We start from the raw sequence: 144,179 nt of genomic DNA, 5'->3' as shown, positions 1-144,179 counted from the left end.
ACAGCTATTTCGTATCAGTGCAATACGCTGCCTGTTAAAACGGAAGACACCCGCTCTTACGTGCAAGTCTGCGTGGATATTATGAACTATCGTATTTGTTCAAGTTCTATTTAAATTTTAAATAGAAGGAATTTTTATTTAGTCGACAGAAATATCTTTGGTAGGAATGGTAAAAACAGACAGGAATATTATTCCTGAATAAATCAACTCAAACCTTAAACAACTTATAATATTTTGCTCTCCATAAAAATATATCCTGTCTAAATTATACAAGTTAGAAATAAAGTAAACATTAAAAGAACAAACATTCAAATTTCTTTACTCTTATGTAATTTTATATTTTATAAAAATAAACTTAGATTTTAAATATCCCAAAAGATTTTGCTCTCCATAAAAATATATCCTGTCAAAATTATACAAATTCAAATATGAACATGCTGCATAACAAAACCTGGAAATATAAATAAAATGTGTTCCTTTCAGCAATAACAAATCAAATCATTCAGTTGTCTTTGCTCATATGTCATTTTAGAGCTGGACGCCTGGCATCTTTTTTTGGCCACAGGTTCGTTTCTGTTTGCTGTGAGGTTCTGTGTTGTGGAGATTCTCAGGATGGATTGCAGGTGCTCATCAGTGAGGTGACTGCTGTGTGCTGTTTTGTTAGTCTTTATCACTGAGAAGAGCTTCTCACACAGATATGTGCTACCAAACATGCACAAGGTTCGAGCCGCATGTAGACGGACTTTTTTTGTTCTTCAAAGTCACCAAAGCGCCGTGCAAACTCAGTGCGCTCAGTTTATCAGCAAAGTGCGTATTTGGGAACACCGTAGTGACGACTTGGTTTAACATTACTTGGTAATAGGGAAAGTGGGGCAAGTGGTTGTGTCTCCCATAAAAGCAGCCTCAATTGAAATCACTTTGTGATTGTGCACGGGTAAAAACGTCCGCTGAAGTGTCAGATTCTTATTTAATTCTTCTGCTTTCTGTATCTTCTGCATTGCATTCAGGTCTTTCAGGTTACCCTGATGTTTTGTTTTATAGTGCCGTCTTAGATTAAATTCTGTAATTACAGCCACATTAGCTCCACAAATGAGACACACGGGTTCAGTAAACATATACTCAGCCTCCCATCGGTTTTTAAAGGCTCTATTTTCAGAATCAACTTTTCTCTTCAGCATCGTGTGAGCTAGCTTCGCAATAACTTGCAGCATCATAAGCTAGACTTGATTAACGCGGTAAGTGTTCGGCAAGGCAGCTGAAGCGCTGCATTATGGGATCTGTAGTTTATTGTGTTACCAGCGCTTCATATACCCGGGCTTTAATAACAATAATACAGTATATAAAATGATCTCGCGGGCCGGATATAATTACACGCCGGGCGGATGTGGCCCGCGGCCCTTGAGTTTGACACATATGGACTAAATAGAACTTGAAAAGATATATTTTTTCAAATGTGATCGCGCAATTCAGATAGAGTTGACGCGCACTACAGCCTGCATGCCTCAATAAGTCATCCTCCCTCGCCCTTACTTTTTACCGTTCATCTAATGAATACACTGAGTATGGCTTTACCAAAACAATCATTGATGGCGAATAAAGTATCCATTATTCGAGTATGTAGATCGGGTTATATATACACTGCTCACAAAAATTAAAGGAACACTTTAAAGAAACACATTAGATACATCAGATCTCAATATGAAGTTGGATATCTATACAAATAACGACAGGGCAATGTCTTAGGAACAAAAGGATGCCAAGTCTTTTAATGGAAATAAAAGTTTTCTGCCTACAGAGGGCTCAATTGTGTAGACACCCTAAAATCAGAGTGAAATGAAGATGTGGCAGGCTAGTCCATTTTTCAAAAACTTAATTTCTGCTACTCAAAATGCTTTTCAGTATCTTGTGTGGCCCCACGAGCTTGTATGCATGCTTGACAACGTCGGGCATGCTCCTAATGAGACGACGGATGGTGTCTTGTGGCATTTCCTCCCAGATCTGTATGAGGGCATCCCTGAGCTGTTGTACAGTCTGAGGAGCAACCTGGCGGCGCCTAATGGACCGAAACATAATGTCCCACAGATGTTCTATTGGGTTTAAGTCAGGGGATCGTGAAGGCCATTCAATTGTTTCAATTCCTTCATCCTCCAGGTACTGCCTGCATACTCTTGCCACATGAGGCCGGGCATTGTCGTGCATTAGAGGAAACCAGGACCTACTGCACCAGCGTAGGGTCTGACAATGGGTCCAAGGATTTCATCCTGATACCTAATGGCAGTCAAGATGCCGCTGTCTAGCCTGTAGAGGTCTGTGAGTCGCTCCATGGATATGCCTCCAAGATCATCACTGACCCACCACCAAACCAGTCATGCTAAACGATGTTACAGGCAGCATAATATTCTCCACGGCTTCTCCTGACCCTTTCACGCCTTTCACATATACTCAGGGTGAACCTGCTCTCATCTGTGAAAAGCACAGGACGCCAGTGGTGGACCTGCCAATTCTGGTATTCTATGGCAAATGCCAATTGAGCTCCCCGGTGCTGTGCAGTGAGCACAGGGCTCAGTAGACATTTGGGCCCTCAGGCAACCCTCATGAAGTCTGTTTCTGATTGTTTGGTCAGAGACATTCACACCAGTGGCCTGCTGGAGGTCATTTTGTAGGGCTCTGGCAGTGCTCATCCTGTTCCTCCTTGCCCAAAGGAGCAGATACTGGTCCTGCTGATGGGTTATGGACCTTCTATGGCCCTCTCCAGCTCTCCTAGAGTAACTGCTTGTCTCCTAGAATCTCCTCCATGCCCTTGAGACTGTGCAGGGAGACACAGCAAACCTTCTGGCAATGACACATATTGATGTGCCATCCTGGAGAAGTTGGACTACCTGTGCAACCTCTGTAGGGTCCAGGTATCACCTCATGCTACCAGTAGTGACACTGACTGTAGCCAAATGCAAAACTAGTGAAGAAACAGTCAGAAAAGATGAGGAGGGAAAAATGTCAGTGGCCTCCACCTGTTAAACCATTCCTGTTTTGGGGGTCATCTCATTGTTGCCCCTCTAGTGCATCTGTTGTTAATTTCATTAACACCACAGCAGATGAAACTGATTAACAACCCCCTCTGCTACTTAACTGACCAGATTAATATCCCATAAGTTTCATTGACTTTATGCTATACTCTGATTAAAAAGTGTTCCTTTAATTCTTTTGATCAGTATATATATTCATCGATTCGTTTCTTACTGCATCAATAAACAGCTCGTCTTCTTCTTTATCTGAGACCTGACACACTGCATGCACGGGTTTTTTTACACTGTCTTCCTTTAGCGGGACATTGACTTTTCCAACGTGTGCTTTGTTTCCGCAGTAGTTGGATTTATGAATATGCTTGTATGTATGAGACGCTTCATATTTTTGCTGCCTTTTCAATTGTGTAATTGGTTTTGTTCAGCTCTTTGGAACTGTTGCCTTTTATCTGTGCACTGCGTCAGTTCACGTGAGCCACTCGGTGTACATGCATCGAAGGTTCCCAGCTCTGCTTGTGCCATCTCGTGCTATGTCCATGGCTGTATTTAATGTTACCTTAGTCCTGGCACTTAAAACTTTCTCTCGCAGTTTCGCTGAGTTTGTGTCAAACACCACCCTGACCATCTCATCTTCCTCTCCATAAACACAGTCCTTCACCCGTGAATATTTACCCGTGGCAGTTTGCTATTGGATTGCCGCTGATGGACGGCCTTATATGGGCAGGCACTAAATTACAAACGCCAGCGGCAGCCTGTCTATGAACTTAATTTAAAGTGTAGGTTTACATCGTGCTTTGTTTCCGAAGTAGCAGAACTCATGAATATGGTTGTATATGTCACTCGCTCGCTTCTTATTGTTTCGCTGCCTTCTCAATTATATAATGCATGTTTTCTTCAGCGCTTTTTTGAGGTCTTCATGGTTTTCTATGTACTGCGTGATTACGTGGGAGACGTGATGATGTCACACAAAACTCACCCCCACGGCGTTCAAGCTCATCTCCATTACAGTAAATGGAGAAAAACTGCTTCCAGTTATGACCATTACGTGTAGAATTTCGATATAAAACCTGCCCAACTTTTGTAAGGAAGCTGTAAGGAATGAACCTGCCAAATTTCAGCCTTCCACCCACACGGGAAGTTGGAGAATTAGTGATGAGTCAGTGAGTGAGTGAGTCAGTGAGTGAGTGAGTCAGTGAGTGAGGGCTTTGCCTTTTATTAGTATAGATATATATACACACACATACATATACACAAACATATATATATAATCACCAGGCCCAGATAATATTTATCCTCGTGTTCTTAAGGATGCTAGTGAGTACATATATAAACCCTTGACACATATTTTTAAGAAGTCACTGTGCACTGGAGAGATTCCAAAGGACTGGAAAATGGCAAATATCATCCATTTATATAAAAAGGGTGACAGGGCAGATCCAAGCAACTATAGGCCAGTAAGCTTAACAAGCATCACAGGAAAATTAAAGGAAGGAATTATTAAGGATAAGATTGAGCAACACATGGCTAGGACAGGAGTTGTTCTGAACAGTCAGCATGGGTTCAGAAAAGGGAGGTCGTGTTTTACTAACATGCTGGAATTCTGGAGGCAACAAAAGGATACGATCAAAGTGGAGCTTATGATATTATTTATCTGGACTTTCAGAAAGCATTTGATAAGGTGCCACATGAGAGGTTGGGCATCAAGTTAAAAGAAGTGGGAGTTCAGGGTGATGTTTTTAGATGGGTGCAGAATTGGCTCAAACACAGGAAGCAGAGGGTGATGGTGCGAGGAACCTCATCAGAACTGGCCGATGTTAAGAGTGGTGTTCTACAGGGGTCAGTGCTAGGGCAGCTGCTATTTTTAATATATATAAATGATTTAGATAGGAATATAAGTAACAAACTGGTTAAGTTTGCAGATGATACCAAGATAGGTGGATTAGCAGATAATTTGGAATCCGTTATATCATTACAGAAGGACTTAGATAGCATACAGGCTTGGGCAGATTTGTGGCAGATGAAATTTAATGTCAGTAAATGTAAAGTATTACACATAGGAAGTAAAAATATTAGGTTTGAATACACAATGGGCGGTCGGAAAATCGAGAGTACACCTTATGAGAAGTTCTTAGGAGTCATAGTGGACTCCAAGCTATCAACTTCCCAACAGTGTTCAGAAGCCATTAAGAAGGCTAACAGAATGTTGGGTTATATAGCACGGTGTATGGAGTACAAGTCCAAGGAGGTTATGCTCAACCTTTATAATGCACTGGTGAGGCCTCATCTTGAGTACTGTGTGCAGTTTTGGTCTCCAGGCTACAAAAAGGACATAGCAGCACTAGAAAAGGTCCAGAGAAGAGCGACTAAGCTGATTCCAGGTCTACAGGGGTTGAATTATGAGGAAAGATTAAAAGAGCTGAGCCTTTACAGTTTAAGCAAAAGAAGATTAAGAGGTAACATGATTGAAGTGTTTAAAATTATGAAGGGAATTAGTACAGTAGATCGAGACTTGTATTTTAAAATGAGCTCATCAAGAACACGGGGACACAGTTGGAAACTTGTTAAGGGTAAATTTCGCACAAACATTAGGAAGTTTTTCTTTACACAAAGAACGATAGACACTTGGAATAAGTACAAGTATTGTGGTAGACAGTAAGACATTAGGGACTTTCAAAACTCGACTTAATGTTTTCTTGGAGGAAACAAGTGGATAGGACTGGTGAGCTTTGTTGGGCTGAATGGCCTGTTCTTGTCTAGATTGTTCTAATTGTTCTAATATACCTTTTGGGGTGCGAGCAGCTGTTGCTGGGGGTGCCAGAATCCATCGAAGCAGAAAAATGAAAAATATTATTTGTACAAAATTTTAATGTATCTATCCATTCCTAAATAATTAAATGGGCAGGCTATTTCGTATCAGTGCAATATGCTGCTTGTTAAAACGGATGACTCCTGCTCTTACGTGCACTTAGTGCTGCATGAGTATTATGAACTATCGTATCTGTTCAAGTTCTATTTAAATTTTAAATATAAGTAATTTTTATTTAGTCGACAGAAATATGTTTGGTAGGAATGTTAAAAGTTAAATTTAGTCATCATTGCATAAATTTTTCTTCACCATAGAAATTTAAAGACTAAATTCAACTTACATTCCTACCAAAGATATTTCTGTCGACTAAATAGAACCTACTTATATCGAAATAGAACTTGAAAAGATATATTTTTTTTCGAATCTGATCGCGCATTGTAGAGCGACTTGATGCGCACCACATCGAGCCTGCGAGCTATTGAGCTGTTGCCTGCCTCAATAAGTAACCCTCGTTTCGCTCTTACTTTTTTACCGTTCATTTAATCATGGGTAGTCACAGAAAAATTAGAAAATGGAAGGAGGATTACATTGAATAAGGCTTTACCAAAACAATTATTGATGGCGAATAAAGTATCCATTATTTATAAAGCTTCAATTGGTGATCTGTTTTTCTGCGTTAAACTCAGATTTTTTCATACTTCTTCTCAAACTAAGGGGGTGCAAGGGTAAAATGAATCAGGAAGCGCTGATTTATATATACTGCTCACAAAAATTAAAGGAACAATTTTTTTATTGGGCTTGGCATGAAACCAATTAAACCTGTCTGATAATTTTTTGGTTGGTTAAGCAGCTAAGGTCATTGTTAATCACTTTCAGCTGTATTGGTGTTCATGGACTTAACGACAGGTGCACTAAAGTGGCAACAATTAGAAAACCCTCAAAACAGGACTGGTTTTACATGTGGAGGTCATTTCAAGTTTCTTCCTCTTGATCGTTTTTGGCTTTCCAATCGTGCTAGTTTTGGCTTGAGTAATTATCTCTACTGGCAGTATGAGGCGATTCCTTAACCCTACAGAAGTTGCACAGGTTGTCCAACTTCTCCAGGATGGCACATCCACACGTGCTGCAGCAAGAAGGTTTAATGTGTCTCCCAGCACAATCTCCAGAACATGGAGGAGATTTCAGGAGACTGGCTGTTATTCTCGGAGAGCTGGACAGGGCCGTAGAAGGTCCTCAACCCATCAGCAGGACCGATACCTGCTCCTTTGTGCAAGGCGGAACAGGCTGAGCACTGCTCATGCCCTACAGAATGACCTCCAGAGGGCCACTGGTGTGAATGTCTCTACCCAAACAATCAGGAACAGACTTCATGAAGATGGCCTGAGGGCCCGACGTCCTGTAGTGGGCCCTGTGCTCACTGCCCAGCACCGTGGAACTCAACTGGCATTTGCTCAAGAACACCAGAATTGGCAAGTCCGCCACTGGCGCCCTGTACTTTTTACAGACGAGAGCAGGTTCACCCTGAGCAGCTGTGATAGACGTGAAAGAGTCTGGAGAAGACAAGGAGAACGATATGCTGCCTGCAACGTCGTTCAACATGACAGGTTTGGTGGTGGGTCAGTGATGGTCTGGGGAGGCATATCCATGGAGGGACGCACAGACATCTACTGCGTAGGAAATGGTGCTCTGACTGCCATAAGGTATCGAGATGAAATCCTTGAACCCATTGTCAGACCCTACGCTGGTGCAGTAGGTCCTGGTTTCCTCCTAATGCACGACAATGCCCGGCCTCATGTGGCAAGAGTATGCAGGCAGTACCTGGAGGATGAAGGAATTGAAACAATTGAATGGCCTTCACGATCCCCTGACTTAAACCCAATAGAACATCTGTGGGACATTATGTTTCGGTCCATTAGGCGCCGCCAGGTTGCTCCTCAGACTGTACAACAGCTCAGGGATGCCCTCATACAGATCTGGGAGGAAATGCCACAAGACACCATCCGTCGTCTCATTAGGAGCATGCCCCGACGTTGTCAAGCATGCATACAAGCTCGTGGGGGCCACACAAGATACTGAAAAGCATTTTGAGTAGCAGAAATTAAGTTTTTGAAAAAATGGACTAGCCTGCCACATCTTCATTTCACTCTGATTTTAGGGTGTCTACACAATTGAGCCCTCTGTAGGCAGAAAACTTTTATTTCCATTAAAAGACTTGGCATCCTTTTGTTCCTAAGACATTGCCCTGCCGTTATTTGTATAGATATCCAACTTCATATTGAGATCTGATGTATCTAATGTGTTTCTTTAAAGTGTTCCTTTAATTTTTGTGAGCAGTGTATATTGAATATATTTAAATAGTTTTACTGTCAAATAATGCAAACAATACGTGGCACGTGTTTCATCCTAATTCTGGGCTCATCAGGCGTACACACTCACTGCACCCCCTGTCGGGAATCGAACCTCAGACGTTAAAGTTAAAAGGCTGTTTGCAGATTGTAGGTATTTGCTGTATTGCAAAGGAGTCACCACTTTGAAGGTTTTGTCTGGTTCAAATTACAAACAATACAAAGTTGTGATAACAGAACTGCTCCTTCCTTGGAGGATTTTTGTATTTACCTGACTTGGCAATTAACATGTTTGACAATATTTGTTTCTAAACAGCAGATCTGTACTCATTAATGGTTGGTAACAATACATTTTGTTAACTTGTGTTTTCATTATTTGTTAAACCCAGGAAATTTAGATGTGCCATTGTTTAATCTGGTTGTCCAGAACTGATAATTGCAGGGACTGAAGGAGATCACTAATTTTCCAAGTTCCCGTGTAATTAGAAGGCTGAAATTTGGCAGGCTCATTCCTTACAGCTTAGTTACAAAAGTTGGGCAGGTTTCATTTCGAAATTCTATGCATAATGGTCATAAATGGAACCTATTTTTTCGTCCATATACTATAATAGACTTCTGCTCGATGGCCATGGAATGGCACTGAGTGTGTACGCCATATGACCCCAAAATTAGGGCGAAACACGTGTCGCGTACTCTTTGCATTATTTCACAGTAAAACTATTTCAATATATATATATATACATACATATATATACACACACACACCTACATATATATCAGCGTTTCCAGATTCATTTTACCCTCGCACCCCCTTGGTTTGAGACATATGAAAAAATACGCGGTTAACGCAGAAAGACAGATCACCAATTGAAGCTTTATGAATAATGGATACTTTATTCGCAATCAATGACTTTTTTGGTAAAGCCATACTCAGTGTAATCATTAGATGAAAGGTAAAAAAGTAAGAGCGAGGGGAGGGTGACTTATTGAGGCACGCAGGCGAAAGCACAATAGCACGCGGGCTTGATGCGTCGGTGCGCGTCAACTCGATCTAAATTGGGCAATCACATTCGAAAAAATATATCTTTTCAAGTTCTATTTAGTCGACACAAATATCTTTGGTTGGAATGTAAGGCGAATTTACTCTTTACATTTCTATGGTGAAGAAAAATTTATGCAATGATGCCTACATTTAACTTACATTCCTACCAAAGATATTTCTGTCGACTAAATAAAAATTCCTTCTATTTAAAATTTTAATAGAACTTGAACAGATACGATAGTTCATGATATCCACGCAGACTTGCACGTAAGAGCGGAGTCATCCGTTTTAACAAGCAGCGTTTTGCACTGATACGAAATAGCCTGCCCATTTAATTATTTAGGAATGGATAAATAAATTAAGATTTTGTACAAATAATGTTTTTCATTTTTCTTCCTTGATGGATTCTGGCACCCCCAGCAACAGTTGCTTGCACCCCAAAGACTGTATATATATATATATATATATATATGTGTGTATATGTATATATGTAGATATGAATGTATATGTATATATATGTTTATATATGTGTGTGTATGTATATATATATATATATGTATTTGTGTGTATATATATGTGTGTATATGTATATATGTAGATATGTATGGATATGTATATATATATATATGTTTATATGTGTGTGTGTATATATATATGACAGCAACACTCATCATGCACAACAGTGACAAAACAATTACATTGACAATCATGTTACGTTATTTTCAAAATGTTTCCTTTTCTTTTTCATTACTTCTTTAACACATTACTTCTCCGCTGCGAAGCAGGTATTTTGCTAGTATTAAATAAACTTTATTGCATTTTTAATAGTGAAATGTAAATAAAGGCTATTTCTATCCAAAAAAAAACAAAAACAAATAAAATATAAAAAATATACAATTTCAGGTCTTATGTCTTCATCAAGTGAAACCATTTCTAGCACTTCAGTTTAATATAATTCATCGATAGAACTATGAATTATTTCACATTATTTTCTTTTCTTCACACACATTTTTGATACATGAAATATTTTAAAGTGCATTTGATATGTTGTTATAATCATCTGATTATGATTAAATGGAGTATTTGGTCCCAGTCCTCATTTCTGATTTTGTAACTGACATTCTAAAGTAATTGTTTACTGGAGAGTGCTGGGCGGTGTTGTGGATAGTGCTACTGTCTCTAGGAGTCTGGGTTTGGTTAGAACTTTATAAAGCAACTCGTTATGGTAGGCTCTTCAAAGGGAGCTCTATGCAATACAGATTGATTGATTCATTCTTTTGTCCGTTCATTATCAATACTTGATTTATTCATTCATTAACTCATTGATTGATTCATTTATTTATTAGTTAATTTCTTTGTTTTTCACTCCATTACCCTTAATCAGTAAATGTATTCATTCATGAACTCATTGATTGATTAATTGCTTAATTATACACATTTAAAGCTAAAATGAGTTTACAGTAGTACACATGACAGTATCGTGGTTTTGATTATTGCTCTTTTCCTTACATGACATTTGCACAAATTCAATTTTAACATAAGTGTAGGATGCAAACGATTTGTTTCAGTGCTTTCTAGGGTAATATCAAAAACAATGAAAAAAATACATTTATGTTCATGTTCTCCTTCCATGTTATACTGTAGGGAAGGTTGGTAGATTGCATTGTATTCCCGTAAGCCTTTGCAGGTTCCTAGAGACCCAAAATGTGCTGTTTATTATGGTAGTGTGTGAGATTTCTAATTTTTATTTGTATATTTTTTGGGGTTACTGAATGGGTTTCATTGCTTTATGCTATGGCTTATCTTCAATTCAGGTGCAGTCTTCTGGGATAGCTTGACTGTGTAGGGAACCACATCTTCTTTTCAATGCTAAAGGGACAAGCACTGTATCCCTGAGACACTAAGCAGGTTAGGAATTGTATGAAGGAGGTGATGGGGCTGTCTCTTATTGGGGTTAGTTTAAACAATGCTATGATATATAATTCAAGATAAAATAGGAATTATTGTCATTTATGCCATGCAAGGGGCTGATGTACCATCCAGCACTGGATTCTACCATGTGCTTGTGCTGCTGGGCATTGTCCTGACTCCCCATTAGATTAAGATGGATTTATGGGATTCAAAAGGATGTTCACTGCTACATGGATGTGCAAAAGTTTTCAATCCCCTTGAAAGTCATAATAATGTTCTGCATGACAAAAGATTTGTACACATATTTATCCATTCAGTAACAGTAACAATACATTTCAAAACTGAAAATAAACTTTTCTTTGTAGGTATTTAACTGAAAAAGAAAAACTCAAAAGTTAGCATAACTATTTAAACCTCTGTGCTTTGGAAGCTCCAGGTTTACACAAATGACAAATGAATCACAAACGACACAAAGATGACAGTCATTTGACCATAGTTAAACATAATTAGGTACTACTTATAGTCATTTATATCTCTCTGGATATAAAAAGCACCGTTTGTGAGGTCCATAGTCTTTGTTGGACAATCATTGCACAAATAAAGACATAGGAGCATACTGCTGATGTGAGAAACAAAGTAATTGAAATGAACCAGAAAGGAAATGGCTGCAAAAAAGAAGAGTTTGAATGTCATGTTAAATCCTGGATCCACCATTAGAAAATGGATGATTCATCACAGCAGCCAGACTCTTACTAGAACAGGCCATCCCTTAAAACTAAACATCAGAGCAAGACGTGGACTGGTGAGTGAGGCTAGTAAACATCCATCCGTCACTCTCAGAACTGGAGTGAAAGTTCATTGGTCCACAATTTCAAGAGCTCTCCATAAAATTGGCCTCTGTGGGAGGGTAGTGAGAAAAAACCCATTCCTTAATGTGGGGAACAGCCCGGACACAGATAGGCAGACATGTTGGTTCACCACACACGTATTATTTACACTCTTATGTACAGTGCACAACCCAGTGCCTCAGCACCAATCACCCCTTTCAGTCCTGGCCGCACAACAATGCATTTCAGTCTTCAGTCCACCTCCACCCCTCTCCTCTGAGCTCCGTCCACTTCCACCAAACTCTGGCCGATGAGTGGTGGTTGCTGGCTCCCTTTTATAGGTCACCTGGAAGTGCTCCAGGTGTTTGATCAACAAGATCCGGCGGCACTTCCAGCTGTGACTAATCTGTTGCCCACACAGGCTCAGCAGTCCCAAACACAGCACCCCCTGGCGGTACCTGCCACATTAAGAAGGTCAACATAAAAGCACATATGTCATTTGCTACAAAGGATAAGAAAGACCCAGTTAAGATGTGGGAGAAGGTTTTATGGTCAGATGAGGCAAAAACAGAACTTTTTGGCCAAACCTCAAATAGGTATGTGTGATGTAAAACTAACACTGCCCATGCCTCAACAAACACCACAGATATGGTGAAACATGGTGGTGGCAGCATCATGCTATGGGGGTCCTTTTCATGTGCTGGGACTGGGAATCTTGTCAGAGTTGAAGGGACAATGGATGGACACAAACACCACTCAATATTGTAGGAAAACTTGTTCCAGTCTGCTATGAACCTACTGGTAGGGAGAAGATTAATCTTTCAACATGACAATGACCCTAAGCATAAAGCCAAAGCAACGGAATGGCTCAAAAACAAAAAGGTGAATGTTTTGGAATGGTTAAGTCAAAGCTCTTATCCTAACCCTATTTAGAATCTGTGGCATAATTTGAAAACTGCTGTCCAGAGGTGCCATCCCACCAACCTAGAGGATTTCTATAAATTCTGACATGAAGAATGGGGAAGAATCGCTCCTTTTCAATGTGTAAGAGTGATACATACCCCAAATGAATTAAGACTGTAATTGCAGCAAAAGGGTTCTCAACAAAGTATTAACATGTAGGGCTTAAATACTTATGCAAACACTAACTTTTGAGTTTTTCTTGTTCAGTTAAATATCTACAAAAAATGGTTTATTTTGACTTTGGAAATGCATTGTTACAGCATAAAAGTTCACATTAAAAATACTGAATGGATGAATATGTGAACAAATCTTTTGCCATGCAGAAGATTATGGTGATTTTCAAGGGTGTGAATACTTTTACATGGCACTGTACGTGTGTATTCAATCGTTATCACTGTTGCTACTGTTGTACTTCTGCCACAAACTTTACAATTTAGGTAATACCTTCTGGTAGAGCAACATAAATGAAATCTTACAGCTATTAGCATCCATGTAAAAAACATTTTGCAATGTTTGATTTGTGCCTGGCAATCAGGGAGGCACAGCTGGTACCTATGGGTTTATTTGCACCTTCTAGGACATTGAGACTGCCATCATACTGTGTATTTGATGGACACCTGTTTAGCCAATTGTACATCACAGTCACCGGTGATGGTCTGTTTGCCTAATGTAATATATTCTTGTTTATCATGGTGCCATAGAGTGACAACGTTTTGCATGATGGGCATAATCAAGTAGGAATTTCAGTCTGTACACATCAAAATACTGTTTCTACTACTACTGTGGTAAATCAGTTCAAATAAAAACATTACCAACGGAATGCTGTTGAGTGGCATGCCCTACCCATCATGGGCATAACAAATGGGCATGCCAGTGTTATTATATCATTATGCATGTTATTCTCACCACCTGCTGGGCTTTTTGATGGTCAAGCTGTGCAAATCCAACCTTACAGCTAAATGCAACCATGTGAAAGCTTTTGTGAAATGTTGGATTTGTGTCCATTGGTCATGTGGCACAGCTGGCACCTACAATCCATGTTCATGTACTTGTGCCAGAAACAAACTGCTCCCAGGCTGTTGAGTCTGCCATCACACAACCTGTGCTAAATTGATGCCAGCAGTCAGAAATTAAAACATTATTACGGAAATTTTGCTGAATGACACGCATAGTTTCTTCTCAGCTTATTCAGCATCTGACTAATGGCTGTCTGTTCAAATCTTTCCATTCTGGATTCCAACCTCATTACCGCACTGAAATGCCCTTGTCAGAATTGTGAATGACCTTTCTACTCAGTGCTGATGAAGGTTGTCCCTCAGCACTGTTAGAATTTGACCTCACTGCTGCTTCAGACACTGGTGACCACTGCATCTTCCTGCAATGTCTAAACAATTAAGCTGGAGTGACAGAAGGATTCTACTTCTGGATGTCATCTTGTTTCTCCAGCTGCATGCAGTCACCTGTCTTTGATGGAGATTCCAGCCCCTTTCAGCCTCAGTGACCTCTTGTGTCCCTTGGTCCACTTACTTTTAACAACCGCATGCTGCCTCTGGGCTACTTGATTCACCAGCATGACCTCATGATTCAACAGTCTCTGCTTTTATTCTGAGAACTTAATTATGCCACTTCCTTTGTCTGTCAGCTTTGAAAACTCCACCTGGAAATGATCAACTCCTCCTGTGCTATATAACTTTGCTTCTATTACTTTTTCCATGTTTTGTTGTTCTCACTTTAATATTTTTACTATATTTAATTTGTCAGACTCATGTTCATATTTGTGGTACTTTCTTGTGTACTTCAATGTACCGATTTGCTTGTTTACATCAAAGACTGAGTTTGACTCCCTTGTGGGGCTATATCTGGGTGGAGTTTGCATGTTCTCATACTGTCCACTGTAGGACATTGCCCATTTTGCTAGGCTTTCAGTGACACACAGGGCCTGTTAAAACAACAGATTTAATAGGGATGCAGAAAGACATTTGCATCCCTACCTTCATTTCAGAGTGAATGGCCTAACTGAATTTCTACCATTTTCTGTAGTACTAGGTTGTTGTACCGTGTTAGCCATTATGAATGTAGAGAAAAGCCAAGCAAAATGACACCTTTTATTGGCTAACTAAGAAGATTACAATATGCAAGCTTTCGAGGCAACTCAGGCCCCTTCTTCAGGCAAGATGTAATCACATCTTGCCTGAAGAAGGGGCCTGAGTTGCCTCGAAAGCTTGCATATTGTAATCTTCTTAGTTAGCCAATAAAAGGTGTCATTTTGCTTGGCTTTTCTCTACTACCATTTTCTGGTCAGTTTTGTACTTCATCTGATAACAAAGGTGTAAATCAGAGTTGAGCTGACACCTCTGCTGAGACTCTTTTAGACAAAAAGGCACCCAAATGACCTTTGTTTTAGGCTTGTAACCATTAACTGAACTCTGACTGACTGTAGTGGACAATATAAGGCACCTACGGTCAGACACTTCTTCTGTAACTAGAAGTGGCTGTGATCTAACAACCAGAAGCTACACCTTCCTTCAAAACTAGCTGCATTCATGTTTTCTGTCTGTTTGGGGACCCAAAGCTGTTGAATCATTCTCTTTTGGGAGCAGATAGTTGATGATCAGTCCTCTTTGGGGTGAGAAGGCACCCACTTTCTACAGGGAAAAAAAGCTCACAAACTTTCCTTGGTCTGGAACCTACTCTCCATAGAGTCTTAGTGCTGGATGTCCTAATATAACTTTAAGATCCATTCTGTAAAGCAAACTCGGTGTCACTGATTGAGCTCAGTCTGAGAAGACTGAGAAGCAGCCAATTACTTAAGGGAACTAAACTCCATTTAGAGTAACACTTCCTTTATGAGGTTCCTGAGAACAAAGCAAAGAGCCTAACAGCCAGCTGAGGAAGGCAAAATCACACCGCACCATGGACAAAAGACCATGAACCAAAAACCAACAGTGCACTCCAATGCAAGATGAGCCCTCCACTTAAAGCTGGAACAACAACAAACAACTCCATACAGCATCAGACATCATCCCTAAAGGCTTGGTTGGCATAGTAAAACTGTTAAATCTGTGACAATGCAAAGTAAAATCTGAAATAGCCAGTAAATAGCCAGTCTTTTCTGTGTTTTATGTTTGTCTGTTCCATCCATCTTGCACCCTGTCTTCAGTTTTGATACATATGCAGTTATCATATTTCTGTAATACTTGCATTTATAAATAAATTGTATTAGTTTTTTTCTTAAAATGAGTGTGCTTCAGTTACCTTAATATAAGTAAAACGGCTGGAGACTGCCTCCTGCAGAGAAAAGAAAGGAAAATAAATGTAGAGTTTTACCAAATTATTTAATTAATTACTGGCATAGCTAAAGGCAAAACTGGTAATTAATCAATTAATTAACAGCAATCAATCAATTTGTCTGACATCATTACACATTTTCCTACATTTATTTTTACAGAGTAATGGGGATTGTGGAAGAGAGGTGAAAAAAGAGTGCAGGCAGGGTGGAATGAGTGGAGAAGAGTGTCAGGAGTGATTTGTGACAGATGGATATCAGCGGGAGTGAAAGGGAAGGTCTACAGGATGGTAGTGAGACCAGCTATGTTATATGCAGGAGTGCACATGACTTTTTGAGTGAGTTACTCAAGTGAGTACCATCAGATGGAGTTTTGTATGCAAATCAATTCAAAGAGCTTTATTGGCATGACCATTAACAGTTTTGCCAAAGAAATTGAAAAAATTGAAATAAAACAATTTCTATAACAGATTTAACAGTAAGGTAAAGAATTAGGGTAAAAAATAAATACAGATACAGCAATAATAACAAAATAAAAATATAGCAGCAGATTAAAAAGAGGTAGGAATCAGAAATACCTGATCACTCTATACAGAGTGAGGTTTTAATAAGTCTTCCTCACTGTCCTCCTCGCTGTCTGTCTCACAGTCCTCTACTTCAGCTTCCTGCAATGTTAGATGATGATGCTGCAGATGCATCTCCATCTCCTTGGTTAAGCCTCTGCTTAGCTGTCTCCATCCACAGGTCAGCTTCTGGTTTTGGATCAAATGTCTCTATGGTTATCTTTGACTGGTGGATGTGCATTAGGGCGAGCATGTGACAGATGAGATCTGTGCTTGTTTTTTATTATGTTAAGATTTGAGAATCCCCTCTCACAGGCTGCACTGCTCAAAGGCAGTGTAAGAGACAGTTTAACCAATTTGACAATGTTGGAGTAAAGATCTGGATTGCTTGTATTTATTATCTGGACCAAGTCATACACAGAGGATGCTGCCAAGCATTTCCCTGTTTGCTTTAAGCACATCCATTCTGTGACAGTTGTGTCTTTGTCAAGACTCAGTGTGGCTTCATAATGCTGAAGAATGGTAAAAACTGTTGTGTTGCCAAAACTATGTAAATCTTGTATTTCCTGAGGCCAAGTTGAAGAATACTAAGAAATAATCACATGACTTCACTGAGTCATGTCTGATTCCAAACTCCTCAATTAACCCCCTAAGTAAGTTTATCTTGTCCCTGTCAGCATCAGCATTAGAAACAGTATATGCTCTGTAGTGGCCTTCAGCATCAAGCGAAAGTGTAATCTGTCCTATGGACACTATGAGTTCATCCTTACATTCCCCAATGCTCAGCTTTTCCTTCTGAAACACAATCGATGTGGTCTTCAAAATCTTGCCAATGTCAAGCAAGTTGCCCAGAAAACACTGCAATTGGTCTGTGCAGATATGCTGCAAGTCACTGTTATCACTCGTGCCCAGTTGCACTTTAATTGCTGGCAATAATCTTGATATTTTTAGCAGTGTGTCATGCCTCCATGCACAACTTCTTCACAATCTCTTCGCATAACTTCTTAAGCACAGTCGTATTTTTTGCTCCATCTTTTTGTAAATAAAACTGCAGCAGCTTGACCACGGGGCGATTAAAGGTCTCACAGTACAGAACGTTGGGATCAGCTGATTTTCCGCAGTTTTCTAATGTGTGTGTGGAGCACAGAATGTGCACAAGCGAGTCCCCTACTGCAGCCAGTTGCCGTAGTTTCGGAACAATGTCGTTAACAGAAGCACCGTCTGTGAACAGAGCGACCAACTTTCTCTTCCAGTTGTCCATGCCTGCTTCCTGGAAAAGTTTAATGAGTCCGTCTGTTACAGCTAGCGCAGATCGGTCAGCACCCAGTCCGATTAGGTTAAGGAACTCCGTGGTAAACTGCCCGATGTTGGACACAGACACAATGAAAACGATCTCCAGCGCGGTTTTAATGATGTCTTCCGATCCATCAAAACTCAGTCCCCAAAATTCAGCAGACTCCAACTTTGCTTTCAACTTTGTGCTGATAGTGCGCGCGATGGTCTGCATTATCCATGTGGCCGCCTCACGTGAATGATACGCAGTCCCGACATTTACTCCTAGCCGCTCCATTAAATGAATATCTTCAGCATAGGAAGACAGGGGACGTGCGTGTTTAGCTTTATGAGAGGCAAGGAGAAAATTATTACACAGAGCTTGCCGTTGCTCTTCATTTACTTTTGTTCGCCATCTAGCTAGATGGAGATTTCTTCCAGACTAGCTTGTTTATTAGAAATAGCTTGTACCACATTCATTTGCTTCTTGCTCTTTTCATGTTTGTCAAATAACGGATGACAGCAGTGGATAGTGCTGCTGTCTCGCAGTTAGGAGACCCGGGTTCGCATGTTCTCCTCGTGTCTGCGTGGATTTCTTCCGGGTGCTCCGGTTTCCAAAGACATGCAGGTTAGGTGCATTGGCGATTCTAAATTGTCCCTAGTGTGTGCTTGCTGTGTGTGCGCGCGCCCTGCGGTGGGCTGGCATTCTGCCCGGGGTTTGTTTCCTACCCAGCCTTTGTTGGCTGGGATTGGCTCCAGCACACCCCCGTGACCCTGTAGTTAGGATATATCGGGTTGGATAATGGATGGATGGATGAAATTCTTTGAACCTGTGTAAAAGGCACTTGTTTTGTCTGCGATATGTGGATGCGAGCGGCACAACTTACACCACATTTCATCATTAGCTCATCATTACCTTCAAACCACTACACATCTTGGAGCCACTTTTCAGAAAAAACTTTTTTATCTGCTCTGGCTCGGCTTGTTGTTTCTTTGTAGGTGGTGAAACGCCAAAGTAGCTGCTTAATGTCTGTTGTTTTTTAGACATACTGTATTGGCAACACAAGATAATCAAAACCAAAAAGAAAACAACGTATATTACCAACATGAGGTGTCGATGCCCTCTCTGAACGTCAGGTACGCACCGGCGCCGTAGGGACACAGATGATGTTACGCATTTACAATTTTTGTCGCGCATGCGTACCAGCGTACCAGTTATGCGCACCCCTGGTTATATGAGTTAGAGACGGTGGCACTGACCAGAAAGCAGGAGACAGAGCTGGAGGTGGCAGAGTTAAAGATGCTAAGATTTGCACTGGGTGTGAAGAGGATGGATAGGATTAGAAATCAGTACATTAGAGGGTCAGCTCAAGTTGGACGGTTGGGAGACAAAGTCAGGGAGGCGAGATTGCATTGGTTTGGACATGTGCAGAGGAGAGATGCTGAGTATATTGGGGGAAGGATGCTAAGGATAGAGCTTCTAGGGAAGAGGAAAAGAGGAAGGCCTAAGTGAAGGTTTATGGGTGTGGTGAGAGAGGACATGCAAGTGATGGGTGTAACAGAACAAGATGCAGAGAACAGAAAGATATGGAAGAAGATGATCTGCTGTGGCAACCCCTAATCGGGAGCAGCCAAAAGAAGAAGATTTGGCATATCTGTGTGGGTATGAAACAGAGAATCCCTAATACAAATTTCCTACATCACAAGTGTTTTTCTTCAGGCACTACCTCTCATAGTTCAAAACATGGGTTTATAAGGATAATTAGTGACTCCACTCTGAGTATGAGAGTGTGCACGAATGTCCCCTGCAGAAAACTGGTGTCCCATCCAGGTTTTAAGCACACCTCTGCATTAGTAAAGGGTTCATGCTTTCTTTCGTAGGCTGGATCCTTCACCTTCAAATGTGCTTGCAGATTTACAGTTAATGTTTAAAAATGGCACTACATTTTGGAGAAGTGTGGTATCGTGTTTTGCACTGCAGTCCAGTAAGGTGTGGTTTGTCTTCCATTTGGTGTCTATATGGTTACATTATCTTTATTTTGTAAATATATGATGTGTGCCATGAAAAAGTATTTGCCCTCTACCTGTTTTGGGCTTAGGAAATTAAAACATGTTAATCATGAACAAAGCTGTCAAAGTGGGAAGCTAATCTAGGTTTTTTAAATTCTTAGAGCAATTGATAAAACTGATCTACTATAATTCTTTCAGCTCAACAGTGAGTCATACATTCAAGGACATTAATGGAGAAATTATTGAGGGGCAATACATTCAAGATTGCAGTCATTGTTTTACACAAAGGATCACCGGAATCTATAGCAAACCACTAAGTCAAAGCAATGCAATAATAACAATAATAAGAATGATAATTCCAGCACTCCTTAAAGTAGTACTGGGCCTGTAAAAACTTTCTCCAATCTGAATTGTTACAAGTTAAAAGTTTTTAATCACACTACAATTTTCCAAATGTACTTATTTCTTTTACTGTTGTCCTTTTTGCCAAGTTATGAGCTGGTTTTCCTATCATTCTTTATTCTGTTGTTTTCCAGTCAAGCACTTTTTTGATGGTTATGTTGTCTCCCCTACAATGGAATGTTCTAAAAAAACATTTTCATTGGTTGGTTTTGTTTGTAATGTCATGCTGATTTGTCCTTACCCTTAGTTCTGCATCTGAATGTTCATATAGGCCAATATATTTGATAGGGCTTTCATGGCCGATGGTTTAAAAATACCGTAGAGTACCAGTATCTTACAGCTGATTTCATTTGCCATTTTCAATGACTCGCAGCCACAGAGCACAACTGATTTAACATTAGTGTTAAATATTCTAATTAGGTTGATTGCATATATTGTGAAGAGTTCAATGATTTCTTAATTAGGCTGAACACTTAGTTGGCTTCCTAAATTCAATTTTCAATGTCTTCATTTGCACCACCATCTATAGTAATAATGCTGCATAGATAACAAAATTTACCAACCTCTTTGGTGAAGTGTTTTCTTAAGCTGAATTTTTTGGAGTTGTTTCCTCAAATACGCATGGTTTTAGTTTTCTAAAAGCTGATTTCAGATTAAACTTTTGATGTTTCTAGGTACAATGCAACTGGTTATTCATGTCCTCAAACGAGTGTGCATCTGCATAGTCTAGGTCTTCTAGCTGTCCACATATTCAATGTGTTATTGCCTCTCAAAACTTTTACTTTTTATTTACACGATTAAGGATGCTGTTGTGTAGCAGGGGAGATAAACAACATTCCTTACTTACCGTTAAGGCATTTAATGACCAATCTGGCATAGCCATCAGCAGTGTGTCTGTCTGCAGAGTAAGTGTCGACCACGTTGAGAGGTTTATTTACCTCAGCAGTGACATCCATGTCTCTGGCGACTCTTCCTATGAAGTCAGTAGACGGACTGGGAAAGTATGGGGGAATCAAGAGGTTGCTGAAAAGGGGTGTGTTGCGCTCTGCATAAGGAGAATGGTCCAAGTCTTTAGAGACCTAGTGCTTCCTAGTTTGCTATATGGTTATGAGACATGGATACTACACAGACTCCTTTGGTACTATGTCTCTTGGGAGAATCCTTGGGAATCACTGTTTGACTTTGTATCGAATTAGCAGTTGCTCATGAAGTCCCAAATGAGGCACATTTCCTGCTTTGTGTGGGAGCGTCAGTTACAGCATTACTGCCATGTGGTGTGATTCCCTGAAGATGTCCCGGCACAAAGAATCCTCATTGCTGAAGACCCGAGCAGCTGGACCAGGCAATGGAGACGCCCACATAAAATCCTGGCTGCAGCAGATAGATAGTCATTTCCAGAGGGTGGCACTGGACCATGTGTCTGCCTTGGTGGTTGCCAACTGGGATCCCAAGCTGTTTCTTCGTGTGGTGGGTACGGCAACACACTATACCAGAGCATGCTCTCCTACCTGACCCGATCTAACTTACACCACATGTGTTTAAAACATTTGCACTGGTATAAACTTTATGCAAGTCATAACAATTGGCATAATGACAGAATTCTTTAATGATGTTTGATTATTTTTGTTGGAACTCAACAACATTTCAGACTATTCCAAATTACTTCATGTTCTAAACTATCAAAGGCTCTTTTGAAGTCTGCGAATGCCAGGAATCAGAAGGATTTTCATTAATGAAATTATTATACTGTTATATGTAAATTGTGCAGCCACTAACCATGTTGTTCTTTTCTGAGCACAGGTTCTATTTTGTGGAGACAGTCGATTTACAGTGATACTTGTAATAATCTTTTTAAAGATGTTCTACAATGTAATTCCTTACCAGTTGATAGTGAAGCCATGCATGTAGGTGAACCAAAAATCTTGAGAGCTTATAAAAGGACACAGTATCTGGATTAGATAGTGGAACTACTATTCTAACCAAACAAGTCTGAAGATCGGGATGGTGTCTATTCCTTCTTGTGTCTTTACAGTACAGTACAAACCAGAGAGGCAGAACCAGCAAATACAGATCACTTCCTCCTCACCTCATGCACTGCCTGTCTACCAGTAGATCCTTTGTGTCAACTCCAAATGTGTCAAATTACAGAATACAAACTAACCTAAAGCTCCTCACAGAAACTAATTAAAACCTAACTGTGTAAAATGGATATCAAATCATACAGTCACATTCCAAAATACAGACAAAGATTTTTCTTTTAGTCTGCATTAAAAAGCAAAGTCTGGAATGGGAGTAGGAGAGTATTTTGGTATCTCTTTTGGCAAATGACATAGTTTAGAAACTGAATATGGGTATTATTTAATGCTAATTTGGCATTTTTCACCCAAAAAATGTCCATGTATGTAGCAGAATACTAAACCATGGTACAATATTTCACCCATCAGCAGAATGTACAGTATGATATTAGCCAAATAAATAAAATGTTTTTTAACTACTGCAAGGTAAGTTAACTAAAGTATGCTGTTTCTCTTCAACATCTAAAATGCAACATAAAGAATAAGACACTCACTGGACCATACCCCATGTGGATTTAGAATATTTATTTCCTTTAAGAATTACCGTGATATTAAAGGAACACATAATGGGAACTGATATAAAGGAGAACCTGCAAATCAATACCTAATCCAGAAGAGGAGACACCAAATAAAAAAAAAATAATAACTAAAACTAGCCTGATAGAAAGCAAGTTTTTATTAAATAATCTTCAGCTCTTAGTGAAAAGTGTAATACAGCTGTGGGTCTGGACAATAGCCACACCTTATAAATGGTTCCGAACCCCAGGGATGAAGGATGTACCATGGCAGAGATTTTATCTTGAATATAAGTCTTCTCTTCCATTTGTGCTGTACCTCATTGTGAACTTGTCTAGGGGGGTGGCATCTCGTTTTTCTTTTCTAACATACATACTTGAATATAGCAATCTATTGATGATAGAAACATACGGGCCGAAATCTATCCTCGGCACAACGTGTGCAAATTAAGAACCTTATTGATAAAGCACATGCAAAATCATATCAGCTTGAATTTCCCACTAGGATTTTTAAAATATAACAAGGCTAATCGTGCTGCATTTTAAGCAGGAATACTTTATGTGCGAGGTAGCCGTGTAAGACACGACATTTACACTAGAAAACAGGGCGCAAGGTAAGCAATCACATTCGTATTTATGAAAGTGGTCGACAAACAACTGAAAGAGTACGTGTGCTCTAATGTGCGGACACACTGGAAGCGCGGCTGGAAGCGCATGCGCGATGAGACACCGGCGTCTCCCTTAAGATAGGCTTAGGAGGGAGACAGAGACGCTGGAATAAATAGATAAGTAAGCAAATAAATAAATGCATTCCGGAAGGCTGCACATCTCAGTGGCAGCCGTGGGATGGAGCAGTACGCGTGATCTCCGGGGAGCGGGTTTAAGGCAAGTCAAACCTTGTGCTCAACGGTTTCGTGGTTTCCTTCGACAATTTTAGAGGGTTTCGGTTTCCTTTCTTTAATCTTTTTCCCCCCATGACCTCCACTTTAGTTTCCACTGTTAACCTTATTAAGAAAGAAGGCTACTCCCGTCACTTTTTATACACCGATGCACGGCGAGGATAAGGAAAGAGGAGAGTTGAAAAATGTGACAAAGGATTACCGGCGAGGTATTCGGATGGAAAGAGCCACGCAAACGGCGTCCCTAAGCCCGCCTGCTCGGAACTGGCTTCTACTGCACGGAGCGGCGCTCTCTCCTGCCTGTTGGCTTCGGCCGCCCCTGTGAGAAGGGGCACAACGTGGGCATCAGCTGAACCAAGAAATTCGCTCTACGAAATCACCGGGGACTCCACAAGATTATCAGGTAAGAAGCGTGATTCGTACAATTCCGAGCGCGAAAGATCAAGCATAGTGGCTATTGTCCGTTTTGGCATTGTGGTTAGCCTACTAGAAGTAAGTGTTCGTTTTAAAAAGGAGGGAGTCAAACGCATACATAACGTTTTTCTTTGTATAATAAATAACGAGCTTTAAACGATTTATATGAAACTTGGGGAACTGTAGTTTCCAGAGTGAATTTCCAGGAAAATGTGTCTATAATTGGGTGCTTTTCAGTAGTGGTTCTGAATTGCACATTGACTTGTCGTTGCGATCGGCTGAGGGGTGCGTGTGGCGCGCGCTGCAACGGACAATTCAACTTAGAAATTTTTACAAAGGTGATTGCAAAGTGGCACCGCAGGAGGTGAAACCTTGTTGGCAATCATTCAACCCTGCAGTGAATTTCTCATCATCTTTATTATTTTGCCTTAGGGACAATTCTATCTATCTATCTATCTATCTATCTATCTATCTATCTATCTATCTATCTATCTATCTATCTATCTATCTATCTATCTATCATTGTTACATTAGCTTTGCTTCGCAAGTGGTTCTTCTAAGTTTCCAACAAAAAATGACATGTTCGGTAAGGAAAATGACAGGTGCGAAATGATTGATAAAACATATTATTTTACAGTTTTATCGGAAAGAATGCGTCAGTTTAAACCATCGCACCAATCCATCCCTGAGCTCCCGAGTGGATGGGAATAACACGGCCACAGACTGTCAGGACGGTCCGCTCTGGCCCAATGTCACCAGTACATTCGATGCAGTATCATTTACGTGAAGTCGATATGCCAAATGAGACTTGTGAACGTATGATATATCCATGCAACCATATCAAGATATGATTATCATCAATTAAGAATGGAGAGCTTGGAAACCACGCTTAAGGAGCCTGCGTACTTTTTTCTGCTTATAGAAATTCGATTTTTTCTTGCGTCCTACGCATTCATTAAAATCGCCTCTTAACTGTTTATTATGTTTAATTCTAGAGCCACAGTGTGCTATATCGAGCTGAAGTGGATCAGAATGTGACATCGCTTCGCCTCTTGAAGCTGTAGTTTCCACCTCCGCTTTTATTTTGCTAAATAATAATAATAATAATGTAGATGATAAACTTGCTAGTTACGTTGTCACCCCCTTCCGTCCAGCGCGATTTCAATTTCTCTATAACAGCTGACACAATGAAGACAGATTTGAGAGCGCGATTGCTACACACAGAGCAGAAAGAGCTACTCGTGGAGGCGCGTGGCCGTTTTGTGGAAGCAAACAAGGAATGCATGAGTGTGAAGCGGAAGGCGTTATGATGTGTTGATTATGTATATACCGGTGGGAGACTGAATATATGTATACAGTATATTTAACCATCGTTTCCCATGCTCTTCTATTTTACTACGTACTCTCCTTTTAGCACTATAATTTATGGGTTGAAACGGTGTAGATTTGTCAGCTTGGCGCCCCGTCCAGGATGGGTTCTTGTCCCCCAAAATTTGACTGGTTCAACTGTAAGACAAGTGGCCAAATATTAGTTTTAGCCTGCGCCTTAAAACTGGCGGATGGTCGTACAAAGAGACAACGAGTGTTACTGAGTTCTGGATTAGGTATAGAACCTTGTTGAAATTAAAAAAGAAACAAACAAACCGTTAAGCTTGACCTCGCATTCTGTGTCGCTGTGTTTCTTCATGCTGACACATATAACATATTCCTACAGTCAGAGGCCATATCATGTAGTGACTAATCAGTTTTAACATTACAGTAATTCTTGGGGTTAATCACAGTGCCTCCATACCTTTTGAAATAATTGTAAGAACTCAACGGCTAAAAAGAGATAACGACTGTAACATTTCGTTTTTACTTTCAGACGTTCTTCCGCAGTAGGCATCGCGCCCGCTGTCAGGACCGGTGCATCAGATTCTGGCCCGTTCACTGGCTGCGTGGAGCCAGCGGGTCAGTGTTCTTTAGGGACACTTGTGGTCTCCTGGTTACCAAATACGTGCACTTCCGGGCGATAGCCAACTTGAAACAGGTCCGGTGTGTGTGATTATTTTCGTTAATGGATTTGCATCCTGAACAAAGTGGGTTCCTGCCTTGCACTTAGTTTTGCTGGCATTTTTTGACATTCCTGAAACTTTTTTGAATAAATGTCTTAAAAAGCTGACCGCTGAAACAGCGCGTTTTTGACTTCATTTTTGAAGAATATAACTATATTGCGCATAAAGCAGTTTTGTTATTTGTATTGCAAATGCCATCAGGATTAATGTGTGTCTTAAAAGCCTCCTCTTTATTTTGTACAAGCCCTTTCATGGTGATTTCAGACTAGCGCCCTTGAATTCAGGTAAATATCTTTTGTTTGCACCTCAGTTGTCTTTATATTCTATTTCTGACAAATCAGAATATACTCCAGGTTTTTTTCTTTTTTTTTTTTTGTTAAAATATAAACCAGAGCCACTCAAACCTTTAACTCATTTTACACTAACTTATTGGGCACTGAGTTTCCACCAGTGATCCACAGTTTTAATTGAATTCCTAGAGTCACCACATCCACAGACAAATGAGAGTTGAGCTCTTGGATATTTTATATGTAGGATAACCATAATGCTCTCCAATTGCAATAGTTGATACCCTCCTCCCACCATCATTTCCGCTAAAATGTTAATTAACATTTGGATGGTTTACTTCCAGCAGCAGTTTCAGGAATACATTTTCCCAATGCTAGATCACTATTCCAGCTAAGAACTGCTGAATTTATCTTAAGCTCTGCACAAGCTTTGGATATTGTCATTATTGTCACTGTCTCTGTGATGTAAGCATGCAGAGATTTTAGTTTTTTTTATTATCATTATTTATCATCCAGAGTCAATTGTTCTGAGTCTAGTCAGCCACAGTTCCAATGAATTTACTTTTTTGTGCTTCCGAGCAGTTGGTTAGCTGGTATTAGTCATGTCAAGAGTTTATGAGGTTGGTGTCATAGCTGACACTGTCCTTCCAACTGCAAGTCTTCATATGCGCTGATATGTGGTGGTACCAAATAAGCTGGCATGATCTTAACAAGATTTAGTGGACCTTATGCACCATTTAATTTACATGCTTGTCTAGCAAAGATAACAGAGGTGTATTTCGGGCATATTTCCTACCTGCAAAAGTCCATGTTTTTGTTCAAAATTGTAAATTTGATTATAAAAAAAAAATCAGGAAGCTACATGTGAATTCCACAGCTTAAGATCTTTGATTTCAATCCTTGGGTTCAGGCCTGTCCTTTAAGGAATTTCTGATGTTGGGTGTATTGTTGATTAGCTGCAGAGATAAGGCTCGTGACGACCAGGCAATTCACAGTGAAGTTTTAATGAAGCAGATTTATGGGAGCAGAAGATTAATTTTTAAGTGAATCTTGTAATCTCGGTCTTTTTTATGCAATTAGAGATTGACTGTAGCTCTTTACCAGCTAAATATTTCAAGGAATCATCAAGATGAAAATGAGGCTGCTGTAAAATGCAGTTGGGAGCCAGTGAGACAACATTTTAAGAGACTTTTTTTGCTTTGTTGTTATCCATATCTTTCCCCTTGTACCTCATCCAGAGCTAAGTGTCATGCTTTTGTTTTCCTTTGTGAATGGAGCACAGCCCTGCCATTTTATTTTTGTCTGAAATAGAACAGGTGCTGCCCACAGAGCAGAATAGGAGTGAGCAGGAATTAGCAGAAAGTGGAGTGATTTATGGATTAATGAAGGGTCTATTACCCATAAACTGACAGTATATATCTCCTTCTCTTCATTGATGTCAGCAGTGATATCATCCAAAGACTGTCTCAGACAGCAGCCCAAGGCCATGCATGGAATTGAAGAGAGGCACATCCTGCAATAGTTTTCACACCACATATTGTCCTACTCTCAAAGTCCTCCTGTGGAGTGGAAAAATTAACAACCTAGCTTGTTGAGCTAAAGGAATTTTTTCCATTAGTCTGAGAGCCTATTTATTATCATTTTCCCTTGGGCTGGGGTGAGAAGCTCTGGTGCACTTATTGAGCCTAGTCCTTGATTGTTCAGTTTAATTCACCAACTGTGCACTGAGTCAACCTTCTGTACGGGGAACCATAAAAACAAATGAGAATGTTATTAATTAAGCTTCCACAAGTTAAAGCTGATCCAATTTCATTTACCAGAGATGCCTACTGCAATATATTCACACCAAATATCACATTGAGGTCTAGGCAGATGTCACTTTTTCTGGTGCTGTCTCACACTCTTCCCTTTAGGTCTCTGTCTCTACTAACAGCTTTAGAATTAAGTTAATGTTCCTCAAGTTTATCAGGTATTGTAGGGACTTTTCTGGGCCATCCAGTGATGTCTGTAAGACAAAATCAACTGTGTCAAACATGTCATGTTAAGGATCCCATAAACCCCCTCATGCAGCCTATATCGAGATTTAGCAGGTGTTCTACATCGAAGAAAATGCCATTCCTGTAATACAGTGGTGCATGTGAACATTGTTTTCCTTATGTCCATTTTAAAAGGAAACAACTGATCGTTACGTTTTCCTTTCTTAACAGCAATGCGTCCTTATCTAAGCGTTTCCTAAATTTACATTTTGTGCACATTTACTACGTGAGCCTCCCTTTCCGAACAACCAGTTCCATTAACCTTTTTACGAGGCCTCTAAAGAACTGTTTTATACCTTCGCGTTGGGTGAAAGACAATAGGTCAATAAAATGTTTTCCACTCACAGGCCGAGCTCCGGATTCCGGGAGTGAGCCCGTGGCGTTCGTCTGATCGGAGCTGTCCTCAGTGCGCTGCTTGCCTTTGTTTAATTGGGACAGGATATCGTAACCAGATGTGCAGATTTTCTATTCAGGATGGGCTGTAATACTACGATGCTCCCCCAACACCCTCCCTTTCGTGATGCACTAGATGCATTTTTTCCACCTACAGTTGGTCTCTGCCAGATGTTTACTCGGTTTTACCCACAAAGTCCACAGTGAACACGGTAATAATGGAGTCGCCGGGCCAAGCTGCAGATTAAAGTGAGGTGTTAAAAACGAACATTTGACATCCCAGACCGGCTGGCGCTGCAAGTCCATGTCCACGTCAGCTGCTCCGTGGGAGGCGCGTGAGGCCGCAGGGCTCCTTCGTGTCATGCAGGCTCCCCGACTGCTGCGCTTTCGATAAGGGGCGCGAGCTTCCAACAACAGATGCGCTCGCTGCAGGCGAGGCGTTGCTTTTCTTACGGTTATCTTGACATTCGAGTGCCCACTCATTCGCCCATCGTATCTTAATGGGTGCCTTTGCACGTCTTTTTCTCATAGCCTACTTGACGCCGATACAAGATCCTTCGTTTTCTAGTTCTTAAGGAGGCAGCTGTTTGGGAACCGCCCCTATTAGAGGGCAAATAGCGATATCCATTAATAAAAGCATATATTTTAACCATGTCTTTGTTTTGGTCAACTTTAGCTGCAGGTTACATCAATACTTACAACCCAGTGCCGGGGGAGTAATCAGCTGGTAACTAGCAGCCATACACCAGGAAAAGGAGAGGGGCGAATCAGACCGGACAGACTCGCTTAGCCGCCTCCGCCGCGCGCGCACGCTGGACTGAGTTCACTTTCGGTGATTCGGAGCAGATCGTGCGCTGCCAGTGGATTACTCATCTTCTAAGTAGGAGGAAGGCCAGCTAAAATTAGTTGCCTTATGCAACGCGCGCACATTCCATTTCGTATAAGAATCCTTCCGCCTGAAGGTCCGAATTCCTGGTCATCGTTCGAGGATTGTCCACTTTTTGAGTGCTGGCTCTTTAAGCTGTGCATTAGATCTCGAGGGCAGTATTGGAAAGGGATTCTTCTGTCCCGACTAGTCAAAATGAAGAACCGACCAGGAGTGCCGCATAACGTCTCTGATTGCACCCGTCACCCGCACCTGATTGGCACCGAAGTGGACAGATTTGTAATCTCCGCTCCTGCTGACAATCCGAGAGAACGTTCAGTGTTTAACTGCACAGTTCACGTAAATACTTTATAGGTATGCACTTGGAAATGTACCTTCAGGAATGCCGTTAGACTATTAGTTTAGGTATGTGCAAGAGCACATATTGTAAAATAAACAAGATGGAAAACTGAAAGCCCGGGATTAAGGAATTTATTTTGAAGTAATTAGAAGTGTTGTGAAATCAGGGGAACTTTAAATTGCACAACTTAAACCATAAATAATTAAACCATAAATAATTGTACTGTAATGTGCAATTCTTAAACTGCACCTAGCAAATGAAGAGTGGAAAGTAAATAGGCACACCCATACACCAAGGAATGGTACTTGATTTGTTCAATATATAAAGAAAATACAGTACATACTGTATGTGATGTATCCCTCCTTCCCTCCAATTGTCCTTTTACTGAACCCACTTTACAACTTTCCGTGTCAGGAGCCATAGTATATTCAGGGAAATCTGGCTGCAGTGCATTTCACATAGTATAATGCAGATATATAAATACAAGAGTCTTCCACCCCAGTGAATTTGTACACAAGGCAGTAACCAACCCCATTGATATCAGCCCACTCATTTGATCACATCCACCCTAATCCAGATATTTAAATGGAAGAGTCTTTCCCAGCAGCACAAAAGGTAAGAACTAACTGTGGATGGGAGGCCAGTAAATCACAGCACAGACTAGCCAGATTCAGGCAGCCTAACACATACCACTGCCTGGACTGGCATTTGAACCCAGGACTTTTGAGGCTTGAATTCCTCCTGTTAGATATTGAAACTCACAGCCATGCATTTTGGAAAATAACAATTTGTATTTTGATTTATAAGTCATTGACCGCATTTAAGTGTAATTAGACAAGGTGGTGTGCAGCAGTGATGGTTTTGTGCACAATTTTCAGCTTGGAGAAGACTTGACATTGATATCCCTTACAAAACTGTAATGGACAATTTTTGTGGTGGTTAAGTATACAGTGTAATTATGTGTAAACGACTTACATACATTTCCTACTAGAATAATACTCAGAGGTCCACAATATTTTCCAGATTAATCTGGTAAATCAGTAATTTCAGGGATGTTTCTTAAGAAACACGTGAAACATTTTTAATGCAATAGAAAATACAATTATGGATGGCAATTTTTTTTTTAAACAGGTTATGAGTCTTAAAATTTGCACCAGAAAATATTCCTGCAATGTTGTTTAATTTGAAAAAGGCATATAGTGCACAGTTGTATATTAGAGCGGTCTGACAGGTCACATTGACATCATTGCTGCCTGAAGTATGTTATGCTGCTTTCTGGCTTGGGTCAGACTCTGTCTTATTTCACATCTTTCCATTGCTCTTCTAACCTTTTTAAAGCACCTTTGATATGGTGGGCCAAACTTGTTCTTTGACACTGTGTGAAGTGCATACAGTGAAGCTTAATGTTAAACTGGTTTTTGAGTGGTACCCAGCCTGAGACCAACCCTTGAACCTCAGTTCTATTGAATGTATCCATTAACATCTATTTCTTGTATTGTGGCTTTTGATGGTGCATGCTGAGGTACTATATAAAGTTCAATTGATATTAGCTGCCATAACTAGTCTTAGATGATGTATGAATATATGCATCATAGCCACTATAGTTGTCATCCATGGCTTACAGTCGTTCTCTCTGCACAGTGTAATGTAACTTACCATCTAGCAGGAATGTCACATGTTTTGGACTTTGTATTTTAATGCTAGCCTTTCAGCACCAAAATGCATGCATTAAATTACTACAAACTTTTCAGAACTTCATTGTATCCCAATCCCTGCACAGACCTTGGGCACAGCCACGTCTTCATCTCTGTACCCTTGTTCAGGTTCAACTGGCCTGTTGCTTTACTTGACACTCCTCTGTCCAGAACTTGTGAAGAACTGTCCATGTGTTGATGAGCTGCAGAATAGGCTTTGCCTTGGCTGCTGTACTGCCAATGGCCATCCTTCAGGATGGCTCATAGCTCTTTTTGCCCATCTCTTTGTTGGTGTCTCTCCAACACACTGATGCGTCTCTGATCTCTTTCCTCCTCAGGCCACTACCATGTCTGCTGCAGTCTGCAATGCTGTGGTTGTGCTGCCTCTAGGTTTCCACAGGGTTGAATGAGTCCAGCTATTGGAGTCCATCTCTCCATCTGTTTGATTTTTTGAATGAGTATATTACAGGGTCAGCTCAGTTTGGATAGTTTAGAGACAAAGTCAGAGAAATGAGAATGCATTGGTTTGGACATGTGCAGAGGAGAGATGCTGTGTATATTGGGAAAAGGATGCTAAGGATAGAGCTGCCAGGCAAGAGGAAAAGAGGAAGGCTTAAGCGAAGGTTTATGGATATGGTGAGAGAAGACATGCAGGTGATGGGTGTAACAGAGCAAGATGCAGAGACCAGGAAGATTTGGAAAAAGATGATCCGCTGTGGCAACCCCTAATGGGAGTATCCAAAAGAATAAGAAGCAGCTATTATCATCCATATACATGTACAGTGTTGTCCTACACTAAACAATAACTGTGGCCTTGCATCCATAATTGCTCATCCTCCTACACATTGACTTAAAGTCACAAATGCAACTTATAAAAATCTATAGATAAATAAAGTTTGCATTGTTATCTCACACCACTTGGATTACGCTTTCATTCTCAGCTATTGAGTCTTCTGTATTGAGCTTGTATGTTCTGTTGTGCTTGCTCCAAAATCCCAAAGCTATACATTGTTAATTGGTATTATTATTGTACATTTGGCTGACACCCATATTCCAGATGACTTCTTCAAGATCTGGTTTTGTTACAACTCTATAGATATTTTGAACAGTTGGAGCTCAGGCTTTTTAATTAACTTATTACGGGTTTTATAGTAAAGTACTTGCAGATACTGGACCAGCAGCCTTGTGGTTTAAGGTCCCGTGTCCACTGCCCTAGCCATTACACCACACTGACTTCCCAGGTATGTGAATGTGAGTGTGCCCACCCAGTGCAGGACTGCTGTCTTACCTACTCCCAGTTCTCCTTTTGAGTATTTTCATTTTCCACAATTGGAAGCTCAGTTTTGTTCCTGTGAGCAGCATTAAATAATATAAGGACCTACAACATGACTAAAGAAAGGAGAATGTCATGTTTTCTTAGCAGTATGGCACCATTTAGTGTTTCTTATTTTGCACACAGTACAATAGAACATAGTGCATACATTCTCAAACATACTTCTTCTATTTCCAGTAGGGGGTTCCAGAGCCTATTACAGCAAAACTGGATGCATGACAGTCCATTGCCTGGGCCATTCACTCTCACACCTACACAGGACCAATCATCCTCCAAAGCATTTATTGTGAGAGTAACACTGGAATAACTGGAAAAAAAAGTCTGTACTTCCAAGCAGTCAGCCAACTTCTTGTCTATCTGAATGCAGTCTGGGGCAGCTAGCCTCCTTGCTGTTTATTTCCATATTTCCAAGAAGGCCAGATTAGACGGGTTGCCTCTACATTTTTACCAGAGCCAATCACCAAACATCTCTCTTCCAAGGATTACTTGAAAGGGTGAGTCTGGGATTGATTTCCACTTTGTTTACAGATCACACCACCATAGTGAAATGTATCCAGGGTCCCTGGAGAGTTTAGCGTGGTTAGAGAACCAGTGGAGGTGCTATTTTTTTAAGAATAGTGTTGGTTGGTTGGATTTCATGAGCGTAGGTGTGTGCAGGAGAAACAAGCAACTTTGGAGTAATTAATGGGAGAATTGGTTGATTGCTCCTTCATGTGTCTGAGAGTAATTGGCACAGAAATCCCACAGACTGTTGCTCTGAGGATTGTTTAATTCAGCTACACTTATTGGAGTGTAAGATTTGATCTAGGATAGACAAAAAGAGATCCAATCCAAATGGAAGGAAGGAAAACCAACAGGGACAGCAGGAGAGAGAGAACAGATGCGGGCAGTTGAGGCAATACTGAGGAGAGGGCTGGATCCCTCCTTTTGACCATTGTAGAAGGTAGCAAAATGAGGGAGACCAGGCTTGGTGGGTCTCAACAGATACCAATGGAAGGTGGCTGGGATGAGAGGAAAATGGCTAACTGGATTTGTCAGCATCTCAGCATCACTGTCAGATCTGGAGTGTGAGCAGAGAGAGAGAGAGAGAGAGAGAGACGCATTGGGTCTTAGTAAGAAGAAAAGTCGATTCTGTCTGTGATTTTATCCTTAGTTTAACTTATTTATTAAAATGTATTTGTTGGTTTTCGTCTCCACATTGCACTGTTATTATGGATTATTTATTCTGGACTTTTGAAACACCACATTTTTGAACACTGTTTATTTGAATAAACTTGCAGAATGCACGATTGCACTGATAACTGTTGCTGTGTCCACATTCATCCTGGTCCATCTTCAGTTATAAGTATTGATGGCCTGGGAAACAGGGAAACAGAAGAGGCACATGCATATGGGCACGTGGGGCATCACAACCTCACCTTCCTTTTTGCCAGCATGGGATGTCAGTGCCTTATGTTAATATGTCTGGAAGGTGTTAGCAGTGATAACCAATTAAATTGTTGGTGGTAGTGGAGGCCTACAGGTGGGTCTTAATGCTTTGGAAGGGAAATAGGAGGGTAACACTTAAGTTTTAATTATAGCATATTTACTTTATAGTTTCAGTTTAACTGTACTTCCCCTATATAAATGCAAAGGATTATTATTATTATTATTATTATTGTTTACTCACTGTGTAAAATGGCAGGCAGTAAATATACCACAGTTCAGGAATGGAATAACAATTAGAAACTCATATTTAACTGTAGGTTTGCTTGTTATGCACCTAAAGTTTTTGGTAACAGTGGCATCAGTTTACAATTGATTAGTCTAAAAGCATGTCCCTAAAAGGCAACTGGACACCCCATAAGAAGTATGTTTGAGGGAACCAAACTCCATGAAAAATATGTCCTAGATAGGGATTTATTCTGTGGATCACATGGCAGCACACTTCCACGTGTTCGTCTCTTCCTTAACATCCAATTTCTAAACTTATTTTTGCCAATATAGGAGTGTCATCAGGCTTTAGCTATCCTGGTAGTGTCAGGTGCAGCACAAGAAACCACCCCTGATGTGTCACTAGTCTATAGCAGGAAAATCTCACTTATTCTGGGCCAATTTAGAGATATCACTATTAATATAACTGGAACCAATGTAGCTGGAGAAATCACATGGAGAACAAGCAAAGTGGGTTGAGATTTGAAGCTAAGACTCTGGAGCAGTTAGGCAGCAGTGTCAGTCACTGCTCCACTCTTAGGTATATCATGATACAAGTGAGTGTTGTGTAACTGCACTGTCTACTTCATTTAACACTTTAACGGGGGCACTTCAAGTAAAGTGGTTTACAGTGTTCTCTATTAATGTAGGACACTAACGCATTCAGAGTGGCGCCTGTTTGCTTGTGCCTTAGTTTTAGACTCTGACGACCATGAGAGCATTATGCACTGCAGTAATAAAGACATTCTTAGTAATAAATCCTCTGGCCAAATTGTGGCTAGCTTTTCGATTATGTTAGAATACTGTATGTGACCAGCCAGTAATAAACAATTTATTAAGTGATTATGTGAAATTAAAATGAACTATGTTATAGCCTGTGGTTTCACCATGCGAGCAGGAAGGAAAATTAGTTCTGTTCCATTTGTTTTCATAATAAATGAACCATACCTCCTAATGTTGGCTTTGTTTCTTTTTCATTTTTAATATCAAATGTGTAGCAGTTTTATCATTTATTAAGCAGAAATCAAGGTTGGTTGTTTGCTGGCTCAGCCCCACTACATTTTCACGGCATTTTTTTTTTGTTCTGAGTTCCTCAGGGCCTTCATGCAGCCAATAGATTGTAACAGGGACAAACCACACAGTTTCCCAGAGGCAGTAACGCTCAATAATAATAATAATAATAATAATAATAATAATAGTAATGCTTTTTTCAATACACAAAGCTCTCTCCATACATGGAGGACCCAGGATGCAAACCCAGCAGCTTCTGCAAAGATTTACCTAATGTCATAAGTTTATGCAGAAAGATATTTCAGTCCTCTTCTAAGTGCCCTAGGATTTAGTTCTATATTTAAAGAGTCAAACTATGCAGCTAGAGTAAGGGTCCTCCCTTCACCTTCACTCCCTACTCAAACACCCTTCAAGGTTAGGCGCTACTCGACTTGTGTTTGTCACCTGGCATGCACTGTGACAATTTAATGCAAAATTGGTCACAAAGCATCAAAGCAGATTGTATGAAAATGACTGAAGCTTTAATCCGCTTTTTCCGATTAAAGCTTTCTATCTGCTCCCATTTCCGTTTGTCCGGACCTTTTTTAAATTAAATGAGGTTTTTGTACTTCTAAAATGATATTTTTTCCTTTTTCTGATGATATCTTCATTAAATGCAGTTTTCATTTTTTAAAGATCCTTTAGCAGTTGTACCATCAGATAACACCTTACTTGAATGGCTTACGCATTTAAGCAGTGCACCTACGGTATGTCTCATCCAGCGCAGGTTCCTGCCTTCCAACTGATGCTGTTGGCAGTACCATGGAAGTGTTAACTGAATTGCTGCCAGGCTAGGTTGTAGTTCACTTCAAATGTTAATTGAAAGAAGTGGATCAGAGATGGGTGGATGTGGGGATGGAAATATTAGGACAATATAGATAAAAACAGCAGATTAAGCTCAACAAAGCTTGCCAGTCCTAACAACTTAATTCTTCCAAAATAACATCAAGTCTAGTGTTAAAGGTTCCTAAAGACCCACAGTCTACCATGCTACTTGTTAACTTAATTCCATGTGTCTGTGTTTCTCTATGTGTAGAAAAAACATCCAACTGTTTGTATGAAATGTAACAAATTTGCAACTGTGTCCCCAGGTTCTTACTGAACTCATTTTAAAGTAACAGTCTCGATTGCTTTATAATTTTAAACGTTTCAATCATCTTATCTCCTTTTACTTATACTGAAAAGGCTCAGCTTTGTTTTTATCTTTCCTCTTAACTCATCCTCTGTAGCGCTATAATCAGACTAGTCACTCTCCTCTGGACTTTGTCTAGTGCTGTTCTGTCCTTTTTGTAGCCTGGAGACCAAAACTGTACACAGTATTCCAAATGAGGCCTCACCAGTGCATTATAAAGCTTGAGCATAACTTCCTTGATCTTGTACTCTACTCATTATGGTATAATACCTAACATTCTGTTAAACTTCTTAATGGTTTCTAAACATGATCTGGAAGCTGATAGTGGCAAGTCCACCTTGACCTCTAAATCCTTCTCATAATGTCAGAAAATGAGATAGTCAATGTAGATAAAATCCATATTTTATATAAATGGAAAGCAGGCAACTTGCTGTAGGTCACACAGTAATTTGGGATTGGTCTCATAACCTTTTCTTTTGTAATGACTCTCTAAAAAGTTTAAACAAGTTGAGCTAGCTTCACATTTTCAGGCAATACATACAGAACATACAGAGAAGAGTTATACAGCTCACAGCAATTTGATCCTGAGCTTAAGTTATCTCTTCAGATTTACCTCAAGTTTGATCAAATTTCCTCTCTCAGTACAAAGGCTAATTTGTGTCTCTAAACTGCTGAGGTCAAGGTCAGTTGTGCTGTGCTATGTATAATGGAGTAGAATTATATACTGTAACTCTTGTACATGTCACTGCTAAAAAAGGCTCACTGTGTCTCTGATGAGTACAAAATATTTGAATTAACTTGTTGTCAGCAACCAACAGGCTTATGGGATTTCAGATTTTTCATAGCAAAAATATGAATGAATTGTTACCTAAAAATGACTCTTAGTGCATTATTAAATTGCTGAAATACACACCATTTTCTCCATTGCAGACTTGGCAAGTAAGTACAATCTGACCAGATATGGTGTGCAAAGGAGGAAGAACGATGGAGTGGACACCTGCCCATCACAGGGTGCACACACGCTTACACATATTCAGTCTATTAGATTTTTTTCTAACCTGCATGTTTCAGATGGGGTGGGAAACCACAACAACCAGAATACATACAAACATGACAAGGACACTGAGTAGGCTGGGATTTGAAACAACATCCCCGGAAGTGTGTTATAACTTCCCTAACTTCTGTGCCATTGTATATAATAATGGATAATGTAATGACTGTGTAGTGCTAAATAAACCTTAATTATATTGTACTAATTCAAATGCAACATGAGTTTTATTAGTAGCATAGGTTATGTTCATAATAATTCAATATCACTTGGTCCAGCATTTACGATGGCTTCTGAAATAACTTTCTCTCTCTTAATTTGATGGTAAAATCTTTGAAGAAGCATACTATGAATATTTGATGCACTTCTTGGACTGACAGCACAGATGTTTGAATCGTCTTTGCTCACAGAAATTGACGTGACTGCTGCAGGGTTTTGCAGGGCAGGCTAATGTGGATTTAGACGGAGGCAGCAATCAAGGAGGCTCTACCTGTTAGTTGGATGCGATAATGATATATGTGAGACGCATTCTCAGCGACCAGGGGAGAGAATTGGCGGGATAAGAATTTCATTCGTTATCATTTTTATTTAGAATAGGCTGGCATCTGTATGTTGGGGTGAAATCTAATAACTGTTAGGGTTGTATATTTTCCAATGGTGAGATGCTATCATTAGGGAGATAATGATAGTCTAATCCTGTGCTATGATTTGATGAACATTTGATAACTTTAAAATATTAGATGAGCCTATCAGCAGAATATTAAGGCACACTATGAAAGTCTTAGAAAATAGGACTTAACTTTTTCCTTTGATCTTCTTTTATGTATCTGAAATTGTGATTAGTTTATAATAGACTTATTAGTGTATATATTATGATCAGTCTCCATGACCATGCTCGGGATTGAGCGGTCATATAAAATGATATGGTAATGCATAGTATAGTATTATAATCACTAATTCTAACAAGATAGTTTAGTCAAAAGCTAAATTCTACTGATGCTTCCATTCAGAAAGTCAGAGTGCCACACATTACAATATATGCTGCTCAAAAAAATTATGAAACACAGTCTTAACACCAAGCCATTTAAGCTTCAGGGATATCCAGGGCCCGATTAAGGTGGGTGCTATTGATGCTGCAGCATTAGGCCCATTCCTGAAATAGGCCCAGATGAAAGCAGACAAGAATTTTCCAGAAGTTGAAAAGTTTTCCTTTGCTATAATAACCTCAAAATAATTCTTAGAATGAAATTTGGAGTCTGTCTTTCAGACGCCTAGACACAGCATTACTTATTATACAGTTACTATTGTTCTTTGCGCTGTGACGTACAGTAACTATAACGTTGTGTTTATTGTTAACCAAAGATTTCAAGTTAATGTTATCAATTTTACGTTAAACAGTTTACTTAGTAATTTAGCTGCGTTTTTTGCAATATCTTGGGGATTCTGGCCACTTTATTATTGTTCGGTAATTGCCACGTCGTAAATTTTTCACCTTGAAAGTTAGTTGTACAGTAAAAATTGATGGCTTTTTAAATGGTTATCTGTATAGGTAAAACTAAAAGCCGGCCTATGGGCCCGGCATGGATATTTAGAATTTTTAAGATCCTCGAAAGGATTCTGGTCTATTATGAAATTTAAATCGTGGACACATTTTTACCCTCAAGAGCCTGAACTGATTCACTTTGACCCAATGTCTCTGCAAATTCATTTTTTCTTACTCTGTTTCATAAGAGAATTGCAAAATTTTGTGTATTTCATTGTTAGGTTTTCTGCATTGAGTGCATTTTTCAGACAGTTGCTATTGAATGTTGATGTTACATAGTTTAATGTTACTCTCGAGTTGTTACAATACTACGTCATTATTATTATTCATGTTCAATAAAGGCTGGCTGGTTGCGTCGCAAGCAATTAAGGCTCCTTGGTCGGTCTGATTGTACATGTATGGTGAGTGTCGAATAAACATGCACCAATGCAGAGAAAAAATAGGCCTTTTTTGTGCTGCAGCATCAGACCCAATTTCGTCTTAATCCGGCCCTGGGAGTATCAGTCTGTTCAGTTAGGAAGCATAAGTGATTGTGAATCATCTTCCCCTGCTTTGGTGCAAATGAAAGTGACAACAGGTATACTGTAGATGCAACAGCAAGACAACCCCCAAAAAGGGAATGGTTTTGCACGTGGCAGCCACAGACAACTGCTCTCTCCTTTTTCTTCTTGACTGATTACTCTCTAGTTTTGCATTTTGCTGGTATCCTTGTCACTACTGATAACATGAGGTAGTACCTGCAGCCGATTCAGGCTGCACATCTAGTCCAGCATCTCCAGAAAGGTTTGCTGTATCTCCCAGCACAGTCTGAAGAGAATGGAGGAGATACCAGGAGACAGGTCATTACATGAGGAGAGCTGGACAGGGCTGTAGAAGGGCACCAACTCAGCAGCAGGACCAGTATCTGCTCCTTTGTGCGAGGAGAAACAGACAGAACACTGCCAAAGCCCTACAAAATGACCTCCACCTGGTTACTGGTGTGCATGTTTCTCACCAAACTGTCAGACGCCAACTCCACGATGGCATGATGTCCTCTAGTGGGACCTGTGCTCACAGCCCATCACGTGCTAGGCAACAGTACCCTGACTGCTGTTAGGTACCGGGATAAACCTTAAATTGGTGCAGTGGGCCCTGGGTTCTTCATGGTGCAGGACATTACCTGGCTCACATATTCCCCAGACCTGAAACCAACTGAGAACCTCTGGGATGTCATGTTTCGGTGCATCTGCCACTGCTAAGTAGCAGCACAGACTGTCCATGAGCTTACTAATGACCTGATCCAGGTCTAAGAGGAGATCCCCCAGGACACCATCTCATCCTCAGCAGGCCCAGACATTGTTGGGAGTATATACAGGCATGAGAGGGTCATACACACTACTTAGTCACATTATGAGTTGCTATGATGAAATTTATGCAAGTTGGATGAGCCTGTCACTTCATTTTTTGACTTTGATTTTCAGTATGATGTTAATTCCAGCCCTCAGTGGGCTGGTAATTTTGTTTTTTGTTGACTGTTGATACATCATTTTGTTCTCAACAAATTACACAGTATTACTCAGTAAAGAATTTCCACTTGAATATTTCATTCATTGAGATCTGACATGTGATTTAAGTGTTCCGTTAATTTCTTGAGCAGTGTATATTGAATGGGTGTTTTGGTTTGGCCAGGGATCCCTGGATTTGGTCTTTTTAACCCTTGTCTTTTCATTTTGATGCTTTTTGTGAAACCCTGGCAAAACCACAACATCAAAGGTCAGGAGTGCACACATTCTGGTGTTCAAGATTCTGAATACAAATAACACTGTGTTATCAACTTATAAGTTTAGAAACTTGAGTATCACCTTGTTTTTGACCATTGGTTTTGTATATTGGGCTTAGTAATTTTTTGCTTTATTTACAACCCTTACTAGAAATTGCCATATTGATTTTTGCCTTGTCTATCTCTTGGTTCTGTTTTACTATTTTTCCAGCTCTGCAGAACTGTATTCTCTTCTATTGGCTTGTCTACCACAATTTCAATTCACAAAACAGTTTTATTTAAAACAAAATGTTTTTAAAAATACACAAAAAGCATAAAATGAACAAATAAGGATTAAAAACATAAAACCCTGGCATAGGTAAAAAAATAACAAAAAATCACTATCAACAAACAATGAAAAGTCTGAATTGGTTCAAGTTCCCCTCTTTCAGGATGTTTATAAGAAAAAGCAATGATTTACTTCGTGAGATTTAAGTACATAATAAACAACAACAACATTGTATTCAGGGGTCTCATGGAAGAACTTGATGATAAACAAAAAGAGTTGTGTCACATTTGAAATATTAAAATTTCTGCTTTATTAATGTGTCTAAAGTCTAAATATTTTTCAATTTTAATAGTAATTTGTAATTTTTCACCATCTATATCCCTAATAAAGGATCAAAAATCAAACTTAATATCTCATCCATAATGACTGACCTTGAAATAGTCTTAAACTATACCCCACATACTTACATTTCAAATTTGTCACTTTTAACCTTCTGAAAGTGGCTCTTAGGACCACCGGTAAAGAATTAGATATCAAAAATATTATCATATCATTCTTTAAGAAATTAGACTCAATTATGACCTTATTTATTTGGAATTCAAAACATCCTTGCATCCAAAGGGTGACTGACTCTACAGCGACCTAAAGCAGAAGGTGGCATGGCACTACCTGATTTTACTATTGGGCAGCAAATATACAAGCTGTAATTACCTGGACATTGATGCAAATTGAGGAATATACACAAGCCTGGTCTGCAATAGAAATAAAATCCTGCTGTGCTTCTTTATATGCCCTGCTTTGTGCCCCAGTAAATACAAATTATCATGAATTTATTAATAATCCAATTATCAATCACTCAGAATATGAAACCAATGCAGGAAGCACTTTAAGGCAGAGAACCTCTTATCTGTTGCACCTTTAAATGATAATAACTTTTTTCTACCCTCTCAAACCTATACAGTTTTTAATCATTGGAAAACATCTTAGATTAAATCACTTAGAGAATTGTATATAGGCAATGTATTTGCATCTTATAAGCAATTACACACAATTTTTCCACTACTTTTAAATTAGAAACTTTGCTAAAAAGAGGAACCTGCTCAATTTTCCTCACCTTTAACCCATTCAATTCCAGAAGAAATACTGATCAGTCTTGAAGACTCAGAAAGCATCTCAATAATATATAAAAACATTTTAAAGTCCCTTCCTTTCAAAGATCCAAAGGTAGAGTGGGGAAAGGATCTTTCACTTATTATCTCAGAAAAGGAGTGGAAGGCAGCCATGTATAGAATACACTTTTGCTCCATATGCAGAAAGCATTCATTCATTCAACTTAAAATTTTGTATTAAGCTAATTTATCTCATTTAAAATTGGCTTGGATACATTCCTGTGAATGTTGCAGTCTAACCCCAGCCTCCATGGGCCACATGTTTTGTGCGTGCACCAAATTAACATTATTCTGGACAAAATTCTTTGAATGCCTATCGGGCAGCATCAGTGTCATAATCACTCCTAACCCATTAACAGATGTGTTTGGTGTACTCTCAGATGGGCTTAAAGTAAAGAAGGACAAATTGATTGTATTTGCATATACCTCACTACTAGCACATAGACTTATCTTGCTCATTTGGAAGAATCCCAGCCCTCTTGTTATAAGGTGGTGAGTAACTGATGTTTTATACAATTTGAAATTGGAAACAATCAAATACTTGCTTTGAGGAGCTGTTCAAAACATTTTAAAAATATGGCAAGATTTAATTAATAAAGTTTTAGAGTAAACATTTATATTGGGGGACATTCTCCCAACTATGCTGTTTTTCAAGATTTGTGGGTTTTTCAGAGCTAATGGGCCAAAAATAGGGAGGAACACCCAAAAGGTGAATATCTTGTACAACTAGACATCAAGATGAGTTAAATGGTATATCATATGTGGGTCTCTCATACCAGTGAATCAGGAAGCACCAAACAAAAAACTGAAGCTATCTCACTGCATTTATAAGTAATTCTTATGAAAACAAAAATATCACAGAACATAAAAACACAATGCAACATGAATATACATGTGTAGGTGGCATATAGTGCATTAGTTAGCATTAATAGTTCCAGGATCCTGGGCTCAAATCCTATTCAAGCACATCCTATTCTTCTCATTTTGCCTGTGTCTTTCTGAGCTTTGTTTCAAGTAATCTTTTCTTCATCTCACCCCCCAAAGTCTTGGCTTTCATCTTGCACTCCATGTTATATAGGTAGGTCAAATCCTGTGATAGCAAATGCTGGAGTAATGAAATTTTCAGAATAATGAGAACCATTTGTTTGCCCAGTGTGGACACGGCCCGGACACAGACAGGCAGACATGTTGTTAAACACCACCACACATTTATTTACAATATCATCTACAAGTTTCAAAAGTGCACACACAAACCCCCACGCAGTCCTGGCCACACAATGCCTTCCTCTTCGGGCCGCCTCCACTCTCTCTCCTGCTTTGTCCTGCTTCCACCTGACTCCAGCCTCGAATGAAGGGAGACGGCCCCTTTTATTTCATCCTGGATGGGCTCCAGGTGTTTCCCGCCACTCCTCCCTGGACACGCCCCAGTGTGGCGGAAGTGCCGGCTGTTCTCCCGGAAGCTCTTCGGGTGTCCCTGCTCCTCTCACCTCCAGCACTTCCTGGTGTGGCGGAAGTGCTGAGGTCCAGGGTCCCCAAGGCATTGGGGCGCCTCCTGGCGGTGACCACGGGTCCCTACAGGGTTTGGCTTCCATGCCCTCTACCCGTGGCCCCAAAAGCAACCAGGATGGCAGCCCCCATGTGATCCAGGGCGGGCGTAGACCCTCTTCCGGTCCCTCCAGGCGTCCCGGCCGGGTCGTTGCCCCTGGCATCCCTGACACCAGTCAAACATTCATACAACATCATGCGTGTTTTATCTTGGTAGAGTAATATATGTATTGCTCTACTTTCCCCTATTGTATTATTAATATGCAGCCTTAGAATGCCTAAACTCACAGACTTACCACTGTTTATAAAATATTATTTAATATAACTTCTCCCCACCTTCCCTTCTATATCTATAACCTCAGGCAATTAGATGTAGTAAAAAGACAAGCAGGAGTTAAGTTACACATAAAATAATGTATTACTGATAATATTCATAAATAATAACAAAATGCAAAGTACATTTGAATATTGGCAACCATACAACCTGATAAAATGGTGATGTGTAATTCAGGTGGCACACAGACTTGCAGTTACTTAAAATGTCTCCAGTTAAGGCATCATTGGTGCTCAGCTTTCAGCCACATGTCTGTTCAACATGGCTGCTGAGCTGTGCTCTTCATTGTGTTGTCTTCATCATCACAGGTTAGCAAGAGAGATGCTTCTTCATCATATGTTGGTTAGAGAGAGAGAATGTGGTTGAGCAAGCAAATTTTTTAGGTTCTCTCCAATTCCTAGAACCAATAGGACATCATGGTACTTAAAGGCCTCTGAGACAAGCCAATTCCAAACAGCCATATCTCAGACCAATGAGAGAAATTGTACATTTTAACACCTCAACCCCCCCAAGACCATATATTAAGCTAACCTGGCTTTGTGTGGGGAATGAGACAAAGACTTTAGCAGAGAAATACTCATCAAACTGGTTTAAGACACATCCCCCCAAATCCTGTCGTAAAATTACAAAGAGACAGTCGTAAACAGGGGGTGGCAAACACGAATAACTCTCATCACTTGGTTTGCCTAAATTATAAATAAAGACATACAAAACATTTATCAAGTTATAGGCAAAATCCCACATCACAACAATGCGTAATGGATTTCATTAAACGAAATGTAAATTTCAGTTCAACAAACATTTTTTCAACCAGACATGGCCATCAAAGATGATAATGCGTTATAAAAAACACTTAATGCTGCTTTCACTGAGACTTGGGAACCATGCAACACGCTGTCTCTTTCTTGTTATACCAAAAGAAAGTGACAGTCTGTTGCAAAGTTTCTGATCTCGGGCAGTCTCAGTAAGGCTCAGTGAGAGTGTAGGAGTGACATCATACATGTATAGCCAAATTCTGAGTCAGTGCTCCACTGAGCACCTCTGTGTAGGTAGTTGTGTGCGGATACTGTACTGTTCGAGTTTCATAGTGCCTCTCAGAGTCTCATTTGTCATTCTGTATTTATGCCTGTATTTCTTATTAAAAAAAGTTACATATAATGTCCCGCTCCATTCTTCCCTCACTCGTGAAGAAAACCCTAAGATACTTAAACTCCTCCACTTGGGGTAGGATCTCGCTCCCAACCCTGAGAGGGCACTCCACCCTTTTCTGGCTGAGGACCATGGTCTCAGATTTGGAGGTGCTGATTCCCATCCCAGCCGCTTTACACTCAGCTGCAAACCGATTCAGAGAGGGCTGAAGATCACTGCCTGATGAAGCAAACAGCACAACATCATCTGCAAAGGCAGTGACCCAATCCTGAGTCCACCAAATCAGACCCCCTCAACACCCTGGCTGCGCCTAGAGATTCTGTCCATAAAAGTTATGAACAGAATCGGTGACAAAGGACAGCCCTGGCGGAGTCCAACTCTCACTGGAAATGGGTTTGACTTACTGCCAGCAATACGGACCAAGCTCTGACACTGGTTGTACAGGGACCGAACATCCCCACAGGATTCCCAGAGGGACACGGTCGAATGCCTTTTCCAAGTCCACAAAACACATGTAGACTGGTTGGGCAAACTCCCATGCACCCTCCAGGAATTTGCTAAGGGTGTAGAGCTGGTCCACTGTTGCTCAACCAGCGCTCCTCCGCATTGGGACGTGCTGGAGGGACTATGTCTCCCGTCTGGCCTGGGAACGCCTTGGGATTCCCTCGGAAGAGCTAGAAGAAGTGGCCGAGGAGAGGGAAGTCTGGGCATCTCTGCTCAAGCTGCTGCCCCCGCGACCCGATCTCAGAAGAAGACACACCTAATGTGTCATTTTCAAATAAAATGTGTTTTGCAGTTTAAGAAGTGCTGTTTTTTTAATACCAGTATGGTCGAGCTTGGGCGACAGAGTTAGCGGCACAAGAGACAGAAAGTTGCGTCCATGTTTCTGAGGAAAACAGAGGTACTTTGTTACTGTATAGAAAAGGCAGGTACAGTCTGAAGACTTCATTCAAAATACGAGCTGTTACTTCAGCATTCAGGCACATGAGATAGGGGCCTCAACACGTACAAACATCTTGCTTTAGCTCCCATCTTCAGATTGGAAGAATACCAGCAACTCGGAACCAGCACTGTGGCAGTCCTATAGAGTGTGAGGAAGAGCAGGTCAAATCCTGATCCTGCAGAGGACAACCACTTACTTTGCCTTTGGTTAACTGTTTACCAGACGCAGCAGAGCAACTATGGAGCTGTCCTTATGCCTCTGCCATTGCAGATGGCAAATCGCCGACTCCAGTCACAATAGTATATGTATTTTACCCATATTCATGATTCTGAAATTTTCATCTTAACGAAATATTTTTATGATCATAAGAATTTCATTACAATGGGATTCCACCTGTATGAGTATCAAAGACAAAATTCTGCATGCATGAATAAGTTAATCTTTTCAAATAGATAAGCCCGTGTTAGTATCCCAAGCCCTTTTGTATACTAGGCTGACCCGGCTTTTAAGACGACCGACTTTTAAGTTGACCACTTCTGAAGGCAATTCAATATGTAGATCAATTTGATATTTTATACAAACTCATTAATTTGGTTATATTGCATTTGAGCGGTATTACTTTAATACTTGTAGTTTCTGTTATTTTTGTGATGAAATGTAAACTTTTTTTCTATACTGAGGTCGCTCTTTTGAACCCCCCTGATATTTACTACACGGTGAGGCATTTGTACTCCATCAACAGTAATTATTTCTAGAGACATAATTTTGTCTATTTTTCCAGCGCATCGCGCACAAAAGCAAGGGAACGATGGGAGCACCAGAACTCTACTCACATCATGTCGCTTTGTACCGTAAGCTGCAAGTAGTAAGTCTGTGATAAGCGGAATACCGCTACACTTTCCACTCACGGGACGGAAGGACAATCCCGACTGCTTTTATATAGTAAGAAAGAATAAGAAGATATCGCACAGTCTGGAGTAGAAAATCATCTTTTACCTGGAAAAACGAAACTACAAATCCCATCGTGCATTGCAAAATGGACGGGGCGTGTGTGAAACTCCGCGCCTGCGTAGCACTCACGGGACGGAAGGACAATCCTGACCACTTTTATATAGAAGGATGTATTGCTTGAATTTCTGTTAGTTTGTATGGTTCTACATAAACTTCTGTTGTGACAAAAAGGCCACTTTCTTGACAGCTCAAGTCTATCTTCCAAGTCTACATTGTTCTTTGATGTTTGCATGACAGTTTTTACTGTCCACACTTTGTGTGTGCATACACATTGGAACTGTTGAATAGTTGTTTCTACAATATTAAATAGCAAAAAATAAGAGAACATTCTTAGCACCTGAAATAATTTATCATGCCATTACTTGATTTGCAAAGACTTCTAGGGTTAGAATAAAGTCCTTGTTCCTCTTGCATCAGATCAGAAAGGGCATCAGAAAGGGCATCTGGCTGTAAAAATGTCTGCACAAATATCCATTTTGAGGAGAACAATGCACTAACCTGGGTGAGCCCAGAAAATAGCCATTGAACCAGCAAAGAGAAGTGAGAGAGATTGAATCTACAGGAACAAGTATGAATGTCGAAGTGATGAAACCATATGTTGTACTCCTTTAAGGCCACGTCTTGTGATGTGCATAAATACTATCTTCACTTTCCTCCAGAAGTTCTGTAAATAAGCTCATCAAAGATGTAGTTACCAAAATAAAATCAGGCGTGATTTGTCCTTTTTTCCTCCTGTGAAAATGTGATTTCTGCTTTTAAACTTTCAAGCGGTGTTATTTTTCTCATTTCAAAATGAGAGTTGTCATAGCGTTATGAAGATGCTGTTCCCCTTCCAATCACTTTTTTATGTATTAAACACATTCTTGGTGTTTGATGCAGTGGTAAGGACTGCTACTTTATTTGTGGGGTAGGGATTTGAAATCTCACTGAAGCATTTATGAGGAGTTGCACAATCTGCCAGTGTTCATTTCCATCTCACATTGTAACAAAGTGAGCGTTAGGTTAGTTGGTTAATTGAAACTGGCACTGTACAGTATGAGTGATTGTGAAAGTATGCCCTGTGATAGACTCTTATCTTATTTACTGTTGGTACCAGTGTTGTGCCCAGTGGTTCAGCCATGTATTGGAATAAGCAAATACATACAATGGTTGAATTGGTCTTCCTTGCTTGCCTATATGTCATTTTTTTATTATGTATATTACAAAATATTGGCCTGTGCTATAATGATAACAAAAAAATCATGTTTCTTCAAGCTGCAAGTACCCCAAGGTGAAGTTTCTCACACATTTCTGGTTTGGTTCTTTCCCATTCTACAACCTTTTGAGCTATGCCTTTCAAACTCATTAGATAATTACTACAGGATTATATTTAGTTAATTAATACAGGATTATATTTAAAATGTGTAAAATAAAAAGCCCATATAATATTCAGCTTTGATGTTCTCCTTAAGTGTCAGGTGTACTTTGTGTTTCACTGCTTATGTGAATTAACTATTGATTCACTTAATCTCTGCAATCAATGTGAGTATCACATGTTACATTCACTATACATGCTAGTGAAAAATCTTGGAATTTTTTTTGCATTTATGACCAAGCATTTGCAATAGTTTGATGGTGCTTCTTTCTTCATTCCCTTTATTCTTCTTTACATGTATCATCCTAAATTGTAAATGCAATATGATATGAGAAGATAATGTTAGGTCAATCATACAACCTGCAGGCTAGATATAGCCCATCAAAGAAACTCTCCCAGCCTGTAAGCAGTATCAAAGCCCTGTGTCAGTTGCGGTAGCATGAGGAGGACAAAAACATAAAAAAAAAAAAAAAAAATAGCTCCTGCTGGGGTTCCAAGTCCAAAAGACCACCCATCTCCCAGTGGGCAATCTACTCAACATAAATGTCCTCATTGTTTGCAGACTTGGCCCCAGAGAATTCACCACAGTAGGTCTCGTAGATAGACAATTGGCTGCACAATGCCTCAATCACGCAGGCTAAGTTCAGATTTTCTTGATCTGTTCATGCTGTGCTAGGCAGCCTACTATTCATTAAGGATGTCTATTTTGTCCACATACTGGAGCCCAAAGAACGAAATTCTTGTGCAAAGAACTTTAACCAGAAAAAAATGGTTCTTTGTCAAGCAGCAGTTCAACGAGGAACCACACAAACCTGTGAAGTGCCATTAAAGACCCAAGATTTTTAAGAGTGTACTTGATTATTTGTTTGCTGTCAAAAAATGCTGCTAATATCCAGCTATTAAAGTAGTAAAAAAAAATCTTTCTATAATGAGTGGAGAATGTTAATAAAACCTTATTCAGTTAATGAAGCCTTATCCAAGTCCAAAACTTGGGGGTAGTCAGAGTCCTGGTTTAAAATCCTAGTCACTCTCTTTGTGACATTAGCATGCTCTCCCTTTGTCTGTGTGGCTTTTACTCCAGGTATCCTACGTTTCCTTCTGCAACCTAAGGACACATGTGTTGGGTTAAATGGCCACTCTTAATTGTCTCTGTGGGGGTGAGTGTGTAAATGTGCCCTGTAAAACACTTGCACCCGATGTGGGTCCTCTTCAATATTATTCTATAAGGGAGTTTGGAAAATACAGTGGTACCTTGGGGTTTCTTCCTGTGTTCCACTTGTACAGGACAATTTAATTGCTTACACTAGGTTATTCCAGTATGGGTGAGTGTGTGCGTTTACATGACCGGACTGGCACTTTCACCCAGGGTTGTTTTCTGACTTATGTACAGTTCTTTTAAAATAGAGTTATGTTTTAAAGCAACCTGTTGAAACAATAATTTTATTAAGCATAATAGAGACAAATCTTTCTTGGAGTAAAATTTCAGAGAATAGGTATCTGTTACATAGGTAACATGACTCTTTTTTAACTAACCAAAGCACTAACCGTAAATTGAATTATAAAGTCATCAGTAGATTCTAAGAGATTAGTTTCAATTTATTTAATTGCAAATGTTTTTATTAACTGGACTTGATTTTCAGATGCTGTCTAGAGGATACAAATTTGTTATAGCAGCAGTATCTTGAACATGTGTTTAGCAACTGGTGCTATTGCCATAATCAACATGCTGATGCTCCCCAAAAAACACATTTAAAATGAAGAACAGCAAACAAAATTATGCCAAATTGACATCACAAATGCAATAAAAGCATACTTACAGAATGTCTTAAAATAAACCAGAAACAGAATTCTAATGCATTACCAGCTCCACACAACTTGATAATTGGATTAAGTGAGTCTGAAAAAGATAGGTTGATAAAAAAATAAATGGATACATGAATGAAATCTCCTGTCCATTAATGTTACTCAGCCACTAGGGTCACTCAGTGTGTTTGTCAGGCAGCTAGTTAGATTGTCACCAAAAGGAAGCATGAAAATATGCAAATGACATCTAAATTTATATGATTCATGAACAAAGAAAGTTTAAAATAGCCCATCCTAAGAAAACCAAACATTAACTAATTATAGTTAATTATAAAAATAATGACAATAGTCTGTAAAAGTCCAAAGTAATTAGTGCAATAAAAGGGATCCAACACAATGCTTAGAAAATGTTGGATTATTAGACTAAAGTGACATGATGCTCTTATAGATGGTTGTTTGAAATTTCATTTATAGTACAATACACAGAAACTAAAAGAAATTTTATATAAACAGTTAATGTTATTTTAAAACTGTTGTTTAATAATGTAATAGGACGTCCCACCCTCTCTTTTGGTTTGTTAGCTGAGTTTAGCCCATTCAATCTTAACAGTTTTGGCAAATTTTCACATGACATAGTTAAAATGAAGCATTACAGTACACAGGGTTAAGCTTACCTTTGAAAGGGGCAGCACGGAATTAATAAATATTATTCTAAATTAGGGCTGGGCAATACAACCAAGATTTAGGTTATGTTCTATTCATTTGGACAGCATACATTTTCAGAGTATGTATTGTGTTAGGGATTTATTTTTTTTTGGAGCTGACAGTGTTCATTCAACAGTGCTGTGTAGTATGTATATAGCTACTAAAGTATGATTGCCCTTTCTATTAAAATCATGTATCAGGCATATATATACATTCTTGTCCGAATGGCTGAAGCTTAAGCCATCTCCTTTTATCCCATTTGTTTTTAAGTCCATTCCCATAACATAGGTTTCATGATTTATTTCTCACACATCTGACCTCATTTGGTGGTCATGGACCGAAGTGACAGGAGTAAGCCAGACCACAAAACTGATGAAGTTAGTGTAGAGGACAGTACATGTGATGATATTATCTGTAAAAAGATTCATGGATATTTTGTATGAAGATGTTTCAGCTCCAAGGCTTAATTAATTGATTACGATGGACTTAATGCTTGTGCGTGCATTAGAACGAGGCTGTAAATTGACAGATGTATCACAATACCAAAAAATATACTTTTAAATTCTGTATAACCTAGAGATTTGTGTGTGTGTTTGTGTGTAATAGAGAAATAGTGAGGAGGCTAATATTACCAATACCATAATTTTTATATGTTACAGCATATAATTAATATGTGCTTGTGTGTTTGTGTTCTGCTGTTAGAGAAAAATATTGAAGTGACAAATCAAAGCATTCTGGCATAGTCCTGACTACTAGATGAAACTTATACCATAGTATTTTAGAGAAAATAAAATATCAATATGTATTGTATATCATCACGTTCTAAAAATATCGACATGTAGTTTTTAAGCCATATCACCCTCCCTATAAAAGCACAAAAAAGATAAAAAAATTTTTTGTACAACACATGTACTCTTTTGTCTGAATTCCGTTAGTTTAATTTTTGCCAATTGCCTGTTTGCTAGAGATGTTTTAACAAACAAGCCATCTTTATTTTTGCCACCTTTATTTTATATATTGCCGTTTCCGTAGTAATCATTATCCCAAGGCAACTTACAAGATCAGGATTAGATATTTCCATTAAAACACTTTGACATGAACAGACCATTTGCTAATCCTAGTCACCTGATTTCTCCAAAATAAAGATTTGAAAGTCTCTAAAGTCCAGCTCTCTAACACACTGCTTGGTCATTTATCCCATTTCTCCGTGGTTCTCGGTGAGAAGTAAAACTTTCTAACACTTTCCATCTTTATCAGTTATTCTTGAATAACTCACTTTAAAGTAACACCCAGGATCCACTGCATTAATCCATTTCATAATTTAAAAAACTAGTGATGTCACTTCTTGCTTTCCTGTTTGCATAAATAACTTAAATACATTACATTTGTTTATTATTGCAACACAAGCCGGAATAAAACGTATTCAGAATGATACAGAAATAGGAGCAAAACCAGCAGCCTTCATTTAAGTACACCATGCTGTCTGCCTGCCACCACTGAACTGGCATCATAGAGCATACAAGTCAATGAGGAGCTGCCTGAATGTGGGAAGACAAACAAAGTGACCTGAGGTCACCTGGGGGTTTGAATCACCTCAATCCTTAATTGAATTGGTAGCAGAAAGTCAACTAATGGCTCTTACACCAAAGTGTGAGTTCTGCGCTATACACACTGTGCATATGCAAAAGCAACTTTGATTTATTAAAGTGCTGTGTGTGTAGAAGGTGGTTAATTAGGACCCAGGAGCATTTAGCTTGTCCTTGTCACATATTACCTGCTGCTATTTAAGGAGTATAGCTATCAGGAGTCCAAGAATGATTCCTGCAAGTCTTCCTTTTCCTGGGCCATTTGCAAACAACAAATTGGATGACATACAGTAAATCTAGAGCAAACTGTCAGGGATCCATGTAGGTAAACTGGAGCACCAACTATCACAGAATATGCTTACTCAAACAGACTGATTTAAACTATTAAGCCTATTCTCTGTGTCTTTGGATTGTGAGAAAAATCTGAGTTACTTGCAGCAAAACCATGTGGAGATGAAGAAAACAGGCAATGACAGCGAGCAGGTGGAGATTTGAACCCAGGACTCTGGACTGTGTCTGATGGCAAAGTGAAAAATATGCCAGTCAGTTACATTGACATATATGACACACTTTAGATTGACAGAATTTGGGTTGATGCTATAATGGGACATTGGTGAGCCAAATAGTGAAAGACATAAAAAAGGAACATCTATTTATTTAGTTTATGGGCAATGCTATGAGCAAAGCAGGGTCACTTTGAGTCCATCAAAAGGCATACTGTACCAATTCACTCACTCACTGGGCCACTTTAGAGTTGCTGTTTAACTGAACTACTAAATCTTTAGGCTTAGAAGAACGCTTGGAGTAGCTGGAAAAAAACTCACAGACATTGGGAGAACATGCAAACCTCTCATTGACGGTCAGCTTTACAAATTGGAAGTCTGGCTTCACACAAAAGTAAGAAACTAGCAGTGCAGAGTTCAGATTACTTTATTTCTTTATAGAGCATTTACAAGCTTAGGGCTCTGTTGTCTGCATGTTCACCTACGACTGAGCAATATATTGAATTTTCAACTGTTTTTGATATTTAAGATAAATGAATATACAAAAGCACACATCATGATGTTTTGCACTTGATTTTCCACAGCTTCTTCTGAATGTTAAATAAAATCCACAAAATCTTCAGCTGTCTTTAAAGCATGATAATGCAGACTCTGCCCATGCTTCCTAGTGATGACAAGCTAAAGAAAAAATGGAACAAGGATCAGAAGAGGAAAAGTATAGAATGGTAGGGTTAGCTCTGCTGTTTGCAAATGATTTGGTTTTACCCTGCAGTACAACATCTAAGGATAAAACACATTACCGCATATGAAAAGCCCACCCATGCATGTTCTGCACCTGATACGTGCCTTTTGCCTCTCTGGCGAAACAGGTGTCTACTAAGCCAAAGTTCCATAAAATGTTTACTGTTCCATTGCTTACTGTATGAGTGAACAAGCAGCAGATGGAAGGAGATAACAACTGCAGTGATTCACCATATTGCAAAACACACGTACTCCTACTTAAGATGTATCCTAAAAATACTCATTCTTTGTCAGTGGCCAGATAACTGCATAAACCACTAATTCACATCACACTAGAAGTGACATGTCTACATAGCTTAAACCCTTTCACGCTGTCACCACTCTTCACTGAAACTCTGCAACCAGGAATGAAAACAGAAGCCTTCTGTATCAGTTATAGGGTAAGCCTCGTTACTGGTCATTTTTAGCAGGTGAATTGACCTTTCTACAACCCCAATTCCAATGAAGTTGGGATGTTGTGTAAAACGTAAATAAAAACAGAATACTGTACAATGATTTGCAAATCCTTTTCAACCTAAATTCAATTGAATACACTACAAAGACAAGATATCAAATGTTCAAACTGATAAACTTAATTGTTGTTTTGCAAATCTTCACTCATTTTGAATTTGATGCCTGCAACATGTTCCAAAAAAGCTGGGACAGGGGCATGTTTACCACTGTGTTATATCACCTTTCCTTTTAACAACACTCAATAAGCGTTTGGGAACTGAGGACACTAATTGTTGAAGCTGTGTAGGTGGAATTCTTTCCCATTCTTGCTTGATGTACAACTTCAGTAGCTCAACAGTCCGGGGTCTCCGTTGTCGTATTTTGCGCTTCATAATGCACCACACATTTTCAATGGGAGACAGGTCTGGACTGCAGGCAGGCCAGTCTAGTACTCGCACTCTCTTACTACGAAGCCACACTGTTGTAACACATGCAGAATGTGGCTTTGAATTTGTCCTGCTGAAATAAGCGGGGACGTCCCTGAAAAAGATGTCGCTTGGATGGCAGCATATGTTGCTCCAAAACCTGTATGTACCTTTCAGCATTAATGGTGCCTTCACAGATGTGCAAGTTACCCATGCCATGGGCACTAACACACCACCATACCTTCACAGATGCTTGCTTTTGAACTTTGCACTGATAACATTCCGGTTGGTCCTTTTCCTCTTTGGCCCAGAGGACACAACGTCCAGGATTTCCAGAAACAATTTGAAATGTGGACTCATCAGACCCCAGCACACTTTTCCACTTTGTGTCAGTCCATCTCAGATGAGCTCGGGCAAAGAGAAGCCGGCAGCGTTTCTGGGTGTTGTTGATATATGGCTTTCGCTTTGCATGGTAGAGTTTTAACTTGCACTTGTAGATGTAGCGACGAACTGTGTTAACTGACAATGGTTTTCTGAAGTATTCCTGAGCCCACGTGGTAATATCCTTCACAGAATGATGTTGTTTTTTAATGCAGTGCCGCCTGAGGGATCGAAGGTCATGGGCATCCAGTGTTGGTATCCGGCCTTGCCACTTATGAGCAGAGATTTCTCCAGATTCTCTGAATCTTTTAATGATATTATGGACAGTAGATGATGAAATCCCTAGATTCCTTGCAACTGTATGTTGAGAAACGTTGTTCTTAAACCGCTGGACTATTTGCTCACGCAGTTGTTCACAAAGTGGTGAACCTCGCCCCATCCTTGCTTGTGAACGACTGAGCCTTTTGGGGATGCTCCTTTTTTACCCAATCATGACAAACACCTGTTTCCAGTTAACCTGTTCACCTGTCGAATGTTCAAAACTGGTGTTTTTTGAACATTCCTCAACTTTCACAGTCTTTTGCTGCCTCTGTCCCAGCTTTTTTGGAACGTGTTGCAGGCATCAAATTCAAAATGAGTGAAGATTTGCAAAACAACAATAAAGTTCATCAGTTTGAACATTAGATATCTTGTCTTCGTAGTGTATTCAGTTGAATATAGGTTGAAAAGGATTTGCAAATCATTGTATTCTGTTTTTATTTACGTTTTACACAATGTCCCAACTTCATTGGAATTGGGGTTGTAATTAAAATAATGGATATTCAATGTATAGTGCATTAATAAATGAATTGTCTTGGTAATCTTTGAATGTGTTAATTATTGCAAGATGTCAAGTGTACAGTCATATTAAGTAGTGAACAGAGGTTAGTAATAGAATAATAAAGTATTGTAGCATTGGTGTAGAGTGCTGCAATGGATGGATTCTCTGTTCTTTACATGGCTCTTTTAGGTGGCTCAACTTCCTTAAAAGGATGACTCTCCTTTGACGCACTAGTTGGAAAAGTGCCCCTGCCACTGGTGATGTAATGCCGGGTCAAACTTGGGTGACTCATTCCTAACTGATATAACTTGTCAGCACCCATTATATAGCCATCCCGCTGAAGTCGCTGTCCCTAGCGACTACTTTCCCATTCTTTGCAACGCTGCACAAACTCGTTGAAACAGCAGCGTGATCTCTCATGCTTCAGTTGTGTAGCTGGTGACGAGGGCACATCAGCATGGATTGTGAGTGCTGTGTTGTCAAATGGCACTCCTGGGATGTTGAGTGCTATGCTGTCATGTGGTGCAGCAGAAGTGTTCAAGGCTGATCAGTTATAAGCTAGCAGGCAAACCTCCTTGTGTGGAGATGCAGATGTACTGGCCTCTTGGCTGTTTTCCTTCACTAAACAGTGTTCCAAGTCTAGATCTTAGCTTTGAGACTCTCTCTCCGCCGCTTCACAATGCCTTTATGATCTGCCTTGTCCTTTGCCTGCATATTCTAACCACTAAGGGGCACCACTGAGCCTCAAACCACAGACACAGCAATACTTAACACAATTCCAGATTCAAATAAGTGATTTTATTTGCCACAATTCCTTCCACAAATAATTAACAGAAAAATCAGCAATTCACAAATCTTCTTTTCTCCTCCAAAGGAGCATTGCCCACTCCCACCCGAGTCTGACTCACTTTAAGTGAGACAGTGGGCTTTCTTTTAAACCAGCTTTAAACTGCTTCCTGTCGTCTGGAGAATTTATGGGTTATATGGAAACCAGGAAAGTCCTGGGTTCAAAAAGACCCTGACAGGGCTGCGTTTCTGGATTCCAACTCCCATGCCACCCAGCGGGTGTCTTAAGCTGGTCCAGCCTTGAGGAACACTGCCACCTGTCATGTGGGGGAATGAACTGCTTCCGGTGAGCCCGTTCACCTGCTTCTCCCATTATAGCATCCTGGGAGGGCATGAATCCTTCCATTATCCCAGTCAGAATGCCTGTTCTTCTTGTCTGGCACCTACAGCATTAATACTACCAGCCCTGCTTTTCACAACTCACTTGGGGTCAGTGGCAACTCAATCTACTGCATCTTTCCTGAGCTCTGTGAGTCCGAGGCTACATCGGTGTCTGCTCACCCGGGCTAATGGACCTTAGCAGATGGAAAAGCAATTGTGGTTCTACAGAGGTGGGAGTCTCTCAGCTGTCTTCCCCATGTACTACTGCTGCAAACAGCACTCCAGATTATGGATTTGAGCATCAAGACTTTCCAGCAACTCCTCTGAAGAGCCAAGCAGGTCCATTTTAGGTTTCTTGGTTCTACTATGTTGAACTGTAGGGTTTCTCAAGTGCAGTGCCGCTAGTGTATCTGAAGCTGATTTTCCCCAATTTGCACATGAGCTTGATGTTAGCATGTTGTTCGAACTGTGAAATTGCACGAAATGACTATGCACACATCTAACTCAAACAATAATTAAAACAATACTACATGGCAAAACCAATCCAGACCTGTTGTAACTGGTCTACAGACGTGTTGCGCTCCCCTCCACAACAATGTGTGCGTAATCTGATCTTTCACTCTCCCACTATATCACAATTCCGGGAACTTTTTGACTGCCCCTTGCAGAACAGTCAAACAGAGAGAAAGAGAGCAGTGTTTACTGACCAGCAGACACAGATGCCAGCAATACAGGAAACTTGTTGAACTTAATACGTTTGATGGAAGCTCAAAAATAAATAGAAGAGATATAAAGCAAAACACTTGTGTTATTTGAGATGTTTCTTTGAGGCACAGCTATTTATAAATGTGTTCATTGTTGACTTTGTATAGAAAATATTTATATACCTGTCTATATAGCACAGATCTTTAACCATTAAGGAATTCTGAGAACTTATCAAGAAATATTGAATATTGTATTTTATGCAATATCAATTCAAGCCCATATCACCCAGTCCGAAATTCAACATTTCTCTGTGTAGATTTTTGTCTAGGTATTCTGCACCTTACATTAAATTGCGACTCTAAAATGACACTTTATGAGTAACTGAGGGTGTGTACATGAGGTTTTTTTCCTCAAAGGACTGGTTCTTAATCCAGGTTTTCTTCCCATGTTAAGTCTGATGATGCTACGATATCTAGTAGCTTTTTGTGAAATGAGCTAAAAATGGATTATATCATTAAAATAGAATACAATATGCAACAGCTGTAGCAACTTGCAGAAACATTTTTAAATAAAAAAAAACCTAACTGTGCATAGATAGAAATCTACATATTGTGAAATGACTGGACAGACACAAGGAGAGGTTTAGGGGCAGCCGCCCATACACTTCAATTAGGCTGCCAGAATTGAATGGTTGGTTCCATAGAACAGGTCTCAACAGACTTCAGTCCATCAATAGAATGATCATGATAGGCAAAGATGGTGATTAAAAGCCGGGCAGTGGAAGTGATGTCTATGCGGCACGAACCGGAAATGTCATCCAGCCTGGAACTGGAAGTGACATCATCAGGGCAGGGCCGGGAAGTGATGTCATTGGACTTGGAACCAGAAAGTGATGTCATTGGACCCTGAACTGGAAGTGAAGTCCTCGAGTCCAGGGGAAGTTTACCGCGGTTGGTCTGCCGATGAAAAAGAGGGAGAATTAGTGTACCCTGCTGTCTCCCATGCACACTTGTGTGACAATCTATCTATCTATCTATCTATCTATCTATCTATCTATCTATCTATCTATCTATCTATCTATCTATCAAACCACCAAATACATAATAACCTTCACATATCCCTACTCCTCCTTTGCCAGCTGGCCATCCAGCTGCCTCCCTAGGCATTCCCCTTTCTCAATGATTTGTTCAGAATATGACAAAAGTCTGTCCCTGGCTTTGTTACTGCTTATGTCACTTCCATTGTAAGGTCCCTTTTCCAAGGTCAGGAGGGAAACAATGCTTACCATGTTTCTGTGTCTGAAGGGTGAATCCAGCATTTCTGTTTTGGATGCCACAATCCAAATCCACAGCAACACTCTTCTGTCATGTGTACTTCTTTTCTATTATAGACAGTAATTGTATTGTGTTATCATTTTATTCCTTTTAAAATCAGCTGAGCGGTTATAAGGCACTAACCACAGGAATTAGAGTGAAGCCATTGAACAACATTGTTCTGAATGAATCTGAACTCTTCAACAAAATGCTTTCAGTTTTGTCTGCGTAGCCCAACTTAACATGTGTGTGCATGATGTGGTCTGTTTGTCGATTACTCTGAATTCATGTATATGGATAAATGTCACCCCTTGCACGATAAAATGCATAAGCATTGACATGATTTTGAATAGATCTCTTGCCCTTTCCTGTGTAACTGCTTATAGTCAGAAATGTCAAACTTTGCATGAAAAACCATAGCCATAAAATCTCCTTGTAGGTACATTGTCTGGCAGCTCAGGGCCACTTTTATATAGGGCACACAAGTATACAAACACTGAAATACTCACATTTGTTTCCGAATATTTCTATGTCGTACCTGCTCAGGCACACTACTTGGTGGTCCTTTATCAAAACTTTATCAAATCTGTGGCTTGGGTGGTGATCGATGGTATGTTCTGCACAGCATCAGCTATCTTATTAATTAACCCAATTTATTGTTTCTGACATGCCAAGCATCAGCCAGTCCCAGATGGGATGTCAGGCCATCACACAGAGTGCTCCTCACTTGACTATGACAAAGTACAACAGCACAGTCATATACTGCAAAACATACAAGCTCCACATAGATAATGAAGAGGCTAGGATTTGAACCCAGGTCCTTATAGCTGTGAGGTAGCAGGACAAATGTAATGTGCCACCCCTATTCTGTTAACTGCTCTGTATTGTACAATATACTTTCTTTAGCAGTACTTCATTATTATCATTATGGTAATAATAATCATTTTGATTTGAGGGCAGTGAGTCCTGACACACTAGGCTACTGATTCAAAATTAATGTAATGTGTTGTTCTTTGATGCTGCTTAGAGATTTATTTTTAATTTGTGTGGGCGTCTCTGCAAAAAATACTAAATCCATGTGGGACAAGAGAATGAAAAAAGGCTTCAACATTTGTTTACTTTTTTTTTGCTTCACCATTTGTAGAGATTAGGTGCTGCATTAGCGGCTTGTCAGAAGACAGTGCAAAGAGCAAAAAAAAAAACAGAGCCTTGTATTTATTTTACAGGTCTGTAATAATGACACCATTTATGAAGTGAATTTACATAAAATAAGCAGTTGCTGAGTTGTGTTTTATGTAGCTAATGAATCGTATAGTGTGTGCCCTAATTACATAATTGCACTGTAATAATCAGTAGCTCTGTTTTTTTTTTTGAAAGGGGGAGGAACATCTGCCAAAAGAAAAAAAAATGGTCAATAAAACAAATGAACTCTCTGCTAATGGATTTTCCTAATCGTGCTGTTGGCTTCTTTCCAGTGGCTAAAATGTTTTGCATGAAGAATTCCGGGGGATGCAGCATCCCCCTGGTTCCCCTAGGGTATACTAAGGTCATCCTCCATCTAGGGATTTCTAGATGCCCAAGCATTGTGTTTCCATATTGCAAATGTGGGCACAGTTGTCACAGATCTGCCTGTTGATATGATGGATGAAAAGGGTATCGGGGACATCAGTAGGCAGAAATGGTCTGACGCTTGCTTACCTCTAAAAGTGACGAAAGTGACTTAAACAGAGATCCTGCTTACCCAAGAACCCTAAAACCAGCATTCTTCATTATTCTGCATTTTGTAAAGTGCTTTATGCCTCATAGCTTCAGAGACCAAGCCTTGATTCCCAGAACCTAAATTCTCCTCTTGTCAGTTATGGGTACTTTCTATGTTCTCCAATTTCCTCTCATATCCCAAAAACGTATAGGATGCTTTGATTGGCACACTGTGAAATGATCGGAACTACATGAGTGTGTGAGTGTGCCCAGCAGACAGTAGACTGTCACTGGTAAGATATCACTCAGGGCCTCAGCTCTGTTTGTTTCACGTTCTCACGTATCCACTAACTTGTGGTCTTTGAGTCAGAAAGCAACATCTTATAAAGTTCAGCTAAATGAGACTTACTGCAACTGGATGTTTGACTTCTGTAATTGTGAAGGTATCGTATTTTGTACAGCAGGAAACTCCCTCACTCTACTCTGACTTTCATCCTGTCCAGGGTCTGTTGCTATCTCAGATCCATTGTAGCTGTTATATGTTCCTACTCCAAATGACTCTGTAAATGTAAAAGGTAGGTTAAAAATGGAGGCATTTTCATATTACTCTCAGCTTTATAAAATAATTGATGATGGATGATGAATCCTGTACTCCCCACCTGCGAGTGTTTAGGCCATATTGTTTGTAGAACCGTGAAAGCAAGAGTGTTCTGGCACCTCCTGGATAAAGCCTCAGTTGTGGTAATGGTGTGTGTGTGCATTTGATGAACTTAGAGAGACATGACCTGCATTTTATTTTACATCAAGCACAGCAATGCTGCAATGTTGTTATTAGTTACTGGAATGTTGGCAGTGAGATGTTTATTATGAGAGTCGCAGGCATTGAAGACACAGAGGTTTATTGAGGTCTAGAGGGTGAATATGGACTGTCATGCTTTTATATTTTATTCATCTTTGTACTTAATAGCTAACTTGACTAATGCTCAGTCCAACTGCTTTCTCTCCTCACATCCTGCACCATAACTTCTCTCTGTCACCATCTGCCTACTTGATGTCTGTCACAACCAGCAGGCATTTAAAAGGAAAATAAATTAAATGCATTTTCTGGTGGCACAAAAATGAATTGTATGAAATTTAAACAGTGAGAAGTAGGCTTCAACAGCAGGTGAGGCTGAAAACCTAAGGGATTCATGCAGTAACCTGAAAAGGAAGTTAAAAGGCAGCCCTGCGTAGATTGTAGAAGAGCTGGCTTTACCTTCTGTACTCTGTGCAGCCAATTTGAGTGCCTGCCAGTGTTAACTAACTCCTAACAGGTGTAGCCAGTACAGTTCTAAAAATGGGGACAACACAAAAAAAACTAAAACTAAAATAGGTGACAGCACTAAAACAAAGGGGAGCATAAGAGCAAAAAAAGCCATCTGGAGAACAGCACAAGCTCATAAAAACCTAAAAATGACAGAGATGCCCTTTTGAAAAAAAAACAGAAGATCTAAAATTCTTGCTGTAGCTCAGGCCTGCTTTTAAAGTGAAAGAAAATGGTTACTAGGTCCACATGATATCATACACCAGCAGTGGGATCATGTCGACCATGTCATGTTGTTGTTATTATGTAGCAGCAGTCTTGTATCCCAGACATAGATTGTACCAAGCTAGCCAGGCTTTATAACATGAAGAATATAGAAAATATATGACAAAAATCTCAAAACCTTGCTGATGGGCAGTTAATTGCCCATCAATCTTTGCAGTGTCCATACGAATTCTACTCTTTGAGAAATTAGTTCTTTTTACTCCATGGAGATCTGTCCACCCTTCCATTTTGTTAGCTGCTTCTTTCAATACATTGTCACTGGGGGCTACATCCTATCTGAACATCATAAAACTTTAGGCAGGATTCATCTCTGAATGTGATACAGGTCCATCATCACATATGCACACACACATACGTCAAGTAAGTTTAGATTCTAGTCAAACTTGTAGCGGTCTGAAAAAGACCCAGCTAAGATTCATACCGCCTGTTGACGGTGATTTTTTTTTTTTGGGTAAGACTCAGCCTTAGCTCAACTCCCTCACAGTCCCTCACAGAGTCAAAGAAGCAAACAACAACAAAACAGAAATTGACAAATGTATTAAGTAACAATGAATAAAATATAACTACAGAAACTAAACAATCCCACCCCAGTTCCCTTTCCAGTGAATACACAATAAACATATACTCAGAAACAACAAACAACTAGTAAAAACTACACACGATGAAGTCCATAACAAAGTCCTTAGGGAACGACAACCAATGTAGTGAAATGATGGAGATTAAATAATCCAGAGATCAGCTCGCTGTAAGTAAATGTAAAGAACAGTCCTACCAATATATCCTAATGATGAAGAGTGATGGGATCGGGAGGACTTCTTCTCCAAAGATCGACGAACAATCCAATTCAGTCCTCACGCAGCAGGCAGATACCAGGCAGTCCATGCACACGAACAGCAGATAATCCAGAACAAGATCAATAAATAAATGAATAGTCAATAAATAAATAAAGGCAAGGAACAGGAAGACAGAACAGACAGGTAACTCCAGACACAACACAGCCTCCTCTCTCTGTATAACTGGCCCCCTTTTAAAACTCATGCTGGCCTTCTTGTGCCCAGCAGCCCCTGCTGGGAGATTAAGTTTTTACTCTCCGGTAACACTGTTATAGACTACTACAGACATTTTTTGGGTATGGCCATTTTGACTAGATTTAATAAGCCTTCAGTCCCTCCTGGTAGTCATGTAGCCCATGTTATTTGTAGAACCAGTAAAGTAGGAGTTGTGTGTTCAAGTGCTGATTTGTCTTGCGAAACTCCACCCTAGTAATGGTATATACTGTATTTTGTATGCATGCATTAGGTGAATTTATTCTTTTTTTTATTTGCCAATGCTGTATGTGTCCTCTAGGTGAACTTATTCATCTTCTGCATTTTATTTTAAAATAAACATATGACAAGGGTTGATATTCTGAACCATCTCTGGATGGGATTCAAGTCCATGAAAAGGCACTCACTAATAACAGGCCAGTGTAGCTACCAGTTAATCTAGCAAAGGTGTTTGAGATTTGGAATGCTGTGAAAAATATGCAAGTTCAACATAGGCAGCAATAAGGCCAGGGTTCAAACCCATATCCCCAGAGATTTGGGTCAGTAGCACTGAATACAGCACCAATGTAGAGGTCACTCCATGACCCTTTAACTATATGCTCATACATTATCTCCCTATTTGCAAAATATTTTTCATAAGGTGTGAGCCCTGTAGCGTTTTATCACTTTTGAAGGAGAAACTTGAGCAGTTTAATTATTTTGGACACATTTTTTACAAATCTCATGTTTTAAAGAAAACCTGTCATTCAACACCAAGACCATTCACAGCCTGCCAGCTTCCTGACAGACCGGGATGACTCAGAGTGAAGCTGATATGCAAGCATATCAAAGCCTCCCTTATGTAACTGCTGTCAGATGCATTCTGAGGCGATTTTTCCTGCTGTAGTCTAGGCACCTTAACTTCCCTTCCACCTCTTCTAGTTTATTTATTGCCAGCAGACACAGCACTTTTTAGGATGCTTGGGGAAACACCAAGAATTATACAGTTCTCCCAAAAGGTTGGCTTTCCTCAGTCTGTGTCTTTAACTGTAGGTTCATCTCCTCTAAGTTGCCTTGAACTCTCAATTGCACATTGTCATTTGGATTGCCTTCATCAGAACAGGGCTGTCTTAACAACATTATAGGCACCCGGGCAAAGCAGTGCACTGGGGCCCCTACCTACACAACCACTCAGTAAGTCACAACATACAAAGATTAGCATGGGGCCCCTGTGCTCGAGGAGCCCTCGGGCAACTGCCCAACGTGCCTATGTGTTAAGACGGCGCTGCATCAGAATGCTTAATCAGAAGTGACTTTATCTTTACCAATTTTAGCTGAAAATCTTGTCTAGCTTGTAACTTTGAACATACTCTCACATCTATCACATGCAACTGGTGTTTATCATTATACTGACATAGAATGATTTGAATGGTCTATTTGCACAGTAGCAAACCTGCCTCGAGTGTGAGCTTCAGTCAGGTTTAGCTTTTGGGATCACTTCACTTGAGTCTGAATAGCTTCCTAATACAAGACACTTTATTTGGAATTTATGATATGGTCCTTCATTAGAATTAGCTTAGATTTTTACATTTCAGTATCTTCAACAGAATGGGTTCATCCTCATGTACAGTACGTTAAAGGTGATTATCAGCAGTGAGGCTGATATCCAAGTAAATCAAAACCTCCCTTATGTAAGTTTTAGAAGGCAATTTTCCTATTGCAGTTTAGATGCCTTAACTCCTTCTGACCCTATCCTAGTTGGTTTATTAATATTGCACTGTTGCTGTTCCTTTTTGTCACGTTTAAAAATACCCAATCTGTATCTCCAATGATTTTCAAAACTGTCATCTCTTTATGTGAGATGCTTATGTGAATGGATGTTTATAGGCACATATTGTGTGATCCACTCATTTGTTTGTGGGAGTTTGGCTAAAAGACCAACACATGCAGAGTTGTGACCTGTGTAATTTAGGCTTCACCTCCTCACTCAAGGGACTGGGGTTCTCCTTCACATTTCACAGATCAAATATATTTTTTCTTAGTCTTTCAGCATATTTGACTTTGTTCAACTGAGACACTAAACACCAATGTGGGAGAAGGCATTGCTAGTTTTGGCAAAATTTAGGCCTTTAATAACATTATGTGGGGAAATAGCATTACTCTCAATATTTTGTTTTTCTGCAGAAATCAAGGAATGGTAGTGTAAAGGCATATGCTGAAATAGTTTGGCTTTATGCCTCGATTAAGGCATTTAATGACAGTTTATACAAGATCGGTCATACACCTCATATTTTTATTTTGCCTTAGTGCAGCGATTACCTTATCATATAATACCATGTAGGCAGTTCCCTTCTGATATTTTGACTTTGTGCCATAATAACAACATTTTCTAATGGTATTGAGGATGTATTTTAAATATTTGGGTTCTGGTTTTGTCGATTGCTTTAATAATGGTAAGGGGAGTGGGTCCCTCTCAGTTATTTTGATGGCAGACTTTTGATATTCTGGTTTTATTCAAGTACATTCTTGCTGAGCGATCTTCTCTGCTGCATTTAGGTGTGGCTATGACTTCGCCCATTGCACCTGGTCTAAATCTCATACCACCGGCTGGTACTGCCTTATAATCTTGTGTATTGATATGAATCCCCAGAATCCCCTCTCTACAAAATGTTTATGAAGATTTTACAGGTGAAATTCCTGTCTATCTTTATCAGTCTTCTATTCTGGAATATCAGTTGTCAGGACCTGAAGTAGAGACAACTGTGACTACACTGATGTTAATTATACTAATAAAGGTTATTTAAATAATATATAATGTATGTATTATATTATGTGTGTAATATATAATGTTTGCATTTATATAATATGTAATGTATATACACTATATGGACAAAAGTCTTAGGATGCCTGACCATTACACTAATAGGGACTTTAATGACAATGCATTCAGATGCATAGACTTTAATGGGGAGTTGGTCCCCACCTTTGCAGCTGTAACAGTTTGCACTGTTTTTTGGAAGGCTTTCCACAAGAGTGTTTCTTTGGGAATTTGTTCCCATTTGTTCTGTAGAGCATTTATGAGGTCAGGCACTGATGTTGGACGAGAAGGTCTGACTCGCAATCTCCATTCCAGTTCAATGGGTTGAGGTCAGGGCTCTGTGCTTGCCAATTAAGTTCTTCTACACTGAACTCATCCAACCATGTCTTTATGGACCTTGCTTTGTTCACAGGTGCGCAGTCATGCTGGTTTAGAAAAGGGCCTTCCCCAAACTGTTTCCACAAAGTTGGAAGCATAGCATTGTCCAAAATGTCTTGGTATGCTGAAGCAATAAGATTGCCCTTCACTGAAAGGAAGGGGTCTAGCCCCAACCCCGAAAAACAGTCCCACACCATTACACCTCCTCCACCAAACTTCACAGTTGGCACAATGCAGTCAGGCAGGTAATGTTCTCCAGGCATCTGCCAAACCCAGAGTTGCCCATCTGGCCGCCAAACAAAGAAGCATGATTCGTCACTCCATTGAACATGTTTCCACTGCTCCATAGTCTAGTGGCAGTGTGCTTTGCACCACTCCATTTAACGCTTGGCATTTGACTTGGTGATGTGAAGCTTGCATGCAACTGCTCAGCCATGGAAACCCATTCCATGAGGATCCCATTGCACAGTTAATGTTAGTGGAAGTTTGGAACACTGCAGCTATGGAATCAGAAGAGCACTGCTCTGTGACTTTACGTGGTCTTCCACTTTGTGGCTGAGTTGCTGCTGTTGCTAAATGCTTCCACTCTCCAATAATAACACTTTCAGTTGACTGTGGAATATCTAGCAGGGATAAAATTTCACAAACCGTCTTATTGGAAAGGTGGCATCCTATCATGGTACCACACATGAAGTAAGCACTGAGCTCTACAGAATGACCCATTTTGTTTCACAGATGTTTGGAAATGGAGACTGCATGGCTAGGTACTTGATTTTATACACCTGTTGCAATGGGTCTGATTGAAACACCAGAATTCAATAATTAAAAGATGTGTCCCAATACTTTTGTACTTATAGAATATAAATATACAGTAAATCCTCACAGTCCATTGATTAATTTATCAACTTTTATAAAATTGTAGCCCATTTTTCAAGACCATCAGTCTAATCGAGCTTATTTGCAGATAAGGTCCTCCCCACAAGTCAAGTGATGTGGAAACAACAGATATCAGAGAGTTGAATTCACGGCCACACACAGAAGAAGAATAAAATTCAAAAAGCCTGTTGCGCATGAGGAACATGTGAGATTGAGCGAGAACAGGCCTGTGATACCCTTACATGTTGGAGCTGCATATGCAGTACACTAAAAGGGTCAATATGCGTCTTCCTGGCACCGCAAACAGTTGTTTGTTATAAACAAGGAATTCCCAGTAAAGGCTGATCATGAGCTTGAACTGCTTAAGTTCCTGCCGTTAGTACTACCAACTGGATGGTTTAGTGAGGTCCTGGATGAATCCTGTTGCTGTTACATGTGGCTCTGGTAGAACACCTAGAAGACGTTCAAACTTAACAATAGAGAAAGTAAACATTGTAATAACACTTCCACAGTTGAAATGATAGAAGAATCATGACCAAACCTCAAGGGGCAACAGAAGAGGGCTGGAACCTAACCCAATTTGTCCCATAGGATCAGTGCTTCTCTATTTTCATATAATATGTACGGTCTTTCTTATCCCCTGTGGACGACAAGAATTGACTGCATGTGTTTGTGTGTGTGTGTGTATATATATAATATATCTCTATATTAAATATTCTGTGTTAGTTATGAAAATAATTGCAAAGAATTTCTCTTTCTGTCAATCAATTAATGGCTGACCAGTACGTTTTCTTTTCTTTAGCAGTAAGCACAGGATGCAGTAGTAAGCTGCAATGACAGTGAGCACCACCTTCTGGTTCCTGGAACAATACCTTCATCTGTACTAGGATGCTTGCTCTGGACCAGACCCACCCAATTGTTTCTCCTTTTGCACGGCTCACTGCCCACCAGCCCAATCGCGCCTTCAGGCTCCACCATGAATGATGAGCAGATCCTCAACAGCAACGCACTGGCCTGGCTGGTCTGCTCAGGCGTCTCGATCCTGGCCAATACCTGGGGGATACTGAGTGTGAGCGCCAAACAAAAGAAATGGAAGCCCTTGGAATTCCTAATTTGCACATTGGCTGGCACACATATCCTGAACATGGGCATTCCCATCACAATGTATTCCGTCATCCAACTACGACGGCAGCACTCAGACTATGAGTGGAACGAGGGTCTCTGCAAGGTGTTTGTATCCACCTTTTACACTTTGACACTTGTCACATGCTTCTCTGTTACTTCTCTGTCCTATCATCGCATGTGGATGGTCCGTTGGCCTGTCAATTACAGGTGAGAATCTCACTACTTTTGATATTATCTTTTGAAAGTTGTTTATTTTTATTATGGTATACATGTTTTTCTTAACCTTTTTCATTATTTTTGGAGAACCTATGTTTTTATTTGTTTCATTTCCTGTGTCAGCTTTTAAGGTGTTATTAATTTTTTAACATTATTTTATTTATTTATTAATGCAGTTCCAGCAGGAGAATCTCATGATTGTGCCATTGCATTTATGACATGAATTCCAGTATAAATTTATCTGCCTTTTGCAGTGTTCATTTACTGTTTTGATTTTCCGATGTGATGTTTATGATGTCGAACCTTTAATATGATATTAATTTGCTGCACAACCTGCATGAAAAGGAATGAAATATTTACCTTATTTTTTATGCAAGTAAAAAACAAAGGAAGCACATTGGCTGAGATCACATTGCTCACAATACAAAATTACCACAAACACCACTGGTGATCTACGGTGTGTTGGCGCCCTGCCCAGGGTTTTGTTCCTGCCTTGCACCCTGTGTTGGCTGGGATTGACTCCAGCAGACCCCCGTGACCCCGTGTTAGGATATAGCGGGTTGGAAAATGACTGACTGACCCCTAGTGATTATTTATTTCCCTCTATTATAAAAAAATTCTTGGTAAGAGAGACGAGACGTGATTTTCTCAGAGAAACATTTTTAAGTCCCGCAAGACGAGATTTTGTGCCAAGAGATTTAACCATGCCCGGGACCGGAAATAAAAGACAAAGAGTAGATGAAAAAGCAGAATGTCATAAAGAATTCAAAAACGTTTGTGTGATACACATGAAGTTGTCAGATATCAAAGTCGCCGTGAAAAGGCAAGTCGTAGCCCACCATCTGAGTGTCATATGAATGCTTATTAGAGTACAGAGAAAAGAAAAAAAAATAGGCACACAGTGGGAAAAAAGCTCGAAATGTTAACTTTAATCTCAAAATTTCCACTTTAATCACAGTTTATTTTATCATTAAAGTAGAACATCATAAACTTCATTTAAAATTGTTTAATTTACTAGTTTCTCAAATCCCATTGTAACTAAAGTAGCAGTGTGTGAATCACTACGTGCTTCTTAAACAGGCTTTCTCTTCCTCCAACAGTACACAGAATCCATTACATTCATGATATTACAGTTCTATGAATAATTTAAATACTGAGATGTATACTTTGTATCATTTTCATGGTGATAGGATTTAAAGCATGTATTAAACATGGGAACACGGTGGTGCAGTGATAGTGACGAACTGGTGTCCCATTCAGAGATTGTTCCTGCCTTACGCAAGATGCTTGCTGTGCTGTGCGCGACCTTCAATGAAATAATTTATTGCAGCAGTACTATCTATTTCAAACATACTAAACCCCAATTCCCCAATATTATAACTGTATCACAAGTTTACAGTGAGGTAATTGTACTTATAAGTACAAACAGTTCTACAAGGAGCACTTGATTGACTGAGTGATTGTGTTTATAGTTCTTGGGATGAAAGTACAGGAAAGGCTCTGAAGCATTTGCCATATGGGAGCAGTTCAAATAGGCAGCATGGCTGAGGCAGCGTGCGCTAGATGCTGTATACCGATAATTCTCTTTCTGATCAGCTGCTGTAGAGCTGTGATTCTACAATCAGATACAATGATATAAATACTCCGAGTGGTGCAGTGAGAATAATATGGAAAAAGATGATCCTCTGTGGCAACCCCTAACGGAAGCAGCTGAAAGAAGAAGAAGAAGAAGATGAAGGTGCAGTGAGAATAACAATAATAAAGCAGCTATGGTATTTGGAATAGTTTGGCCATTCCATGGACCATTATATTGTTACAGGTTAATTACAATCAGATGCCTTAAACTAATAAACAATATGTGATTGTTTTCAGTCTATATGATAAAGCCACGTCAGGGATGTGGATCTAAAAAAGAAAGGGAAACTACACTGGAACAAAAGCACTGCTTCGACACTGGGTGCTGCCATTTTGCAAAACTGAGCAGAGAACTTGCGTACACCAGGGTTTGAGCTAGTGTGAAAATGTACGTGGTTTTACTCCAAGTTTAGGTTTTATACATCAGGATTTGAGCTTGGAAATGGGCATACGCAACATTTTTGTGCATATGCACCATTTATTCATGAGGCCCCAGCTTAGAGTTAATGGAAGTATGAAACTTCGAAAGTCTCAAAAAAATGAAATTATTACTCTGTGAAATAATGGAACAGCGAAAAGAGATTGAATATATTGTTTGGATTTAAACTTTAAGTCGGAGACTTGTAGATCGTTTAATTCTTGTTGCCATCAGGGAAAAGTAGTTTTTCTTTCCAATGAAGAGGTGTATCCAAGAGAATTAAAAGATTTGTTTGGTGAAAGTGAAATCCCACGAGAGAACATTTCAAGCCCTGCAAGACAAGAGCTTATGCAAAGAGATTTGGAAAAGTGCTGCCCACATAGCCACGCACACGGTTCAATTATTTCTCATTTGTTTGAATGCTATTGTCAGACACATTTCTTGCAGAGAGAAATAAACGATATTCACTCATGGGCAGGTATATGTTGCACTGTCACAATGTTATTCCAAACATGGAATCAAAATTCAATGCAATATTGACGAAAAGGTAAAAGCGAAAAGAGATTGAATATATGGACATAGGTGATATGACAGAAGTATGCAGATATTGTTTGGCTTTAAACTTTAAGTCTGAGACCTATAGATCATCTAATTCTTGTTGCCATCAGGGAAAAGTAGTGTTTCTTCCCAATGAAGTGGCCTATCCGCAAGAATTAAAAGTTTTGTTCTTTGGTGAAAGTGAAATCTACATACGCCAGCCGCAGAGACGCGAAGTTGCTGGTGCGTAACGCAGGCGGGGGGTTTGGAGAGCGACGCGAGCAGGGGGTGAAGCTCCCTAGTAATTTATATATTTGATTGAGTTGTGAAGTCTGCATTACTTCACATCTGAGTGAATTCAGGTAACAGAATTATTTTCAGATTTTCTCACTGGTCACTGGGAGTAGCATTCTCGTGAAAAGTGAAGCTTATATTTCCCATAGCAGGTGAGCGCAGCATCTGACAGCTGTCCGATGCAGTCCCCTACATCATTCCCGCTCATTTTTCACTGGATTAATCCACATATTATTGTAATGGATGGGTGAATAATCTACATCAATCTCCTGTTATTTTCAATTTGCAATCATTCACCCTTCATCCATCTGTTATTCACCCCATTGATCACATCCCATCCCATCTTTTCTGTGTTCCCTGTTATAAGTCTCATTATGCCTCTTTTTATTTTATTTATTTATTTATTTTTTATTTTGCTTTTTGTGATTAAGTAGAAAATGCAGATTTCACTTGGCCAAAGTTGTCTTTCTATAATAATGTATAAATAATACAATATGGGTTACAATATGTTCTAAGGGAAGTGTGGTCATTTTCTCACTAAGAGCTGCCAAGAACAGAAAAACACAATGAATTACTTGAAGTATAGCCAGATTGTCTTGGAACTACTACAAATTTCCTGTCTTTGTAATTTTATGCTTTAGAATGAAGTATGAGACAGTGAACTCCTAACTGTTCTTTTGTCCTTTTTTGCTCCTCTCCTCCTCTAGGTTAAGTAATACAAAGAAGCAAGCAGTTCACACAGTGATGGGCATATGGATGGTCTCTTTCATTTTGTCTACACTACCAGCTGTGGGATGGCATGACACCACAGAGCGCTTTTACGCTCGGGACTGCCGTTTCATTGTCACTGAGATAGGCCTGGGCTTTGGAGTGTGCTTCTTGCTCCTGATTAGTGGGAGTGTCATCATGGGAGTAGTTTGCATTGGCATTGCCCTTTTTCAGACTTTTTCAATCCAGACTGGACACAATATTGACAAGAATAAGTTTAATGTCCCAACAATAGTTGTGGAGGATGCTCAGGGCAAGCGAAGATCATCCATTGACGGTTCAGAACCCATCAAGACGTCTCTCCAAATAACTTATTTAATCAGTGGAATAGTTTTTATCTATGATTTTTTAACTGGATTCCCAATTTTGGTAAGTATATCTTTTGTAATCTTGTATTACCATAAAGATCTTTCAGCGTGGAGTGTTTTCTATTAAATGGTAATATTATGTGTTTTTCTGGTAGGATTTTCCATTATCTGACTGAGGATGATGAGGTTAGGAGCATACACTGATAAGTGAAAGGAAGGTTTTGTCTGCTTGAGATTTAATATCTGACTAGGAAGAGAATGTAAAAGTCCAGAGGACGTTCTTGAATTATGGCACTCCTAAGATTTATGATATCACATTGGTAAATGGCTGTCTTTTAATGGTTTAGGTTGTTTCATACAAATAAGGCCCTCATCTGTACTTTCAAAGTAAAACTAGTTGAGTAAATCATATATTAGAGCAAGAGGAGATTTTCATCTCCTCATCTTGAAGTCAATGGGAAGGTCCTTCTTGGGCCACCAGAGTAGCTTCCAGTGTTATTTTGTAAATTATGACCTTTTTGTTTTTTTATTCCAGATGCAAAACATGTTGAGTCTTCATTTTAAGACTCAAAATCATACGATTAAGGTCTCTTCTATTAACATTTTCAATCTAAATCATGTGTGCCCTAATTTTGAAATGTTTATGTTAATAGATAAGGATGAGAGCTTCACATGGGACACTAACAGGCTGATCTAAGGACCATTTCTTTATTTGAATTATGGGAGCAGGAGATAGAGTCCAAACCTTGATATGTATTAATGATATGATATGATATAATGATATATTTTCAGCATTAATGATTTACATTTAATAAGAATCTTTTTATATGTTTTAAAAGTATGCTTCTGTGCCTTAATGTTCTAAGACTTCATTATCCATACTCTCCTGATACTGAGAAGTGAAGATACAGCAGAGAACATTTCAGAATCATTCTGTATCTGCCAGTGGCACATGAAAAACTCCTCTGTTGAGTAAGACAGCTGGTACAGTGTTGGGGGAGAGATATTGGGACCTACCCTTGTCTCTATGAATTATTATTTCATTTTAAAAGCAAATAGTGTTCTATTTTTTCTCAAGTTAGCTTGATTTGCGTAAAATTTAGGGCATGCTTTGTCAATTCTCTCAAACTTCACAGTAACTCTGCCCCACTTAATGTGAATTAATGGCATTGCTAAGAAATGTATTTATATCCAGATTGGATTTCACTATCAGGTTATCTCAGTAGCAAGCAAATCATATCCAATTCAGTATCTTCCAGGAGTTTAAAACCCCATATACCCTGTATTGTATAAAATGTCTGCATAGCAAAATGTGATGGTTTCATCTCATCCATCTGCAGGAGACGAATTTTAGTGTCACGTGTTTACCTTTTGTTTTTTCCCTTTCTCTGTGTTGCAGGGATGTAAGGAGCTTATCTACCAGCATACAAACACGCACTCAGATTCACACCAGGCCCATTTACAACCACGCTTTAAACATATACTTTTGGGTTGTTGGAGAAAAGCACAGTACTCAGAGGAAAGATATGAAAACATGGGGTAGCATCATGACTTCACCCAGGACGTAACTGTGAATCAGACCATAATTTCTAGAGCTGTGAGATGATACCACTAACTACAGCACCACTCACTGCAACTTTATTCATAATTGAATCCCCTTTTCACAATTCAGGTTATGGGGGAACTGGAGCTGCATCAGGTACACAACCAGACCCTTTCACACCAGAATATTTCAGAGCCAAACATTGCGCTAATATGCACATCTTTAGGATTAGCGTTTATCAGTTAAATTTGACAAAGCATTTTTTCAGTGAATATACTGTGTTCATTGATGACCTTGTTTGACGAATATTATCCTATACATTTTCCCTGCAGCTGACTTAGACAAACATCTTTTTCCAAGAAGACCAGTGTGATATCACAGAGTTATAGTAGCCATACACAGACATTTCGTGCATGCTTAATATAATATTGCTGCTCGAGCTGCTATGTACATGTCCACCCGCATGTGTCTGAAAGCACAAAACAAAAAAACTTGCAATATTTTCATTTGAGGGGTACATTAGATGACCAAAAGAAGAATATTAGAACATTAGGACATTAGAACAGTCTAGATGAGAACAGGCCATTCAGCCCTTCAAAGATTGCTGTTCCTGTCCACTTAATTCGTCTAAAATAACATCAAGTCTAGTTTTGAAAGTCCCTAAAGTCCTACTATCTACCACACTACTTGCTAGCTTATTTCATGTGTTTACGGTTCTCTGTGTACAGAAAAACTTTGTGCATATTATAAATACTGCAATCAGATATATAACACTGATCCCTGCGACCAGCTTAGTCTGGTGCACAACAGACACACCACATGGCTTATTATGTGTGCATAATTAGCCATGTGCTGTCCTTAGAGTCTAAAAAACAGCCTTAAAAGAGAAATTCAACTCCCTCTCCTCAAGTTATAATGATACCATGTGAAATAAAAAATGAGAACATTAGAACAATCTAGATGAGAACAGGCCATTCAGCAACTGCTTGGCAGGGCTATCCACCTAATTCTTCCAAAGTAACATCAATAACATCATAATAATAATAATAACAACAACAACAAAATATGTGCTGCTATTTACAAAGCATTTCTATCTTTTTAATGGAATAAAAAAGTGCAAAGTATATGTACAGATAGAAAAAGATGTTCCAGCTGTGCCCAAGAGCTCCAACTTCAAACAATGGAACAAGCCAGTCTCCCGCTGCTGCTTTCTGGCATGACCATTGTGTGCCCCAAGATTGGAAACCTGTGAGCACAATGACATATAATGTTTATTTATTTAACCTATAGCTAGCTTGTGGCTATTTGTTGTATTTTGTTTGTGGTTAATCATTTCTTATGCATTTTTTGCTGTTTGAGGCATGGTGACGTAGTGGTTAGCCCTGCTCCCTAACAGCTCAGATAACATTTCTGGCCAATATAATCAGACCAGCACAGTTGACAGGTGCTTCTCTATTCCTCTGGGACACTTTAAAGACTCTTTTAATATTATACTCCATTCAAAACTGGTTCAAAACTAGTTGCTTTTTTTGTAATCACTACAATTTGAGTTTATTTTCCACACATATCATGAAAAAATCTAATACAAATTTGAGGGGATTAGAAAAGTAACAATGTATTGTTTCCTCCCACATCCTGAAAGACGTGATGGTTAGGTTGACTGGTGATTCCAAATTGTCCTTCTGTGACAGGGGGTGTGTGCATTGAGGCGACTTGTGCTGGAATGGTGTGCTGCCTTTGGCTGTTTTCTGCCAGGATAAGCTTCAGACCCCCATGCCCCTGAATTGTTTACTTGGGTGTGACACAATTCTAATATGTTAATATTATGTTGTTCCTTTTAAATAATTGATTGCACGTAGGTTTGCAGCAAAGGAAACCATTCTTCAAAATGCTGATGCTAATTCAAAATGACAAAAATATTCAGAAAAATGCCAAGATGCTTAGTAAACACTAGCCTTGTTAGCTTGTTAGTGAAATTTGTCTGTTGTACTTGTAATCTTGCTAAGCTTGTTAGCCTTGCATCTTTTTTTAATGATTTGTACTGTTTTTAATTATTTGTACTGTGCCAAGGCTTAGTTTTTTAAAAGGTTAAAGAAAAAGAAAATGTGAATTGGTATTGGAATCTGTCAATCTTTGTAACATCAAATCAGTGATCGGTATTAACCCCTACATAAACTTAATTGGAGCATCTAGAACTATAACTGTTTCTGGGAAAAGTCCAGCTACCACTTCTGGGGTCAGGAAAGTGCTGAGGACCTACCTGAGGCCTATAAGAGCTCCTTCTAATGGTGTCAGTTTTCACTCTTCAATTAATAGTTCAGGCAATCCCACAGAAACCTGTCCATCAAAATGGTTGAACAAGATGATATATAGTAGATGAGTTTACATGCTACTGCCTAATAACATGGTAACTCCAGAAATATTCTCCATCATTTTAAAGTTTCCTGAAGTTACCTTGGTCCTTATGGAGTCAGGGCTGTCTTAACAACATCATAGCCCCTCTGGCAAAGTAGTGCACTGGGGCCCCAAATTTTGATAGCAAAACAGACACATACATAGGCATCAGAAACCCACGGCTCCTGTGTTCCTGAGGCCCCCAGCCAGTGCCCATTGTGCCCATACATTAAGATGGCACTGCCTGGATTAATTATCTCTGGGCCTACATACCTAATTTTAGGCAGAGTAACCTATGGATGATGTCCACGTCATAGACTGAGTCACTAGGGACTATTGTGAGTGTAAAGGAATACAGCCAGGAGATAATAATGTGAGACAAGAATCATAGTAATAGTCAAGCCAAAGTCAATACTGAAAAGACAATTAAACACAACCAAACAAAGTATATGGGCAAACCATAAATCAGAGTCAAAACGAAAGAAAAGCTCAAACCAAAGGTGTCCTAGCAAATGGCCTACTTGATATACAGCTAACTGTGCTATATTTTGTTTGTTATCTAATCAAGGGATACCTTAGACAGAAACCAGTACCATATTTATAGCACAACAGCCACTAATGCCACAAATAAGACAATTGTGGTCATGTGAAAAGTCTCCTGTGTCACATAAATAAAATAAAAGGAAAATCTAAAATGATCGTCAAAAACCTTCTTAACTGGATTTCCAATAATGAGAATTACTAAAATACTTAACAAAATAATGTTAAACAACATGTATTATTACACCCTGCCATCCCCACCATCTTACAGCCCAATTCCTGTTCTGCACCATGAAAAAATTGTTGCAATTATGCCGAGGTCTCATTTACAGAAGGTCTGAGAATGTTTCAGCATTTTCTATTATAATTCAGGTAAAAGACAACTGATTAGAAATTGTAGCAAAAGTTGGTAGCTCTATCATTGTTATCATGCTCATTCAAGATTCTGTTATGTTTTAGACATGGCTCCTTCACTAAAAGGGTTCAAATTCCTTTTTTTGTTAATTTTTGACTCTTTTGTTTACATTAATGTTACTTTTGTTAATTATTTATGTTTTTCCCTTTCTTGATGTTTGTAAGTCATTGTTATGTGCCATGTGTTTTGTGGGTGGTTCCCCAGTAGGTGGAGCCACTTGCCTATCACTGCAATGTACTGGCCTCAGCCATATAAAGGTTGGGGGTGTCTTGCGGTTCTTTCAAACACCCTTGGGAGTTTGGTGAGTTTCAATGTCTTTGGATTGTCGTGGATTTTTTTTACGTTTTTACTTTGTTCATTGAGGCGGCACAGTGGCGCAGTGGGTAGCTTCCTGGGTCCTCCCTGCATGGAGTTTGCATGTTCTCCCCATGTCTGCGTGGGTTTCTGCTGTGTGCTCCGATTTCCTCCCACAGTCCAAAGATATGCAGGTTAGGTGGGTGTGTGTGTGTGTGTGTGTGTGCGCGCACCCTGCCTTGCACCCTATGTTGGCTGTGATTGGCTCCAGCAGACCCCCATGACCCTGTAATTAGGATATAGCGGGTTGGATAATGGATGGATGGACTTCGTTCATTGACCATTCTTTGAATATCTGCATTGTGGCTTGTTTGCTTTGATTTGCCTTAGTGTTTCAGGAAATTTATTTTTGCCTTTTGTGCTCTACTGAACTGTCTTTGTTCCTCTGGATATTTTTAAAAACAAACCTTTTTAAATTTATAAAGATCTACTGTTTGCCCCATTACTTTATCAGTAATAAAGTGGACACTTTTGAGGTTATTTGGGACTCTTTTTACTCTTTTAAAGGTCCATGCCATTTCATTGCCCTACAACAGATTCATATTAAGCCTCTTATAGTTACCAGCTTTGTAAATCCACAAAACTTCATAAATAAGGCAACCAGCTTGTTCAGACTAAAAAGGCAGTCAGACCAGAAAAATAGTTGAGTGGGGCGTCAGGAGGAAGAACAGAGTCAAAAAGCAAGCAAAGGCCAAAATCTGAAGCCAAATTGAGAATGGTCAAAACCCAATCATAAACCAAAAATGCAGAGCTTTTTTTCACTAACGAGTAATCAGAAAATCAAAGAAAATAAGTTGCCAGGTTTGGTCCAATCTTCGATACAAGTGGCTGAATTTGCGGAATCTTTACACTGGTGACATCATAACTGGTACAGTCTCTATGCATCATGGGAGAATCCACATGGAAACAAGTTATGTGAAAGCCACAAAATAACGCCACCAATCGTGAAACCAAAATGCCACCTGAAAATATGACAAAAAAGTAATCAACTTCAGAATTAGATTCCTTGCACACCAAAACCCCTAGAAATGACACCACAATGATTGTCCCTTCCTCAGTTAAATTCAAAAAATATAAAAATGAAACTCAAATTATAACACTGCATGCATACAGACACACAGGGCTTTGTTCACTTTCATGTGCCCAGCAATTTAGTGGTCCGACCGTCCATTATTGAATTGGCATAGTCTGGTTTATCAGTCCCCGGGAAGTGCTGAGCCCAAGGCAAGATCCCCTTCCCTACACAGAGCTCTAGTCCATCTCACAAAACACACACTCACACATCCATCCATTCTCACTCAGACTGAGACCATTTAAGTTGCCTGTTAGACTAAATTGCACAGCTTTAGGATACCCAGAGCACAGGAAGAAGAGGCAGTGAGCAGGCCTGGATTTGAATACAGTCTCCTCCATGAGCTGTGAAACTAACCACTGAACCATTAAGGCACCCATAAGACCTTAAATTAGCTCAGGGTGAAAGGGTATGTGTACATGTGATGGACTAGCGCCCCATCCAAGTTTGGTTATTGCTTTGCACCTACCTATGCCAGAGCAGACACTGATTTCCCACAATGCTGTAATGACATTAAGGACTTTTAAAGAGGTTGCATTTATCTGTGCTTGAAGAACAGAAGTGTCTCAGTGGTCCAATGGATGGGTAATTTTTCTGCACTCTGTTAGTGCAGTACTTGTTACTGTGAACTTGGGTTCACGCATTCTGGTATCTCCACCTTAACTGAGCACTTGCTGGAATGCCCTGCAATGTTCAAGATGGTTTCCCTCTTCACAGGTTTCTTTAGCCCTTCATTTCTTTGAGCCATTGAACAAGTGTGCTTAGTCTTGGTGCTGCAGGGACTAACCCGGGCCATGACATTTCTGATTGTATACTCTCCTTTCTTTGTTTTATTTGGTACACTAGTCATTTCAGAGCTCAGTGTGGCACAGTGAAGATGAGTAAATCATGTCCCTATCTGCTAAGGAAAAATAATAATCCTCAACTTTCATTTGTATTAGTAAGGGGATCCCCTTGGACATAAGAGCAAAGGATGTCGCCATTAGTAAATTGCACAAGAACGAGATGCAAAGAGAAATCCGTTCAGAAATGGGTAGAAGCAGATCTCACCAGGATAGATATGCAAAGGGACATTAATCGACAATGCTGTTACAACTCCCCTCCCCCAACTTTCTTGCCAGAGATGTGGAGAAGGCTGATTTTGAACAACAAAAGAAATGTATATGGAGAGATAGAGAAATACAGCACATGGAAAGGATCTTATTAAGGAGAAATAATAGTATGCTTTCAGAATACTCACTGTTTGGGCTGGCATTCAAAGATGTGTGATCTGTCCTTCTGAATTGTTGGCCTGTGGTGATGGACCCCCAGCTGGAAATGTAGCATTACATTGCAAGGAATCCGTCCACCTTCTGATTTAGTATGTCTCAGGGTCTCAGCAGCTCTGAGCCACAACTCAAATTAATAAATTGGGCTCTCCTAGTCATCGGCATTGGTGGCTATGTCTCCTCATCCACTAGATATCCCTTCCTGTGAATCTTGTAATTTTTAATGTCATCCTTTTAATCTCCCATCAAGGAGACACTGTGCTGTTTGAGCCAGTATTTTCTTTTTTTTTTGGATACTTGCATGTTCTTCTGATGTCTGTATTTGGTTTTCATCTGAGTACATCAAAACTGAACGAGTGAGGGTCATGAGACTTTTGAGACTGCTTCTTAAGTTTGAAAGACTTATAACATTATCATAGGGAGTCTGAACCTCATAGCTGCAAGCACACAGCAGGAAGAATCCCATGTCATGATGTGGGGCCAACTCTCACACATACACTCATGCTCACCTATACAGGATCAATTTGGATTATGCATTTGGTACTCAAGTTCAGGGAGAAATGCAGATGACATACTGTAGATGGTGAAAGGCTTGGGGATAGAACTGAAGACTGTGAAACTGTTGAGCAGTAGCAATAACCATTGCACCACTATGGCTCCACGTTTTGTGTCTACTTATTCTCTTAAATTGACCACAAGCAAAATGGGGTGGCAGTTCATCCACTTGCAGCTTGTATGGCTGTGATTTTTATTATAATAACAATGTACATCCAAGTAAGAAAACATTCTCAAACCTGCTTAGTATAATTAAGGTGAGCAAAGTATCAAACTCCATCACTGACTCGCTGGGTATAAGAAGTAGCCATGGATAAGGTGCCAGTGCATTGCTGAGGTCACGAAAACCCACACATCCATGCTCAGATATGGCCAATTTAGGTTCACTGTTGAATCTAACATGGATGTGTTTGAGGACATCAGAAAAAAAGAGGAGAAAAATCCAAATGGACAATGTGCAAACTCTGCACAGACCGCTAGGCATTTGAACTCAGGATGCTGGATCTATGAAGCAGTAGCAATAACCACTTCACCATCATGTGTAATTCAAACAAAAGGGTCAGGTGGTAAAATAAAGAGGTTTTAAAGAAGGGAAGGTGAGGTAAGCAAGAGTGGGACATGGTCCCAGCATTCATCTCCTCTGGTATAGTCTCTGAGATTCTTCTGCTCGTGTTCAGCCATCTAGATAGGAGTAAAATCTTCATTTTCCTGGGTCAATGGGTAGGTTAGTATTTTTCAAAATCAAAAACAGATATATCAGTCTCAGAGGTAGTGATGACCCTCAGCTTAGCTCTCATTCCACCCAGTAGACAGTAACTCTTTTTCTGACTTGGGATCTGAGAATATGTGATTCTCCACTTTAACCCCCTCATGTTATCAGCAGGAGATAAGTGAGGCTCAGCAGGTCTTCAGCAGCACCATTGCTAAGCTGCTTTGTCTGCCTCCCAGCTGAAAGGGCCACTTTGCTGGCTTGGCTGCGGTTGAGTGATTCTTATGGCTGAATTCATTTTATTGAAGAGCTTTTTTCAATGAAATCGGCTGCTCCAGTGCTCTAATGGTGAGGCAATGGGGGGTGGGCAGACTCCCTGGTTGCAGCCATCTATCATTAGTGCCCTGGCAGGACCTCTCAGCATCACACTCAGTTATTAAAAATTATTTCAGCTTGATGTCTACCTTTCATAATTAGGGGGATCTGCACCAGATTTGTGTCTTATCCTGTGGAGGTAATTTTGGGGCTGCCTTTCATGGGCCAGACCATGACCTTATAAAGGGGTGAACTGGGAGATGTTGAGGTTGGCATTCTTTTGTATAGGGCGCTCTGTTCACATTAATAAAAGAGATCTGTGAAAGTTGAATTATTTATGTTCCTTCAAAAGCATGTGAGACTGAGCAGTATTCTTTAGGGAAGAGTCTGCTTTTGAAAGATTTCTGCAGCATAATGCTTCCCAAAAATAAGACCAACTGATAAATCCTTCCTGTGTCATCTAATGTAAGTTGTGTTATCAACAACTCTCTGCACCCCATTCACCATTTTATACAGCCCTTCAGAGGAGCTTGGCTTCATTTTGAAATTAAGAGAAAACTGAGAAACCCAACAAGAATATGTTTTTTGGTTTAGAGAAACAGTTTTAGGTTGGAGCAGAGTTTTAACCATCTTCTTTGTTGTTTTAAATTCCAGAACCCTAGACACTACTCCTCCCTGCAAGCATGCTGCTTACAGAATCATTTTGGGCTACTACATCATCCATTCTGAGAACTGGCCGCATACCACTCTGAACATGTCACCTCTATTGTCCATTTCATAGGTTGTAGTGGCCCAAACGTAATTTCTTCTATTAGGTTGTTACACATTGACCTCCACCAAAAGAAGTTGCCTAATTTCCTATTTTTTTTTGGCAAGCTGCCACTTACAAAACATTTTTGGTTGTAGTATTCAGTAACAAAAAGCAATGTCATCAGATTGACAACTTTGCTATGAAAATCCCAGTTGTAACCAGGAACCTGAATATTCTATTGTGTAATGACTAATATAGAGTGCAAATACCAGAGAGGCTGGTCTAGCATCTCAACAGGGGTTTAGGAAAATTCTCTTTCTGTCCAGGATCCTTAATGGAAGGACTATAGTAGTGGTTGGGCTCGGCCCCAGAAATGTTCCCGTGTTCAAGATTAAAGGAGGCATTCTAACTACCTGCCCAAATTACCTCAACTGGGTCGTAATCATGGACAGTGAGCCCAACAACCCTGTATAGAAGTCTCATTTTGGGCTGTTGTACTTGCAGTCTTATTCTTTTAGTCACTACCCAGAGCTCATGGCCATATTTGGGAATGTGCTCATAGATCGACAAATAAATTAAATAAATTTGTTTGGAGACTTACCTTTGATTCATCACCATCATCATCTGGTACAATGTTTTTAAAACTGCTGCCAGTGGCTGATTTGTTGGTCTGTCATATGAGTGTCTCTACACTCATTTGTCAACAAAATCCCAAGATTCTTCAAATCCCCTCTTTGGGGTAGAGATGTTCAGACTTTACCTATAGGAAATAATGCACTAATTTCCAGGAGATGGCTATATGACATCAGACCTGATGAAGCCTTTAGGCTCCCAAACCATAGGCGTTCCAAACTGGATAATATCCATACCTTGAGATCCCTAGAAACAGGGACTGAATGGAATGTAGCAGTAGTCCTTCAACCACATGTTCGTGCATCATCTACTGTAAAAAATGCTTGGGAATTGGAACATAGCCTTTTTCTCACTTTTTTTATGTGTGTGAGATTGTGCTAATTCAGTATGCACGTTAGTCAGGTGCCTCATTATTGCCATGGAGGGAGCACCATCTCACACCTGCACCTAATTAGCAGAGGCAGTGTAAGAAGAGACTGCACAGGACAGAAGGGGGACAGAGAAAGATAAAGAACTAAGAGATGCAGAGAGCCATGAGAACAGTGTCAGGTGGAGAGGCAAGACAAGCCAGACTGCCACTGTGGGAGCAGCAGTGTGGTCATTTGCCCCACAGACCAAGGACAATTTGTCCCCACTGATTTTTAGTGGTAGAGTGGGAGTGATTGAGGTGGTGTCTTACCACAGGGATCCAAGGTGCAACAAGGGAGCATGAAGGATGACGGGAGGATAGCCAACCCCAGGCGGTCTGGCTGGAGTTGCTTGATGCAGCTAAGACAGGGGTCAGTCGGTGAGGACTGCAGGCTGCTGGTATCTCTCCTAGCTGTGTCAGCAATGGGTGAATCGGGGAGACGAAGATGAAATTGTGTTGGTCTTGTTTGACAAAACATTAAGGACCCGATGACTCTGTTAATTTTACTCTTGTTTTAATTCTGGATTATACCTCACTGACCATCACTGTATTTAATGGATCATTTATTTAGATTGCACTGCACTATTTAAATATTGTATGTTTTTGATTGTTTTAATAAAAGCATATGAGCACTGTTACACCTACCCCTTGCTATGTGATTGTCCTCATTTGTTCGGCTCATCCTTGGTTATGCAATTGACCATGGAGCGTCTAGAGAATGGCAGAGGTAGCATGGAGCCAACCCACACCATCACACTTACAACCATACACTTCCAACTATTGCCATTATTCTCTATTTGTGCATTTAAAACTCCCTACCAGACTACAAAGTCAGTAGATGGTACCCTCTTTGTATAGTTTGTGAGAGAGCTTGAGAGCAGGCATTGATTACCGCACATTGCTGCACCCACCATACGCCGGACCACCCGGGCTGAGATCCGAGTGCAAGCCGTGCAACAAGTCACACTTCAGCACCACACTGAATAGTGTGAGGGTTTTACAGTGGCTGGAGTGCCAATCCTGCCCCCAACCCTCAGGTTTTCCCTGCAAGTTGGAGGATCTGCTTGTAGGATGCAGATTAGCGTCATACCCAGGATGGAGCAATTGCAGGTTAAGGGCCTTGCTCTGGGACTGAATGGAGTAGAGTCGCTTCTGGCATTTGTGGGATTCGAACTGACAAACTACCAATTGCTGCTGCAGATCCCTAGCTTCAGAGCCACCACTCCACCCTATTAAGTGAATGCAGTTAATTTTAAAGTGTAAACAGGACTACAAAACCTGAAGGAATGTCTTTGTTAACCATTGTGCCTTAAGTGAATGGGGAATTCACATGTCCTCCCTGTTGGATTCATCGGGCATAGATACAAAGTTCTTCTCTCTTCAATTCAGTGTTAAATTGAGGTACATCTGTCCTCCACAGGAGTAAATTACAACTATACAGCAACCAGTGCTGATCATGTGAACATCTCCACACCTTTCTTGGTGTCTCCTCAGTGAGGCAACTCTATAGTGGAAGACTGACACTGCCATGTTTAGAGGTGAGCCCAACTACATCTATCAGGAGTTCCAACTGCTTTACTTATCACATTCCACAGTGGGTCCTAGCTTGCATTTCTTGGGCTACGGATCTCTTAAATTTAATTAATTATAAATTATTCCTGGTCTAATCCTTTCCTTAGACAAATTTACTGTGAGTAACACTAACAGGAGCATATATTTGTAGGTAACATAGCTGTAAAGATCACTGAGGACAACAAGGTCACCCATCACTCCAAGGTCACTCCCCTAGGAGGGGAATTGTAATAGCATTATGTTCAAATGAGATATAAGTTGGACAGCCCAAAACCAGCTTATAGATTTCATATGCTCCAGCTCTAGGTCCCAAACCAATTCCTTATTTGTTTCATTCATTATACATGTTCCACAAATCCCTTATAGTACCTCTCTTTGGATGGTCCACTTAGTGACTATTGTACTTTAAGGAAAGAAATAGAAACACAATAGGTGGCTCAGTGCTACCTACAGCCTATCAACTGAGAAAAATTGATATTTGCCATTCCCTAAATGATGTGACCATTGGTATTCTACTTTTCAACAAGTCAGAGTTTTTCCTTGCTACCTAGGGACCGTGAAGTCTTTACTGTTCTACTTATGGCTTCTGTGTTCCCTTGAGCTGAGAAAGCTGGGTTGCATAAAGACCATTGTTGTTCTTGTAGAGCATTGTTTTATATTTAAGTTGGAAAAACTGCAATGCAAGCAGACTTTCAGGGTTACAGAAACATTAGTTTCACATTTTGATGTTAACATTCTTGAGTTGCTCTTCCAGTTGAATAACCAGTGAAGAACAAGTAGCCACTTCTGTGGCTTTATGCTTATGGAATTGACTATACGTAGCCTGCACTGTTCCTGAAACACATGCACATTATTACATCTCACTTCTCCCTTCAGATGTGCTAACAGGAAGCCTTCCATTATGTGACTCTGTGGTTGCTATAGCAACTCAAGCTGGGCTTTTTTTAGCGTTCAAAATGCCAGAAGCCAGTAAGCCAAGCCTTGCATTTTTTTAACATAATCTTCTTTTATTGTGTTCCTCTGTTACTGCGCAGCTTCACATGTTTAGTGAGCGGAAATAATTATAAATGTCTCCCAGCAGGGCCACAATATTTTTCCTGATTGCAGTGAAGGGGATGGTGTCCTTTGGGAGAAATGAAAGAATCATATTGGTTTTGAAATTTTACATTCCACATTACATAATTCAAGAATCAGGAATATGTGTATTATAGCCTTAACTTTTCCTTGGTGGCAGCAACAGTTGAAAGGCCACAAGGCTTACAGTAGCCTTCATTTATGTTCAAAGAGCTATGTGAAGATCTGAAAGCAAGTGACAGATAATGTGGCCCATCCTGCTCCCTCAGCCATGGAGAAGTATTTATTCTTTCCAAAATGGGGCTGCTTGGAGTAAAATCACTTGAGGTACTGACTGTTCTGTAATTGTTCTTGACATAAGATAAGGCTAAAGGGTAAAAAGGTGTGGTGATGGAATGCTGGGATGCTGTAGACAAAGTGCAAATGGAGCAGCCAAACTGTCCAACGGTCTAAGGTTACACAACAGACTTTATGTGACTTCACCCATTTTTATTTTTAACCCCCTTGGTACCCTATTGTAATTGCTTTAAGGATCTAGCTTGAAAAAACAACACAAATTCCAGTAGCAAGGATGGAAAGTAGAAAGAATGAGATGGATTAGAATTGCAATGATTAAGCAAATACATTCTCAGAGAACAAGAGAAATGTCAGGTGGTGAGAAGAACTGAACAGCAAATCTTAAGAATCAAAGCCAAAGGTTCACAAACAAGAAGGGACACCTGAATTTAAAACAACATCCACAATGCAGTGACATTACACATAATGACTCAAGTCATGTGACTGGCAAAAGTCATGCTGCTGTTCCACAAAATGGCAGCACCTGCTGTCAAAACTAATGACCAGAATATACAGTGATGTCAGCACCTACAAAAAAAAAATATATTAATCACAAAAAAACAAAATCAACATACTGTATTCCACCCTTCTATAAAAAGTCTGTAATGCCAAAAAGTTTAGATTACTAATAATTGCTATCTTTGGTTTATATTCCTCTGTCTCATTTAATAATGTTTTTCGATTAGTTCGGAGCTACAAACTTCAAACTTTATAATTAAAGTAGCTGTGTTATGTGGCTTCACCATTGAAATTACGTAAGACAATGTTTGTGAGTTACAGCGGTGTCAGTTAATCAGGTGTATCAGAAATACTTACTATGTGACTAAATGAGTGCTTTGTGTATCCAATGTATGTAGTTTGTTTTTTTTTTAACTGACAGATAATATCATTGACTGACAGTATGGTGTAGTGGCTAAGGCTTTAGACTTCAAACCCTGAGGTTATGGGTTCGAATTCTCTACTAACACTGTGTACCTTGAGCAATTCAGTTCACTTGCCTGTGCTCCAATTACAACCACAAATGACATGCAAGCAATTTTATCACAGATGTTGTAAGTCATCTTGGATAAAGGCATTGGTCAAATAATAAGTAATAATGTTGATATAATTAGTCACTGGAACTGATTACTCTTGAACATGCTATACAAAAGCGTTCCTGCCATAGACCAATTCCTTCTTTTTCTAGTGACTTGGCTTTCGTTGATGGTCATTGAAAAGCACAGTTTTATAGGAAAGTTTATTCTTTTGAAATCAAATGGGTAATCAGTAGGAATAATGTGAAGTATGGGTATTTATTATCATTATTAGATAGGTGCGATTTTCATTTGTTTGTGTCATTCAGTCAAGTACAGCATATCTTTTCACATTTTTCATCAGCTCAATGTAGTCCCCCTTTAAAGTCAACAGACACAAATGTATATTTAAGGTAGTGCATGAAGTGGATATGCATAAATGACAAAATCTATGTGTTACACTGATGTATTAAAGTGAAGCGCAAAGAGCACAGAGCATTAGCTGTGAGCATCACAACACAATTTAGATGGCTTCCCCATTAGAAATTCAATAAGGACTATCCAATGCCAATGTTTCTCCCTTGGAGTCTGCAGTGCTATGATCAAATGAAGTATGAGTCCCCAGGTTCTTCGACAGCTCCCCCTGGCAGCACCCACGGCACCCAAAAGGGCTGAGAAACTGAACTCCAAGTCCCAGGATGCCCTGCAGGAATCCAGGGCACTGCCACACTGCAGGGGAGCTGCCATCTAGCAGTATATGTGACTGATTAGAAAAAAGAAACACATTTTTTGTTGTTCTTGTTAATTTTCAACATGTCTACCATCATTACTAATACAAAGGGTAATACGATTCCGTAGTTCTCAGAAAGCATTTTCAAGCTCATTTTCAGTAATACCAGCAATCACATCAGTTATCCTAGCTTGCAAGTCTTCTAATGATCGAGGTTTGGTTGAATAAACATTAATTTTCACATGTCCCTATAAAAAGAAATCCAGTGGAGTCAAATCTGGTGAACGTGGAGGCCAAGAAAATGGTCCACCTCTTCCAATCCATCTGTTAGGGAATATCTCATGTACAAACTGTCTAACATGCAAAGCAAAGTGACAAGGAGCAACATCTTATTGAAACACTGTATTCTCTATCAGTCCTAATTGTTTAAGTTGAAGAATAAAGTAATTTTGCAGCATTTCTAAATAGCTATCACCATTAACAACACAGCCTTCAAAAAAGAATGGCCCTATGACTCAATTTTTTCCCAAAGCACACCACACATTAACTTTGGGAGAATCTCTTTCATGTTCAGCAGACTCTTGTGGATTTTCAGTTCCCCAAATACGGCAATTATGTCTCTTGACTTTGCAACTAATGTGGAATGTTGCTTCATCACATCACATTAAACAGAGAGAACATTAAATTAGTCAAAAATGAATGTTTTTTGTTGAACTGGTGACAGAAAGTTAGTCGTGCATGATAATCCTCAACAGTGGGTCAACAGTGATTCTGAAAAATAAGCAATTTGTAAGTTAAATTTCTAAAAATAAGACTTCTAAAGACAAAAGAAAAATTAGATGCATCAAGCTTTCTAATCCTTTTTATGAATTCTTTCTATCACATATACTTACAAAGTTACAACTATTTTAAAATTCACATGGACTTTATGGACACCGTGTATATATATATGTATATATAGTATATATATAAATATATATATAGTTGTGTGTGTGTGTATATACATGTACAGTATGTATATATATTGCAAACAAGGTCAGAAAAATGTCTGGATTTTAAATTATTTGCCTTTAAATGATTTGATCAATCATCTCATGTGCTCATTATTCCCTATTGGAATTCCAATAGACGTTTCTCTCCACATGACTCTCATATTGTACACTGTATTCCTTCTGGTTTTTTTTTTTCTGAACACAGTATATATTTTTGTTGCCTGTTATTAATATTGTCCTTTCATATGCTATACTGTCTCACAGTTATGTTTGTCTATCGATTCATTTTCTGTATCTTCATCTGTTAATTTTATGACAGGAATGAGCCTACCGTATTTGTAGTTATTGATTCTCCTGTACAATTTCCCACACATCTTTTATCTGTCATTTGCCATAATAGTCAGATCGCCACCTGTCCCTGTATCTGTAGTTGGCTTGATGCTTTCTCCCTCCCATTAAACTGTTAGTACCCATATCCTTTCTTTTCTACATCTTTGCAACAGGGAGACTTAAGAGTATAACATAACCATTTTTAAATGTGTGTTTATTGTCTCGTGAATAGATTTTTGGATTTTGATCATATTTTATTTGTTTATTTATATACATACTTATTATTATTATTATTGAAACACTTATTATTATTTTTTACCATTATACTCCAACTCCATTTTGTTTTTTCTTTTCATATAAGTGCCTCCACTTGATAGCCTGTCATGTCCACGTGCACGTTTGTTTAAGCAGCACTATCTGTTTTTAAACATATGATTGGACATTGATACTGCATGTTATGCCAGCACAGTAAAATGGTGGCATGCATTATCTGATGTTCAGGATAAAGGTAAAATCAAATAGAATACATGATGAAAACTGAAAACACGATTATAGTTAGGGATTTAGTGCTCTTAGTAAAGGTTACAGCCTTTTTTTACAATACATATTTGGTTTTTTTGTTCTTTCTTTTGATTTTGTTGTTAGATTATCTGGCTTTCTGACGTGCACTTTGGCTTCTGGCTACTCTTTTGCATGCTCCCAGTAGTATTTTCCTTCATTTGCTGGTTTATGTTGGTTTTTTGTCTCATCTATTTTCCACCTAGCCTCATACCCTGGTTACAGCGTTCAAATTAATAACAAAGTTTTTGAAAAGTGTGTATCACATTATGCATTTGAAACAGCGAAAATAATTCAGATTGCTTCATTTTTGTGTGTTGTGCACCTATGTGTCTTGTCTTCTTCTACATCATATTTGCAGTCCTTGTGTTAGATCTCCATTGACCAATTTCTTGATTCACTGTTAAGCTATTAATAAAGGTTGAGAGTTAAGAACCTTATATTTCATAAGCAAATGGAAAGCAATGCACAGTCTGACACTGGTACACCAAATCTCTGGTTGTATTTCAGTAGTTTTGTTGAACTTTAGCATCTGTTTGAGGAATTGTTACATAAAAGAAAATGAAAGTGAAAAAAATGTGCAAAATATGTGACCTTAAGTGTGTTACACTTCAAGTTATTTAATATGAATTGTATTTTGTATCCATTATCTTATAATCTTACTATTTAGATGGTAGTTCATAAGGACGGATCTGCCATTGGGGCATTCTGGGTGCAGGACTAAGGGCACATCTGCACTTCCCTGCTTGATGAAACAGTGGAGTAGTGGTGGACCAGAATGATCAATAGGACAAGTCCCCCACTGATGAAATGATCAAGTATACATGAGACCAAAATGACAAATAGGGTCTTCTCACCCACTTGACAAAGTCTTGTTCCAACCCAGTGTCACACACTGCATTGTTTAAACTATGATTATCTCTCTTTTAAGGAGCAAAGTCACCCAGGGCCTGCAACGGGTCTTAATACATTCTTGTTCTAGGCAGGCTTGAGAATGTTATTTTAAGTCATCTTGCAGCCTTGAGAGCTGCAATTTTCATTATAATAACATAATTAAGTTTTTCTAAACAACACGGCCCCTGTTAAAGTTGCTTGCACCACTCTCTATAAAGAATACAATGTTACATTTACAATATGCATCTTGATTGATATTTTCTGCAAGTATTCTCCACATCCCCTTTGCCCACCTAATAAATGCTTCTCAGATTATCATCTCTCATTTCATTTGCAGAAATTTTGGACAAGTTACTCTGTATGCGGTTTTCTATTTCTCTACTATAGTCATTCACCAATGGATTTCAGTTGAACCCATTTATAATGCTGCTTTTCTAGAGTAAGAAGAATAGCCTGTGTCAGCATCACATTCTAGTCATTACAGGATCAGTGATTAAGTAGGGTTTTTTTTTAGTAAAATGAGTAAATGTTCAGTACAAATTAGCTGCAGAGACAAATTAAGGACATCCACTAAACATTTTTGGGCTCTTTAATTAGCAAATCAGATTACTTGCAAAACTGACTGATACTTTTATTCCAAGACTATATTAGTACTCACAGTGAAATTAATTAATGAATAAACATTAATGTTTAAAATCAAGTACTGTATACATCAAATAAATTACCAGTTCTGCAAATGTGAGAGTAATTCATCCATTTTTTTTTTAACATTCTTACTCAATTTAGGGCTGTTAGGAATCATGCCTAAACTAGCAGCACTGAATACAAAAATGGAACAAAGTCTGGGTGGGGCATCAGCTCACTCACTCACTCGCATTTGTCATTTAGAAAATCGAGTTACCGGTTAACCTCATGTACATTAGTTTGGGATGAGGGAGAAATGCGGAGCACCCAGAAAAGAAACATAAAGGCACAGAGCATGTGGAAACTCCACATAGACAGTAAGTATGGCTCTCCTGAAACACTACACCAACTGTTCTGCTCTGAAAAATGAACCGATACAGCAATTATAATTATGGATGGCATTGTGGTGCAGTTATTTAACTTCTGCCTCACAATTCAAGGACACTTTGCTCAAATGCTATGCCCTGTAGCTGTGTGTGTGGAGTAATGTATGTTAACTGGCACCACAAGAGAAACTGCGGGAGGGTGTCTTTGTATCTGAGTGTTTCCTGCAGAGGACTGGCTTACCATCCAGGATTGGATCTTGGCCTGTACCTGTTGCTGGAATATGCTTTGGCCCCAGCAGCCTTGAGCTGGTAGCTATTGATAAAGGATAGATGGACATAAACATTCATCTTTTCAACAATTGTTTTTCAGAATTGGAATACTGCATTAAACTGGTTAGTGAAGGAAGGCAGTCATTTGAAGGTTTACTAATAATCTGAGAATTTATAAGCAGAGAGCTGCCATCCCATCCAGGATTGTTTTCTGCTTTGCACCCACTACTGCCAAGATAGGTTCTACCTGAAGCAATTCTATATTAGGCAAATTTAAAAATCAGTGGATAGATTAAACTATGCTATAAAAATAAATTGCTTAAAATCATTTTTTGAAGCCATTTTTTCATCTTTACTTTTTTTCATTAGCACAAAAGATGTTTGAAATTTTTTTTAACAGCTCAGTATATTAATTTTAGTGATTTGGAAAACAAAAGTAATTTGCCTGGCATTTTGGACGCATGATGCCCTCTGCTTATTGTTGATAAGGATGGCTGCTAACTCTCACCAGACCACAATCCCCCAGAGTCTGTCATCTCTGATGTCTCACTTTGTCAGTGTGAATTCTCTTTCTGTAGATAGCACTGATTTACACTCCAACATCATGTTTTGCCTTTCTTCTCTTTTGACAGCTTACCCCAGATGTTTTTACCCCCCATCAAAAAACAATAAAAACCAACTATTTATTACTTACAAGAGTTCAAAAATGTATATTCTTCATTTTTTTTCTTAGTATTTTTAGCTAGCATTGCTTGCATTTTATTTTTTCGAGTCAATGTAATCAATATTGAGGACCAGAATCTATGGCTGAGCATACTGAATTTGCCACAGGCAACGTTTGATTCAATAAGCCCACACTTTAAAAAATACTAATGGGTCTGATTTGAAGGGCATGCCAAATCCATCTCTGGTGTGATGTGCTGACAGGGAGCAGGGAAGTCTTTCTGTGAGTGTGTGCTCGCATGAAAGCCCTGGGCCATCTCTTGTGGCCATGTGTTGTTTTGCTAGTTCGACAACTGTAATTGTCTGTGATCCCTAATTTGTGGTTCCAGCTGAGTAGCCAAGTCCTCAAATAGAAATGAATCCCTCTCTTGGTCTAGAACAAGCTGTTCCAAGGCTCCCAGGTGGTACATCTTATTCTGCCCATGTGAGTCAGATTCTGCTTGATCTCGGGATTGTACTGACTTACCTCAAATGGAGTCTAATCCTGGGAAATTTCATTGTGCTCCTGCAATAACTCCTTGAAATCTGGAGTTGCTTGAGCCTAGTGATATACAACTACTGTGCTGGCATTTTTATACTCTTGGACCATCTCTCTTTCTCCCACTTCTCCGTCAGTCTAGTGATAGAAGTGGCAGTGAGGAGTTGTGGCTGAATTATTCGGCTTTAAATCACTGAAGTGCAGTTCCCACTACTGACTGCCTGTGTATCCCTAAGCAAGTAATTTAACCTACTTGTGCATGAGTTGTTATGTATCAAGTATCATACTGTGTATATATATATATTTATATAGTTTATATACTATAGATAGTTATGTATGTGCATCTACAGTATAAAGAGTTATAATATAGATCTGTATTTATATGGTGACATGGGAGGGTGATCACAATTGAGAAACAGCTTGTTGTGGTGCATATGATGGTGCAGTGGCTAAAACCCAGACTTCAGACCCCAGCCTGGACTTTGCTTGTTTCCTTTGTGTATCTGTGGGTTTTCTTCCCAGTACCCGTATTTTCTTCCTACATTCCAAAGACCTGCATCTTCAGTTCATTGTGGACCCCGAAATGGCTCAGTGCACATGAGCATGAGTGTGCCCTGAAATAGACTGGCGCCCTTCCAAGACTGGTTTCCATCTTAAACTCAGCATTGCCAGGATAGGCACTTGCTTCCCGTGACTATGCACTGAATAACCACATTAGAAAATTCACACATCATTTATTTATCTGTGCATTTGTTTATTTAGTATCTTGCTGCCTTTTAAAGTTCCTTTGTTAATGTAAACCAACTCTTTTTTATCTCTCTTTAAGTAACTGTTTTCTCACCTCTGTTAGTTCATCTTGAAACCCTTAATTTAAATTAACAAGCTAGTCAGAAAAGCCAATACACATTAGTAGCATTTATAGATTGTACTTATTGATGTCTAAATGGAAGAGTACTGATTATCCGCTGCCCCTTTTCTAATTACTGTGCCCCTAAGGCGACCTGACATGATACTGGAATGGTCACAACTTTGTTCCGTAATGTGCCCAGGCAGTGATATGACTCTTTGTCTTCTGTTGAGTGCTAGACTCCTTAATTTTTCCTTCCAGCAATTCAAAAACCTAGTGTATGCATGTTGTAACACAGAAGGCTTTCTTTTTGCAAGCCAACTCAGCCAGAATGATACAAAGAATTATAAGAGTTACTACATTAGAGCCCTAATTGAAAACAAATAAAAAAGGAGTGAACACAGGGATAAATAAAAAAAAAAAAGTAAATAGAACAGGCACAAAGTCTGGCCTCCTTCTACAGGTTTTGAATTACTACCTGTCTGGTGGGGTGGCTCACCCAGTTAAACACTTTACAAGTACCAGTGAAGCCCTTTTTGTGCCCCATGTCTCTTTCTATCTTTAGGGGTTGCACTGCTTTTGCTACAGTGACACAAGGCTAGAACTCCTTGAGAAAACCACAGCATGTCTGCAGTCTAATATTTCACTTGATCTCAAATAGCTGGGTCTCTTTGGGAGATTTTTAGCTGCCCATTACCATGAGATAATTATGCTTTGCTGCTCTTTAGCATGTCAGTGAGATAAGACAGGCCTGCCACCAGTCTACAGTGGATTCATACTTGGATGGAAAATAAGATTCCAACTGGTAGCACTAGGTTACCTTGTATCTAACGTTCTGAGGGAACATTGCCTGTTTCAGTCAATGCTACCGACACCACTGCCTTTTACTGTTCTGTGGCTCTTGAACACTTACAGAGATAACCACTTCCTAGATACTCCTGTATTCCCACACTGGCATTTGACCTTCTGCCTTCCTTGAAGGCCTCTTGTATGACTATCAGCAGAGCCTCTAACCCAGACAGCCTCTTAGCAGTCAGGCATCTCTTTCACAACATATTTATTAGAATCATTCCTAGTTTTGCCTTCTCATTCCATCAACATTCATTTGAACCAAGAGATTGAAACAAGAAACAGCCTTAAAGGAAGATGCTCTTCTGCAGAATTACAGACCAAGTTACTTCTTGCCTAAAGCAGGTGGGATATTTCCTATTGGCGACATTTACATCCCCATCTGCTTTGTGTACTGTTAAAGTGATTGACAGGGTACTTCATTTTTTGTGTCTATACAGGAAATGAACAGCTTCCTAAAACTAAGTAAGTCAATGTTGAAGGGGAAAAAAGCTACGGCAACACATATACATTTAAGTCTGGCCCCAATTCCTGAAGGCCTGTGATTAGTACAAATGATAAACAGCAAATACAGCACTCAAAGACAGTAAGCATACTTGACAAAAATAAGGTAAAGTGCAGCTATTTGTTATAAGTATACTATATTCTGTTATTAAAAAGGTTCTTTTAAAATTTGACAAAGAGCATGTCAGAGTTATAACTTCCTTAAAGTTTATACTGTGATAGAACCAGGCACCAGTGAACCCCAAACTCCAAATAATGGATGGTTAATTAAGCACAATGCCTCCAAAATAATCAAAGCACAAGTTATATCTCTCACTATCTCCTCACACCACTGCACTGCCCAAGTGTTGCTTTATGTCCTCCCAGCTCTGTCTCGCCTGGATAAGTGAGTGCCGTCCTTTTTATTGAGGACCCAGGAGTACTTTCAGTGCCAGGACTGTTACCCGTTGGAAGTACTTCTGGGTCATACAGAAGTCCCATATAATAAGGAGTACATCACCTAGCAGTGCGCTCTTGCAGCTCACACAGGCATCAGCAGGTCTGCTCTGCTGGACTGCATTTCCCAGCATTTCATACTGGTTCCCAAAAGGGCGCTGATATGGAGGACTGTTGTTATCTAGCACCTGGGGGAATAAACACCATGCAGAGACATTAAATCTTTTATCTCAGCCAGGGAAAAAACATGTCTGGTCAGGACACCTTTCAAATCTTTGGGACTTTCCATAGCGCAGGTATGGAATTCCTGGTTGGATTGTCCATCCTTCCTCCCAAGAAGTACTTTTTGGGTCTGGAACCTTTCTCTCCCTTGTCTGGGATATCTTTCTGTCCCCCAGGAGACTCCCATCCTGGTAAGGTACTATCCCCTCTCCTGGGGCCTCATGCATATCGCCGTGTGTAGAACTCATACTATAACATGATGTAAGCACAAAAGCCGAAATGCGCTTGCACACAGAAAAATCCTGATGCATAAATCTGTGCATTCGCCCACTTCCACGCTCTTCTGCTACATAAATCCTGATCAGTGTGAAAAGTAACGCTTGTGCACGCGCCTGCCGTTCCACCTCATCTCCTCCCAGAATTACGCCTCTTTGAATATGCAAATCAATATAAATAGCAATTAAACTCAGCTTTCTGTGAAAAGGCAATGGCAAAAGCACGGGGGAAAATATAAGAATTTCAGTGAATACCAAGTGGAGGCAAAGAAAAACGTACTATTTGTTGGTTTAAACAGTGGTATAAACAACAAAAGGAAGTTGATCGAATGACATAGAGTGTCAGAGAAACTCGAAAGCTCAAGTTCACAAACTCGCACAGTGCCCGAAATAAAAAAAAAAGTTGCCGTGAAAAGGCAAGTTGTAGCCCACTGTCTGAGTGTCATATGAAAGCTTACTAGGGTACAGAGAAAAAAAAGCACACAATGTCAAAAAAGCACGAAATGTCAACTTTAATATCGAAATTTCCACTTTAATCATGTAGTTTATTTTGTCATTAAAGTAGAACATCGTAAACTTCATCTTAAAATCGTTTAATTAACCGGTTTCTCAAATCCCATCGTAACTAAAGTTGTACGTTTATTGCTTTGTTTTGTATTTGATCTTCTATGTGCTCTATGTGTGTGAATCATTACGTGATTCTTAAACGGGCTTTCTGTTCATCCGTCAAGACACAGAATCCATTACATTCGTGAAATTATAACTCTCTGAATAATTAAAATACTGAGAAGTATACGTGATATCATTTTCATGATGATAGGAGTTAAAGCATGTTATTAAACATGGGAACACTGTGGTGCAGTGATTGTTCATGTCTCGACGGAAGATGCCTGCTGCGCCATGCGTGACCTGTGATGAAATGCTTTATTACAGAAGTACTGTCTTTGTCAAACATACTAACCACCAATTCATGTCCTTCCTTTTCTTCCTCCAAATACCCAATTGCCACACAATCAGCTCCATAATGGACATTAAGCCATCTGTAAGCTTAGAACGCCGATTCTTCAAAACTTTTAAGGAACATTGAAATATCTTCATAGTACATGTTTAATTATTCTGTCCATCTATCCTTCCAGTGTCGCGCCAGTCCCAGTAGGAATACAGCACGAGGCAAGAACAATTTGTAAACAGAGCACCAGCTCCTCGCTAGCACTGCGGCACCATGTCCTCACGTGTTTAATTATTAAAAATATAGATTATTTAAATGAAGTTAAAAGTTTTATCTGTATAATACAATAAACATATTTTGCTGCATTTCATCTTAAAAATTATATCATTATCATATGTAAATACAGGCTTTATAAAGTGGCTCAGGTTGTGCAATATTATAACTGTATCGCAAGTTTACAGTGAGGTAATTGTACTTATAAGTACAAAGCATTCTACATGGAGCACTTGATGGAATGATTGAGTGTGTGTGTAGTTCTTGGGATGAAACTGTTTGTGAACCGCGAGGTCCGAACAGGAAAGGCTCTGAAGCATTGGTTGGATGAGACCAGTTCAAATAGCGAATGGCTGAGGCAGCGTGTGCTTGATACTGTATACCGATAATTCTCTTTCCGATCAGCGGCTATGATTCGAACTCAAATACAGTGATATAAATACTCCGAGTGGTGCAGTGAGAGTAACATGGAAAAAGATGATCCGATGTGGCAACTCCCAATAGGAGCAGCTGAAAGAAGAAGAAGAAGGTGCAGTGAGAGTAACAATGCTAAAGCAGCTATTGTATTTAGAATAGTTTGACCATTCTGTGGACTGTTATATTGTTACAGATTAATTACAATCAGATGCCTTAAACTAATAAACAATAAGCGGTTAATTTCAGTGTATTTATAAAGCCGCGGCAGGGATGTGAATCTGAAAAAGAAAGGGAAACCACACTTGAACAGTAGCACTGCTTTGACGCTTGGTGCCGCCAGTCTGCAAAACCGAGCGGAGAACTTGCGTACGACAGGGTATGAGGTACCGTGGAAATGTGCGTGGCTTTACACCAAGTTTAGGTTTTATACATCGAGATTTGAAGGTGGAAACATTCTTACGCAACATTTCTGTGCGTACACACCGTTTATACACGAGGCCCCTCGTCAGGATGCCTGTCCACCCCATATGTCACCTATGTACTCAAGTTTCCAATTCGGGGGAGAGTCTGAATTTTAATACAGTATTGTTGTGGCAGAATGCTTAGTGTTGCCACACAAAGATAGACAGACAGACAGACAGACAGACAGACAGACAGACAGCTAGATAGATAGATAGATAGATAGATAGATAGATAGATAGATAGATAGATAGATAGATAGATACTTTATTGCTATTCTACTGTCCCATTATAAACAAGGATGTATTAAAATAAAGAACTTCAGTTTAATGAATAAATTGGTTTAAAATATAAATAAGAATTTCACAGTACTCTGCACATGTGACAATACCACTAATATTATTACTACTCCATCTCTACCATTGAAGACAAACCCAACAAGCTATCTTACTCCTCATGTACCACACCACTTAAAAGAAAGAAAAGCATAGGCACTTATCTTCTTCTGTGTAAGTCATAAAAGTGTCTAGTTTTCATTCTAATGATTAAATCATTTTTCTAGTGAAAAGAAACAAACTCCAATAGGTTGAATTCTTATCATATGCAGAACAGGCTGATGTTAAGAATGGTGGCCCACTGGGGTCTGTGCTAGGGCCAACTGCTGTTTTTAATATATTTAAATGATTTGTATAGGAATATAAGTAACAAGTTGGTTAAGTTTGTAGCTGATACCAAGATAGGTGGATTATCAGATAATCTGGAATCTGCTGAATCATTACAGAGGGACTTGGACAGCATAGTATAGGCTTGGTCAAATTTGTGGCAGATGATGTAAGTAAATGTAAAGTATTACACATAGGAGGTAAAAATGTTAGGTTTGAATACACAATGGGGGGTCAGAAAATTGAAAGTACATTTTATGAGAAGGGTTTAGGAGTCAGAGTGGACTCTACACTATCAACTGGCAAACAGTGTTCAGAAGCCATTAAGAAGGTTAACAGAATGTTAGGTTATATAGCACGATATGTGGAGAACAAGTCCAAGGAGGTTATGCTCAAGCTTTATAATGAACTGGTGTGGCCTCATCTAGAGTATTGTGAGTAATATTGGTCTCCAGGTTACAAAACAGACATAGCAGCATTGGAAAGAGTGCAGAGAAGAGCGACCAGGCTAATTCCAGGGGCTACAGGGGATGAATTATGAGGAAAGATTAAAAGAGCTGAGCCTTTACATTTTAAACAAAAGAAGATTGAGTGAACGTGTGAGTGAAGTGTTTAAAATTATGATGGGAATTAGTACAGTAGATTGAGACTGTTTACTTTAAAATGAGTTCATGAAGAACATGGGGGCACAACTGGAAACTTGTTCAAGGTAAATATCACACAAACTTTAGGAAGTTTCTCTTTACACAGAGAGCCATAGAGACATGGAATAAGAAGAGTTGATGTTATATTAAAATTATTAAGTGGGTAGGACTGGTGAGCTTTGTTGGGCTGAATGGCTGGTCCTTGTTTACTGTACATTGTTCTAATGTTCAGTATTTAATTCAGAGCAAACAACTCCAATTGTGTATTACTGTTTCCCAAAAAGTCTAGTAAAGGCTAAAGCAAATCCAGCTTGTTCATCCAACAGTCGATTATGTGAACCTTCTTAACTCAGTTGTAGGATTATCAAACACATGAGACTAACCAACCAGTCCATAGCCAGCTATGGTCATACACACACCTTCCCGCTGTTATTTTAGTTACCAACTAAACTTGCCTGAATGTCCTTAGAATGAAGAATTAAACTGGAGCACCCAGAAAGATGGGGAGAAGTGTCAACCACAGATAGTGATTGGGCCAGCAATCAAACCCCAGAACTGTGAAGAACTGTGTAGCTAAAAACTACATTACCATGCAATTTAATTGTAGTTCAAGAAGCTGAATTATTAAACTCACAGGAGCACAAGGGGGATTTAGAATAGCCACGACTGAACATTCACTCGCAGCTCGTATTGTGCTTCTATAAAGAGGCTGATTGCCAATGGAAAGCAAATAACACATCCCACCCCAAAAAACAAAATCAAGAAAGCTACTTGTAGGAGATGATTTTCAATTTTAGTTCTGTTTATTTCTGATTGAATGGACTCACTGCCCAGTAATATTTTGGAAATGTAGTACATTAAAAGAAAAAAAAAAACAGAATTCAGAGTATCCAGCCATTCACTCCTTCTCCATTTTTATTATCTAGTTGTGGAATGCAGAGAGGCAGTGCTTATTCCAGTGACTGGACATAAGATAGGAACCTCCACTGGCCAAATGACTTATCATGTGTCTTTGGAATGTGAGAGACAAACCAGAGTTCCCCAAGGAAGACTCACAAGATGTAGCCAAGCTGCAACCGGGTGAGGGATTTGAGCCCAGGGCTCTGAAAGTGTGAGACAGTAGTGCTAAGTGCTAGCCACTTTCCTTTCATGCCATCAACATTTTTAGGGAATAGAAATGCACACAAATAAAGTTCTTAAAGTTTAAGCAATTGTTCAGTTTATCAAGACCCGCAAATGACAGTATTGTCATCTAATTTTAATCAAGCAAAACTAAACCAGTTTGCATGTTTCAAGAGGAAAGCAAAACTACAGTTGACTGATACAGTAGGCAGAGTGCTTAGTAATATCAATATGAACTTATTTTATGAACTGAGAGTCTACAGTTGTTATCAGTATCCAGTTGTCCAATCTGAGACAGCCTTCCGGTAGTCTAAGCTGTTGTAATTAGAATTTCTGGAATGTAACAGTTTGTGTTTTTTTTTTATATCCGATAAAATCTTAAAGATCAGCCATTATAAAATTACTGTGAACCTGATTTTATTCAGAGAGCGTAGAGTTCAAAGCAGAAAAATCAAACTACAGGACCGTACGTGGGTGCAACTACCGTATAATAAAATACAATTTGTGTAGCTCTTTGACTGTGATTGAATTCATACTAGAAAGTCAGGTCATTGAACATTATAGCTGTGATTTCCCAAAATTGCCAAAGTTCTGCAGCTTCAACTAAAAAAATGAGATTCTACAAAAGCCTAACATGTAGAAATGATTCCAAAGACAAAATATCATCATTTTTAAAAGTTTAGTTAACAAAGTAAAACAGTTCACACAAAAAGAAAAATTAAAATAACAAAAAAAAGAAAAGATTAATGTTAAGAAAAGTTCAGTTCAAAGCTTAAATCTTGTTACATCTCATATCGTTACTATTTACTGAACATTTCTGAACCATTAAAAAACGTTTTGGAACCATTTCTAAACGGTCAGAAAACTGTATGTTTATCGCATCTCTGAGTAGAAAATGAGTCTTTCAAGTTCCTCTTTACTGGGATCTGCTTTTACCACAACTATGCTTATTATCCCACTGTTTCACAGTTATAGTAAGAAGGTTCTATCTCTTGCTAACTTATAGGGGGAAAATACTATACCATAAGTTATGACTATGGAAGAAATGTATGTTCTATTCAAATGAAGCAAACATTAATATGAGTTTAACTCAAAACTTCAACTTTCTAAAATTGTCAAATGGAATTTGGGAATTAGACTAGGAGGCTGAAACCACTAGACATATTGATGCTTTACACCATAAGAGGTCTAGTGTTTTGTTGCTCATCCCAGCCTATGACTGTTCAGCTGTTGGTGAACTAATCATTCTTTTTGGTGAGTCATTACAATCTGCTGCATTCTTCTTTTCTGAAATTGTGACACTAAAGTCAGTCACAGTCAACCACCCTGGCTCATTCAGTCAGAGACCTTTTGAATCTGTGACAATGAATGTGCAATTATAACTGATTACAACCTATTAACAAGCAGCTTTGCATGCCTGCTCAGAAAAATATATTATTGTTCAGTTCCATGAAAACTATTTGTTCCCTTTCATATTTTCTAAACCTTTGGTTTTTTTTTTTACATATTGGATGTTATTGAATATTCATGCAAATCCTGATCCAAATAATGAATAAGGAATATTTGAGTAAACAATGAAGCATATTTCTTTTTTCATCATTAAATTCCTGCAGTATTCAATGTACCTGTGCAAAAAAAAAAAAAAACTGGTGATGCTATAAATCTGGCTTTCATCACCACAATAAATTTCTCAGCGCACAAAGATGTATCACATCTCAATCAAAATATATTCAGGTAAAAAGTAATTGATGCCAAGTCTGAAAAGCTTTGGAACTTCTCCGAGTCTCAGTCTGAGCTGGTATCCAGGTAAAAGTGGATTTATGTAAGAGTAGCAAGGTGGAATATTACAGAAACAATGGTGCTCATCCCAAGTTCCACTAAAAGCACCTACTATGGATGATTGTATAAACTTTTGAAGGAATTTTCTGTGAACACAGACGTCAAAAGTAGAAAATGTTCATGTAAGGTATCATTACGACAGTGCCAGAAACAGCGTTGTCCTATAAGAGCCTCAAATTGGCTAACAAGCATAGTAGTTATAGTGCCAAGTTACTTTGCCACGTCTAAACAATATACTATCATTCAACTAAGTATGAATTCTGTATTGTATTACAGAAATTCACTGGACACTAACAGGTCATGTGCACATCAGATGAAATTGAAGAGTAGTTGGCTTATATAATAAGATTATGATCCCACATATACAAGCAAGTCTACATAAAGTGCCAAAAGCAACATCCAGATCTAATACCCACACAAACAACAGAACCTGACATAGTAGTAGTGGTAGGAGCTGCTGTTAACATATCCTTAGATACTATGGAGCTGAAGAAGGTCTTCATGGAAAAACAAGTCTTAAATTCCAGAGTTTCATGAAGTAGTACCAATGTCAAGCTCGATAGAACTTTATTTGCCCTCAGGGGAAATTTGGTGATGTGTAGTTTTGCCAGTAAACGAGGGTACCACCAGTGCCTGGGGCAATGTTTTATAGAGAAGTGTTGAATGTTAGATATCCTGTCTATTACATCAATCGGTTTCAAATTGTTTTGATTTATCTATCTTTTAATAAGGATTTGCGTCATGTTTTATCAGCATTATGTCAAAACAGGGATTCTCAAACTGTGGATAGTCAAGGTGGCCATCATTACATCAGAGTAAAGTGACTTTGTAATTGTCTGTAGGGTCTTGGTTGGGTACTGCTGTCCAAATACCACATTCTTAGGTCTAATAGGTCCATCGGTCTACCATCATGGTGCACACCATCTGACATTTTTTAAGCTGATACCAACTCTTTCTTCAGTTTCACATGTTCTTATTCCTCTTATGTTTGCTTGTAGAAATTGTAACCCCCTGTCTCCGCACATTTATTTCAACTGCACAGTTAAATTCATCTTGATGTTATCCTGGAAAGCTCAGTTGTAGCAAATCAATCCATTAATTCCATTCTACTTCTTCTTCATCACTGTTAATTTGTCTGTCAATGCACTGCCTTCATGAATGGAGGGTTATAACGAATGGATGCCTGAAATCCTGATCTTTGAGATGTAAATCCAGCAATTTATCAATTAGAATCTTAGCATTTTGCACATAAATAGCTATGGTAAAATAAATGTGGAAATTGTGACATGTTATTATGCTTAGAAATGACTGTTGGCTGTAGGTGGTCTGCCATATCTTTCACTTTGACAAAGTGGTTCATGGTCTGAAACATTCTGAAATCCACTAAATTAAAATATGCAAATAGAATTCAAAAATTTAGAGGGATAAAAAAAATTTGTCACAGTGTAATGTGGTACAGACTAGAGAAAATTGCTTTCCTTACGTTTCATTTGAATTTATAAACACACACTACTATGCTGAATAGACTGTACAAAAGCAGATGCAGACCCCTTCATGGTGTAAGCTTCTTTCTTTAGTTCATCTCTTGCTATTCAAAATCTGAAACTAAAACATTTTCTTTTGATAAGTTTCAAAGTAATTTTGAAATTAACTCCATACATAGTAAACTTCAATATCATGACTCAACTGGCACAAAAATAAAGAGATACATTTTTCAAAGCAAATTGTGTAGAGTGATTGAAAAGTAATCAGTAAAAAAAATAAATAGGTCAGTACATTTTAGGGGCTTTCCTGAGGGCATGATCTACAGCAATCCAAAATCAGAAACCAATATATACAGTATATAGTAAAAACACTAAACACCAAAATAATTCAAGAAAGCCAGTTAAAGTCAGAGACCATTAAGCAAGGTGTCATGGATTAAACGTCCGAAAGCAGTAAAGAGTTCCAAAAGCACCTCCAAAAATGCCCAATAGAGAGTGATCGCATTGTCAAACCCCGGCTAGTAATAAGGGCACATGCAAAGCCTTTATAAAATCAAAGGTTTATTCTGAACACAGTGCTCAGTAACAAAAGCAAGCACTATAGAGCACAAAAGGAAAAAGCCATCACCTGAAACAGTCCAAGTCAAACAAACTGCCAAAAAAGATATCCAAAGCAGAAACAGAGCAAAAGGTTGAAAATCCAGAGATCCAGTAATTCAAAGAAATAACAATAAATACACATAAACTCACCACTCCTTAGCACAATCAAAATTAACCGCCAAGAACTGTTGAGGGAAGTGTCTGGCAGGTGGTCCTGACTTTTGTTAGACCACCCACAAAATTCATGAAACATAACAACTGCAGTTTAAATACATAAACAAACCAAAAATAAAGAATGATACACACAAATAATATAGATGAAAGTATCAAACATTAACAAAAGAGACATGAAATACAAAAATTGAACCCAAGCCTGGATGAATCACTTTGCATTATTATATGAAGATCATCACAAAAATGCTATTAAACCCCAGCAAGTGTCTACTTTATAAGACCAAACAACATCAAAACTTTGTGAAAGTCAATCTTATTGTCAAGCTCAATCCATACAAGACTAAAAGAAATCTTTTGCTTTGTTTTGTAAGTTTTTTTTTTTAAGTTGAAATCTTAACTTTTTTAGCATTAAAAACTAGTGAAGCATTTTGTTTTTTGATAGCTTTTTGTTTGTTACTTCATTTTTATTTTTTCCACACAAAAATACATTTCCCTTAAATTGTTTTTAGGATGAACTCTGTTGTTAAAGTGTATTCCAAAGAATGCATCAGAGCTTTTTATTGGGCCACCAATGTGGATGCATCGAAATGCGTGATGCCATCTTAGAGTTGTCAATATGATGTCACCATGTGACTGGCATGGATGCCATCCCAAACAGCATCCATATCAAAACACTACAAATAAAATGAAAAAAAATATTGACTGAAAGACTTAAACATCAAAATTAAGAAACAATAACACAAATGAAAATCCTTATGGCCTGACACACATTCTTGGCAACAACATGCCACTGAGTGGAATTAATTTAAGCAGCAATGGGAAAACAAAAACAAAGGAAGGAGACAACCAAAAAAGATTCAAACCCAACATCCCTATGGCTGAGCCTGAAAAAGTTTACTCATCTGGTTTTATTTGGCTAGATATGAATACCTGTCTGCATCATAGTAATGAATACAAATAAACAACACAGTTTAAGTAAAAGAAGAATAAAGTTGTCAAAACAGAAAAGAAAGATGTAATTGCCTGTTAAATAGTAAACAGAATTAAAATGCCAAAATGAACTTTGCTTTACAAAAAAATTAGAAGAGCTAGAAGTTTTAGCATTCTTATAGGCCTTATTTTATAGCAGAGAAATTGCCTGCTCTGGAATCACAAACCAACATAACTGGAGCCCACCATTTTGGATCCCAGCATCAATGGAAGACTAATAGTCAGATAAACTTATGAAAAAGTAAAAACAAGAAATAAAATATACTAAAGTCGCTATTGAATGTGATATCCGGCAGCAGATCAAAGAAGCACCGAGGAGGCTATGAGGCAGCAACTGTACCTGCTGTAGTACCACATCCCGGTGGTACCTGCTGTCCTTCCTGGTACATCGTCTACATGTTGAGAGAAACTATGTTTTATTGTTAAGTGACTATAATTTGGACAATTTCTGTCACGCATTTTCATGATCTCCCGTCATTTGTGTTTGGTTGTTTGTTCCAATGTATTCTAATACAATGTAGCAAATGGATTTGACAGCTTTTCATTCACACTGTGCATTTCTTATTAAAGCAAAGCTAAATCACAGCACATGAGTAAAGCAACAAGCATAATTATGGGGGCTGACCAAACATCTCTGGAACTGTTAATTGAAAAACGTGTCAGAAACTTCATCAGATCCTATACTCTGGACTGTAATTTCAGTTTTGGCAGTTTAACAAGTGATCAAAGAATAGAGTTTATATTAGACGGTGTTTGTATTTTCAGCAATCCGGTATTTTAATGTTAAAGAGCATCTCAACAAATAAATTCTGTGCATGTTGTTTAGAAATGAGCACTTTTATTTCCTTCATGTTTTATTATTCATTGTAAAGCTTACCTTGAGCTTGTGTATTTCTTATTCATAGAGTCAAGAATCTCTGCCTATCGATGCAATATTTCAGCAATTGTCTGATGAGTCTGACACCTCAGACTTGCTATCAATACCGGTATCATTTTAAACTTATCTTATATTGTTAAACCACCTGATTCTAAAGTATGACAAATTCTCAAACTGTTCAGATCAAAGGAGGCTATCGTACAGTCTCTTGTTTAGAGCTGTCAGTTTAAAAGGCACCAAGCTACTGCATGGTGCTGGTTTGAAATTATGGAGGCAAAATCATAAACATTCAAACAAAACAAGTCCCAAATAATTTAAATCATACCCGTCTACAGTTCACACTCTGCATTATTTAATGCCGAAAAAGCCACATAAAACCCACAGAAAGTACAAAACAATCGATTCTGAAAGCTCCAAGACTTTTGATCCTTTAAATCAGGCAATCTGAATTGAACAGATTAAGTAAATGTGACCAAAATTGCTCATCTCTTGAAGTCTGTTTGCTAGTCTGTCTAGATTGCTGTCTGTCATTTTTATGAAGGCAGCTGTCAACTGTGCTAACATGAGGTAGTCACATCAACACCTAGGGTGGTTGTGGAGGTCAGCATCAATTTATGGGTATAGGATATCCATTTGTGTCATAGCAATAATTGCTGTTGTGTAACCAGTATGTCCCCAAATCTCTATACTTCACACATACAGTACAATCAGACTGCCTGTCTTTGTTTTATTTGTGTCCCCTTCTACAACAGGCTGAAAACATAAGGTAAGCAAAATATGTAAATAAATGCAGTTTCTCTAATGCTCAGTGCCTTACATAAGGATTAAGACAAATTATAAAAGACACCACTCAGTCACCGTGCTGTGAACAGCAGGCAGCGTGGAGTAGTGGGGAAGGTTGCTGGTTCAATCCTCGCCTCCGACTGTTTGACTTTGTGGAAGGCACTTAACCCACCTGTGCTCCAAAAGTGCAAAAATACATGTTTCTGTGCAATTGGAAATGCATTGAGAAGAAATTTTAATATGAAAAAGTGCTACATAAAATATTTTTATATCAATTAATTTCCTGACACATGTGTAATTCAGTTAAGAGTGCCTGCCCTGGCAGCATCAGATGCATGGTTAGAACCAGCCCTGGAAAGGATTTGAGGCACACTCATGCAAATGTCTATATCGACTGACATGGAGACAAGGCAGCATCATTTACCATATCCTGCACATTGTTGGTAGGAAGAAAGAAGCCTGCAGAGAAGTGGGGTGAACAGCATACAACACACACTAAGTCGCCTTTAGCTGTGAGGTAACATATGTAACAAGTGTGCCACCATGCCAGCCCTGATAGAATGTGCATTACCTATTTGCATCAGTCTCATCTGAGCAGAATGGCTTGTAGTTTGACTTCTACCAGGTTACGCAGGTTTAATTAGTAATTTAATGCATTACTGCAATACTCATTTTTGCACATTGACAATAAAGATCTCTGACTGGCATATACTTAACTCTGTTTACATCCATGGCTCATGTTAGACCAAATTATAAATGACAGTATTCTTTTGAAGACTGTTTCTTCACTAGTGTTAAGGTGCAAGCTCTGATACTGTTAATTACTATAAATGACTTCAGCCTTAGAGCTACAATAAAAATGATGATATATAGTAGTTGTTCAGTTAACCAGCATTATCTTGAACAATGTTTTTTTCACTTTTAAGCCCCTTTGTGTACTGCCATCACTCATTTAATTGATTCACCCAGTGAGGACTCACGTATTGCAAGCCCATTTTTAAGGAAGTGTACGGTCTTTAACTGATAACGGATATACAGTATATCCCAAAACATTGAACCTTTCCATCCATTCATCACCAAATGTATTTCAAATGCAGAATAACACATATAAGTAGGCAGAAATCCATTCTAAAATGGTTTACGTTGCCCACATCTTTTGTAATGAAACACCTCTTCTCTGTGCACTTCATGTTCATGCCACACTCATTACTGTATAAAGAAAAAAGGCTCCTTGGCAGACAAGACTGTCATTCCAAAAGGGTACACGTAGCAGCTCTAGAAAGCACCAGTGACAGCAAGGTTTCAACTAATAAATTGCCACTGATTGAGCCATTTTATATTGAAGAAAAGTCTTTTGTTTTTTTCTCAATGAAAGGAAAGTCTGATCCAAGACAGTTGAACGATTGGGGACATGGCCAGCACTTAATGCATCTCCTGGTAATTGACTGTGATGCTGGCACAATTCCACCTAAAAGAGAGAATGTATCTTGCTCTCTATAATCTGAGGAGAAAGAAATTCATATCTTCTTAGGCTGCTGCATTTCACCCACAATGAAGACTTGCCCTGCTCCCTTTTTATCTTGTCTGCTCTTTGTTGACCTTTCTGCTGAATATCTGTGCCATTATTCTGTAAATGTAGCCTTACATTTTGCAGCAATGCCCCATAACTCCAAGGCTAGCATTAGAGTTGTGTCACAAGCAGAGTGGATCTTTCTTCAGCTGTTTGTACCTTTTCAATACAATATGTGGCACTCTTATGGTGTTCACCAAACTCCAGAATAATGTTCATAAAACAAGAAATAATCAGGGGCCTCATTTATAAAGCTTTTGTACATACAAAAAAAGGCTCAAAATGTAAGTACGCAACTTCACACACAAACATTGGAATTTATAAAAGAACACTTGACGGGGAATATGCGTATATCTTCGGCAGCTCTGACTCATGTGTACACAACTTTTCAGAGAAACTGGGAAATAACGACACCTTACACCCTTGATCAAGCAAGGAAATGCAGCCAAACCAGCAAAATTATAACTTACCCCCGTGAGAATTCATATCAAGTGTGTCATCATTTTCGTTTTTCTCCAAAATGTTGCATAAAGATGGGCCGGAGTTGTTGTAAATATATGCAGGTTTATCCATCAAGTTTTCTTTTATAAATCCTGACTTTTATGTGGGGAGTTGCGTACATATATTTTGTGCCTTTCTTAGTACATACGAAAGTTTTAAAAATCTGACCCCAGGAGATGACAGCCAACAAGGGACTGAACCAAATTACTGACTCGAGGGCAAAAGTAAAAATCAAGATTGAAAAAAGCGAAACAAGAAGTCAAAGGGCAGAACTAATTAATACTAAAACCTCAATATTTTTTCTTCACACATAACACTTACAACTTGCAGAATTATAATGTTTCTACGATACAACTGAGGGACAAAGATATCTGGCAGACAGCGTGATTATATACCAGATATCCCTCACACGTGGTAGAAACAGAAGCGTGTCTTAACAATCCATAAAATTGTTGTCCGCTTGATGGTTTATATAAACATAAAATTAACTTAAACATTAAAATAAAAAACTGAAATCTATGAGTTACAAAACAACAGAAAACGCTCATCAGAACTACATTTATAAGAGATAAAAAAAATCAACAAAATACAAAATCATAACACACTATTGCTTCTGTCTGTTTTCCATCTGATGCACTTAGCAAACTGTAAAGGTTACAGTATGTGAAACCCCACTTATAGTAAAATAAATATCTTGTACTTACCATTGTTAGTGTGTGTTTTCCCTCTCTTAATAATAAGGTCCTGCATTTGCCTGACTCAGGTGATGTTACCTGAACTTGTGACTGGACCTGTCCAACAGCCTACATGTTTATACCGAATTCCAACCAAGGACCGGACAGTCTCCATAAATGGTAATGTTACACAAGTGAAACAAGTACAAGCCAGAAGCAGTGACGATGGAAAAACCATTAGAAACCATTTTTTGCTTTCCTGATAAACGCACATTGTCCTTTGTTTCACTGATGCTTGATAGTGGGAAGTGACACAGAGATACAGTATGTGGAGCTTTGAAATCCAAGGATACAGCTGCTTCATCTTCATATTATACTCTCCAGAATATGTACCTTTATTGTAGAATGTCTAGCCAATTGTCCTAGGTCACCAGAGCCATTGTTTTGCCTGATTTTATGACTTTGTCTGTTAAACATCAGCTCAGAATTAGAGTTTTTCTTTTATTTTCTATTGTCAGCTGGCCATTTGTCAGTTTTAATATTTCAGGACGTATTTTATCATGATTTTATGTTGATCAGTTTGATATTTTACTGTGTGTTCATTTTTGTAAATGATGTTTCCTTTAACAATTTCACTGCATTCTACCTGTAAACTTATACCAGTGCTGTGAGTACGTACTCATTGAAGAGCATTATACAAATGAATTGAATTGAATTGGTAATATGCAAGGTCTTGGTGGAAGCAGTTTTAATATTTAGAATGCAAATGGTAAAAGGTGCTTCAGTGGATTGTCAGTGGCACACTGTGTCTAATTCACAGGTGTGATCCATCTGCTCCAACCATTAATCGAGTGTCTTTCAAAAGGGGCAACATGTAATAGACACAGCTGCCTGACAGTTTGATAACCCTGCTAGGGCATTTACGTGTTCTTCCTGTGTTTATGTGTTTTTGTGTTTCTCCAGAGCAACCTTTTTCCCATCATATTTAAAAGACCTGCCTGTTAGATTAATTGGTGCTTGCAAAGTGTATGAGTCCTTGTAGCTATTCTGATGTCTGTGTGCTAAAATGGACAGAAATTCCAACCCTAAAGCAGTAACTACCGAGCATTCAAATAGGCATCATCTCTTCACAACTCTGCAATGAACAAAGTGGTTTCTTTAAATAAATAGATCTTTCCCAGTAATCCCCATCTATCAATATTCCAAACTATTTACCCACTTCAGGGTTGCTGGGAGCTGGTTCATATATGGCAGCACTGGGCACTGGAAGGGACATCAGACCTCAGAACACACATGTGGATGGGGGAGGGAAACACATTTAGACACAGACTCAGACTGTGAAAAACAAAGAGACATTTACCAAGCCGCAAAGCTTTATTTCATAAAGCACCATTCTGTAATCCAACTAGTATAAAGGCACATAACTACTGTAACATCACTTTCTTTCTGTTCTAATAATGAGCCAGTTCTTAAATGGAGAAGGCTAGTCACTGTAGGAAAAGAAGAGTTCATCTTTCAAGCCTCAGTCCTCTTCTTGCTGTTCTTCATCACCATTCACAAATTATATTTGCTTTTGCTTATGCAAAGCAACACTTTTTCCATATGTTAATTTTTGTTTTATATAGAGCTCTTTGTTGTAGGTTAATGTAGATGGCTGCACAGATTACCAGCTGTAAAACACAGAGCAGCGTACTTAAATACTGTAACACAGAACCACAAGGTGACTACTGGAAAAGCAGCACTGCCATAGTGCTGATGAGTTTTATTAGTAATTAATGAATAACAAAAGATATAATCATATTTAAAAGGTTATTTTGCCTTATTATTATCAGAGAATGTTACCATTTTAAAGGTTGTCATAAAACTGATGTCCACTAGCAGCCATGCAAACTTCCATCCATGGTAACATATTCATCAAGACAGTCCTCAGGCCATCTTTTATGATAATCGCCACATTGACTTAAGAGAACTCCTGTGAATGTGATCTGTAATGTCAGCAATAAGCTCTGGGGTACGAACAGAACAACTTTGTGATTTCGGTGCCCTTCTCATACAGCCATTAGTATACCACTTTTTCACCAACTGCTAAATTGCCCATTTCACAGGAGCACTCGCATCAGAATATTATTTTAGGACTGCTTCATGTGTTATCGTGAAGGTTTCTTAGGTTTCTTAGCCTCGCCTTTTGGCTCAGCTCTCTCTTCACCACAATGGACCGTTGCAGAGCCTGCATTACTGATCCGTCTGTCAACCCCCCGCTCCATTCTTCCCTCACTCATGAACAAGACCTCAAGATACTTGAACTCCTCCACTTGAGGCAGTAATGTGTTCCCAACCTGGAGAGAGCATTCCACCCTTTTCCGGCAGAGAACCATGGCCTCGGATTTAGAGGTGCTGACTCTCATCCCTGGCGCGTCACACTCAGCTGCGAACTGCTCCAATGAGAGCTGGAGGTCACTGTCCAATGAAGCCAACAGAACCACATTGTCCAAAATAGCAGAGATGAGATTCTGAAGTCACCGAACCAGACCCCCTCCGCTCCTTGGCTGCGCCTAGAAACTCTGTCCATAAAACTCATGAGCAGAATCGGTGACAAAGAGCAGCCCTGGCGGAGTCCAACCTCAACAGGAAACAAGTTTGACTTATTACTGGCAATGCGGACCAAGCTCCTGCTCCTCCTGTACAGGGACTGAATGGCTCATAACAACAAGCCTTGTACCCCATACTCTTGGAGCACACCCCACAGGATGCTTCGAGGGACACAGTCGAATGCCTTCTCCAAATCCACAAAACACATGTGGACTGGTTGGACGAACTCCCATGCCCCCTCCAGGATCCTGGCCAGGGTGTAGAGCTGGTCCAGTGTTCCATGGCCAGGACAGAATCCACATTGTTCCTCTTGAATCCGAGATTCGACCATCGACCAAACTGTCTTCTCCAGCACCCCTGAATAAACCTTATCGGGGAGGCTGAGGAGTGTGATCCCCCTATAGTTGGAGCACATCCTCCAGTCACCCATCTTAAAAAGGGGGACCACCACCCCGGTTTGCCAATCCAGAGGCACTGCCCCCGATGTCCATGCAATGTTGCAGAGACGTGTCAACCAGGACAGCCCCACAACATCCAGAGCCTTGACAAATCCAGGGTGAATCTCATCCACCCCCGGGTCCCTGCCACCTCGGAGCTTTTTAACTACCTCAGTGACCTCTGCCCCTGATATGGACGGGTCCTCCCCTGGAGTCCTCTAGCTCTGCTTCGTCTAAGGCAGACATGCTGGTGGGTTTGAGAAGATCCTTGAAGTATTCCTTCCACCGGTCAATAATGTCTGCAGTTGAAGTCAGCAGGGCCCCATCTCCACTGTACACAGTGTTGGTGGAGCACCACTTTCCCCTCCTGAGGCACTTGACGGTTTGCCAGAACCTTCTTGGTGCTGACCGAAAGTCGTTTTCCATGACTTTCGCCAAACTTCTCCCATGCCCGAGTTTTTGCCTCTGCAACAGCCGATGCCGCCACACACTTGGCCCGCTGGTACCCCTCAGCTGCCTCTGGTTTCTCACTGGTCAACAAGACCCAATAGGACTGTTTGTTCAACTTAATGGCCTCTCGAACCTTAGGTGTCCACCACCGGGTTCGTGGATTGCCACCATGAGAGGCACCGACAACCTTGCGGCCACAACTCCGTTCTGCTGCTTCGACAATGGAAGCTCGGAACATGGCCCATTCAGACTCAATGTCCTTTGCCTCCTTCGGAATGAGGTTAAAGTTCTGCCAGAGGTGGCAGGTGAAGATCTTTCTGACCGGTTCCTCTGCCAGACGTTCCCAGCAGACCTTCATTATACGTTTGGGTCTGCCTGGTCTGTCCGGCAGCCTTTCCTGCCATCTGATCCAATTTACCACCAGGTGGTGATCAGTTGACAGCTCAGCCCCTCTCTTCACCCGAGTGTCCAAGACATAAGGTCGCAGATCTGATGACACGATTACAAAGTCAATCATCGAGCTGCGACCTCAGGCATCCTGGTGCCAAGTGCACTTATGGACACCCTTATGTGCTTGAACATAAAATGTGTAATGTGTAAAATCAATACAGATAGTTTTCAGGCCATGATTTGAAGCCAGGAGTCTGTGGATAAGGGACAGCAGCCACCATGGTGTCCTTCCTACCTCAAAATGTGAACACATGCATTTCCTTAATATAAAAACTCCATAAACCTTTGCATTCTCCATGAATTATTGCAAGTCATAAAGGTGATAATAAAATAAACAGGCTAAATACTCCAAACTTTGTAGTCTGTTATTAAAAGTGTGATTGCTAGGTCGAACAATAATGTGTATAACATAGTGCTTAAAAGATCTTCTGGATGAAACAGTTAACAAATATTGACAAATGAAAGATGCAGTTAAACATGGGTTTGGTGATTTAATCAGAATAGCCTAAAAAGAGCATAACAGCTATAATCTTATGTTGGTAAAATTAATTTGATTTATTGTAGGATTACGCAGATTAATATTTAAGACCTCTTCTAATAAATTTGAAAGTGTTTTAGGTTTCCTACCAGGTTATAACACAATTTGCATTGTTATTTTTCATTCTTTTGTTACTTTTTTAGCGAGAATTGTAAATAATAAAGTATAATCACTGGTCAACTTTTTAATACAGAGCTGATCCACTATATGTCCTCTGAACCGAATGACCGTGTCAAGACAAGGTCTCAAGAAAGTGTCAGCCCACAACACTCTCAGAAACTCACTGGGTTATTGGCTACCTCGATAAGCCACAAGACGTTTTGTTTTCTGATATGCCATTCTTGGCATCGTTGGTATACTTTGCTCATCTGTTTGTTACCATTGGACTGTAGTTAGCTGGATGTTTTTGGGTGGTGGCCCCATCTTGATAAAACCCTGATTCCTATAACTACTTAAATATCTTAAACATGTCCAGGCTCCCTGAACATGATCTTATAACTCTGCCACAGGATGAGATGAGCAGATGGACCCAAGTACATGGCTAGTCAGTTTTTAATATACTGTAACTAAGGCTATGTGGCTATAGAAGACAGAAAATCGAAGTCTTCAGTCTTAAATATGTGGTGGACTTAGGCCAGCTGGCTGCTCAGCGTTATTTTATGAAGGTACAGTAGATAGGATATTGTGTCTAGGAAGAATCAAAGATATGTGAGCTAACAACTGTGGGTCCTGATTTGTCTCTTTTTATTTTGTGGTGTAGAGAGCTTTAGGGGATGGATTGGAAAGGAAGGGCTTGCTGTGCTTTTTCTGGCTTTTAGTAATTTAAGCAGGGATGTAATGACTAACCTGGAGCCCTTCCATTTACCTGAAAACATATTTTTGTATAAAACACACTGTTGCTCAAAGTTCAAATAGTTTGTTGTGTTTAAACTGCTTTTAATACTGATGTCTTTCAAAATTTGTTTTTTTACTTCTGTATTTTCCATCTTGTGCATATTATGATTATGGCAGCCTATTCAGAACCAGTTCCTGACATTAGCCCCAAGCTGATTGGGTACACTTTGACCAACACAGTGGTCAACTATATTAGCAAATTTTGATAATGAAAAGACTGAACATGTTCTGCTTTGATATGAATTATTTGGATGTTTGACTTACTGTTAGTGTGCTTTTAATCAATAAATTAAATATAAATACAAAGTGAAGACCTGTCCATCTCTCTTTCTCTCTCTCTCTTATGTCCTACTCTTTCTTTTCTTTTACTGATCTCCCCGGCTCTGTTTCTCTTACTGATCCTTTTTTGTTTTTGGTCCTACCCCCCCATTTTTGTTTTTATATGTTACTTCTACTATTCTTTATTTGTTCTTTATTTATCCTTTTTTCTCCTCCCTCTGCTTGCTATCGTTCTCTGTCTCTCTCTCTCTCTCTCCCTCCCTCTCTCCCTTGCCCATTTTCTTTTAACAGGTGGTGAGCTTTGCCAGTCTGAAGTACGACCGCTCCTACAGCTGGATGGTCCTCTGTGTGCTCTGGTGCTCCATTGCTCAGTCCATCTTACTCCCGATGTTCTTGTGGGCCTGTGACCGCTACAGGGCCGATGTCAGGATGGTCTGGGAGAAGTGTGTCGCCATAATGTCCAATGATGATGTTGATGACGGTAAATAAAGTACCTCTGAGACCGCTCAAGTACTCTCTGTTGGCTCTTGGGATTTGGGGGTTTGGAAATGTGGGAGTGAGGGTGGATGATCAACACTGAAGAATGACTGGGTATCACTATGCAATGCACAGTGTGCTTTGGCCCTGTTGTCACATCTCAGTGGCTTAAATAGCTATGCAAGACTTCCTCCTCTTTCATCTGCTTGTGTTTGTTATGTTTTCTTTTTTTTAGGATGTAATGTGTTGGGTGCTTAGGTTCATATACAGCACATCAAGCAGCACAGTTTTATTCTAATGATTTCACAAGTGATATGATTTTCAATGCATTTGCTTTTGTCCAGGGAGTATTTTCTAATTAAATATTTTAAAAGAGATTTGTAGATAGCAAAAGCAGCATGGTACCTAATCCCATTTTTTGTATTTTTGCAGCAGCTCACCATATTTGCAGCCCCTTTTACACCAAACTGACATTTATGATATCTTATTCTAAGGTCTGATATGTTGCTGTTCCGCCCAAACAAAAAGCAAAAGATCAAATAAAATAAGCAGCCATTGATTGTTCTGTTTCTCTCACTTATACGTCTGTCTGTCTGTCTGTCTGTCTGTGTATCTGGGCAGTTCTTGAATTCTAAAACATTATGCTTTCTGCATTTGCAGAAAACAGCCAGGATGGAGGAATTCATCCGGATTTAATTTATGACAGACCATATGACTATAGCTGCGCGGCGGATATTGTGACGGTAGACCGTATTGCCAAGTATGAATTCTCCGCCCTAGAAAGGGGCGTCTCCCAGATTTACCCAATGAGACAACTGCAGGAAGATAAAATGCAGTATCTGCAGGTATATTTACATTAATCTTTTCTGTGCTAAACTCAGAATACGTTTGAACTGGTGCAATGGAAATGGTTTGCATGGAAAAAAATTTATAACAAGCACACCTCGTCCCTAATCCTTTCTGCACTGCGCTGCGCTGGTCTGTGGATGGCCTTCCTTCATTTACTGGTCATTCACATAGACAGAGAGAGAGACAGAGGATGTTTTCAAAGTGAAACACAATGCCGAGTTGTCCAGCTGCCAACTGCATGATTTCATTATCAAGATGGTATTCTCCCCACTTATTTCCACAATGTACAGTTTATTGGGATGATAGAATGATGGACCTTGGGGGTGTGTTTCCAGTGAGTTAGGTTGGGTTTCACGTCAGCATCAGCCTGGAGTGAATAAGTGTGCAGCCCAGATAGTATAGCAAGAGTTGGAGTAGAGAAGTGGCTGGGGCACAGGCAGGCACAAAGGGCATCATTTATAATTAATATATATACAAAAAACTGTGAGACAGAATTAGTCAGAATGAGATCTTTCCATCATCTGGGTTTTCTTTATCTTTTTAAAGGTGGACTACTCCAACCATTATAGAGCATCATTTGCAGCAATGGTCCACTTAGCTTGAGCAAATGTGGGGTCATCAGATTGGCTGCTGTAGAACTCAGAATTGTAATTTTAATTTTCTTTACTGCTGCCAGTTTCTTTGATTGTTTTTGATTTCCTTGTCTGCATGGGTGCAAATAATTTCACAAACAGAACAAAGTGTTTATATCCTCCCTCAGTGTATTCAGTATCTGCAGACTTTGCAGTAATGGTGACACGTTTGCTCTTATATATACTGTACATATTCAGGCCTAGCTCACTGGCTTATTGCAGAGCAATACTGAAGAATGTTTGTGTCGGTTTTGTGGCAAAGGTAAAATACAATGTTCCTGTCAGGATAGGTTACCTCCAAATGGCATTACTGCAAGCAGATGGCATGATAATTTTATAGGAGTTAGCCAAACAAATGGGAAAATTCCAGTATGCTGCCTGTCTGTCGCAATGAGAGGTGGGGTGGTGCCCACTTCTGCCGGCAGTGTAACACAAAAACAGTGAATTGGTGCTGAAAAGCGTACTTGTTGAAATAAACTACCCTTTGGGACAAGGAGCAAATTTCTCTATTTGCTTTTCATTAGTCATCTGCTTAATCAATCAAACAGCAGAACGCTGACAGGAATGGTTGTGTTTTGGTACTTTGGTGGCTCCACAAAAAATATATTTATAATAATAACTTGTTGAACTACAGTTTCCCTTTCCTAGTTTTTTATTTGTAAAAAAAAAGAAATTCATTATTATCTACTGATGGCATCACCAAGTGGCTGTCTTGATTTCAATAATTTGCTGGTCATCTGAACTGTGCACTGTGAGTCCTGTAATGAAGTTCTATCATACGTGGATTCAATGCATGCAGCTAGTATTTCCAGACTTGATTGCTAGAATGTCAAGTTTAAATGGCGGGTGCGGCATTTGGTCAAATAGCTAGGAATGGGTAGGTGTTAGAATGCTGCTGTGAACCTGAACAACCAATATCCTTGATATCACTGGCACATTTCCCTCTGTGCCAGCATCATATATGAGGCTTCAGTAGAAGGGTTTAATGGGGATGACCATAAAGACAGTCACCAGGCAGCCTATGTGCATTTGCAGTGCATGCTAGTAAGCCTGGTTTATTTGGATTCTTTCCAATCCCTAAGGTAGTCAGTATTGGAGGACACCTGAGTCCTCAAAAAACTCCTGCCAGCTTTCAATGATTAATTCCTGCACCACAGCAGCACCCTAACCCTCACCTCTCGTCATGCTCTCCCACCCTTCTATTGTGTTGTGACCATTACTGACCTCTGTCCCTCTTTCCTTTCCTGTACACATGCAAAGGCATAAAATGCTCCACACCTCTAGGTAAAAACTTTCTGAAAAAGATCATGTCTGCAGCCGCAAAAAAGCTAACCCTCTCTACATGACCATTTTAGCTTGCGGGTGGTGAAGGGATGGGGAAAGGGAATCTCAGAACACATCAGAGAGAGAAATGTAACCTGGAATTACAAAGAATGAGTCAAGGCCACAAAAAGCACACAAAGAATAGAGCGGTGGTCATGTTCTTGGGGGGGGTTATCCAGTTTGCATGCTGTTCTTAGGCAACATGTCCGCTGTTAGCCAGTGCTTACTTGCGCGCTAGTTCATGTGTAATAAAATCTGTGGCCCCTAATGGGATGCAGACATATCAGCTGCTTTGACTGTGGCTCGCTCCATGTTATGTCTACACGCCACACTCTGCCGCCCTCTTGTGTACTCATTTTATACTGCAAATTCTGTCTCCTTTGCTGCTGTTCCTTTATGTGATAATGATTAATAAAAATAACAATAATAATAATAATAATAACAATAACAATAAATGCATTATTTCAACTGAAGAAAAAAATGAGAGGTTAAAATAACACCAGCTTATTGGCACCAGGTTTCTGAGGCAAAAAGTTAATTTCTCTAACCTTTGAGTCTTTTAAGATTTCTAGAAACATTATTATTATTATTATTATTATTATTATTATTATTATTATTAATAAATTATAATGTAATTATAGAAACCCTAATACTGCCTTGGTTCTCCTGTTCAATGCACCTAAGCAACACATCTTCCAGTGTTGTCTATGGGTCAATGTTCAATTGGCAGACAAGTTAGGAACAGGGCACTTCTAGGGTTTCCTCGCCTGCATCTTCTCGCTGTTATCAGCTTCTCTTTTCACCTTCCTGAATGGATGTGGCTCACATCAGTCAATTTCTCTTGCTGCAGGTGCCTCCTACCAGAAGATACTCCCACGACGAAACCGACATGTGGAACAGCGGCCAGATCCCGGCCTACCTCCACCGCTGGGGGTCCACCGAGAACATCGTTGGGATCCCACATTACAGCTCTCCTCAGCACGAGAGACGGAGAAGCAGCCTGGTCTCTTACCACGAGGAGAACCTATCATACCACAAGAGGAGGAAATCAGAAGAGAGCGTGCTATCTTTGAAGCAGCTCCCCCGAGAGGAGCGCTACGAGGACGACCTGAGGTGTTTCAGCCGGGACGAGGTGGTCAACTTTATCGATGAGACACCACTACCTAGCCCCATGAAAAGCCCTCTGCGCTCTTCTTCCATTTCTCTCATCCCAGATATCTATGAGCAGCGTGCTGGACTATACCCTCACTTTCCATTGACCAATTTCGAAAGGGAACCACAAGTCCTGCGCCGGCTGACAGAGCAGGGGAAAGGGTGTTTGGCTGCAGGGCAGGTGTCTGATGTGTCAAAGAGTAATGAGACAGCATTGTGTTCTGGAGGCAATGGTATGGCAATCGCTGGCAGCAGTGTTAGGGACCCACAGAACACCCAACAGTCAGCCCCACTGCCCTGTAGCACTCTGCGTACTGGCGATCATTTTGCTGGGAGGTTACGGACAGGTCTCAGTGGGAGCAGTAGCTGGGGTGATCAGGACAAACTGAGCAAAGTCGAGAGTCGGGGCAGTACAAACAGTTTCTTGAGCTCCCCTTCGGCCTCTTCTGGCTACATCACCTTCCATTCAGACTCCATTGGATCAGCATCTTAGGCAAAACTGCGCTGCTCTCCAGCCGATAGTCTTCTTCCACTGAGTGTGGAATGTTAATAGCATTTTACTGTTATTTTCTTTTTTGTATCATGTAAAAGGTTTATCAACATGGAGCTTCTTTGCGAGCACCAAAGATGATATTTTTTGTCAATTTTGTTGAATACAAAAACTTTTTTAAAAAAAAAAAAAGGAAAGAAAGAAAATAAACAAAAAGAGGATATGATACTTGGTGGCTTTTCGATTGTTTTTCTTCGTACCAGCTCAGATAGACCCAGAGGAAGGTGTATTTTTACTCAAAAGGCATTATAAGAAGTAGACGTCTTTTCCACTCCTACTTTGGAAAACTTAACTGGAGGCAATAATTTCCTGGGTGTATTTTAGAAAATACTTCACTTTGAAAGTTCATTTCTGGTGGCCGACCAGCAATCAGATAGAATTCTTTTTATTACCACAGTTATTCTTAAGAATTTTATGGATTTTGTATTCCTGGGCTGGAAGACCAAAGCCATATTTAACTTATGCGTTGTTTGGGCCCATATGACAAGAAAATATATTTTCAATATATTTTTTATATATATGGGACATACTTTCTTAATATATAAAGGGTGAAAATAAATAAATACATGAAAAAGGTACAGCTTCAAAGTTGTGTCGTAATTTGTGTTTTAAATATATGGCGCATATGTTCAGTTCTGTTTATGCTTCCTTGTTATTACATACCATGAAAAATATGTTGCTTATAAATAAATAAACATATACAGGTATTCTATTTAATTTCATTCTGATTTAAGGAACTGATTATGAAAACTTTTCATAAAAGTGAATTTTTTTTTGTCTGTTTTTTTTTTTTTTTATAGGCCAGGGGCTTTAGATGGTTTACTTGTCTTTATTTCTTGTTTTTGATGTTCCTTATCTATACCCTCTCTGAGTGTCCCTCGAGCACTGTAGTGCTAACAGCTTGTGCTTCTTGTGAATGGAAGCCATCAAGTGCCCGTTTTGGATAAAATATCTAGAATTTCTACTCCTCGGCTCCCTTTTTAGTCGTAAAAGTGGCTCAGGTGAATCTGTCTTGTTTTACTTTGCTGATTTTCAGTAAACTGGGTTTCCCCTCACTTTGTTTATTTTGTGTGTTTGTTTAGGTATTCTGTTTTGTTTTTGTTAATTTTCTACAGTTCTTTTTGTGTTTCAGTGTTTTTACACAAGCTTAATTTTTCCTTTTTATATTTCTGTTGTTGGATGGCTCTTAGGTTAAGCTGCCTTCTGATTAAGATTAGAAGTTATTATCATTATTATTATTATTATTATTAGACATTTTTATTAGTTTTTTGCCCACTGAATTCGATCTATTTTTATAAATTACAGTCTTTTAGAGCCTGAACCCAAAGCCCTTTATGGATATAAAAAACTAACAGTAAAATATAAAGCACCATGTCACATATCCATTAACCTAAGCACATCCATATAGGGATTAACAGATAAAAAAAGAACATAAAATTGTTTTAAAGTTGTATAGTCCTTTAAGTTAGAGACTCTTAATTCTGATCATAATAAAGTCATAAGAGAAAAGCTTAGCTTGATATAGCCCCTTGGAAAAATAAACTTCAGGTGGAACCAATGTTCTCAAAGAAAGATAACATCCTAATCCAACTAACTAAAACCAACTAGCCACCCAGCCTTAATGTAATATAATTCAATGTATTCATAATTCTTAAAGAATTCTAAAAGACAACAGGTTAATAAAAGCTATTCATGATGATTATCACCGCTGATGAGCAAAACAGTTGAGTTTCGTGTTGCATGCAGTTTTGTGAAAATGACACTGAAATCCATTTTGCATGCAATTTCTCAATCGTGAAACAAGAACATTTTTAAAAAGAATTTTTGAGGAGCATTTTTTTTTTTGGGGTGGGTGGAAAACAAGGACCATTGCTCCCCAAAGCCTCATTCACACTTCCAAGTTTACCTGTCTTTTTTCCACATTTGTGTAATGCAGGTAATCCACAGTACACCAGTACAACTACATATATTTCATGGCTGTCATTCACATTGCACTGCCGAAGAGAGCAGGGTTTTTTTTTAATGTGACAAACTGAATATTTTTTGCATGAAGGCCCATCAAAAAAGCACCATTGTATGCATTACTGTGTTTTGTCTGCACTATGCAGGAAGTCACCACCTGGTGTTACCTAGCAGCTGCCCTCCTGCCCTCGCTGACTCCTGCAGGTGAGACAGAGAATATTCATGATCCAGGCGCTATAAAGGAATGTACCAGGGATTGTTTCTGTCTCTGTATTGTACACATTCCAGTCACCAAGAACGTCATCATAAATGGCAAAGCAGGTACCATTCTGCTGAAACAACTACAACATGTACGTCATGTCTATATGTGACAGGAAATAAGTCCAGCCATTCTTTTTTTACTAGGGTGATTTATTAAGCACTTTGTCTGAATCTGTCAAATATCTGAATAGATGGTGCTTCTGTCATGTATTTGTAGCAGTAAGAGGTACAGAAAGCAAGACTGTTATGTTAACAATAAGTTCCCAGCTCAGGTCAAACTAGATCAGTTTTCTCATATTATTTTCTCAACACTGTTAACTTAAAGTGGCAATCTGTCACTGTTCTAGGTGTTGATGGGCCCCTTATCCTATTTAATCATGTTGAATTATCACACCAGATATCTGATCTGCTACACAGACACAATGCTTCCCTTGCAAATTAAACACATTTTCACATATTTACTGTTTTTATTTCTCATACTCACTGTTTATTCAATGAGGATGAAGAGTTTTGTTTTAAATAAACATTTCACAAATTGAAAAATTACTTTTTTTCCTGCACTTTTATCACATTAACACAAGCTACACTAAAATATCTCATTCAATAAATTTTCCAAATTCTTTGACTCCTGTGACAATAAAGATAAAAGACTTCATTTGGAACACAGGCAGAGATAATACCAAGCACAAAAGTGTTCATGGAATTTTCAAGTACTAGAAACACAGGTTATCCATCCAGCAGGGTAACAGGGAATCGTAGTTTAACCTGGCACCACAGGACACAATACTGAACAAAATGGCACACTCACATCTCCAACCACACTCTTTCATATGTGACCCATTTAAAGTCACCAACTAATTACTCATATGTCTTTGAAGTATGGAAAACAAGAAGAGCTTGGTACCCACATTGACATGTGAGAATGTGCATACTCAACAGGGCAAGAGAACTATGAGGAAGCATTACTGACAAACTGTGCTTGGGTTTGGGCTCTCCATGATTTGTTCTGACTCTAACACAACGCAACCAGTACTTAAGGTTTGATAGTATTCACTGTGCATGCCAGTCCTCCAAATCTCTCATTTCTTTTTCTTTTTTTTTTCTTTTCTCCTATGCAGAGATCAAACTGAGCAACATAGTGACTGTTAGTAAGGAGAAAGAGGCTAGTCTAATAAAAACAACAATTTGTCATATAAATGAATTTATCAGTCTTGATCAAAACCATCATTTTTATCGGTAGACATTCCAATATAGAATATCTCTCTGTGTTAACACACTTCTGCAGTTACCTTTTAAATTGATGAAATCACTTGTTGCCTGTTTATTATTCTGAAAAAAGCAGCCCTGTTTTAAGATTTCTAAATCAGAATGATAAGGTTTTCATTAATTATTACAATTATGGAGGAAATATGCAGAACCTGCCTTAATTAAATCAATTATTTGGCTTGAGATCTGCAGTCAGGCTTAGCCCCAGAAACCCAATTATGATGAAGGCCACTGACATCCATGATGCTGCAAAAGCCCCCATTTCTTTTTTAACTGTTATTTGGACTCTGTTTCCTATATCAATCAGTTGGCATATTATCTGAAGAAAGTGCATAGCTGTTAAGTGGATCTACAGGCTTTGTTTAAAGCCTTTACTGTTCACAACATCCTTTGCTATTTTCCCATTGAATTCTGTATGGTATTGGTTTCTCTGTAGACATTCTTTCAGCATGTTAATGTATTTCTGATTGCGCATTTTGTCTCAGGATGTCTGTTCTAAAGCAAGTGTATTTTCAGTCCTGTATCCACATTAAAACAGTTCAATCAGCCCAAAAGTGCTGTAAGCTACTCAGTTATACTGTAAATGAGTATTGGATGGCTTCCAAGATGCCTAATCAACCCAAAAAGGAACCTCACAGGAAGAGCTTTACTTCATGAAGGTTCCATTAATGGCATCATTTTCCACTACATCCTTGTCGGCAGATTGTACCCCTACTCCAGCTCCGCTGTGGGCCAAGCAGCAATCAAGAACTGTTTTCTAAATATTTCAGTCTTCAGTAATTACCTGTTTTCCTTTTGTTAACTCTCAATATTCCCTTGTGAAAAGTTTCCTGACCACCATGCTCCTGTAACATAAGAATGAAGCCCTTTCATTAGAAACAAACTCCAGATGTGTGCCCACTTTAATTCCCCTTTGCATTTTACCATGTTTTATTTACTCTTCCTGGCTAGATCTATAGTGCCATTGGCTTCCTTTATTTTGTGCTGCAGCAAATAGAAAATGTTTCCAACATTTTAATATGACTGTGCATTTTAATCATTTTTAAGGTCTTGATTCTTGTGTCCAACAATAATATATCTACCTAAAATGCTGTGGAGTCTTACCCTGACAGAAATTATCCTTGCTTTCTCAGACATCAAATTTAACAGTCACTCACAAATTCCCTGCTTTCTCAAAGACACCTTGAATTAAGAGATTTACAGAAGGAAGCAAACACAGGCTTGCCCCTTCCTAGGTTACTCTATTTCTTTATTTGAAAAACAGATGTGCTAATGATTCCCACTCTTGGAGATCATCAGATCAGTATAAAACCTGTTCAACAATAAAGTTCCCATAATCTGAAATCTATTCTTAATCCTCTCTTTATGAACCTAGTGAGCCAATGACATCCCTTAGGAGTCAACAACTCGGCAAGCTTCAAAAGCTGTGCTTTGGCAATTGGAAAACTGTTGAGGATATCTTTGGGGAGCTTGATCTTCATGTTACACACTCAGGATGTGAATTTAAGCAAAAGACTTGATGCTTTTTAAATTAAAAAGAAAACTGTACATTGTGTTTTTATAATGAAAATGCCCTAAAGGCGTTATTTTTTGAATGAATGTGTTCTGTGCCATAAGAATGTTTTTACAGTATTATTTGAAAAACACTGTAAACATTAACATTCTTTGAAGGGGGCCTACGGAATGAGTGACTGATCATTTGATGCACATTGCCCTATGATGTTTTATTCTTAAAATTTTGTTCACTGATACTTTTGCTATCAAAGAAAATGAATCAGCTGTTAAAAACTAAAAAAGAAGCTTGTTTAAACTGATCTTTGTGTATTTCTGCATTTGTAACATATGGTGTCATCCTTTTTGGTGATGTTTTAATGCCTTGCGAAAATGGACATTTCTGGGTCCAGTGAAATTTGTTTTAAAGGATAATATTAAAAAGAGGTTTGCTCACAACTCCATTTCTTATTGGTGGTACACAGATATGGAGAATGTTTAAGGTTCTGTTCTCTAATGAACAAAAAATAAAGAAGCTGCTTAAAAACAATTTCTGTTAGTGTATTCAATGCAGTCTGTCTGCTTTTGTGGTGTTTATAGTTCACATTGCCAAATCAAAGCATGGTTCTTAATAAGAATGCTCAATAGAACATCTAACATTTTTGAAAACCCAAACATTATGCAATACAGTACATATTTTCAGCAGCCTGACTACATTTCATCATACGGCACTATACTGTTCACATTTAATCAGAAAATCACCTTTGGTATTGATGCACAGTGCAAAATATCACTTTTCTTCACTCTTCTTCTCCTGGCAAAGATCACAGTGTCAACACTTCAACGTTAGACAGACCTGGGTGTTATAATCTTAGAAAGGCTTCCTGCAGATAAAAGGTGTTTTTAAAGAATCAGGAGATGAAAAACACTAACTGGAGAAGGTAGGAGCAAAGGGTCAAAGTGGCAAGGAAGAGCTCTTGATACACGCTATTGTTAATGACCTCTAGCTGTCTAGTGGGGTTATTTGTATTTCGTAAAGAATCCAACACTCAGATGATAAAAGTTATGCACTTCTGTCTGATATATGTGAGACTAAATGACATAATATGTCAAATGCTTCCATATGCAACAGGGGTACAATTTTGGAGAACTGCACAGTCTTGAAATCACTTTAACTGTTGAACCAGAATATAAGGTACTTGAACTTATCCACAAATGGTGGCCACTCTGCTGAAAACTGCAGAGGGCAAGGTACTGTCATCCAGGAGGAGGATGATTGTCTCATGTCTAGAGGTATACATTTTCATGCCAACTGCACCATAGTCAGCTACAAAACACTTCAATGTGCAGAGCAACTGTTAAGTTCCCAAATGGGCTATTCCTACAGTCTTGCCTATACAATGACATTCTGTTATTAAAAATCATGAACTGGAAAGCAGACAAGATATTCTGCAGCCACTTTACACTGACATTAACATCATGAAGGCAAAACACAGCCACACTAACTCCAGGATACTGTACCCAGGAAGCACCTTTCCAAATACACTATTGAATATGTTATCAAGAGTCATCTCCAAATCTGTAAAAACCTGTAGACAGAATTGTTAAATTCCCTTGACCCTTAAAGTATTCATTCAATGCCAAACAGTTGGCCATCTGTTCCACAGCCAGGACATAATTCATATTGTTTCTCCAGCATCTGAGGTTCACCTGTTGGTATCAGAGAGTGCAGGATTTTGGAGGCTATTATATAAGATGGATTATGCCTGAGGTTATCTCATTCGGCTCCAGCAGACCCCCGTGACCCTGTAGTTAGGATATAGTGGATTGGATAATGGATGGATGGATGGTCATCTCACCCATCTAGGATGCTGATTTAACAGAAGGCCAACTTGGAAATTTAGGTTCTAGCTTCCTAATCTACAGTGACTCTACTATTCCCAGGTAGCCCCAATCTGCTTAGCGTTTCATGTAAATGCAGCTGTAACTAAGTTAGCCTCAACATCTTGGCCCAATTAAAGCGATACAGGAAGTGCTTCAAGAGTGTGGCTTACAAGGACCTCAATAACCTTAGTCAGAGAATTAGGAATTAGTAGGAAGTTAAAAAAAATTGTGCAATGGGTTAATATAGGGTTGAAAAATAGAAGCTGCAAAGGAAAAAACAGCTGTGTAAGGTTTATAAGATTAATAACTCCATTGTGAATTTTAGGACGTATGAGAACATCAGAGCAACCATTAAGAAGGATATTAGCAAGCCTCAAAGGCATTTAGAGAGGAATATAGCAGATAAGGCGGAAGAGGGCCCAAAGAGATTCTTTCAGTATTTTAGAATTAAAAGAACAGTCAAAGATGAGGTGAACTGCATCAGGAATAGTAAAGGGGATTTAAATAGAGACGGTGAAATAGCAGATGCTCAAAACTCACTGTTTTCTGAGGTCTTCACACATGAGGAAGTGGATGACCTCCCAGTGGTAAAAGGGACTCTAAGGAGGTACTGGGGGGTTTGAAAATTGTAGAGGGAGATGAAATAGGCTGAATTAATATTTCCCCTCGAGTTCTTGAAGAGGTTAGTGAGTACATTTATAAATCCTTGACGCCAATTTTTAGGAAGTCACTGTGTACTATGGGAATTCCAAAGGACTGTAAAATGGCAAATATTATCCCATTATAAATAAAGAGATACCAGGTAGATCAAGTAACTATAGACCAGTAAGCTTAACATGCATCACAGAGAAATTAATGGAAGGAATTATTAAGGATAAGATTGACCAACACATGGCAAGAACAGGAGTTGTACTGAACAGTCTGTCAGAAGAGAGAGGTCATGTTTTACTAATATGTTGGAATTCTATGAGGAAGCAAAAAATGTATATGATCAAAATGGAGCATATAATATTATTTATCTCAGCTTTCAGAAAGCATTTAATAAGGTGCCCAATGAGAAGTTGGGATTCAAACTGAAAACAAATGTGGGACTTCAGAGTGGTGTTTTTTGTAGATAGGTGTAAAATTGGCTCAGACACAGGAAGCAGAGGGTTATGGTGCAAGGAACGCTATCAGAATTGTCTGACGTTAAGAGTGGTGTCCCACAGGGTTCAGTGCTAGGGCCATTGCTATTTTTAATATTTATAAATGATTTGTATAGGAATATAAGTAACTGGTTACGTTTGCAGATGATACCAAGCTAGGTGTATTGGCAGATAATCTGGAATCCATTGAATTCTTACAGAGGGACTTGGAGAGCATACAGGCTTAGGCAGATTTGTGGTAGGTGAAATTTAATGTCAGTAAATGTAAAGTATTACACATAAGAAGTAAAAATGTTATGTATGAATACTCAGTAGGAGGTCGGAAAATCCAGAGTACTTCTTAATGGAAGGATTCATAGTGGACTCAACACTATATCAACTGCCAAATAGAATTCAGAAGTCATTCTGAAAGGCAAACAGAATATTAGATTATATAGCACGACGTGTGGAGCATAAGTCCAAGGAGGTTATGCTCAGATTTTATAATGCAATGGTGAGTTCTCATCTGGAGTACTGTGTTCAGTGTTGGTCTGCAGGCTACAAAACGGACATAGCACTGCTAGAAAAAGTCCACAGAAGAGCAACTAAACTGATTCCAGGGTTACAGGGGATGAATTTTGTGAGGTTAGATTAAAAGAGCTGAGCCTCTTCAGTTTGAGCAAAAGAAGATTAAGATGAGACTTGACTTTGTGGATAGGATTAATAAGCTTTGTTGGGATGAATGGCCTGTTCTCATCTAGATTGTTCTAATTCAGGACAGGGGATAAAATGAAAGTGTGAGTTCTTCTGGCACAGATAAACAGGAAGATTGATCCAGAAAAGAGACAAGGTTTTTAATGTAGAAATGTGACTGTGTTTGGGGAAGAAATAGCCTGAGAAAGAACAGTGAGGCCCAGCAAGGGTATTTTTAAGTTCATATTATCTTATTAGATTTTCCTGCACAATTTTTACTAAAACTATGCACTCTTGCAGCCATGGCACGACAGACCTTTCTACCCACTGCAGTATCTTTACCCAGAGAGTTTTGACAAATTCCAAAAAATTCCGAAGGCAATGCCTCTACTTTTTAAATGGTATCTTCACTTGAGAATAATGTTACTTAATCTTTGTTAAGATCATCTTGGGTGACGTTCTGCCTTCCCTGCATGAGTTGCTGAATCGTTTCCAGAAGTAATTTTCCATGGTCTCACCATTCCTAACTTCAATGCAGTTTTCATTAAGGGTGGAAATTGCTTTAATACAATATATTAACTATTGAGACTCAGTTTTGTAATATATTAAAATGTATTCCATCTCTTGTACTCGACTAAGTTAAAAATTATATCTAGGCAATTATATAGGCAATTATACTTTAACTTTCTGTTATACTTTCACTCAGTCTCTAACAATTTTTTTTTCTTTTTCTTATTAGTGAAAATGAGTTCAAGTATCTCAGCATTCTCCACAGTAACACTGGGAATATTCAGTTACAGTACACAACTCACCCAATCCAAGACTAGGAAAGTCCACCTCAATGGTCAGTCAGTTGGTATCTAGCAATTAAACTTTGCAAAAAAGTAATTTTTAATTAATTTTAAAACAAAACTGAAGAGATGCTGTGGTTAACGCAGACCCGTATGCTGGCCCGCCTCAACTGCGAATGTCACTTTGAGCATAAAAGATCTTTTGGCTGCCTAAGTCTATACCGTCTGAGGGTATAAAAGACTCTGAGGAATGTAAAGTGGGATATGTTAAACATTTCCAAATTCACGCTAGCACTGCAATCCCCACCACCAGTGCCGAGTAAAGAGCCCCGTTACATCCTATCGGAAGAGCTGCTCGTCCAAAAATGAACAAGACGAATAGAAAAAGACGAATTTTCATCTGATGATGAAGGAGGAGAAGGACCGGAGCGAAGACAGGGGTAGGGTGGAAAGGATTCAGACCTGGGTTTGCCTTAATGTATAGATAAATGTTTGGTTGTTTTTATATAAGTTGTTTGAACTGTGATATGTTACAGCGAGTTACTGCAAGTTCAGGTACAATGATATTATGAGTACTGCTGAGACCCGCCTTACACCTCTTATTTCAGATGCTATTTTAATGACAGAGGAGTTTCATCATACTGAGTGGAAAAAGCTGGAAGGGGATTGAAGGTTGTTGTGAATGTTAAATCGTGAAAAAGACCTTAGAGTACAGTTTAAAACATTGAAATTCAGACTGAATTCCTCATGTCACTGCCCAGGAATGTAAATTGCATCAACCTGGCTGACTCATCAACAGAAATGATTCACTCTGTACTAACATCTTTGTGATAAATCATTATGCATGCCGGTGACTTCAAACAAGGAATCAAGTGTTTATTAGGTATGTTTCATTCCTGGACACTACAGGCTGGACCTGCTCTATCCAAACATTATATACTGAATTTAAATGTAGATGTGCTGTTCAATCTAAGCAGGTCTGACCTCATCTTACTGCAGCTACCAGGCCTGTTAATACTAGCAGCAGCTCTCCGTTACTCAAGTCAAATAAAGTATAATCTATCTATCTATCTATCTATCTATCTATCTATCTATCTATCTATCTATCTATCTATCTATCTATCTGTCTGTATGTATGTATGTATGTATGTATGTATGTATGTATGTATGTATGTATGTATTTTGAATTACAATGCAGATATTTCCGTTTATATAAATTGAATTTGATGATATAATGGTGGCATGAAATAGCTTCTTGAAGAAGAAAAGAATTCCCCAGTAGTGTATGGAGATAGACTGTTCCAAGGCCACTGACTACCCCAAGGCCACTGCCATAACCATACAAATATACAAATATATGACACTCTTCTTTTGGGTAAGTTTATCTGCATTTTATAGAGGAATGGGGAGAACTGGTGTGGGTGTGTTCTGTTAATATAAATTCCTTATCTTTTCTGCCAAGAAAAATGTCTCAGACACTGCTGGAAATGTTTTTATTAAAGATAACCTGAGGTTTTTGGGTATTTGCAACACACCCCAAAACATAAAGTACTGTTCTTCTCAGTGTTGCAGTAGAACTCATTTATAGTGTCTCTACACAAAAACAACTTATTAAAGTGTCACACAAAAAATGTACATCTGATCCTTAAAAGTTATGGTAAAGTCAAACACAGGCACACATGTAATAGTAAAATACTCCAAGGACCATTTTTGAGGGGTGCTACACTAAAGTGTGTATTATGTAAGCAATGCCAGCCTGTTGAGTTACTTTCAATTGCTGCCTAAAATCAATTTTTTATGATTTTAAATTGATTTAAATGGTATGATTTTAGTGAGATGAACAGGATTGTTTTTAATCCTGCTCACATCTGCTTCTCCAACTGAAACGTCAGTCTAATCCACTAAACAGTTTCTCCCACTCCAGCTTGCAAGACTGGAACCCAAGATTAAGAGCTGCACGTGAATCATTTTTATGCCATTCCTATCCACTCCAATTATGAACTATACTTTATTCAAATATTAAAACAATAACAAATTGCAATATAATGCTGAGTACAATTCCAATGCTTAAATATCTACAAAACCTAAAAAATCTTAATACTTGAGGCCCAAGTATTTTGAGGGAGTTTAGGGCAGGTCAGATTTTGAATTGTTCACTGTAATGTAAATTTTAACCTATATTTTAAGTGTAAAGGTAAAATAAGTAACAAGAATAAAAGTAGTGAATTGGAGTTGTGTGTAGCTAATCATAATTATGATATTATAGTAATATCAAAAATGTGGCTAAATAACAAGTATGGAGATGAGTATAACATACAGGGATGCACATTTTGTTATAGACGGAAAAGGAGGTGGGGTTGCTTTTTATGTCAAACAGAATTTAAATGTAAGTCTTTATTTGGACGAAGAGCCCCATCTTAGTGAGGATGCCTGGATTCATTTGGAAAGCATTAGGGAAAGAGGTCTTATTTTAGGTGTGTGTTATAGACCACCGAATGCAGATAGTAATTTCAATGTGCATCTTTTTATTACTATTAAAAATGCAAATTTACAGGGGGATATTATAGTTCATGGTGGATTTTAACAACCCAAAAATGAATTGAACTAACCTTGCAAATAGCGGAGCGCAAGAGTAGGATATTTTAAAAGTAATCAGTGGCTGTTTTTCAGGGAAGGGAATCAGTACAGTGGATCAGGACCATTATCTTTAAAATGACTTTAACAAAAACACAGAAGCACATTAGGAAAATTGTTAAGGGTAAATTTCACACAAACATAGGAAGATTTTCTTCACACAGAGAACCATTGGCACATGGAATAAGTTACAAAGTAATGTGGTAGACAGTAGGACCTTAGAGAACTTCAAAAGTAGACAATTTTATTTTGGAACAATTAAGTAGATAGGACTGGCAAGTTTGTTGGACTGAATGGCCTGTTCTCATCTCATTTGTTCTAGTTATCAAATGTTGTAGACTCCCGGGAAATGTATCAGTGTAACATAATCATCAGGCCATGAGAGTTTTAGTGCTGGAGGTACATCGATTATATTCAGATTTGGAAAGGCCAGCAATAAATAGCACTATATCAAACAATAGTTTTTAGTTTCTCTGACTATTGGGGCCTAAACACAGTTCTTCAGTTTTCAATCTGGCTTAGCAGCTTGAAAAAAGCTAGAATGAACATGCTTCATAACTTGCCACACATAATCATGGAAGGCGCAGAAAAATTGGTAGTTATTTTGGTTTTATGGCTAAGGTTGACTCAGTCTTCCACGTCATGTTTGAGGCTTTTTCCAACAGATTTTTTTGCTCTACTGATGGTATGGAATTCTTTTTGATTGATGAAATGCTGGGTGGTTTGAAGTTGACTTAGCCTCTCCATCTGCTTCGACTCTCTCACTTTCTGGTGAATTCACAATTCACTATCTTGACAGGATTATAAACCACAATCCAAAAAAAATAACATATTTTATAATAACTTTTGTGAAGCATAAAATAATTAAAATATTCTGGGTTCAACTTGAATTTGTTCACATTGTCTGCTTTATGTACAGTTAATACAGACTTGTGTACACTGTGAGGATTTGTGAAACTGTCTCACAAACATTTGTTGTCCTGTTAATGATAAATAAAGATTAAACTTATAAAGAGTTTATCAACGCATAATTGTCACCAACACACATTATAAAATGTCTCAGGTGAAAATGGAACAAAGTTAAACCCTTTATATATATATATTTATATATATATATATATATATATATATATATTTGCATTTGACAATGACATACTGGAAGGAGTTGTGCCACTGTAAAGACCATGTCAGAATAAATTACTTTTCCAGCAATTTTGAGTCATAGACTTCATTTACATAATTTTAGCAAGTCAGACACAGTTTAGGCAAACTCCTATGACCGCTAGTCATGTAGTGTGACTTAGTCCAACCGGTCCGTGACTTGTCCCATTTTGTCTTAATTCATCGGGGTGGGCTTGCATGCATGTGAGAGCAGACAATGACTGAGCACTCACTCAGAAGTACAGTAAATGTAATGCAGCTGCAAGGAGCAACTAAACAAATAAATGATATTTTTTTCATTATACGTTGTGGGGTACAGCCCGGACACAGACAGGTAGACATGTTTTTTCTCCACATACACATTTATTTACAGCTATTATGTACAAGTCATAAGTGCACGAACCCAGTGCCTCAGCACCAATCACCCCTTTCAGTCCTGGCTGCACAACAATGCCTTTCAGTCTTCAGACTGCCTCCACTCCTCTCCTCCAAGCTCTGTCTTCTTCCACCCGACTCTCGCCCTTGAATGGAGGGAGGCGGCCCCTTTTATGCACCCCCGGATCGGCTCCAGGTGCTTCCTGAGGAGCCTCTGCCAACACACCCCCGTGTACACCAGCTGTGTAGCCGGAAGCCCTCCGGGTGTCCCTGCCCCTCTTCCCCCCAGCACTTCCTGGTGTGGCAGAAGTGCTGAGGTCCAGGGCTCCCAAGGCATTGGGGCGCCTCCTGGCAATGACCACGGGCCCCTACAGGGTTGGGCTTCCAAGCCCTCTACCCGTGGCCCCCAACACAACCAGGACGGTCGCCCCCTTGTGGTCTGGAGGAGGCAGATATTCTGAGATATCTTACAATGTATTTACACAAACTGGTTTAAAAATTTGAGTTCTGTTCTTAATTTAACATTATCTTTTGCAGAATTTAATTATGAGAAAGATTCAGTACTGGCTTATGTTAGAAAGATGGACGAGAAGAAAGAACTGATGTTATTAATTTGATTAATAATTTAACTAATTAATTATCATTTTATCAAAATGTAATTGTACAGTTCACTAAGGCTCCTGCTTTTTCTTTAGATGGGGTTTTTGGCTGTTAGATTTATATCAAGGTACCTAACACATAACCTCAATGTAGTGCTGCTTCTCTTTCTCTTCAGAAAATCTGCCCAGTTATTGACACAGCAACTAACTAAATCTTAAAGAAAGTTCATGGTGTCCAAGTCAACTCCAATGTTTTTTACTCCAATAGAGTGGATCAGTTACCTGCCACAAAAAGGATAAAAGTTGATCCTTGACAAACACCCTAACCATGCTAACCAAATATTGGTATGCCTGGAATTTGGGCATTCATATTAGTGTTCACTCTTGAATGCAGGTTGTGAGCAGAGTGGGGAGGTGGGATACTTCCAGCTTTCTGAATCCCTACTAAATCTGCACACTTAACAGGCTTGATGTGCTACTGAAAGCCTAGCACAATGGGGCAATGCTCACTTTTCCACTTATTTAAGCTAACATAACATAACATTTTGAAAGTCAGTCAATCCAATTGATGGTTGTGAGGTAACTTTAAATGTGTTGCATTGTTTTTTTTCCATAAGGACAGTAGGATCTTTTTTTTGGAGAAATTTTAATAAACCTGACCTTGATAAATAAAAAAAAATCTTACCTTGAGCATAACTGGTTGAGCAATTTCCATCAATAATGTCTGGGCTCGTATATCAACTATGATGTAAGAGATTTTAGAGAACTTAAAGCTTTAAGGAGAATTTTATGTCCATCCTTCCATTACTGAAAGCACATAACCAAGGTCAACCTATCCTTCTCAGAATGGTTTTATATAATGCATGCATACTTGGAAGTTATGAGTTTAAGTTAAAAAAGAATCAGGTTGCAAATGTGGAAGTTGAATTTTCTGGATTTCTGTTTAATACAGAAAACTATATTTGATTCTAATTATCTAAGCATAAGTGGTTGTTTATATAAGCATAGCCAGATTAAGTGAATTTTGAATAAGGACTGGTGCCATTTTCACTCTTCAATTGCCGCTACAATCCTCACCTGAAAGGCAAATCACAAAGAGATAGTACTGCCAGAATGGGAACCAGTTCAAGTCCTTGAAATGAAAGAAGTAAATATATGAATGAATGCACAAATAAGTTAAATATCCACAATTGTAGTTTAACAAGTTTCAGAACCACACCGGGTGTGGTCATTATGTTTAGACAGGTGACTTTAGCAGATTTTGCATATCATCCTTCCTTAAAAATTGTGAGTTACAGGAATTTTACGAATTGATTTGGCTGCTCATTTGATGTCTATAGTTTATGCAAATAATTATGCTGATTACTCTGGCACCTTCAAAAAAGCATCATTTGGAGTCATGCTGTGTGAATGTCTAGTTTAATTTGGGTTGGGTTTGTTACGTGCCCAGTATTTTACAAATTTTGCTAAATGAATATATCTTTCTGTATTCTAACCTGTATTCTGTGATCTTTCATGTAAAGAAAACTGAAATTTTGAATTCATGGCTGTGTAGATTGGTAACATGCTGCATGGTGATTTGCATAAGCATGCAAGTATTTCTCTGTACTATGTATTGGATACAATAATAATCTTATAGACCTTTACACCTATAAATGATAAAGTTATAAGTTAAAATAGGAGAAAATAAGTGATCACGTTAATAGTACTTCTGTTAACATTCCATTGTTATATAATGTGTTTAAAATATTGATATTTTTCAAATGAATGAGCAACAGTAGAATTTAGGCAACTTTACATGCAGTAGCTGGCTGATCAATGCTGGTCATAAAAAGGTAATGCAGACTTGGGATTATCACACAAGCTTTTCTACAATGCTGTTGTTGATGATCCTTTTCCCTAGACTACATGCAGTAGACCTTGGAGGACATGGAGAGAACATGCAACATCCACTGTAAGGCGTTGGCACTATGCTCAGATATACGCAAAATACATGAGTTGTTTTTACTGTTGTGATGAACAGCAGGAAGAGGATGGCGTCCCCGACAAGGAAGGTGCATGATCTCTTACCTAGCTGAGAGACCACCGTACTGAATGGCCAATAGGAATGGCAGGGTATTCCCAGAAGACTAGTAAATGTCATCTTGGAAGTGGCTACACTGGAGTCTCTGCGGGGATGGACCAAAGACCCTTCAAAAGCTCCACCAAATTCAAAATAGTGCTGCAAGAATCCTGATGAGGGTGCAGAAATATGAACACATTTTACTAATCCTTCAGTCACTTCATTGGCTCCCTATCCACCTCCATATCAAATACAAACTCTGTTTGTTTACTCACCAGTGTATCCATGGAAATGCTCCACAATATCTGAAGGAACTCCTTATACTACAATCCACTGCAAGAAACCTCAGTTTTGCAAATACCTACCGCCTTGGCCCCCCGTGACCAAACTTCATACAATGGGTGACCTAGCCTTTACAGCCACTGCTCCACGGCTCTGGAATGCCCTACCAGAGAGCATAAGAACACAGCAGACTGTTTTAAAAAACAGCTAAAGACTTTTCTATTTAGGAAAGCTTATTAACAAGAATGCTATAATTATAATTTTTTTATCTCTGATTTTATCTTGCCTTGCCTTTGTTTAAACTTTTTATGTAGCACTTTGAGATTTACTGCTAATGTAAAGTTTCCTATAAATAAAATGCATTATTATTATTATTATTATTATTATTATTATTATTATTATTATTTGGCCGGGTGGCCAGCGTAATGGAGGGACAAGGAAAGATGACCTATTCAGACCATTGGTTCTCCTGACACACCAGGTGGCAGCATCCCTGGGCTACAATACCTATATGGACACCCACAGGGTTTGCTGGGAGCTGTAGTCCCATAGAACAACCTTGGTGGTTTCCATGGGTGCCACCAGGGGATTCTGCAGGAATCCATGATCCCTACTTTATGGGACTTCCGCTAGACCTGGAAGTGCTTCCTAGGCGTAATGTCCTGCCACCGGAAGTATTCCCGGGTCTGAGATAAAAGGAGTTGCTCTGCCTCATCCAGGTGAGTTGAAGTTAGGTGTGGATGACGAAAAACGCTCATCTGGAAGGAGGAGAATGAGGAGAAGAAAAGAGAGAATTGTGCTTGGCAAAACTTCTGAAAACCTTTTGAAAGTATTTGGTCAAATAAATTATTTTTTGAACCAGTAACTTATGGCTGTGGAGTTGTGCCCTAGTTTTCATGAATGTTAAAATGATTATATTCAAATAAAAAAACTATGCCTTAAGCATGTGTGAGAAGTAATCAAATAAACATATCAATGTAACTCTGAGTGATTGAATTGCCTCATTTTCTATAAAGTTTCTGGTATCCAAAACTAGCAAAATAGTAAATAATTTTAGTAAAAGCAGCATAGCATTTTGTCTCTAAATAAGCACTTCTTATAAACCTTTCAGCATTTTTAAGAGAGCGCAATCTTTCTTGCTAATTTCATTTCAGCTCTTACCAGCAGAAGGATCTTGGGCTTCTATTACAAGGTGCGATGCACAAGCTCTTCTCATAATGACTCCCCTCTTCCCATAAACAATGTGAAAAAAGCGAAACCCCAATAAAAGGCAGAGAACTAAAAAAAATGTGAATTTCAAAAGTGAAATAAATAACAATGATATTTACAATATGGAAATATATGAACATTCAAATGAATGACTCGGAACTGTACAGGGAAGTACAATCACGGTGGGACTTCTTCACGGGCAGATCTCCTATGTGTGTTAGATGTTAGAACCGAATAAGATTCCCTTCAAATATGCATTACTGCCTTTTTGTTGCAGTTATGCTCACTGAAGCTGCACAACCTTAATTAAAATGCCCATATTAAAAGACTAGAATACAGTATCACATTTTCAGCATTGTGACCACGCAGTCCATTTCTGTCTGTTTGCTGAAGTAAATGACATCATTTAGACGTGGGCCCAGATGGTCCACTGTGGCAACCCCTGATGGGAGCAGCCGAATAAAGAAGAAAAAGACGTAAGCCCTTATTGGATAAACGTAAGAAAAATTATGTAATTGTTGGGTGCGGGGACTGACATAGCAAAGTAATATCCGCCAGGAGGCACAATTCGTCTAAAGTAATGCACTGTCGGATGTTGAGGTTCTTAATTGCAGTCAAGTACTTCAGATCGGCTATGCAAGTGGAATTGATTCGTTTTATTGCTTTTCGGAAGGAATAATTTTCAGATGTTTTGTTTTTATTTGGCCAAAATATAGTAACAATTTAAAAATAGCCAGCAGGTGATGGCACCCCATCCTGTTCTGCCATATTAAACAGAGTGGGTTGTGCTCCTTCTTCAGTTGTCTTCTCGCCAGGATAAGTGGATCGACAAAATATAAATTTCTTTTAATTTACTGAAGTTGCGGGTTGTGCTAATTTATACTTTAAATTACGTGGTTTTTACGAACCGAGCGCATATGTATGTCCCTATCTGGTAAATGTAAAGGGGTTTATCTCAGAGTGACAGAGCATGTGATATCATGATGCCTTCATTATTAGTACTATAAAATTAACTACTGCTGCTGATCAGACAGATTCGGAGTTACAGCACCATTTTTTCCATCTGTGGTTTCCTTATTTGTTTTTTTTTATGTTAATGGTATATAGAGCAAATGATACTGGAGTGAAAAAAATCAAAAGATTGTTGTTAACCCGAAAATAGACCAATGGCAACAAAAACAAAAGGTTATGGAGGGTACACGTGTTTGTTTTGTCAAAGGCTCATTTCCAGAATTAATTGGATATCCCCAACTAAAAAGATTTATTCACCAACTTGGTGAAAACAATGCGCTGCCAGTAAGAAGTTTATATAAATCATCTGGAAAAAACAACATTGTAACTAATGTAACAATGCTGTAACTATCATTCAACTTCCAGTGTGCATTAAAACAGTGCCTTGTTAAAGTTATATTTCCATTTTAGTCTTCTTACCCTTTCAAAGCCCCAGGGTGACACAAGGTGCCACAGTGCTGCGGCCAAGCTTATCTGGTTTTCTGGGAGTGATTCCAGCACTTCTTCCTGTATTTATGAACTTTCCTCCAGGTATTTCAGTTTTTTTGGTCACAACTCCAAAGTGACCCCATGTGGATGAGAGTGTGAGTGCCATCTACAGTGACCTGCCACCCTGTCCAGAGCTGCTTCCTACTTAATGCCTAGTGCTGTTAGGATAGGCTCTGGCCACCCATGACAGTTACACTATTTGCTTTACACATATTTGAAGATATTTTCTTGTAAAACATACAGAGATAAAAATGCACATTGACAAACGTGCCCTGTTAGTGGAAATGTATAATTATCTTTAACTTTTAGATAGATAGATAGATAGATAGATAGATAGATAGATAGATAGATAGATAGATAGATAGATAGATAGATAGATAGATAGATAGATAGATACTTTATTAATCTCAAGGGGAAATTCATATAATCCAGCAGCATCATACTGATACAAAAAAATAATAAAAATGCATGTAAAAACAGACAATAACTTTGAATAATGTTAGCATTTACTCCCCTGGATGGAATTGAAGAGTCACATAGTGTAGGGGAGGAACAATCTCCTCAGTCTGTCAGTGGAGCAAGACAGTGACAAAATTCTGTCACTGAAAGTACTCCTCTGCCTGGAAATGACACTGTTCAGTGGATGCAGTGGATTCGTCATGATTGACAGGAGTTTTATGCCTTGTGATGATGTGCCCCCTGCTTTTTAAGAGAATATATGATCCCTTCCGAATTACAGGCATTCAGATTAAGATATGGTAGTGCCATGCAATTAATGATAGTCTGACTGAGACAGGCCTGTCCATTTTTAGGGGATCTCCTTCAGCTGACAGAGACGGTGCATATTTGACCGATGGAATTGCAGCTGATACTGCTGCTGACTCAGTAATGAAGTCCCCAGGCTGGCACAGCTTGTCAGTGGCATTATATAGCAATTGCTTCAAGAGGTCAGCTGTCCTTGGTGACCACTTCCAACTCCTTCCAAACTCTTTGAAATGGAGGGTTGGCAAACTGCACTGTCGGGTAGTGCTGCAGGAGTGTTTAACACTGCAATTCTATGCAGTGATTTCTACAATATATATGGGCAGGTGAACCTCCTTGTGTGGAGTTATTGATGCACCGGTCTCTTGTCAGTGTTATTTTCTGAGATGGTGTTGAAACTGGTTTTCCAAGTCCTGGGTCTCAGCATAGAGACTCTCTATCAACTACTCTGAAGAACTCAGCAACTCAATTTTCAGGTCTCCATGGGGGCTCAGTATTTTCTGATTCAGATCATGAGTCTTCTCCTTATCCTGCTTCTGACTCCAAATATAGCACCACACAGAGCAGGCCAGTGCTGACCTGATAGAGTTTTGTTCATTTTATTGCTCTTTTAGGCAGCTCGGTCTCTTTAGGACACCTGCTTTTAGCCACACTAGTGATCATGCAGCTATTGCAGACCTCTCCAGCAGATGGCACTGAAGCTGCTCGTTTGAATGAGGGAACATAAGCTCAGCTGCTGACTCAGCAATGAAGTTATTCCCAGGCTGGTGCACCTTAACAGCACTGCAATACGTCTTGTTTCATCACTGCCTGCACTAGGTAGTACTGACATATGGACATGTGCTATATTCAGAGGGATTGTGCATAATGTGGCACTATAAATTGCACAGAGAAATTACCCCTTTATTTACATGGTATGTTTTCCCTCTATTTATGTGTTTCGTATTCCCATATATGTTATATGTTTTGCTTGGCCACATTTTCTTTATTTCTGTTCAAAAGGACAGCAATTGTCCATAAAAATTATTTTGTTCCATGGTCCTGAGTGACCAATGCAAATTACAACATTCTTAACAGGCAATTATCATTAGCTGTCAAATCTTTATTTCTCTATAGATATTTGCTGAAGAATTTTCATTAGTTTTTTTCTATACAAATTGGAGAAACTGTTGCAGTGCCTGATTAATTTACATATAATTTCTGCTTAGTAAGATGCCGCTCTGATAAAACTTACCTCATTGGGTATCTAAACTGCTCCAGTGGATTTAATGACTAGAACGTTCCCAAAACCATACGTACAAATACTGAACCCAATCTCCCCCTATATATATATTTATACATACCCACACACACATACATTACGGACACACATAACTGTCAACTATTTGAATGGCTTAGATGTGTTGTTTTTAATAAATAATGTTTGTGGACATCCTCAACATTGACAGTTCTTACCAGACAACCATTCAAGGACCTCCTCCACTTTAGTGAGTTCTCAAGTTTGGAAATTGTTTTCCAACAACTCCAGAACAATTTCATTTATATTATTTTCATAAGAAATAATTTCTTTCCAGTAAATAGAAGTCTTTTCATTAGTAAAACCACCAATTTGTGAGAGGCTTATATGAGATATGTGTACTGTGCATGCAGGAATGTGGAGGCATTGAAAGAAAAAAAATTCCAAATCCAGAAAGCATAGAAAATAGAACTCTGAGTCTCC

The 144,179-nt window shown here is 39.1% G+C and overlaps 1 protein-coding gene across 2 annotated transcripts; it reads left to right on the top strand.

Annotated features, from left to right (window-relative positions):
• Positions 1–23,242: 23,242 nt before the first annotated feature.
• LOC120531077 (probable G-protein coupled receptor 153) lies at positions 23,243–123,512 on the top strand. Of its 2 annotated transcripts, none has more exons than XM_039756117.1 (6): positions 23,243–24,339; positions 69,200–69,726; positions 73,327–73,756; positions 117,712–117,901; positions 118,558–118,742; positions 121,552–123,512. In XM_039756117.1, the coding sequence occupies exons 2-6, from the start codon at positions 69,371–69,373 to the stop codon at positions 122,344–122,346; spliced, it is 1,956 nt and encodes a 651-aa protein (XP_039612051.1). In that variant the 5' UTR covers positions 23,243–24,339; positions 69,200–69,370; the 3' UTR covers positions 122,347–123,512. The 2 variants fall into 2 exon arrangements, with proteins under 2 accessions (XP_039612051.1, XP_039612050.1); XM_039756116.1 differs by having other exon boundaries at positions 69,197–69,726.
• The last annotated feature ends 20,667 nt before the right edge of the window (positions 123,513–144,179 follow it).

This window comes from Polypterus senegalus, chromosome 6 (genome assembly GCF_016835505.1).
Source record: "Polypterus senegalus isolate Bchr_013 chromosome 6, ASM1683550v1, whole genome shotgun sequence".
Taxonomy (NCBI): domain Eukaryota; kingdom Metazoa; phylum Chordata; class Cladistia; order Polypteriformes; family Polypteridae; genus Polypterus; species Polypterus senegalus.
The sequence above is the reverse complement of the archived record's forward strand: the minus strand, read 5'-3'. Positions and strand labels throughout refer to the sequence as shown.

Coding starts and splice junctions, on each gene's coding strand:
- LOC120531077 (XM_039756117.1), top strand. CDS start 69,371: ATGAATGATGAGCAGATCCTCAACAGCAACGCACTGGCCTGGCTGGTC. Junction 69,727..73,326: donor CGTTGGCCTGTCAATTACAG/GTGAGAATCTCA, acceptor CTCCTCCTCTAG/GTTAAGTAATACAAAGAAGC. Junction 73,757..117,711: donor TAACTGGATTCCCAATTTTG/GTAAGTATATCT, acceptor TTCTTTTAACAG/GTGGTGAGCTTTGCCAGTCT.